At 42.3% G+C, this 134036-nt stretch overlaps 5 protein-coding genes and 3 long non-coding RNA genes across 10 annotated transcripts; 4 read left to right on the top strand and 4 right to left on the bottom strand.

Moving 5' to 3' along the window:
* The first annotated feature begins 2492 nt into the window (after positions 1–2492).
* On the top strand, positions 2493–3506 carry LOC135496521 (uncharacterized protein F54H12.2-like). The gene has a single exon (XM_064785882.1). The coding sequence runs from the start codon at positions 2493–2495 to the stop codon at positions 3504–3506; it is 1014 nt and encodes a 337-aa protein (XP_064641952.1).
* A 25862-nt stretch (positions 3507–29368) lies between these two features.
* Positions 29369–34006, top strand: LOC135496520 (uncharacterized). Its single transcript, XM_064785881.1, has one exon. It carries the CDS (start codon positions 29369–29371, stop codon positions 34004–34006), a length of 4638 nt encoding a protein of 1545 aa, XP_064641951.1.
* Positions 34007–34078: 72 nt separating this feature from the next.
* On the top strand, positions 34079–35071 carry LOC135496518 (uncharacterized). Its single transcript, XM_064785879.1, has one exon. It carries the CDS (start codon positions 34079–34081, stop codon positions 35069–35071), a length of 993 nt encoding a protein of 330 aa, XP_064641949.1.
* Positions 35072–41148: 6077 nt separating this feature from the next.
* Positions 41149–62455, bottom strand: LOC135497333 (A disintegrin and metalloproteinase with thrombospondin motifs 18-like). The gene is made up of 16 exons (XM_064787150.1): positions 62346–62455; positions 61834–62030; positions 55370–55456; positions 54725–54866; positions 54266–54398; positions 52841–52895; positions 52309–52386; positions 51698–51834; positions 51088–51128; positions 50866–50977; positions 46462–46629; positions 45341–45473; positions 44738–44854; positions 44206–44260; positions 43880–44014; positions 41149–41282 (listed from the first exon to the last, which is right to left on the bottom strand). Exons 1-15 carry the CDS (start codon positions 62404–62406, stop codon positions 43881–43883), a joined length of 1650 nt encoding a protein of 549 aa, XP_064643220.1. The 5' UTR covers positions 62407–62455; the 3' UTR covers positions 41149–41282; position 43880.
* An 18918-nt stretch (positions 62456–81373) lies between these two features.
* On the top strand, positions 81374–103155 carry LOC135497320 (uncharacterized). Its single transcript, XR_010448803.1, has 3 exons — positions 81374–81548; positions 102573–102794; positions 103020–103155. It is a non-coding gene; the product is annotated as an uncharacterized LOC135497320 (long non-coding RNA).
* On the bottom strand, positions 101164–102440 carry LOC135497131 (uncharacterized). The gene is made up of 2 exons (XR_010448770.1): positions 102392–102440; positions 101164–101722 (listed from the first exon to the last, which is right to left on the bottom strand). It is a non-coding gene; the product is annotated as an uncharacterized LOC135497131 (long non-coding RNA).
* A 103-nt stretch (positions 103156–103258) lies between the features above and the next one.
* LOC135497319 (uncharacterized) lies at positions 103259–108227 on the bottom strand. 3 transcript variants are annotated; one of them, XM_064787125.1, is made up of 11 exons: positions 107529–108222; positions 107038–107217; positions 106561–106777; positions 106218–106374; positions 105708–105967; positions 105185–105477; positions 104689–104878; positions 104248–104493; positions 103904–104075; positions 103536–103684; positions 103259–103437 (listed from the first exon to the last, which is right to left on the bottom strand). In XM_064787125.1, exons 1-11 carry the CDS (start codon positions 107889–107891, stop codon positions 103259–103261), a joined length of 2406 nt encoding a protein of 801 aa, XP_064643195.1. In that variant the 5' UTR covers positions 107892–108222. The 3 variants fall into 3 exon arrangements, with proteins under 3 accessions (XP_064643195.1, XP_064643196.1, XP_064643197.1); XM_064787126.1 differs by lacking the exon at positions 104248–104493 and having other exon boundaries at positions 107529–108227; XM_064787127.1 differs by lacking the exons at positions 104689–104878; positions 105185–105477.
* Positions 108228–125038: 16811 nt separating this feature from the next.
* LOC135497304 (uncharacterized) lies at positions 125039–127070 on the bottom strand. The gene is made up of 3 exons (XR_010448794.1): positions 126329–127070; positions 125963–126028; positions 125039–125553 (listed from the first exon to the last, which is right to left on the bottom strand). It is a non-coding gene; the product is annotated as an uncharacterized LOC135497304 (long non-coding RNA).
* Positions 127071–134036: the final 6966 nt, after the last annotated feature.

Genomic DNA, 134036 nt, shown 5'->3' with positions numbered 1-134036 from the left:
TTGTCATTGCCCCATATCTGGGAGACTGTTTTGAAACCATCGCTAATTTTGGAAGATCGGTGCCGGGCTATTTGGTTTAAAAAACCCTATTTTCCCCCATCAAAACAGCACTTTTCATTATTCAAATGATAACTTATTGTCTGAAGACTTATTTCATAGCAGAAAAGTACTAATAACTCTGATTTGATGCGAAAAATCTAACTTTGTTTGATGACTTGATTTTCCCTTGGCCGTGGATCGGAGACAAGACCACTAATGAATATTCATAGCCGGTTGGAGGGTCGAGGCCTATCAATTAGACGAGTGCATGTTTTTTACTCTCAAGTACATATTTGGAGAGGTATTGAAAAAATATTTGCTGTGGCAAGTCTACAGATATAAATAAATTGTTTGGTAAAAAAAATAATTTTGAATTTCGACAACCTGGCCATAGGGGGGGGGGGGGGGGGGGGTGGTTCAAATTTGGAGTGAAAATGGCCGATATGGGTAAAAATGTCCACTTGTGTCAAACTTGTCAATTTTAAAAAAAATTTCCGTGGTCAATCACCAATTTAAATCGCACCAGTTACTCGCAAGACTAACCCGTATATCATATCCGAATTTCAGTTTCACTACTTGACGCATTCTTTGATGCGTCGCGGTCAAACATTGACAATTTAACTGCTAAAAGGCTTAAAAAATCAATTGTGGTCTTGTCTCATCGAGTTTGTTTACAATATGCAGCGCCATCTTGGAAAAGCCGTGACGTCACCGCGGTATCCTCCTTGGTGTACACATACATCGGCAACAACAGTGAATGCGTAGTTTCTTGTTAGCCGCCTATTGAGTAGCGCTCCAGATTTCAGAAACTCCAAAAACATGTCTTTGCCAAAACAACTGCTAAATCAACACTGACATACTGTGAGGACCGAGAAATCAATGATTTAGGGAACTACGCTTAGAGCTTGGCCGCGCATGAATACAAATAGGTCTCTAATGAGACCTTCAGGTGAGGTTGACATTACCCTGACAGACTTTTTTTAACATATGATAAAACGTCAGCCTCCTACAAGTCTCCTGATAACACAGGTTTCCTCAAAAGGAAAGGCTGGAACAACCATCTAGAAATATCATATGTACTATGACAATCTGCTCAAGTTGTGTCATACTTAGCATCCCATACGTCGAAATATATACAACGCCTCAACTGTGCAAAATAATCACGTTCAGCGTCAATCACATACTGCAAATCATGCATATTATGATCCGAAAAGCATCAAGCTATTCATATATTCAACATATATCATATAGAAGCATATTTTGTTTAGTCCTTGGGCAAGGCAATTTATGCCTTGTGCCACCGCAGTGTTCACATCTGGCGGAAACTGCACTTAAAACAGGTACCCCTTTAAGCTCAACTGGTCATTTTGTATTCGCGCTGCCGGCAAGCAAAACTGACCTTGGGAATGCCGAACAAATTGTATTTTCAGGTAGTCAAGGCATTCCTTTGTAATATGTGGAAAAGGTATGACTGGATTCTCTAAGAGGACACCTTCGTTGTCATGAGATACCAAATTTGATAAAAAGGGCCGAGTTTCACGTCGGGCCTACTGGAAATGCGTTGAGGAAAACGATGACGAACTGTTGTTTCAAACGGCGCTCTGTTCACCAATATTGCAAATTTCATATAGATTTCTGTTGGAAATTATGCAAATTATTCATAGCTACGTGGTTAAGTTGAAAAAAATTCTGAGCTCATGAAAATGTCGTCATTACGTCTTAAGGTAAGGTTGACATTACCCTGACAGCCTTTTTTTAACATATCGTTAGCCTCATAGCATAATTGCCTAACTCATATTAATTTTGCAGGTTTTGAGAAAAATTAAAGAACCTTTTTTCAGACAACGCTTAGGAAATTTTTATTCGAACTTTAACCAGAACTTATAACAGATGTCTCAACATTTTAAAAACCATTTTATAAGTAAACAATGCTTGAATAACACAGAAAGTGACATAGACATAAAATTTTCACATTTTGGCCAAAATATGACTCAGGCAATTATGCTATGAGGCTAACGATATGATAAAACGTCAGCCTCATACAAGTCTCCTGATACCCGACAACATAGGTTTCCTCAAAAGGAAAGGCTGGAACAACCATCTAGAAATATCATATGTACTATGACAATCTGCTCGAATTGTGTCATACTTAGCATCCCATACGTCGGCAACAACAGTAAATGCGTAGTTTCTTGTTAGCCGCCTATTGAGTAGCGCTCTAGGAAACTAAAAAAAACATATCTTTGCCAAAACAACTGCTAAATTAACACTGACATAAGGACCGAGAAATCAATGATTTTAGGAACTGCGGTTAGGGCTTGGCCGCGCTTGAATACAAAAAAGTCCATATACAAGAAACAACGCTTTACATCGAAGCGAAGATCGTAAAACAAGACGGCAGCACCCTGAGAGAAAAAGCAAGCCGATGGAACCACTCTTGAACAAAATGCGCAATGCTATCCGATAAACTACCTATAATCGCTTCCATGTTCAAACAGGTCGAGGTGTCTCTTGCCAGGAAACAAATTGGAACCACTAGCAGCATGTACGCTTATCGATCATACCTGGAAGCATTACTCAGTCATGGAGAATACGCCAAAACTCATCAATTGCGAGCGGGCGGATACTTTAAGGAGCTGGCAAATATGGAGACCACCAGGGCTACGATCAGCGACAGCTCAGCAACTCATAACAAAGGAGCCATAGCTCGCTTCAAGATGGCAAAGTTCAGTCGAAGTTTTGAACTCCAAGGCCGCATCCATAACGAGATGTTCGAGCAAGGAAAACTTCTCCTCAGCAAAGTATCCCTTACAGTCAAATTAACCATGGGAAACCCTGAATTCAACCTGATGTCTGCGTCAACAACTACAGATTATAAGATAAAATTGGAGAAAGCGATCCTCTACGCAAGCCACAAAGAAATTGCATCCTATGTCCGAGTAACCCACGAAGAAAAGCTTCTAACGGCTAATGCAAAATACCCCGTGGCAAGAATCGAAACGCGTTACTTTCAGAAAGCTGCAGGAACTGCCGACATGTCCGAGGCCAATCTGTGCAAGGGAGAGACTCCGAGGAGAATTATTCTGGGCCTGGTCGCCAGCTATGCCATGAACGGTGCTCTCGACGGAAACCCGTTTAATTTCAAGCATTACAAGGCGACCAGCGTAAAACTAACCGTTGCGGGAGCCGAGATTCCTTACGGGGAACTAAAAATGAATTTTGGCGATAAAAAGGTGCTAAACGGGTACATGACGCTCTTCCGAGGGAGCAAGGTCTGGCCTGCCAATAAGAGCAACGACATAACGCTAGAAGACTATGTGGATGGATATGCCCTGTACGTCTTCAACTTAGCCCGAGACGATGCCGGATCGAGTGCATTTCAACTCGCCAAAAAATGGAGACGTAAGCGTGGAAATCAAGCTGTCCGAAGCTACAACCGAAGCGATAAACATCGTAGTTGTGTATGAATACGACTCTTTTGTGCAAATCGACAAAGATCGAAACGGGCATTACGGACATACCGGCTCGGAAAAATAATGAACAAGGGAGAAATAAATACTTCAATGAAAAGACACCCGGAGACTCGAACCATGCACTTTTGTGTGACCGGTGTCCAGAGATACACTTCCTAAAACAGCTCAAAAACGACGTCCTTGTGCCTACATAAGCAACACAGCAAAAGCTCACGAAGCCGGTGAACATTGGATATGCTTGCTCTTCAACCGGAAGCGGCCACACGAATACTTTGATAGCAATGGCGAAGCCCCGACAAAGACAAGTTTCCGTCAAATGCTAAACAAAGAAGGATCATTTAAACGTAACTGCACTCCACTTCAAAGCCCGCTGAGCACGGTTTGCGGACAATATTGCATGTATTATGTCCTCATGCGAAGCAGGGGTCTATCGATGCAAGAGATTCTAGGACAGTTTTCGCCATTCGATCTACTCAAAAATGATATAAAAAAAAAATCGTGCTGTAGAAAAACATTTCGGAATAAAACGAGACATAATACGACACAATATTTCTCACGTCACGTATTTTCCCTCGACTCATTAACGGACTACTGCGAAAGAGATCACCAAGAAACCAGTGATAAAGGCAAAAGAACTGTATCTATTAGAGAAAGACTCGCATGAACGTTCATGAAAAACAGTGGTGTTGGATAGATTCGTTCATTTAATATTTTGTATGTGCCTATTAAATGCACAGCATATTTGAAGAATTGTATTGCATGAAAACGAATATTGCAAAAGAAACAACATTAATATTGCGGATATACGAATGAAATGTAACCCCGATTAAAAGTGTTCTTCTCTTCATCTTATTATTATTACGTATCATTGTTTACTTTCGCTAATAGTTTCTTTAAGATACTTATTTTGGTCTGAAACAAAGCGGTTGTTTCTGCTGTGTTATTCCAAAACTTAAAGGAAAAACAGACAGGGAGGGTAGCCTGCTGCCTGTAGGAAAAACACGATTCCAGAAGAACAAAAATAAAATGTGTATACACATCACTAGATTTTCCATTTTGATATCTTTTAGGCCAACATATTTTAAATGCAAATGCAACAAAAAAAGGGAAGTCCATTTGCGTTTAAAATGCGTTGCCATTTTTGCAGCATTTGCGTTTAAAATGTGTTGGCCTTATACCACTCAACTTCTGTCGCTAAGGTTGGAGTTAACTTATCATAGCGTTATCGCCTTCACTTCTTATCATAGCGTTATCGCCTTCACTTTAGCCCTTAGACTTAACGCCAAGGTAAGTTAACGCCAGTGTTAGTGACATGAGCAACCGGGCCTTGATCTGTTATTTTTAACTATTGTGGGCTTTCAATAGTACTGTCATGTGATCACAGTATCTTTTGGCGATTGCTGGGATGATATATCCAATCACACGATGTTGTGGAATGTTGCATCTTGAGTCTATTGTCTAAATCAGTAATCTCGTCTGGTCTTTCTTTACGGCCTCCGCCCCTTGTGACAATGTGCGTCAAGGCTATTGGCTCCTCCGGACAAGAACTAAAATAACAGCTGGTTAAAATAATTTACAACAATATTTGCGTGCAGCTGGAAAAAAACAAGGTTTCAAGTAAGCCGCGATTAATGTTCATTCTGTCTAAATGAGAATGTCGATGTACTTTACCATATCTGTCCAAGTGTTCTTAGAAATACTTTACCGAGCAGTTCATTCTGAATTGTGCACACTAACGTTCCATAAAGAGTAAAGGTGAATTCCGGAGGGGGTATGAGCAACGGAAGGATAAGTAAACAACATAATGAACCCCGGCCGGCCGCGAAATTTTTTTCTGCAGGATACTTCTGCCATAGTGTACATCTGACAGCCAATCAGAATTCAAGGCAAGCACGTGTCTTTGTTGACATCATCTTTCCACATGGTCCAATAATGTCAACAATGCCACGTGTTCTGATAATCTTGGAAAGAACAAGTTAGCAAATGGTTAGAGGAGTATATTAGCTAAAATATATTTATTTGCAGTATCTTAACATGTATTTTCATTGTCGAGTGGACTGTATTTATTGGACTTGTCTGTTAAGGCGCACTGTGCTCGGCAAAATAGCCGAGGTTGAATGTTTATCTGTCAACCGTGTAACTAGTTCTGCTGTATATGCATAGGTGGCGCCACCATTCAATTTTATTTTGTTTGCTTGTCAAAATGTGTTTCATACAATGGCCCTTCAACAATGTTCAAACTACCAAAATAGGCCTGATACCTTCAACAGCAGACATCGGATACACTGTCCCTTTAATAATTATCAACATTGGCAACACTGTCAGTGTCACTGCCCCTTAAAATTTCACAAATCGCGAGACATCGGATACACTGTCCCTTTAATAATTATCAACATTGGCAACACTGTCAGTGTCACTGCCCCTTAAAATTTCACAAATCAATGCATGCACTGCAATGTAGGATCAGATCAGCTGATGCCTCTTTTGTACGCATAATATCATCAATTTTACAATGAATCTGTGCAATTCATTCCTAAACACTACGACACAAACCTTGAGTTGAGCATACTTGGGGTCAGACAATTATTGTCACATTCACAGTTGAAGTGGCACTCGGCATGCGACTCGGTATCGTCCATTGTATTTGCATTATCATGCATAAATAAACAGTGTGACGTCAAAGATCGCGCCAATTGTGATTGGCTGTCAGATGTACACTGTGGCAGAAGTATCCTGCAGAAAAAAATTTCGCCGGCCGGCCGTTCCCGTATAGTGTTCCACAGCGTTATGGCGAGACCAGTGTAGAGCAGGTTGCTGGGTCGCCTCGACCCAAAATATACCCTCAGGCACAGAATGAATAACCAGTCCACTGCCAGTGAGTGAACAAGCCGCGTCACACGATTTTACAGCACCAACGTTAGGAAAGCTTCAGACCATTACTAATAGTAAGTGGACAAGCCGCGTCACACGACTTGGCAGCACTAACGCCAGGAAAGTTCAGACCACTGCCAACAGCAAGTGGCCAAGGCAGACGTTACATAGAGCTTAACGCTTCACTCCTCACGCCTCATGCTTCACGGTTCACTCGTGAACCGAAGAATTAACAAGGTATTTCAACTTAGGCCCTCATTTTTTCCTATGTAACAGGGCTCATTGAAATACCTTGTTAATTCTTCGTTTCACGAGTGAACCGTGAAGCATGAGGCGTGAGGAGTGAAGCATGACGCTCTATGCAACGTCTGCCCAAGACGCATCGCACGACTCATGCTAGAAGATTCCACTGCCAGCATATCAGAACTGGAGCTCCTTCTGCAAAAATGTCCTACACGGTACACGGTGACTCTAGAAGTGATCTTGTATATTGCTCATACCCCTGAAATTAGCTCATACCCCCGTACACATTACACAATAGGGAGTTCCCCACACCAAGTCATTCAGGCCTAGTTGGACCACTGTTACTTCTGCAAATTCTCAACGTTTATAAGAGTGTCAATTTACAGGGCCGGACACAATCATTTCTGCAATACAAACCCTCCATTTTAACCAGCTAACCAATACAGGGTGTCTAACAAAAAGGGAAGGGGCACTTCGCCACACCCCTATAAAACCGAGCCAAAGCAATGTTTTAAGTCAAACGTTCGAGAATAAACTTGGCTTCTACAGCGATACCAGTGCAGATGTTCAAATGTCACCCTTGGAAAAGTAACGGTTCCAAATTTGTGTTCTGACGAATTGAGGTATGATTCCCTCTTTCAAAATATCATTCGCCACCTGACACAACAATCGATTAGACGATTCAGGAAAGATATATTCTCCTCCCTGATGTCGAACGTGAAAATCATCGATTGGTTAACTTAATGAGTTTCCTCTTGTCCTTCTCAGTCGGAACAGCTCAATTTATCCTTTCCTAAAACGGTTGCCGTTGCGCAGTAAATGAAGAAATTAACGAAGCTGTTTGTAGGTAAAAAAAACGGGAAATGTAGTATAAGGGAGTTGTCCAATCGGTATCAATAGTAAGAGATGTTAACTCTTTAAAAATACTAACTATCTCATTCACAGCCTTTGGTGTCTCTAGTAAAAGGAATACTATCACGACCACGAGCACCCGTATTGTGGCTGTATTTGCTCCTCTTCGTCGGTTGTCTAAACCTCTCGTCGCCATGTCCGTTTTTCTCCTCGAGTCCTTGAGATATTTCAACGCATTGTAAATAGTGAATATGAAAATAATCATTGGCAAAAAAGAAACGACCAAAAATGCAAGGCTTCGATAATAAACAAGGTAGTAAACTGGATGGCCAAAAAGATCAGAATCGTCCATCTTGGTCTCGTCCTGCCAACGCAAGGATCGTAGTAGTACTTAACTGAGTAGGAAAACAACGTTGGAATGTTGTATACAAATGAGCAACTAAACACACATCCAACTGTGATATAAGCGTTTCGATTTGTACAGATCGAGGCTGCCCTAAACGGTCTGCAGACAGCTATAAACCGCTCGATTGCAACGCAGACCGTGAGGTAGTTGGATATCGTCTTGGCAAACAGCATCAGTGTCCGAATATATGGATATAAGATATTATAGTAATCCCAATATGTGTTCATTAATACCACATAATAATGCAATCGTTCCATGGTACTGCGTAGTTCAGTTAGCACTACAAGGTAATCAGCAACAGCCAATGCCCTGAGGAAAACAGATGTTGATGTTAATGGTCGCTCACTACCGATAACGACAAAAGCCATACAATTCCCAACAACAGCCAGAGAAGTGAAGGTCAGCATCAACGGCACGTGGAGGATGAACCTAAGATAGCGCCTCCATCTTGAAAATGATTGCGGTCTGTAGCCAGAAAGACATTTCACAAAGCCCGGAATTGTTGTGGTAAGAGAAGACGTAAACTCCATTGCCTCGGCGACATTCATTGTAAGTGGCAGAGACTCCACTGCCATGGTGAAATTCATTTGAAGCGGCAGAGACTCCATTGCCTCTGTGAAATTCATTTTATCGGCGGGGTCCTTAGAAATGCATAAATATAAGATCGCCAACACTTAGGGCTCGATTCCTCGAAGTCGTTTCTGAGACAAGACGTACCACCATGGATAGGAGAATCCTGACATATCATTTTAACGCAAGTATATTTTTACAGTCCATATCACAATTCACATCTCTTACATCGCGCTAGCTACCCAGTGCGTCGGTCGCGCGTAAGTTGCGTGTAAATACACGCGAAACGTAGAGAGATAGCGCGTCACTTGTGCGTGTATGGCGTGCAACTACTGCGTACGTTGTGCGTCACTATCGCGAAGCAGGATGGATGTCATTGTTGACTTGGACCTAACCATCAATACAACATCTAAATGGTTTTAATATCTCAAACCTTGGAAACCGAGGGTGTTGTTTACCTGTGCTGCAAATTGGTTGCATCGGGTCGAAACATCTCTTGCTCTCAAAAGTACCAATCATCTGTATTTTTCCCTTGTCATTAAATTCAATCGGTTACCCACCAGATAAGTCCAGGATATTACAACCAAATTTTAGATTAACAGCTGCAACTATGATTTGAGTATACTGTTCGGGTCAGTGCACCACTTAATTAAAGCCAACCCGAAATATAATATGACCCTCTAAGTTTTAGATTGCTTTACTTATACACATATTTTGCCCGAGGAACTCACTAAAATTTCATCGGTTACTCACCAGATACAGACCAGGATATCACATCCAAATTTTAGATTGACAGCTGCACCTATGGTGAAAGCACGTGATGGAACATTTTCAAATTAACTGCAAGCTATTCATATCGAAGGCCCTGTATCTTCATTGTGTGTGCAACATTGAGTGTTCGTACCACAGGAATTCCAAGCCCCGTCTCATCTCAACTGTGACGAAGATGGTATTGCTATAATGAAATATCAGAACGACAAAACATATTTGGTGTTACTTTTAAAAACGTTATCGATTTCCAGTCTCCCTAATTTGATAATCAGCAACTGAAACTGCATCCAACAACACTTATCCTTTTTTTAGGAAACACATGATCATTATTACAGTACTGCGTTAGATCAGGTAAAATGTTGATCATTATATCATGGCAGTAAGGATTAAGGAAAAAGATACACGAATTGCCATTTTTCGTTTAATAATAATGTTCCCAAACCCATGCATCCCTAAAATGTGTCACACGAAGATGGCTCTGGTTCAGGTACACTTCAAGCCTGGTGGTTCAAAGTGCCAATGTATAAGCCCATTCATAAGAATAAATCACGTGTTCTAGTGTGTGTGGAAGAACTTGTGAGAATTGCTCTGTAAATGATCGAACCGTTGGCATATTGAAAACATTCCGTGTTGAACGAAGAGGTGACCTTCAGTAAAGTCCTACCCGTTCCTGAAGCTTTGGATAGTTAGGTAGTATTGGCGGTTTAGTGATCTATCTCCTTGTCGACTACGGCTCTCAGTCATAGACCCAATCACGCGTATTATGCTACTGCGGGCTTCAGGGAATTTTAACTTTAAAGCGGGGCAAAGATTTGTGTCTCACGATGTTTTCTAAAATTTTAAAATTGTGCTCTTTCTCAAGTAATCTCCAGATATTGGGTGAAGTGCAGCTTTTAGGATTCGTGCCAATACTTAATACATACTAAGCTACTTAGGGTTAACCATTACAATTTCTCCCCCCCCCCCCCCCCCCGTTGACGGGATCGGACCATAATATTCCCTTCTGAGTATATCAATTGGCCTTGTACCAATCTGAAGTCCCCCCCCCCAACACCCCCCCCCCCCCCACCCTAGAATACAAGTCCGTGCTTGTAGTACAGGACATGTACCTGACGTCATCAGTGTTGTCATTGACGGTCATTCTAGTTAATGGTAGTATTTTAGGAAAATCAGAACTTCTATGACTAAAATTATTATAGGTTTGTCATGGATGGAACCAAAACATTGTGCGTGTCTGACTGTTCAGAAAAGTAATGTAAATGTTCATACTTGTTGTTTATTTTTCCAGGTAACTGGTAGTCCACAGGGTTGGGGCCGACACCAATCGCTGATCGTGTGGTTGCAGGCCCTGGTTGTGCCATTTGTAGCAGGGGCCACGTTCCTGTTACTTTTAGACAGGTATCCGGCGCATCGAAATCAGCAATTTCGTGATGCAATCACCGCAGAGAATGGGACAGACACTTTCATTCCAGGACGATGTACTTCGCTGCTGCAGCCCTTGGACTTGACCGTAAACAGGACCTTCAAGTGTCACCTGAGGACCATTTGGAAAGTGTGGAAAATCGGCCACACTGATGATCAAGGACATTGTGAGCGGATCACCAGGCGGGATGTGGTCAGGATGATCAGCCTCGGCTGGGAAAGGGTCACACAACAGACGATTATGAACGGTTGGAGAGCCAGTGGCCTAGTTCCTTAGGACGATGACGAAGTCGGGGAGGGGGTAGAGATGGTAAATGATGAGCTTGAGCAGTTTGTTGAGGGGATTGAGTTTTCGGAAGGAGAAGAGGATGATGATGTTATTGATGATGACGTGTAAATCCCGTTTGGATAATAAAATTGATTGGTAAATTGATAAGTAAATCTGTGACTCGCTCTACCAAAGCTAGGCGCTTGTCGCATCTGTACTTGACAGGTTGATAACAACAAGTCCGTATCAACCTGTCAAGTTCAGATGCGACAAGCGCCTAGTTTTGGTAGAGCGAGTCGCATCTTTTCTTTAATTTATTCGTTAACAGCAAGACTTCTTTATTGGGACATTCTGCAGACCCATGAAGCTGGATTTATTATAAGCCCTAGATTAGAAATTTCTGGTCAACGAACACTATAGGCATAAAATGAGGACGCTGGATGTATTGTATTCATTCATTCAGTACAGGACTATCCCATGTCAATGTTCATGTCTTTTATCCACTTACGTGGAAGGCATTGACATTGCCCACGAAAAGGGAGTCAATTTTCAGCTGTGGCTGTTCTTTCCAATGTTCGCCTGCCACCAATAAAATCGGCCTATTCATTTGGACTTAGTTATTTTACGATTCAGCCGCGCTCGGTTAAGTGGGAGAAGACAATAGTGAGGTTGAGATCCCAATACTTATACTTATCACTTATGAAATTTGCGAAATACGTCATCAAATTTGATGGGGGCATTTCACCCCGATAAGTTGGCAAAAAGGGCCGATTGGGCCTTGTCAGAAATCAGGTTTTTCGACAGCACCGAGTTGAGCAATCAACCCGGAATTCCGCAGGAAATCATAAGCAGATTGACATGCATGATTCAAGACAAACTGGTGTGCTTTTTGTCACAAACCAAGACCACGATTATGGACAACAGAAAATGTTATATTTCACTGTTTTGCGTCTGCGAGACAAGGTGGGGTCAGTTAAAACTGGGACTTATAAAATGGCTTATGCAATGGTGACGTGTAAATATCCCGCATAATGCGTCATCGCTTTGTAGGCATATCACTCACGAGGCTCGTTACAATACGTTCGGTCCGGGGTTTGTGGACGCATCGGAAAGCAGGCAAGTATATTGGATTTGTTGTCAAACAATTCTGTTTTTCTCGTCCTAACTTCCAAACATATACAATTTACTGCCCTAACTATTTTCGTTGACTCCTATTGCACATGACGAACATAAGAATTCGTCCAGAAAATTGTGCTTTTGTGAATATGAGGGCTTTTTCAAATACGAAGCATGCTTGATTTGTAGATTGGTTATGCGAAGGGCATTCGTCGCCTTATCGGAATTGATGAAACTCGTTGATATGCCGGTAGGTGCGCGTCGATTGCTAGCTAGCTTGCATTCTTCCTTTGATTGAGGATTGATGCCGATTGAAGCCCGGATGTTGTAGGCCGATTGCTGATCTATACGTTTTCTTCTCCGGTTCCATGCAGGCGGGTTCAAATTATTTGGATGGTTTTGAATTTCAGAATGGCACAGAAAAGAAAGAAAAGGGTACACTTTTCAGAAGATGACGACATCATGTTACTTAGAGAAGTTGTCACCCAGAACCCTTTCGTCGAGGGATCATGGGTCCCGGTGGAGGAAAAATTAAAAGCATCCGCTAAAGATGCAAGACCAGCATTGGACGTGGGTGTACGGCGAGTGCGAGAGAGAATTCTCCTGCTTTTGGCCAAATTTGAAAAGGCCGAGAAAGAGGACATGAAAGCGTGAGTGTGCCGCCTCATGAGTACGCTATAACAAGATGATGCTTCATTACAATCTGTTATCGATGTCGATGTTTTGGTTTATTCATTTTTTTTCATGGGAACTTCTTTCTCCTCCTCACTTGGACATTTTTCTCTCAGTTTAACAAAAAAAAACACACCAAAGACGACAATCCACCAAATTTCATATCAAAGTCGAGGCCTACCTACCTCTCTAACTGTAATGCCGTCAAGTTATCAACATCTGCGGATTCCCTTTCTTCATGTGAAGGATTGGCGCTGCGGGTCCTACTACTTGGTTATGAAATAATATTTTCCATTTGTGTTCCTCTCAGGTCTGGAGTCGAACATGAATTCGGGGAAAAAGAACAACTTCTCTTGGAAATACTTGACCTTCGTGACGAAGCTGATAGGAATCAAAAGCAGAAAAAACAGGCGAAAGGGGATGAAGAAGCGAAGGCCAAGGAACTGCGGAAGAAAGCGATGGAAACTCTGTCAACCCCAGTAGAAGAAGGTTAGTGTATACATTCTAAAGATCATAGGTGGGATCGCTCTGTCTCTCACCATCTTGATGGTTATAAAGAAAGGTCATGATGTCTGTTTTGGCCAATTTAAGTTTCAATTTGACTGGTCCTTACTGGCTACTACGTGTCCCTTAAAAAATAATTTCAGGTTAATTACAATTTCAGGTCAAGAAAATGGTGAAAGTGTGGCTAAGCGGAGTAGGACCACGAACAGCAAGGCGCTGGACTTTTTGGCCGACAAATCTAAGCAAGATTAAGGGCTGCAGCGGGAGGAGATTGAGTTGAAGAAAAAACAACTCGAACTGGATACTGCTCGATTTGACTTGGAGAAGGATGAAAGGAGGCTGAGGCTTGAGAGTGAAAGAGAAGAGAAGAAGTTTTTGTGGGACATGATGAAGAGGTTTATGGAGAAATGATCCGGGCCATGATTTTCTAATCATCGAATCAATGAACACTAACTTGAACAAGAACGATGGTGGTTCACATTGCATAGATGATATACGACAACATGTTGTTTTAGGCCTCTTTTTATTTCCGACATATACTTCCTGATATACATGTACATCAAATACCTGAAATGAGTAGACTACAATGTTTTACCACACAAATTTGTATGTTTACGTTTTGTTAACTTTCACCCGTCCACAGTTTAACTTAGGCGGTTAGTTTTTACAGTGAAGTTTTATTTGTCAACTGTTTTGATCAAATTAACTGAAAAATAAAGTCAAGTCGAAGTTAACTGATTCGTTACCATGGTTACGTTGTTTCTACAGCTGGAACGTCCATTCAATTAAGTTGCAGATACTGCTGAAGAGTTGGGGGCTGAAGTCCAAAAAAACTCCCCGTTTGACTTCCATATAAACAGGTGTGGCAGTTAGTGAGGATCACAGCAACTATATAATATTTGGCGACTGGCTGGAGGTACAACTTTTGATTTTTTTTAAAGTCCAGAAATGCGAAATTGGAAATGATCTTCCCAAATGTCCATTCCACAGAGACTCGGAGCCGGGACATCCTCCTGTTAAATTCGGCCTCCTGGTCGTTCAGTGCAGCTCCTCCGAACGGCTTCAACAGATAGGGGCGAATCGGGTAGGCTCGATCACCATATAACATATACCCAGGTGCTTGACGATCCAAAGCCTCGAGCTGGTCAAGCAGCCCACTCATTCTCAGCATTGCGGCATCATGACGCCGGCCCTCTACGGGACCATACATGTTCGCAATCATCCCGTTCGGGGCGGAGACGGACTGAAACTTGTAGCAGTGCTGTCTTTTGTGGCAACTGTACATTTGCCGTTGATTTCGAATTGGCCGACAGATGGCGCGCGCAGTTCCGTCAATAAAGCCCCAGCAGTTTTCTAGGGGGGCACCCTTGTCTCGTATTGCGTCGGCAAACTCCCGTAGCCTTGGCGGAGCCAACCAGTCCTGGTGAAAATCATCCAGTAGATGGGCGTGCTGATCATAAATGAGATCAAGCATTCTATTAACAATGTATGATACCTCACTTGGTGTCTTCCAGTGGTCGATTGAGATATCGATCAACCGATTCGGGGAGGCAAGCCGTCTCAACAGAACATGTAACGCATCTAAACCATGAACTGAAGTTCCATTTCGGCACGTCACCATTTCTGGGATTTGGAGGGCCAAGCACAACCGCTCCACATCCTGCCTCTCGAAGCGAAATATGCGGCGGTATGTCTCGTCATCAAGGTACTGCAGCAACACGCCGAACCGCCTTGGTTTCTCTCTTTCATCATCATACAAAATGAGTAACATGGCATCTTCTGGCTCAAGAACATCAGCCGCAATACCAAGAATTATATCGTTAACAGCAGCCATTTTGGTTCATGGAACAACCTCTAAAATACAAGACCTATTGCGATTTGCTGAGCGGTACGATTGTCACCGAATCAGAGACAATGAGTTATAGAAGATATGTATACGTTATACGTATACGTTCGGTTTTCTCAAGGTGATTTGAGATAAGTAAGAACGTATACGTATCTCGATAAGTGATAAGTTTAAGTATCGGTATCAGTTGTGCATCTCAACCTCTCTAGTATATTGATCAATGGTTATAGGAAGACAAACTTGTAAATGTTGTCAATTCAATAACGCCTGGTCGCGGCCAGGGCCAGTAATCCCTGCAGTCAGGGTGATGATTATTGAAGTTACGTAAGTCCATGTAAATGGTTAACCAATCCTGAGTCTTTCAAATGAATTTATGTTATCTAATCGATTATGGAATCGTTTTCTTGTGGGGGAAAGCCAATAAAGGGCACTTTCGTGTCAAATGTCATAATTGTTGTCTCCCATCTTGCTTTGACCACGTTCTTCTGGTAAGATGCACGCAATGCGATGGATTTTGTGGGTAGGCCTAGCAGGCACCCTGATGATCTTAACGTATTAGTCCTGGTTCTGGGGGGATTCTTGTGTACATCTCTCTTCTACAGCAAAACTTTGGATTTTCCGACATGTAAACCAAAGATTTCTGACACGCAGGTTACACATGGTCCACAGTCATTCAGTAAAGTACTGAAATGCCAGGTGCTGTCCGACTTTCACAAGCCTGCACGCCGTGCGGACATTCCAGCAACTTACAAAGTGGCCGACCTTCCTTACACTTCGTCCCAAGCCGATGCAGCAAAACTGAAGGATGTTTCTTGGACCCTCGCCCGCTTGAACGTCATTCAGGATGAAGTGATCATCTACCCTGAGTCACAAACAATGCCATCATGGAGCGCTAGTAACTCTGTTTGGACAGAAGAGGCCATCCCATTAAAGAATCTTGCATTTGTGCCTGTTCTGCCGCATCCAGTTACAGAGTACTCGACAGTTTATACCGCTATGAAGAACTTTCTGGACATTGGTTCTCAGCTGACTCAAAATGAGATACCAATGTATTGTGATGAAGGTGTGTATTGTATCGTCCGTTATATACAACTGCTGAGACCAGAGGAATTCAGGACCCTGGTTCCTTGCCTGGGAACGTTTCACTTAGTGAAGACTGTTTTGAAATGTATCGGCAAATTCCTGGATGGAAGTGGCGCGGACATCACATGGTTGCAGGCTGGTGTTTTTGGCCCCACTGTAATCGAGAATTCCGTTCTACATGGAGGTCACTACAGCCGCTGTCTTGAGGGTATGCAGCTCCTTGCTGAAGCCTTTGAACGTCTTCTGTACAAAGCATTCTTCTCCGTGACAGGCATCGACCCATATACACATGAGCTTGCCATCCTGACAAACCTCAAGTCTTGTGTCAAGGAGAAATGCATCACAGATAGTCAGAAGTATATGGTTCAGTTTGCTGATGCATCAAAGGTGTTGGTCGAAGAGTTGAACAGATTCATTCAAACACGGTCTGATGCCAATGAAAACTTCAAGTTCTGGGCTCAGTACCTGCAAATGATGGATATTGTCCGTGATCTACTGAGAGCTGACCGTGAAGGAATTTGGGAACTGCATCTTGACGCCGTCCAGCGTGCATTGAACCTGTTTGCGGCATTCGATTCGACAAACTACTTGCGATGGGGTTCTCTGTATCTTGAAGACATGCGACGTCTGCCTGAAACTGCACCATCAGTTTATGAACAGTTTGTCAAAGGCAATTTTTCAATCAAAGAGATACCCGGCCGATTCACTGCTGTTGGAGGAGACCAGAAATTAGAGCAAAGCATAAATCTTTCATCAAAGTGCAGCGATGGGGTCATTGGGCATGCAAAGCAAAAACAGTACGTCGCCCAGTGGGACCTGATATACCACGAAGTGATGGCAGTGAAGAACCTACATCGGCAATACAGTGATGTGATTGATAGGACACACGAGACTTTCAGTCACCACGAATCATCGCAGGCCACAACCAACCGCAAAGAAGGAAATATTCAGGAGATGATGAGATTCATTGAAGAGAAGGGGTCCCCTCTGTCTGTCTGTAGACGCTTCCCAAACACTACAAAACTTTGTGACAAAAGAGGTCATGTCCGAAGATATAAAAATTGACATGCTCAATGCCTTATCAAAAGGAAAAAGACAAATACCTGAAATTCAGAAAGGAAAGGTTTGTCACCAAGACTGAACGAATAAGCAGTACCATTCACCGTGCAAACTTGAAGACGATGAAAACTCTCCGAAAGAAGCCACAGAAGACAACCAAGACGACAGTGAAGGAGATGAACATCGCTGAGAAAACATTGAAATTGCTCGGGAGCGTGGCCTTACAACAGATGATCTTCTAAAGTACGATGTTGTTCCCTCCGCAGTGCTGTTCGATGATGCAGGAATGATGACAAAACCAGCAAAGAGCCAGCTACTGAAGGAGTTGGAAACGCACCTAAAAGCGGAGGAATTCACATACAGTCATCGGAAAGATGCGTCATTTGTAGTTGACATCATGGCCACGATCCGAAAGGTTAATGTTACCAAACTTTCCAAGTTCAATGACCTTCTGTCTGATTTCATGTCATTTTCGGCCAAGTATCGTCAATTTGGTCGAACTGACTATGTGTTTGACATGTATTCTGATGACCCATCAGTGAAGGACAGCGAGAGGAAAAGGCGAAGTGACACTGTACCCATCGAATATAGTTCAATAGAGCCATCAACACCACTACCCAAGGATATGAGGATATGCGCTCAAGGAAGGACACAAAGTATGTGTTGTCATCTCCAATGATACCGATGTAGTTGTTGCTTTGCTCCACCACATGCCTGTCTTTCTCCAACATAACCTAGAGGAGCTGTGGGTACGAGTTGGAGATAGCACTCGGTATGTGCCCCTTCATACCTTGTTCGAGCGCATCGGATGTCAACTCTGTGCTGTTCTTCCTGCAGTCCACAGTCTTACAGGATGTGATATCACTAGCAAAGTTGAGTTGGGACCAAGAAGGCCGCCTTGAAGGCCAAGCCAGAAAAGTTATTAAAGCACTTTGGGGGGGTGCCGACCCTCTCCAAGCCGTCGATTAGGAATGCAGAATTGGTCAAAGTGCTGAAACCAAAAAGCGATGGGAAGACATTTTCAAACTTGCGTGCAGAGATCTTCCATCATGTCAAAGGGAGTTCTCATCACAACCTGCCACCTACCAGCCAAGGTCTCCTGCCACATATCAAGCGCAGCTTTTTCAATGCCTACACTATCATGCATGCTTTGAAGATTCATCAAGATTCTGAACAGGTGATCGCACTGAAGCCAGAGGATTGTGGTTATACGCACGACAAGGAACAGCTCATACCTGAGACAACATGGAAAACTCTAGAATCACATTGGACAGTTGTCTGTTTATGCGCTAAGTGTGCCAGGTCAACATGTCCCTGTAGGACCGCCACAGCCAGATGCGTAAATTTTTGTCATTGCAAAATGCCTCCCCTAATGACTGCAAAAATCCTGTCGCTTAATAAAGAGTACATTGTAGTTGCGCAGGTTGTAAAAGGTGGTGTTATGACAGTTATATTGGGTTTATGGACATGTAATGAATTTAATGAGGATTAATCATTGAGCTATGTTAATAGTTTGGCTGAAGCTGAATTGTGAGCTAAATTTAGTCATCTTCATCATTGCCATAGTTGTTCAGCGCCCATTTTGAAATTATACAAATTATGTCAACTCAAAAGGGGTTGATTATGGCTCCAAAGAACAGCGTGCTATCAAAAACCAATACATTGACACCAAAATCAGTCTGATATCACACTTACTTTTCAAGTTAGTCCAATTCAACCAATTTTGGTTTATACCGTTTTTTTGGGGTAGGGGTAACCTTTGTTGACATTTGACCCCGCTGTCACTATAGAATTTCCTGAATCACAGATATGATGCATAAAATTATCAAAGGACTTCATAAGGAAACTTTTGACCAAATTTAGTTGCTTTATCTACAGAATTGGGTGTATGAGAGGTGATCGGAATTTGAGCGCCTTTCAAACTGAAAGTCATTTTTTGAGAAAAAAACCTTAATTATGTTTTTTTTTTCTAAAAAAGACAATTTAAAGTATTGAGCCATGCTAAAAATGTGTTAGTTATGTCTAAACATGATTAATAAATGTTACATTTGAATCTAAGGTTGCCTCCTCTTGAATTATTCCATGAGAACTGAATTTTGCTATTTTGGCCAATTGCCCTCATGTCATAATCACGTACTGGGCTGTGCAGAAAAAACGTACTTGATCTGGGAGTGTTACCCAGATTTTTTCCAAGGGTGACAACATATAGAACCGGAAAATCCAAAGTTTTGCTGTAGAAGAGAGATGTACACAGGAACCCCCCCAGAGCCTATACTATATGGAATGGAGCATGGAGATGATGTTGACAGCCCTAGCCCTGACCCTGATACCACTACTGATGATGATGATGATGGTGATGATGATGATGATGATGATGTAGATGATGCTAACTAGGCTGTACCTGGTGCACGTAGGCACCAGAAAAGCTGCAGTCTCAATCAGAAGATTGACCTTATCGAGACATACCAATTGGACGTGCTATAGGATTACGTCATGCTGAAACTGCGACATCATTTGCTAGACACCACCGCATAGCACCGCAGACATTTAGACGTTGGATAAGCACACAGGATGACTTGTTAGCCCTCAGAGATAGATCAACTCAAGACCATAGAAGACGGAGGAGACAACGGCAACACGGCACTGATGCACAAGGTAGTGTTTCCACAAGCATTATATTCCTCGCTAAATGAATCTCCTTCTTTGTTGGCCTTTACCGACCGGAATAAGTCCACTCCTGTGTTGTGTCGGAAGAATAAGTCGCATTATACATCAAAGCGACTGACCCTGACCATGCCTTTGACAATATCAGTATTATTGTTCCTGGGACCTTTATTCCTAGGACTAACATTTCGTTCATACCTGTGGTTATCGCCAATCAATATTTCCAAAGATGTTAAACGTGTTAGCTTTTTTATTTCAGCATAGTGGCCCGAAATGGAAAACAATTTGGTTTCCCTGTTTCCGGTGAGGATATTAAAGGGCAAGCTGGAAGAGAATTTCGGCAATGGTGGGCAGAGCTTCCGAACGAAACGAAGGCCGAAAGACAAGAACAGAGACCCCTGCGATACCTTTTCCATGCATCTGCACATTGGCTTAGCAACTTTATGGAAAGGTGAGCTTTATTCCGCTGTTGCATGGATCGGCTTTAACGTTCGGAATGGATTGTATTCGGTGAATTTTAACAATATGCAAATTCCATTTCAGAAAACAAATCAGCTATCGAAGAAAGACCAACGATTCAAGGGGGTTACCTGACAACGCCCAGGCTTTAGTTGCCGACTACCGGGGAGATTTTGCCGACCTCATCAGAGACGCTGATTTTGATGTCATCATGAACATGAATGAGACGTTCGTGTTGTTTGATATGGTGCCAAGATCAACAATGGAAGCGACTGGATCCCAGAATGTTGACATTAGATCATCCCAAGGCAACCCGAAACTTGGATGCACGGTGACTCTAGTAGTTAAGACAGACGGACGAAAAGGACGAGCCGAGCTCAACTTCAGAGGTTTGGCGCCAGATGGTGACGTCATTCGGCAGCTTCAGGTGGATGCTCCAGACAATGTGCGAGTGAGTATTGGCATAGAATACAAGTCCGTGCTTGTAGTACAGGACATGTACCTGACGTCATCAGTGTTGTCATTGACGGTCAGACATTCTAGTTAATGGTAGCATTTTTTAGGAAAATCAGAACTTCAATGACTAAAATTGTTGTAGCTCTATCATTGATGCAACCAAACCATTGTGCGTGTCTAACTGTTCAGAAAAGTAATGTAAATGTTCATACTTGTTGTTTGCTTTTCCAGGTAACTGGTAGTCCACAGGGTTGGGCACGACACAAATCGCTAATCGAGTGGTTGCAGGCCCTGAGTGTGCCATTTGTAGCAGGGGCCACGTTCCTGTTACTTTTAGACAGGTATCCGGCGCCTCGAAATCAGCAATTTCGTGATGCAATCACCGCAGAAAATGGGACAGACACTTTTATCCCAGGGCGATGTACAGTGTACTTCGCTGCTGCAGCCCTTGGACTTAACCGTGAACAGGAGCTTCAAGTGTCACCTGAGGACCATTTGGAAAGTGTGGAAAATCGGTTACACCGATGATCAAGGACATTGTGAGCGGATCACCAGGCGGGATATGGTCAGGATGATCAGCCTCGGCTGGGAAAGGGTCACACAACAGACGATTATGAAGGGTTGGAGAGCCAGTGGCCTAGTTCCTGAGGACGATGACGAAGTCGGGGAGGGGGTAGAGATGGTAAATGATGAGCTTGAGCAGTTTGTTGAGGAGATTGAGTTTTCGGAAGGAGAAGAGGATGATGATGTTATTGATGATGACGTGTAAATCCCGTTTGGATAATAAAATTGATTGGTAAATTGATAAGTAAATCTGTTCTTTTATTCGTTGACAGCAAGACTTCTTTATGGACACTAGATTAGAAATTTTCTGGTCAACTGACACTATAGGCATACAATGAGGACGCTAGTTGTATTGTATTCATTCATTCAGTACAGGACTACCCCATGTCAATGTTCATGTCTTTTATCCACTTACGTGGAAGGCATTGGCATTGCCCACGAAAAGGGAGTCAATTATCAGCTGTGGCTGTTCTTTCTAATGTTCGCCTGCCACCAGTAAAATCGGCCTATTCATTTGGACTTAGTCATTTTACGATTCAGCCGCGCTCAGTTAAGTGGGAGAAGACAGTAATTGGAATAGGTACAATTTGCCACTTTTAGGATATATGTTAGATGAGGTTTATAAATTGCCAGGTCAAACGAGGGTGGGATTTCAAATTAGGGAACATTTACTGACAAGATGGCGGCGCAAGATGACACTACTGACAAGATGGCGGCGCAGAAGTGATTGAGGTTCGTTCGTGCTCTGTCTCAATAGTGTTTCCCTTCGTTTCTGGGGAGCATAGGATACAGTCACATAGCTCGGTTGGCGAGATCGTGTCGGTCAGGATGGGTATTTCGGTCGAGCTGTGGAGGGTCAGAATTGGAAGGTTTACGCCTCCCAAGTCCCGCTTGCATCGTGCAAAATCTACGTACACGCCATTTTCCAAATGGTCAGATGTCCACTACAGGGTGGGCATTGTGTGTGTCTACGCAATGCTGTGGCTCGGCATGGTGCATGTGTGCTTGAGTGCATACCAAGAAGGACTCTTAAACAAAATAGGGCTTAACCAAGAAACCGAATGCCGAGTCGAGTGGAACCGCGCACTCCTGTTGATCCGATGCGGAGATGTCGAGATGAACCCGGGACCTCCGAAGTCGACCCAGGGTACTCCTGGAGGATCTGGTGCGGGATGGAAAACGCGGCAGACGACGTTGCCGGCCACCGAGAGGGAACCAACTCTAGGAGACCTGCTCAAACAAATGAAGAAAATGGAAACGAATATGTCGAACCAGTTCGCAGACGTTAGGAAGGAGTTAAAAGCCGAGGTACACGGTATAATGGTCGTTGTTCAGAGGCTGGAAAATTCTCAAAGGAATTTCGAACGTCAGGTAGAAGCCTTGCAGAAGGAAAACGCTGTGTTGAAGAGAAAGATGGACTATATTGAGGATCAATCCAAACGAAACAACATTGTGGTTCGAGGTGTGGCTGAACAGGCGGATGAGACTTGGGCCGATTGTGAACGTACGGTGAAGGAGTGTATTAAGGACAAGTTGGGCGTAAACGACGACATCCAAATCGAGCGCGCACACCGAATCGCGAGGCGCAAGCAACAGGATACCCGCTCGCCACGTGATCTCATCTTCAAAGTATCCTTCTATAAGGACAAGGAGACGATCCTGAAAGCGGCAAGGCGTAACAAACCAGAAGGACTCTTTTTCCTCGAGGATTTCTGTGATGCGGTGAAGTACGCCAGGTACAGACTCGGCGTCAAGCTTGTTGAGGCACGGGATGCCGGATATACCGCATATATGTCATATAACAAGCTCATCGTGAAAAATCGTGAAAGGTTGAAGAACATATTTGTTTACAATGCTGAAAAGGATGAAGTGAAACAAGTGAAACGGGAGTTTGAGATCTTTTCGGAACCGATAGAGAGAGGTTCAGGAGACGATGATAGTTACGGAAATGAGGAGGGTGACGATGAGCAATGAGGCGTCGGCCGGCCCGAGATTAGTGAGTCGAGGGTGTCAAGAGTATTACGTTCTGTGTCATGGAATGTAGAAGGTTTAAGAAACAAAGTTAGAGATGCGTCTTTCGTAGAATTTCTTAAAGAATTCGATATTTTCGGATTAACCGAGACGTGGTGCGTGGATGCAAGTGAACCTTGTCTACAGTTTGAGGATTACGTCAGCTTTCGGAGGCAACGGAATCATTGTGTGGCGGTAGGGCCATGGGTGGTGTAGCAGTGTGCGTGCGAAGGAATCTTGTGAAATTTGTAACAAGTAGTTTTCAAACCAGAAATATGGTTGCCCTTCGTATTTCAAAAGGTGTGTTTGGTGTTGATAAAGGTATCCTGTTTGTGTGCACATATCTTCCGCTCATGGACTCCCCGATGTTTACTAATATACCTATAATTGGTGTTGAACTTTTTGAGGACAACTTATCGTCTTTGAATGTGGCTCTGGACAGCGTGTACCCCGTATTATGCGGCGATTTCAATGGACGAACAGCCGAATTGGTGGATTATGTAGTAAACCCGGACAACGAGGAAGTAACATTCAATGAACCCATTGAATTGGTGCGTGTGTCGCGAGACTTAGTGGTTAACCGCAGAGGGAGAGACTTGTTGACGTTCTGCAAGAATCATTGTGTGCAAATTGTGAATGGTAGATGTGGCAAGGACGCTGGCATAGGTAATTTTACCTTCCTTGGGGGTAATGGAAAAAGTGTAATAGACTACTTCATTGTTGCGCCAGAACTGTTTAAACTAATAGTTGACTTTGATGTGCATACAGGGGTTGAATCATCCCACATGCCAGTCTCGTGTAGCTTCAGTCGACATTCTATGCTTGATGGTGAAAGACATAATTTTATTCATAATGATATTGGCGAACCGTTGTGTAAATTTGTATGGAAAAGAGATAATGGTTATTTTCTGGAAAATCTAAGTACACCAGAAGTGGCAAGTGATTTATTGAATGTATCTCAGTTTCTGGATAGTACAGAGAATGGTATAGACGCAGCTATCACGGCGTTTACTGGTTTGTTGTGTAAAGCAGGTGATCACTGTAAAAATGTCTGTAAAACGTCCGGTAGTAGAACCAAAGATAACTGATTTGACGCAGAGTGCAGGCGTCAGAAGAGGCGCAGTCAATCGTTATTGAGACGCTTTAGGCGAAGCAGGAACGAGGTGGATTTTCATCAGTACAGGCGAGCAAGGGCTGAGTTTAATAAGACACTTTGTACAGAAAAGAAACATAGGTGGCGTAGGTCAAATGCGAACAAATTGGTGAATTCCCTGCGTGATTCAAAACAATTTTGGTCAATGCTCAGTACTAAATCGGATGGTAAGGTTTCTAATGATACATCTTTAGAAGATTGGCAAACCTATTTTGAGAGGTTATTGAATTCTGGTGAAAATGATACTTAGCAAGGTATTGAAGGTTGGGGCGATCCTGTAGCTGATCGTAATGATGTAATCGCTGACGATGACTTGTTCTATCTATACTATAATGCGCGTTGTGGCCGCTAAATAGGAGGCGATTTTTGTTTCAAAATTGGGCCTCGAAAATGCGTCGAATTCTTGCAACTTTTGGTTTCGTAGGTGTGGATCATAAGTAAGAGTGTCACTGAGGGTGTCATACGTCGAATATCTTCGTGGTTTTAGAATAAATAACAACTTTTCAGAAAGCACGTCGACTGGAGAGCTCCGCTCATTCTCAAAAGCATGCACAAACTTCACGCATATTCTCCCTGCCACATCAGTATCAGCTTCCAGCACGTATGTAGTGCTATACAACCTGGTCCATGGTGCAGGGTATTAGCAGGGAGATTAATGATTAGCCTGTTCTATTTTAGTTCTATTCGAGAAACACTGACCTGAGTGATAAGGCAAATTCTGCAGAGTGGCCTACCGGAACATGTAGTCAGGGTATCAATAAACAGTTATGCCAGGATGGACAAAATATGTACAGTGGCCAGCGCTTGCTCTTTGTTTTATTCCTTACTGACTGATGTTGTCAGTTTGAAATGCGTTCTGCATCTCTCCATGCGCCTGGCTTTGGTCCGACAGTGGCATTGGGTATGGGAGTGGGTAGGTGATATGCCTAATATGTGAGGGCCTTATTTGGAACAGGACCTGCTGTCACTGGTCTCAACGCATTGTGCAAAATAGCGTACTCCAATCAATCTATTGGGGGTTGCATGTAGATAGCAGCAATAAGTCCCTAAATGCAGTTAATTTCGTGTTTAACCTTTAATAAAACTTCAGTAACGTTAGAAATTTAATGTAGCTCAATCATCGTGCCCATTTAACTAATGTATATTACATTTCAACTTTGCCCGCTCCATGGGTATATGCTTATATGTAATGAACCAATATCACAGGAGGAAGTGTTACGTGAGATCAACTCATTGAAGTGTGGCAAAGCTGCTGGGCCTGACATGGTGATACCTGAATTTGTAAAGAATGGGTCTATCTATATCCTACCGATTTTTACAAGGATTTTGAACACAATATTTATGACCGGTTACTTCCCGGCGGAATGGACTAAGTCTTTGGTGATACCATTGTTTAAGAAGGGTGATCGTAACGCTGCGAATAACTATAGGGGTATATCACTTGGAAGTGTGCTAAGCAAGGTTTTCACTAAGGTTTTGAACAGCAGATTAAAATTTTGGGCAGAGGCAGGTGCAAAGCTATCGGAAGCCCAAGGAGGGTATAGGAAAGGTTATAGCACCATAGATAGTGTGTTTACATTACATTCATTGATCCACAGAAACATCTCTAAGAAGAGTGGACGTTTTTATTGTGCCTTTATTGACCTTTCTAAAGCGTATGATTCTGTAAATAGACGTAAGTTGCTGTGGTTGATAGAGAGTCGAGGGATTAGAGGTTTTTTGTTAAATGCTTTAAAGGGAATTTATAGAACTGCGGTTGCATGTGTGAGGGAAAGGCATCTAGTGACAGACTATTTTGACTGTTCCATAGGTTTAAAGCAGGGCTGTATTCTGAGCCCTTTTTTATTTAGTTTGTACATTGATGAGTTGGTGCGTGAAATCACGAAAAGTGGTATTCAAGGTGTTTGGTTGGGAGAAGACAAGCCTAGGCTCCATTTACTGCTCTTTGCAGATGATATTGTACTAATGGCTGATGATAAGAAAAGTCTACAAGCTTTACTAAAGATCCTTGAGAGACATAATAAAAAGTGGGGTTTGAAGGTAAATAGAAGTAAAACAAAGATTATGGTCTTTAGGAAGGGGGGTAGGTTAGCAGCTGACGAACGATGGTTTTATGAGGGGCGTGAGTTAGAGGTTGTCAACGAATATGTCTATCTAGGTGCTAAGTTTACATCAGGCTTGTCGGAAAATAGTATGGTGAGCCAAAGAGCAGAAAAGGGCAAGAGAGCTATGACCATTCTTTTCAGTACATGTACTTTGTATAGATTTGGTACATTATCAAACAATGTGTTTTTTAAAATCTTCGATTCGAAGATAAAGTCAATTCTTTTGTATGGTAGTGAACTGTGGGGGCATAAAGAGTTTGAGTGTACTGAGAGGGTCCAGTATTACAGTTGTAAGCGCTATTTGAAGGTACCGTTACATGCCCATGCAACGTACTCTCTACTATACCACAGTAGAGCATTTTACTGTTGTCGATATTGCATAAAACAGTGAGCATTCTACTTTGTGTTTGCTTTTGCGCACATTCTCTGCGCAACGAAGAATACCATTGAATCTATATAATAATACTGGAAGGGGGACGAATAAACTCACACTTGCCGATGTTGTTTTGCCTCGAAATTCGGCATGGTTGTTTGGAATATACTCTCCTGATGCAACGTATAGTTCAAATCGCTAATCATACATGAAAAGTATTAAAATTTAAAGATTTTATATAGATTTTTCCCCGTCTCAGTCTTACTCCGACCGCCATGTTTTCGCAGCAAGTGTCAGTAAATTTTTGAAGATCGACCATTTTGCAACTTCTTTTTAAGCCCTCGATTCGACTATACGATTCGACATGCATTTTTAAACTTGCTTCCTCGGCACCATTTGTCAAAGTCAGCGGCCAATTTATTCTTGCATTTGTCAGGAAAACGCAAGAACTCACTTGCTAAAGCACTCATTTGCGATTTCGCTGGAAGTTTCTCTACGCGTTGCTAATGACGTCATCACAGAGAGAATCACACCGTTCGTGCGAATTTGCGAGATTGTCCAAGTTGAATTTGTCGACTGCATGTTGAGCAATTTTGTCGTTCTAAAAAGGAAATTTCCCACAAATAATGACTGCATGCCGGAATATCTGATCGATCCACCGCCGCGCCGACAAGTTGAGTCGCGACGGCGCGGTGTAGGCCTAGCATACCGCCTGGCCCAATAGATCGCGCGCCCTCCACCACCAATGCCAACGGACAAGCACCAATCCATCAGCAATGATCAGCGTGTCATTGTCAACCAACGCCAGTCGCCCAGCAACTTACATGTACAAAGGTTGCACTCATTTACGTTCGTATGTTCGTTCAGTGATATTGTCCGGAAATAGGTAGGCCTAGCCGAGGGTGGTGGTAGGCTGGGTCCTATCATAATCATATTCATAGGCCTAGCCGAGGGTGGTGGTAGCCGGCTGGGTCCTATCATGCAAAAGACAAAAGTCAATAAAGAAATAAATGCGTGTCCGGCAACGCCCCCACACCTGGCCTTTTGGGTGACTCCAGAAACTACCGGGCCGATTTCTTCAAAGTTTGGTTTTTACATTTCAGTAACCATGGTTACGATATAGGGGCCATTTTGCGTACTCCAATACATTAATTTGCTGTACATTACTTTGTATCACCTATGTGTACACGGGGGGGGGGGGGGTATCTAACAAATTGGAAAAATGTGTGTACATACTGAACGGATGACAAACAAAACACGGTCAGTGGCACAACCTATGATAATATAGGCCTGCCTTTCAACTCTAGCTACCACCCGAATTATTCCCACTACACGGGTTATGCTAGTATTATATAATATTGCATGTCAAGCCATAGAATAGTCAAAATTATTTGTCAGGTCAAAAATTATTTCACGAGGCTTTAAACCAAACCTTGAAGAAATCGGCCCAGCAGGTTTTGCACAGCGACCCAAACCACTGTCAAAGTGATTTTTAATCGGCGGATACGCAAATCATGTATGGAGCCAAGACGTGTACATTATGTACTGTAGACAGTGTGTGTTTACATTAGCAGACGATGTTTGTTTGAAGCAAGTCCAGTGTAAGTGCGCCTTAGCGCAGTTTTGTAATCTTCAAAAAGTGACGCAGAACTGCGGATACGGAAACTGGGTCGTTTTCCCGCGCTGCCTTCGCGCATGCGCCTAACCTTCGAATATTCGTCATTTTGATATTTTTGTAGTATTGTTGTGGACAACGAAACACATCTATGCAAAGTACAATAGTTCAGGCACTCATAGAGGTAATTACTAAATTAAGGCATAAATGCCTCATGCGTTGTGTTGACCATATTCAGGGAGCATTGCCATTGTATAATTCATAATCAGCCCCCTTTTATAAAGACTTTGTTCCTGCCGTCTTTGGACTTCTCGGATGTGATTTCCCGGGCCCCTTTTCTCGGCAATGTCATTTCAGAATCTCGCTATGCGTGAGCTGTATGTTTGAACTATCGTTGCCTAGGTGAATCTTGATGTATTATCATTGTATTGGTGTTCCTTTCGAACGTTCTATTAGCCCAAATTACTGTTTAATAGAGTATTTACAGCTGAGTTATTTTGGGACACCCTGTATCGCACCCTTTTGCGGGGTCACGTGACCTGCCATCGGTCTGCCTTGTAGTTCCGATTCAAAACACCAGTTGGCAGCACCTCCTTGTCCTTGTTTTATCTGAGGCAAATTACCTATGTTAGCTTCATTTTTGTATCTTTGTAGATTTCATGGACGACACAGAAATTCGTATTAAAGTAAATCATCCCGTCGAGTCCTATGAGTTGTTTGTTGATAGTTTCGCTGCCCGCACCCACAGTGAAATCTCTATGATCAAGAATCGAGATGGATGGAGACAGCCACGCTGATGAGATGTCGAAGCTAAGTAGAGAGGAGAGCGAGGCCAGATTCGAGATAGTGGAGTTGCAGATAGAATTGGAGCACATGGTGAGAAGCAACCAAATAGAAACACAGATGAGAGAAATGACTTTCGAACTTGAAAAGCTCAGACTAGAACGGGAAATCAAGCGTAAGGAAGTTCGGAGACTCGCAGAACAACCAGTAGACTCAGATGAAACGTTAATAACCAACTTGCAGCTCCTTGCTAACGTAGCAGTGGCCAGTACCACCGCCAAGACAACTCCCACGGATGAGGATGCTGACACAACTAGTACTAGCAGACCCCCACCGGAGGTATCGGCACAGCAGAACTTGGACCCACAAGCACCTGTCTTCAAACCAACAGTTGAGAACAGCCACCCACCTGGGATACCGTTTCCCCAGGTACCGCCTACAATGAACCCGCCCTTTTCGGAAGATCAGTTTGGGGAACTCATTAAGATGTTTACAGGCCAGATAACGATCGGACGGCTTCCACCACCCGAGCCCACAGTCTTCAGCGGTGATGCCCTCATGTACCCAGCATGGAAAGCGGCATTTCATACACTAATAGAAGGTCGAGGGATACCTAAGAGGGAACAGATACACTACCTACGGAGATATTTGTCGGGCCCCGCCAAAGAGGCCATTGAAGGTTACCTGTACATGGATACTGAGGAGGCATACATTAGAGCAAAGGAGGTTTTGGAAAAACGGTTTGGTGAGCCATTTGTCGTTGCTGATGCGTTCCGTAAGAAGTTGGAGTCATGGCCTAAGGTTGGAAATCGTGATGGGACGGGATTGAGGAAACTCAGTGATTTCCTACAGCAATGTAATACAGCAATGAGTTCCATTGGTTATCTCAGCATTTTGGACGATTGTCGTGAAAACCGTAAAATACTGGCCAAGTTACCAGATTGGTTAGTATCGAGATGGGGGAGAAAAGTGTCAGACTATAAGCTCGTAACTGAACAGTTTCCACCCTTTCGTGTGTTCGCTGATTTTATGTCTCGTGAAGCCGACATTTCTTGTGATCCTATCACGTCGCTACAGTCTCTTCACTCTGGTGCCACTGGTAACGCCAGGACAGGGGACAAGCCTACAACAGGGTCGTCGCATGGGCATGAAAAGAGAAGCCATGAAAAGATGTCTTCCCTTGCTACTGAGACAACTGAACCCATGAACAGCCATCGAAAATCCACTATGACAGGTTCCTTTGTTGATAAGAAGAAATGCGTTTGCTGTGAAGAGGTCCATATGCTTGATGATTGTCCGGTGTTCTTGGCGAAGACACTGGAGGACCGTAAGCAATTTGTCAAGGCAAACCGTCTTTGTTTTTCCTGTATGAAAAAGGCACACCAAGCTAAGGACTGCAAGAGACGCTCCAAATGTAAAAAGTGTGAGAGAACTCACCCTACTGCACTACATGATGAGACACGCTTTATCCAGGTCAACAGTACGGTAAAAGACAGTGGATTGAAGGAAGATAAGACAGAAAGGGCCAGCGTCAAACATAGCGGAATCAGTCATGTTGGCGGTTGTGACAGTGCATCGGTCAGTAAGAGCTCCATGATAGTACCGGTCTGGGTGTCTCACGAGGACCGGCCTGAGTATGAGATACTATCGTACGCCATGTTGGATACTCAATCCGATACCACGTTTGTATTAGAGAACACTCGGAAAACGCTTGGCTTGGTTGGGACAAAGTCACATCTGAGTTTGTCGACCATGTCTAGAGAAAACGAAATCATAGAAACTGTTAAAGTCAAAGGATTGGTCGTCAGAGGGATGAACAGTGACTTGAAAATAAATCTGCCTCCATCCTTCAGTCGTGATGTGATGCCGATGAACCGGGAACACATTCCCACCCCTGAGATTGCGAATGTGTGGCCCCACCTGACTAGGATTGCATCTGAATTGCCACCACTCCAGGATTGCAACGTCGCGCTGCTGATCGGGTACAACTGCCCCCAGGCCTTGGCCCCAAGAGAAGTTATAGCCCTCTCCGCTAATGCACCCTATGCCCAGAGAACGGATTTGGGATGGGGTATAGTAGGAACCGTAGATCCGAATCAAATCGACATGACGGGTGACAACATAGGTGTGAGCCATAGAATTGTTACGTATGGTGACAAAACCAGCGCTGAACATTGCCAAGAACAAAGAACACTAGTCATGCCAAACCGTATTAAAGAAATCATCACCATCCTCGAGTCTGATTTCAAGGACGCTGATGTCAAGGACAGCTGCGGACCACAGTCTTATGAAGACAAAAAGTTCATGGGCATACTTGATGCTGGCATAGTGCAGCGTGCCGATGGTCACTACGAGATGCCACTGCCTTTTAAGGGAAACCGACCAGAGCTACCAGAGAGTCGGGGAAAGGCGCTGAGGAGACTAAATCAGCTGAAGTTGAAGCTCAACCGGGAACCGGCTTACAGGGATAAGTATGTAGCGTTCATGCAAAGGATGATCGATAAGGGTGATGCCGAGCTTGTACCATGGGATGCTCAGTCATCAAAAGAGCACTCCTCACAGCATTGGTACGTGCCACATTTTGGAGTCGTGAATGCCAAGAAACCCGACAAAGTCAGAGTCGTCTTCGATTGCCAAGCAGAATGTGCCGGACACTCGATAAATAAACATCTGCTGCAGGGACCAGACCTGACCAACTCCCTACTAGGCGTCCTTTGCCGCTTCCGCCAAGAGACCGTAGCAATCACATGTGACGTGGAACAAATGTTCCATCAGTTTAAGGTAGCTGAGGAGGATAGAGACTATCTTCGATTTTTATGGTGGTCCGATGGTAAACTCGATGAGCAGCCCAAGGAGTACCGAATGACTGTGCACCTTTTTGGAGGCACATCATCCCCATCATGCTGCAACTTTGGATTTAAGCGACTGGCAGATGACTATGAAGCTGAGTATGGACACCAGGCTGCTGATTTCATCAGAGATAATTTCTACGTTGATGATGGCCTAACATCGCTACCAAGCGATGGAGAAGTCATACACTTGCTTGAAAACACTCAGAAACTGTGTAAAGAGGGAGGACTGCACCTTCACAAGATCAATTCTAACTCAGACGCTGTGATCCAGAGTGTAGCAGAAAAGGATAGAGCCGCTAAGAATAGTACGCGCCTACTAACTGAGAGCAATATTGTCACTACTCATGAGCCTACACTGGATCGGGCCCTGGGGATATACTGGTGTGTAACATCCGACACGTTTCAGTTCAAGATCGTCCTGCGAGACCGCCCCAACACCCGACGTGGTATTCTGTCAACTATTGGGACCATCTATGACCCAATGGGCTTAATTGGGCCTGTGCTTCTGATCGGCCGGCAGATATTGCAAGAACTCTGTGCTCTTGACCTAGATTGGGACAGTCAACCACCTGAAGACATACTACTGAGATGGGAACGCTGGAGAGATGATTTGTTTACCTTGGATCAGCTGAAAATCCCTCGTTGTTTGAAACCAGCAGATTTTGGTGAAGTCACATCCATAGGTCTTCACCATTTCTCAGATGCTTCGCAGCTTGCTTACGGACAATGTTCCTATGTAAGAATGGTAAATCAAGAAGGAAGAGTTCACTGCAGTCTTGTCCTGGGAAAGGCTAGAGTAGCTCCTTTACGCCCAATCACCATACCACGACTCGAACTCACAGCTGCGGTGCTATCTGCGAATATGAGTGCTGTTGTCAGGAGAGAGCTGACTTACAAGATAGACTCTGAGACTTTCTGGACTGATAGTACTGTAGTCCTAGGGTATATACAGAACGATGCAAAACGCTTCCACGTCTATGTCGCGAATAGAATCCAACAGATTCGGGACAAGAGCAAGTCGAACCAGTGGAGACACGTTAAAGGCGAGAATAACCCAGCAGATGAAGGATCCAGGGGAGTAACTGCGACGAGATTTGTACAGCCTGAGATGACAAAATGGTTGACCGGACCTGCCTTCCTGTGGGAGACCAAACTGCCAGACGCATCTGACATTGAGAGTGCACTATCACCCAAGGACCCTGAGGTGAAAAGTGTTGCCCTGGTCACCAAAGTCACCAAAACAGAACCAGGCCTCATACCAGATCGCCTGACACGTTTCTCTTCCTGGAGCAAAGCTAAGACTTCGATTGCCACCTGTCTTCAGTATAAACGCCGTTTGAGGGACAAAGCCAATGGAGCACAGCTGAAACCCAAGACACTTGACACATCCGATCTAAAAGAGGCTGAGACGGAGATCGTGAAAAGGATACAAGCCCTGGCTTTCGGAGAAGAGATTGAGACATTGAAGCAGTTGAGACGTACAAAGGACAATGTCACAACCAAGAAAAATGCCATCGATAGGAAGCCAGTCTTGAAGGACAACTCGAGATTGCGTAAGCTGGACCCCTACCTGGATGGAGATGACGTACTACGAGTGGGTGGACGGATTAGGAGGGCTGACTTCCCGAATGAGGTAAAACATCCTGCGGTCTTGCCTAGAGACAATCATGTAACAACCCTGGTCATACGGCACTTCCATGAGGCCCAGGGACACACAGGACGTGGGATGACGGTAAATGCTATCAGGTTGGCTGGGTTTTGGATTCTCGGATTTTGACGTGCTGTGGCAAGCTATATACATACCTGCGTCGGTTGCAGAAAATTACGACGTGCGTTGCAAGGGCAGAAGATGGCGGACCTCCCAACCGATCGACTAGAACCAGCGCCCCCCTTTACTCATTGCGGTGTAGATGTTTTCGGGCCTTGGACCATCAAAGAGGGCAGAAAGGAGATTAAGCGATGGGGAGTACTGTACACCTGTCTTGGAATGAGGGCAATACACGTTGAGACGCTTAATTCCATGTCCACAGACTCCTTTATCAACTCGTTGAGACGCTTGATAGCTGTCCGCGGCGCTGTACAACTTATTAGGTGTGATAACGGTACCAACTTCGTAGGAGCGAAAAACGAATTAGAGCAGGCTTGGTCAGAAATGGATTTTGACCAAATACGGAAATACTTGCTGAAAGAAGAATGTGATCTTGATTTCCGGATGAATGTTCCCCGGGCTAGCCATCACGGAGGAGTCTGGGAACGCCAGATACGCTCAGTACGCAACGTTTTGGCAGGGATGCTGTTACATGAAGGAACACAGCTGGATGATGAGTCACTACGCACTCTATTGTATGAGGTGATGGCCATCGTCAATGGGCGCCCTCTCACTACAGACAATCTTTACGATCCTACCTCACTGCAGCCGTTAGTACCAAATCAGTTATTGACCATGAAATCTCGGGTGATCATTCCACCACCAGGCACCTTTCCACGAGAGGACCTACTTCTAAAGAAAAGGTGGCGCCGCGTGCAACATCTTGCAAATCGCTTCTGGTGCCAGTGGCGAAAGGAGTATGTCAATAACCTGCAAGAACGGCCAAAATGGAATCAGGACGTGCGCAATCTCAAAGTCGGTGACATCGTCATCATGAAAGATGATGAGCTACCTCGCAATCTCTGGAGGCTATGTAGAGTAGCAGCTGTCGTGGTGGACGAGGACGGTCATGTCCGTAAAGTCCGTCTTGCTGTAGGAGATCGCGCTCTGGACAAAAATGGAAAACGTATTCAAGCCACCACTTATTTTGAAAGACCTGTACAGAAGGTTGTGCTGATTTGTGAAGGAGACTAGGAGCAGTAGGACATGTACTTGCATAAAGAGCTGCACTAACGATTTCTAGTCATAGTTGTGACGAGGAGCCACAGAGGAGTACGTATAGGATCATACGTTTCATGAGGAGCCATTAAAATCGGATAGCATACGACGGTTCCAAGCGCTTATGTGTGTGAAAATTGAGTCATGTTGGCTCTTTCATAAGGGTGAAGTACTGGCGACCTCTCCCCTTCATTACAAGTGAAATATGTTGATTTTGTTTCAAGCTATCATAGTATAACCACAGACCAATGTTCTTCAGGGAGACAGAGTATCGTTAATAATGACTGGAAATCGTCCTGGGCTGGACATTGTGCAATTTCATGGACTTAATGTCATTCCCTAGAGGAGAGAACATCGGGACTTTGATTTAATGAGGGACCGTGTTTCAAGGCTTGAGTTGTTGAGGAGCAAATTCGCTCGTATCATTTTCTCAAGTAATTATTTGGTCATTTGTTTTGTTGTTTACAGTTGGAATCCTTTAGTATTCCGGGTTTTTTGTAACCGTTCTAAGCAGTTTCATGGAATTTGCCGAAGTTCAGTTCAAGCCTTTGATACATTAAGTTGTGTTTTTATATGTGATGTATGTTAGGAAAATCACCCTAGGTAATTTTGAGGAGCCATGTAAGTGCGCCTTAGCGCAGTTTTGTAATCTTCAAAAAGTGACGCAGAACTGCGGATACGGAAACTGGGTCGTTTTCCCGCGCTGCCTTCGCGCATGCGCCTAACCTTCGAATATTCGTCATTTTGATATTTTTGTAGTATTGTTGTGGACAACGAAACACATCTATGCAAAGTACAATAGTTCAGGCACTCATAGAGGTAATTACTAAATTAAGGCATAAATGCCTCATGCGTTGTGTTGACCATATTCAGGGAGCATTGCCATTGTATAATTCATAATCAGCCCCCTTTTATAAAGACTTTGTTCCTGCCGTCTTTGGACTTCTCGGATGTGATTTCCCGGGCCCCTTTTCTCGGCAATGTCATTTCAGAATCTCGCTATGCGTGAGCTGTATGTTTGAACTATCGTTGCCTAGGTGAATCTTGATGTATTATCATTGTATTGGTGTTCCTTTCGAACGTTCTATTAGCCCAAATTACTGTTTAATAGAGTATTTACAGCTGAGTTATTTTGGGACACCCTGTATCGCACCCTTTTGCGGGGTCACGTGACCTGCCATCGGTCTGCCTTGTAGTTCCGATTCAAAACACCAGTTGGCAGCACCTCCTTGTCCTTGTTTTATCTGAGGCAAATTACCTATGTTAGCTTCATTTTTGTATCTTTGTAGATTTCATGGACGACACAGAAATTCGTATTAAAGTAAATCATCCCGTCGAGTCCTATGAGTTGTTTGTTGATAGTTTCGCTGCCCGCACCCACATCCAGGCCCAACTTGAATGCCTTGTACTTTCTGTTCGTGGATGTAACAGTCCCACCCAATGCAACCTACCTACTTTGTGGGTGTAATTCAAGACCCTGACAGTATCACTGTGCAACTTCCTGGCTTAAAACGCCGTAAATATGCTGTTTTTTATCGCCGATTTCGTCGAAATCTTAATGGCCGCCATTTGCAATATCACGTCATCGATGACGTCAGTCGTGGAAAAATGCCGTGGAATAGTCAAAATTATCGCATGGCACGTGGTCGTGAATGACGCGACGTGATTGGCTCACATACTAATGAGGTATGATAATCTGGAATATTGTTGAATGACCACGTGTTTTTAATTTGTACTATATATATAGTTTTTGACTGTAGCCGAATAGATGATAAATCAATAAATCAATTTGAATTTGAAATTTTGACTCTTTTATTTCATTTTATCAGTGAGGATGGGCGGCTACAGGCGGTATCATTTCCAACAACATGTCACAATAAGAGACCTTTTTCCCCTATGTGCCAGGAGTAAGAGGGGTTGGGGTGGTTAGGTCCTCTCATTCCCAGCTGCCAGTCACAGTCTGGTAAATTTTTGTCTCAAGTATGAATTTTGGCAATGATCATGGGTCGGGGTCCTATCATTCCCAGCCACGAGTCACAATCTGGTAACTTTTTGTCTCACGTATGAAGTTTGGCAGTGATCATGGGTCGGGTCCTATCATTCACAGCCACGAGACACAATCTGGGAACTTTTTGTCTCACATATAAAGTTTGGCAGTGATCATGGGTCGGGGTCCTATCATTCACAGCCGCGAGTCACAATCTGGTAACTTTTTGTCTCACGTATGAAGTTTGGCAGTGATCAGGGGTCGGGCTCCTATCATTCCCAGCCACGAGTCACAATCTGGTAACTTTTTGTCTCACGTATGAAGTTTGGCAGTGATCATGGGTCGGGGTCCTATCATTCCCAGCCGCGAGTCACAATCTGGTAACTTTTTGTCTCACATATAAAGTTTGGCAGTGATCAGGGGTCGGGGTTCTATCATTCCCAGCGACGAGTCACAATCTGGTAACTTTTTGTCTCACATATAAAGTTTGGCAGTGATCAGGGGTCGGGGTCCTATCATTTCCAGCCACGAGTCACAATCTGGTAACTTTTTGTCTCACGTATGAAGTTTGGCAGTGGTCATGGGTCGGGGTCCCATCATTCCCAGCCGTAAGTCACAATCAGGTAACTTTTTGTCTCACATATAAAGTTTGGCAGTGATCAGGGGTCGGGGTCCTATCATTCCCAGCCACGAGTCACAATCTGGTAACTTTTTGTCTCACGTATGAAGTTTGGCAGTGATCATGGGTCGGGGTCCTATCATTCACAGCCACGAGTCACAATCTGGTAACTTTTTGTCTCACATATAAAGTTTGGCAGTGGTCATGGGTCGGGGTCCCATCATTCCAAGCCGTAAGTCACAATCAGGATTTTTTTTGTCTCACATATAAAGTTTGGCAGTGATCAGGGGTCGGGGTCCTATCATTCACAGCCACGAGTCACAATCTGGTTACTTTTTGTCTCACGTATGGGCCCACTCATTGTTAATTCAAGAAGCAGATAATAGACGGCGAAAGCATCTGGCCAACTGTGAACTGTCTACTGTGTAAGTGGAAAATGGAGACAGTGAAGAGTTCACTGTTTTGTGCGGAGCATGCTCTGGCCCATAACCTAGCAGTGATGGGTGACTGTGGCAGGCGAAAGCTGGTCAGTGATTCGCAAGTTCGCTGTCTTACGTACTGATTAAAATTGTTAGAAATGCCACGGTCGAGATACTCTAAATGATGTATGAACGATTGGTCTGTGATTTTCACATTGGTAAAGCCAACTGGGCTTCTGCAGTATGTAATATGTTATCTGTTTTAGGTTTTCAGTTTGCTTGGTTAAATCAGGGGGTAGGGAATGCGGGTAATTTTGTTTCTCTTTTTAAGCAAAGGGTAAGGGATTGTGCTCTGCAGACGTGGAACAGTGAGCTTGAGCAGTCAGCCTCACTGATCCACTACAAATTGTATAAATCAATTTTTGAACCAGAAAGGTTCTTAAATGTGCTATTTCTTAGTAAGTTTAGGCATGCCTTTTCTAGTTTTCGTTGCGGGGCTTTCTTTGATAGATATGGTGGTGAAGTCTTTGATTGTATATTCTGTGACCTGAATGAAAGAGACGATGATTTCCATTTTTTAAATATATGTACTTTTCACGCTGAATTGAGAAACGAATTATTACCATTTTTAGAACCGAATTTAGCATCCTTTATAATCGCAATGAATTCCAAATCCACTTTTGACCATTAGAAATGTTTCAAACTTTCTATTCAAAGCTAAGGAAAAAAGAGAGAAGTTTATATTACCACATGTACTATAGTCAGTGTATGTCAGGGATCAGGGGAGCAACTTTTTGTCGTCTACTGAAATAATAATACTTCTAGATTTATTGTGTACAATGTAAGTGTGAATACTTTGATTGATTTTTCTATAAGGCTTATAATACTAGGAGAGGATGTCATTTTGTAGAAAGTTATGACGAGAAATTGGTTGTTCTTTTGTTGGCACCCGCACAAAATGTTCATGCACGTTCACAATATTTCTGTACTTAGAGTACGATATATCGACGACGGTCGAATGTGACCATCGATATCCCAAACAAGACTGATGCTCCGATGTTGTAGCCCTTTAACTACATTGTACATGTAACCAAGACTTTAACAAGGAGGCAGTAGCGACCTCAGAATTTTTATGAATGAGATGGATTTACAGTTTTCAGAGTTTATTCATGACTAAGACTATATGTTTGATGAGAGTTTTGAACGTTTTCAACCCCTGCAGTTTTGGATTTCGAAAGCATAGTTGTAGGTCAACTAAGGATGACACATTGAGACGATCGACATTTGATGAAATTTGTCCCATCAATTCGGACCACATTCAGCAAGGCTTTTTGTGATGAACGGTCATACGTGGAAGCGAAAACCTTGTAACTGTGCCTTGTTTTTTGGAAACACGGCCCAGTAATATTCTTGTCGGATAAAACAGAATGTACTGGGTGATTTTTTATACGTACTTATATATTTATATTTATATTAATTTATTCAAGGTTGTGCAATAATATGATATCCATGCGAGTGTATACATGACTATATATTGAACCTAAAATACTGTATACGCGGCTGTTAAGATGGTGTATTCCTGTTTCGCCTATTCCTGTTCCGCCTATTCCTGTTTCGCCTAATTCCTTATTCGCCTATTCCTGATTCGCCTACTTCCTGTTTCGCCTACTTTCTGTTTCGCCTAATTCCAGTTTCGCCTATTCCTGTTTCGCCTAATTCCTGTTTCGCCTATTCCTGTTTCGCCTATTGAAATGTATTGCTAACCTCCCCACAGACGTAGGAATATGAACCGTCCCTTTATAGTGTTAAAGGCTATCATTAAGAATAAAGTCTGAAATAATGGATTTAGCGAAATGTCAATTATTTCAGTATTATTCGGAATAACTTTGGAAAATTATACATAGCTTACATAGGCTTATGTTTTAGCTTATTTTAAAAGGCAAGAAATAAAATAGTAAGAAAGTTTTTACTGTGTGTCAGTATGGTCCTATGGTCAAATAAGTCCCGGACTGTCCCCGCTTTCAAGGTGACTCTTTCAAAACGGTCATGGCATGGTTTGTTAACAAAGTTGATGGCATTTGATTAGTCAAATTGTCATCACATCGTTAACATCATCCAATTGTCCCCTCTCATTTTCCCCATAAAATGGACATGCATCCCTAAGGTTCCCCGTGGGAGAGTCGATTTATTGTAGGGGTACTGGAAAGTAGGCGAAACAGGAAGTAGGCGAAACAGGAATAGGCCAAACAGGAAATAGGCCGAACAGGAATAGGCCAAACAGGAATTTTGTAGGCGAGACAGGAATAGGCGAAACAGGCATAAACCGTTAAGATAGTTAAAATCCAATACACGAAAAAATGGCGCTCTTCACATCCTATAGCGCCTGTTCGTATAACCGCATTTTTTCTATTTTCAATGAGACCTCAAAATTTGGGAAATTCAGAAAAAGATTGACCATAAAATGTATAATAAGATAATCATATGCATAATCATCAACCGTCTTCAAAATGGAACTTTACACGAACATTCGCGACTTACATTATAGCTACGACTTATCATAGCTCACTGATTATGCGGTGATGCTATGACGGAAAGTCACTGGCAGACTTGGAAGGGAAAGCCATGCGGGAAAGTGAGAGAAGTGAGAAGTCGGTGAGTCCCACAGCGCCCTCAAGCCCGCATGTGGATAGTGCAAAAGCATGAGCCAGCTTTAGTGTGGAACTGGCCAATTCCCGCACATACAGGTTATCCTTGCCTATAACGTCTTTGGGTGACATTGCAATGAGGCCCGATTGGGTACATAATAGTGGTTTTTGAATAAATCATACGTGATAGAGCAAGACTAGGCCTAGAGGGCGGAGTTTACTTCAAAGATTTCTTGAGTATTCACACCCACTCCTGATGATACCCCTTTGTGGGCCTAATTAAATGTATGGTACATCTTCAGTTGTACAAGAAGGTATATAAGACGTTATAGACAAAGATAACCTGTACATCACGGATAAATAAAGAACGGTGACACATAGTGTTCATGATATAATGTATTGCTCTTGCCACCATTTTGTATTACGAAGTCTACATGTAAACATCGAGGAAACATGGCAACGGGCATAGCAACGGGCGTGTCCGACGTTTTCGATGCGGCATCAGTCATTACCCGAACTGAAAAAGAAATTGAAAACAATTGGTATCTCTTGGATTCCTCCCCAATGTAACTTAAGGGCAGCCCCCCTCACCCCCTCATTTCCATCATTATCACCGGCCTCGTTTAGACTAATTATATTTCAAATAAATGACATGTTCACATAGCATAGTATAGATGTGGAGTGAAAAAGCCCTAAGTCTCAGGATGCATCATCACTCGTTTTTTTTGAGAGGACAACGATGTAATATTTTTAACAATACCCATGCCGTATGGCAAACTATTCATCTTCAAATGAAATCCAAATGAAATGTGTTTATATGAGCAGAAGACGTTTTCATACAGCTAAACACTTTTGTTGTTGTCTTATTTAATTCGACAAATGACATCACAAATAGAAAGGAAACTGGGTGAAAAGACCATACGACCAAGGCAGTCAAAGGGGAATCTTTTCTGATCGAGAGAGCCGATTGATACTCGGCAAGGGGCAGCAGTATTGCGCCGTCACCTGTCTCTGCCCGCAGTACCTCCCCTTGTGGTTTATCTTACCTTAAGGACATTATTTGCAGCAGTGCCCCTTAACCTGTCTCTAACCGCAGTACCTCCCCTTGTGGTTCATCTTACCTTAAGCACATGACTGGCAGCAGTGCTCATTAACCTGACTCTGCCCGCAGTACCTCGCTTTGTGGTTTATCTAATACCTTAAGTACATGACTTGCAGCAGTGCTCCTTAACCTGTCTCTAACCGCAGTACCTCGCCTTGTGGTTCATCTTACCTTAAGCACATGACTGGCAGCAGTGCTCATTAACCTGACTCTTCCCGCAGTACCTCGCCTTGTGGTTTACCTTACCTTAAGCACATGACTTGCAGCGGTGCTCCTTAACCTGACTCTGCCCGCAGTACCTCGCCTTGTGGTTTATCATACCTTAAAGGCCATATATCAAGGTTTGAAAACATGCTTGATACTCATGAAATATGTTGAGGGTTGAAAAAACAAGATCCCAGACATTAAAAAAATTCTAATAATAAAGTCATTATTTAGTTATTTCAATTTTCAATTTTAAACTATTTGAATTTCCCACCACACACAACTTTAGATTAGTTCCACATGTGGCCGCTAGGGATTTTTTGATGACGTAGATCAGGTCAGTCAGAACAAAGCAAGATGGCTTCCGCATACAGTTCAGAGAGTGAGAGCAGTGAATTTGAGGATGTTTTGGTCGATACAGAAGGATATTTAAACGTTGAGCCGTACATGTTAGAGCCATTAATATCACTATATCATAATGAGAGTGATCATTCGGACGAAAGTGATTAGAATTTGTGGTTAATCAATTTGCATGGCAGACTTGCCGATATAGCAAAGAAGACATTGATAGACGGTTGCAGATGCATAACATGTATGATTTTTGAACAGACTAATGTTGCACAATACTGTTTCGCCTCGTCAGTGTTGTATCGCAAGTTATGTCGTGACGCTGAACTACTATTGAAAAGTGACGGTATTATGCACAATCATCTTGACGTGACGATATAATGCCGTGCAACGTTAGATAGGCCTAGATGTCAGATGACAATAATCTGTCATTGACAGTGGCTGTCACTGACACTGACCTGTGTCGCTGTCACCTTGCTATGGCTGGAACACAAGAAGACACTATGCGGTATCACAGGCCCCAATAGGGCCTACACATTATGTATAACAACCGACCTCAGCAGCCTCGGGCATTAAATGCAATTGACATGGTTGGAACAGCTGTTTTTAACAAGTGGCATTTAATATTCAGTTGGATGCAGATATCCGGCTTCATGTGATAATCCGTATCGATAAAGTGATCACTGCAAAGTTTGGCCGAAGGCCCAGGCTTCCAACACTCCAAACGTTTGCACTTCCGAATCCACAGCTTCCTCCTCTCTCGTTCAACTGGCTTTGGAAATTCATGAAAATGGGTCCCATCCGTCATTCGATTGTTCTTTGTGCTAGCCTTGACACAATTCGGAGCCACACAATACACCATAGTGAATGAAACACATTACTTCCAGGTGTGCATAATTAATTAAGGCCCTCCTGCTTTTATGATTGCATGACATGTACAGGTAACCTGATCTACATCACAACTTTTGCTGAACCCGCCGCCTGGCTCTAACAAGCCAGTTGCTAGCCTGATTAGGTAATCAAGTTGTCAAACACATAATTGGCTATATCTTCAAAATGGATGGAGCTAATTGCATTTGGTTTTCTGTATTGTATAAAGTGTTAGGTACACTTTTGAAATCGTCTTACAGCAGAAAATGGCAAAAAACCTTAATATATGGCCTTAAAGCACATGACTTGCAGCAGTGGCCCTTAACCTGTCTCTAACCGCGGTACCTCGCCTTGTTGTTCATCCTACCTTAAGCACATGACCTGCAGCAGTGCTCCTTAACCTGACTCTTCCCGCAGTACCTCGCCTTGTGGTTTACCTTACCTTAAGCACATGACTTGCAGCGGTGCTCCTTAACCTGACTCTGCCCGCAGTACCTCGCCATGTGGTTTATCTTACCTTGATAAGCACATGACTTGCAGCAGTGCTCCTTAATCTGACTCTGCCCGCAGTACCCCGCAGAACATCTTACCTTAAGCACACGACTTGCAGCAGTGCTCCTTAACCTGACTATACCCGCAGTACCACGCTTTGTCTTCCCCAACTAACTGTGCACAGGTCATGCTACCATTCCACAAGAGCAGCGAGTCCCCATACACGCAAGTATCTGGAGAGAAAAAATGACGTCAAAAATTTTGAAGTAAGACTTTTCAAGATAAAGGAGTATTATATAATTCATGAAGTATAGGAATCGGAATTTGTCTTCATGTCAGATGAATGACATCCAAATTGCATCAACCCAACTTGATGTCAATTGACATCCTTTCGTATCAACCGGCCGGTAAGTGCACAACCTACCTGAGTCCATCGCAGGAGCTGCCGAGTCATTGACACAGTCTCCTTCGACACACCACTGAAAGTACGACAACGCTCAATTAATGAGTGAATTCTAACATTCGTACTAAAGTTAAAATTTAACATTATGACGACATTTATAAGGCACTATCAATGAATACCTTTTAATATCATCTTGGTGAAGTTATAATCCTCCCCCGTCGTGCATAACAGGAACTAGAAATATCTGATGACGTCCGCCATACCTGCATCGGCTTCCATGACGACATCAAACATAATTTTAGTGCCTCTACTTGACACTCAAACATCCTGAGAGGTTAAAGTAACCAGGGCATTTAAACTATTTAGGCGCACCTTATGCGTTTCACCCCTAGTGAGTACGACACTTTCGCGTTGGCCAACTCTCAGTCCAATATCGACATCGATGATGTGCAATCACGTATACAGTCACGTTACAAAATGCAGACAAATACTGGCGGAGTGAATACAACATTTACATGTTTGTGTGGAGAATGGATATTATCCTACTATTTACCTTCTTGTTACCACAGCTTGTTCCTCGACTGGCATGGCCGCTTTGCCATGTCCAGCCGTTGACTCCTGACTTCCAACAGTGCAGCAGCCTGCAGAACTTGCTCTCTCCCAACGTCCCCTATGAAGGAAAAACGAAATTGTTCGGATCAAATACAGGTAAAGAGCGAGGTCATTTCAAACTGATACCACAAAATGATATGTTTAGTCTTTTCTTCAACCGATTCCACTACATTTCTATCCTCTCCTCCGACAGCCTCCCTCTAACATGTTTGGTCTTTCCCTCAACAGCTGGATTCGCATTGTGATGGGATTGACCATCCAATAAGGCGGCACACAGGTTTTGCAGCAGTGACGTCAAGGCAGTTACATTATAACTGCCCTGAGAAGGATGTTCCGTGTTTATAACGACGCTAGAGAGATCAAGACCGATCCCGAGTCCTCTGAATCCTCGCTTTACCCTAAAAAGAGCTGATCGGGGGATATTATCAAATTTCAACTAGATAAATCTTAGGTTACCTTTTTTATCAGTGTTCACATCGTGCCTGTTGAATATAATTAAACATAATTAGAAATTCAGGTTTTACATTTTGACCAAGTTACGCACCCTGAGGTATTTATATCCAGCTCCGTGTGCTTGCTCGCACTGGTAGTCAGCGTCGAACTTCTGGCCGGGTGCCTCCACCTCTATTACGTCAGAGCCGTGGGCGGCCGAGTTCAGCAGACAGTTTTGGTTTTCGCTAAATACAAAAAGATGAATAATGTGGAGTTTAAGGGGGTTATCGCTACTTTACCCTTTGGTCAGCCTCCCATACCCCATCAGAAACCCTCGCAGATTTTCGAGGAAAATCACTCGTTGTATTTCTAGCACAAACGTTCTTTTCGCTTATCCAGAAGACCTCGACGTTTCACGTACGCTCTGTGAAAACAATTCGAGAAAACACAAAATCTGGGGAGAAAGCCGTTGCCAAGAATGACACGGCACATCACAGACTGTTGAAAGAATGACGTCCGCGTCCGCGTTTTGCATTAGTAGGTTCAAAATATGATGCAAAAAGGAAAGAGAACAAGGTGACTTTTTTCTTGGGTCGACGTCATCGAGCCAAGTTGATCGTTTTGTATTATTATCATACTATTGGCCTACTAAACATTAAAGACACGCAATTTATTGCAATAGCATTCCGCGAAGTTACAATTTATAGCTCACAAAGTCATTTGCATAAGATATTGATGTCGTTTTAGTCACGTGACAGTCGGACATCGACACTTATTTCTACGCATTTGAGCTTATTTCAAAGTCAATTATCTTTGACCCTGCATTGTTTTTAGCATGAATGATACCATAGAGTCAGATAGAGAATTATTCAGAACAATTATGTAGTATTTCCAACACTCGGACATGTGCCAGATTGAATCTAACTGCCCTTGTTAGAAAGCCTGAATCCATTACGAAACCGCATGTTTGTCCGACATTGCCTGTAATTCAGCGATGGAGAAATAGAGGGCAGCAGCTGCAGTAACCTCATCATCGCGGAATGCTATTCAGACACAGGCAACGAGATATCGGTCGTCGAAAAGCCACCTCGTTATCGTTCTCGGAACAAAATCTGAGCAGCTCAAAAGTTGATTTCCGTGCCGCGTGCATGATACTGTTTAGTTTAGTACACCAGCTGCGAGATAACAATAGAAAACGCCACCATCGTGTCGGAGTCTCTTTCGGCCTCATACCTATTGAGGGCGTTGATTGCGTTCTTGAAGTTAGTGATAGTGCAGGGAGAGAAACTGTACGGGTTCTTGTAAGTATCGTCCGCTGTTGGACTGCCGGTTGAAGGCGACATGATGTAAGCGTCACTCGAGCTACAGGTGTTCCCATCAGCATCGTGTACGGAACCGATACTGAAACAAAAGGGAAATGCATGTACACCTTCAATAAATGCATATTCGTACATGCCTACTTCGTCCCAGTTGATAATTTCGTATAAGGGACGTCCAATGTTTTGTGACTTTAAAGAATGATTTTCGGTAATTTTCATCCCTTTGGTGAGTATCATGACACTCCTTTTGTGTGAATTGTAGAGTAGAGTTGACGTCAATAATGAGAGAATAATGCTTGAATATTATGTTTGTATACATGACCGAGTTCATGTGGAGCCACTGAGATGACTAGTTATTGCAACCGAATTCATGTGGAGCCACTGAGATGACTAGCCAATCGTACTGAAAGAGTAGAACTAATGCAAGACATTAGGAATACACAGACTGAAAATCAAAAAAAAGTTTTGTAATTGTTAAATGCAGGATCTAACCGGAACAAACAAAAAGTAAACACTCTGTCGGTGGATGACTTTTATGATCATTTCTTACATTTAAATGAAGAACAAAATGACGAGGATAGACCAGCTGGGTTTCAAAATGTAAACATGCCCAATATTGACAACTCTCCTTTAAATGAAGCTATCAGTCTTTTAGAGGTGAGGAAAGGTTTGAGATCATCAAAAATGATAAATCGGCCGACCAAGACAAAATTATAAATGAGGTGTTAAAAGCCAATGATGAAAGAATGCTCTCAATGTATGTATAGTTATTCAACATTGTATTATCTACAGGACATATTGCTGAAAAATGTTCAATTGGTGTTGTTAAACCACTCTACAAAAACAAGGGTAATGTCAACGACACAGACAGTTATAGAGAAATAATGTTTATTATAGTGAGTTGCCTAGGTAAACTACTTATTGGAATCCTTAATTCCAGACTGACAAACTTCTTCGACACAAACAAAATAATACTTGAGAACCAAGCTGGTTTCAGTAAAGAATACTCCACAGCCGATCATCTTTTGACCCATAAAATGATTATTGATATTTACCTATTTGCTGGCAGGAGACTGTTTTGTACATTTGTAGACTACCGTTAGGCGTTTGATTCGACTCCAAGAATAGATCTTTGGAGAAAACTTATATCATCCGGTGTATCAGGTAAAATCCTTACTGTTATCACAAATCACTACTATAATGGACGTAGAGCTGAAATAGTTTGTCACACATCTCCTCCGTCAGTTCAGATCGGATGAGCTCGAAACTTTTCCTGAAAGTCGTGGTTGATATGGAGATGGTCCTCGCCGGGTTAAACGGGTAAACTTTGCAGCGATCTCGGAAAAATAGCATTTTTTGTTCTTTCTATATATGGGCATACTCATTAACATAAGGGGCCATTTCAGCAGGTCTGATTTGCAAATGGGGTCATCTATTAAATCAAAAGTGTGGGATTATACAAAAATAAGCCGGGAAAGTATTGGGGCCACTATATGTTTAAAGCATTCATCCATCTCCCCAATTTCCCCCCTTTATTTTGGTCGTACTCTTTCACCTTACGTTGTTAATCGCTCTAAGTTAATTTTTCGAAGTACCGTATGGGAATCTTGATCAGTGTAGGTGTTATATGATCAAACTTTCTAACTCTGCAAACAATGCGAGCAGCGGAATTTTGGACACGAAGAAGTTGGGAGCAGCGAAATTTTGGTGAAGAAGTTGGTCAAATTGATGTAAATGTGCATATGTATATAGATTGCTTTGTTCCTTTATTTTCATTTTACAACAAAACTTTGCATTGTTAGTGCTTGTTGACCAGACCCATAGCATCGCCCAAACCCCGCTCCGTCACAATCAGTAACAAACTTCAGGTAAACATAGGTAAAACAAAGGTTATGGTCATCACTAAATCTAAAGCTCGCGTAAGCAACATGCCAATCTTCAAGTTTGGAGATTCTAACTTAGAACGTGTTGAAGAATACCCTTACTTGGGTATTGTTTTTAATGCGAACGGTAACTTTTCCAAGGCAAAGAAAGCGCTCACCGATAAGGCAACAAGAGCGATGTATGCAGTTATACACAAAGATAGAACTTTTTGACGCATGTGTTACACCAATTTTGTAATATGGATCTGAGGTATGTGGGTTGGAATCTTTTGATATTTTCGAGAAAGTTCAGACAGGGTTTTGTGAATTAACTACCCGTACAAGCAAATACAAACATAACACAGTGTGCTATGGTGAGTTTGGTTGTTTCCCTTTAAAGATGTTAGCAAAACTGAAAATGGTCAATTTTTGGAATGAGATTGTAAACGGTAAAAAGAGCAAATTATCTTATATATTATATAGAATTGTGGTTCATTTAGACCAGGTAGGGAGATACAGCTCTCCTTGGTTAGTATTTGTTAGAAGTATTTTTCAATAGTGTGGTATGAATTATATTTGGTTAAACCAGAGTCTTTCAAATAAAGAGTTAGGCAACTAGGGAACATATGGCTTCAACATCAAAGCCAACGACCATTCCGAAAGACGCGCGTTGGGACAGAGCTCTCTCGGGTCACGTGGTACACCCAAGCCAATTCTGCACAACTGGACTTTGAACAATTCTTCGATCAGCAGAACATGACCGTTACAAATACCCCGTTTTAAGCAAACGCCTGCTTCAAAGTCTGTATAAAACTATTCAGATATAATGTCAAAGATAAAATTTATACGAAAAGCGATATGTTTCGCATTTTGCTTTTCGACAGTTTTGAGGAGAAGTGATGGCACTGGTTTGAGAATAATTTTCGAAAAGCGTTTTTGAACCTTTTTAGTGAATCTGATTGCTTTAGGCTTACACACCTGAAACAATAAACAACCAACAACGTAGATTTTAGTCGCTTCGATGTGGACACAACGGCCATCACCATCTTTCTGTGATGTGACGTCACTGTGGAACCTCTTTTGCCTCATAAGAAACAATTTACAGTATATATGTTGCCATTGATTACAACCTTATTATGGATTTTTTATAACAAATTGCAAACAGATAAGAGTGCATGCAGCCTAATTGTGGTTTAATTATTGTTATGTTTGGCAATTAGCAGCTCATCGACATATCTGCCAAAATTCTTAGATCGTTGCCATCTATATAATTTATATTGTATGTATTTGTAACCCGATAAATCATACATGTATGTGTAACTCATGTGCAGAGTAAATATTTTTCGTTGGATTTTGGTCGATCCTACATTGTTTTGCACTTCAACTCAGTTTGTAGCTGACTTAAAGAGGGCTTCATCATAGCTTCCAGTTAATTGCCCGAGAGAGCTGTGGGATCAAAGGAAAATACCCGTGACCTGACTCTTTATTTGAAAGACTCTGTTTATACCAGACAGCAGACAACCAAGGGAAGTTTGAAATGATAAGTAAGAGAATTAAAACTACCCTGTCCGACCAATTTGTCGTCAAGACTGGACAGAAAAGATCAACAATGAGGACACTTTCATGTTTTACAGAAACACAGCTTTTACAGAAGCACAGCTTTGGTTTTGAAGAGTACTTGAATTTTCTACCAGAACATTTATGTACCACTTTTGTAGACTTTAGAACTTGCTCATACAAGTTACCAATCAACTCCCGGAAAAATATTGCAACTCCAATACATGAAAAGTTTTGCACAAAATGTAATCTCACAAGAACTGAAAATCAGTTTCATTTCATTTTCGAATAATGTCCTGCGATAGATCATCAACGCAGAGAGTTTATTCCTCCCAAATTTTTACAACATCCAAGAAACATGTCAAAATTATTTAACTCTGAAAATAAAGGCCACATTATAAGATTAGCCAAATTTATACAGAAAAGCCTGAAGGAATATGCCCTCCTTCCTGATATCCCGTAGTTATTAGAAACAATTTTCGTTTATGTCGTTTTTATAGTTTTATACATTTTTTTCATCCACCACATAAATGGCATCTTGTGTTCATACTGTAATCAAAAAATGTAACACTATATATATACATGTATATATTAAATTTTGCCCCTCTATACCGCACGTTGCGGTTAGAGCGTAATACAATTTCGTATTTCACTCATGTAACCGAGTTCATCTGGAGCCGCTGAGATGACTACGTACTGTAATCGAGTTCATACGGAGCCACTGAGATAACTAGTCCTGGTGACCGAGTTCATGTGGAGCCACTGAGATGACTAGTTCTAGCAACCGAGTTCATGTGGAGCCACTGAGATGACTACTTACTGTAACCGAGTTCATACGGAGCCACTGAGATGACTAGTTCTTGAACCGGGTTCATTTGGCGCCACTGATGACAACTTACTTGTGACCGAGTTCATGAGCACCAACGGAGATGACCGTCGGAAGTTCCAACTTCTCCTCGACGATTGATACAGCATTTATTCCGAGGCAGATAGATGTCAAGTACGCCACACCTAGAAAACATGCAAAAACAAATAAATTCCAAGTTCGCCAAACCCAGAAAACATGCGAGTGAATAAAGTCCAAGTTCGCCAAACCTGGAAACCTATAATGAGTTTCTTACCTAAGACACTTGTACTCCCGTTGTCCCCATAGATGTTGTACCTTAAAAATAAAACGCCGCATTGTTATTGTGACAGTGTTAAAAAAAGCTCTCCAAGGCGAACACAATTCTCTGATAACGTAACAGCGATATGACAATATTGATATCGTCGAAATGACAATAATAATCTCGTTATGACATGTGGTCAAAGTTGCCATCAAGGGTATTGAACGATTCCAAGTTCCAACATCGCCGAGATATACAAATGTATATCATGAACTTACGCGGTGGTATATGACATATTGATATTAATGTTGTCGTACAACGGAAAAAACGTTGTTATAAACGTATATATCAGAATAACCTTGTCAGATTTTTTTGTGTGATAGTGGTGGAACGCCGCCAAAGCTAGATGAATAAATCAATCGGTCAAAAGGTCAGTTCATGATTTTTCTTTTCATATGCTGGGCAGAAAATTGTAGATCGATAAAAATGGCTTCGAGAAAGCCGCTAACACGGCCAGCTCTAAAGAGAGAGACAAAGATGACGAGAGAATAATATCCGAAGTGACGTGACGTACCACTCCGTTTGTCACGGTATCGGAAGTTTATAAGGCCTCTGAAAGACTTACGCGGTCATGAGCATGGCATGGTCATGGTCGGGGAAAGAGGACTTAACCGACTCTCGCCAGTTCTTGAAATTGGTCAGTGCCAAGGTAGCCTGCACATATCCATTGCTGGCGATTGGGTACGTCCAGCTGTCGGGAGACTGAAGGTCAAGAAACATCTCATAAACGCCATGCTTGGATAGGTTTTGTTACTGACTATGGTCCATTCTATTAGAAGCTGGCCCTTTTATGGCCGGGAGATTTCATGCCGATGTAATATCGACACGGTGTTATAGATCCGCGGTATCGAAGAATCGGCATCGAAAAAAATTGTCAGTATTTCACTTCGAAAAAGCCTCGTTCTTAGCGATGCTTTGGGTGGTTCTGGCAAGGTAGGTAGTCTTACATATATTTATTACTCGTGGTTAAACTGCTGCAATTTCCGGAAGTACCTCCCGGGGCGGGTGAATCTCATGTGGGCCGTGTCTGAACACTAGGGTCTAGGGAGCTTAGCACCACCTAGAAGCGGACTGATAGTTCTTAACCTGAGATTCAGAAATTCAGAGATTCAGATCAGAAATTAATCTACTAAATTTCTGAATAATGACTACTTAATTTCTGATTATTTTACTTACCGTGCTGATTTCCAAAGCAACCAGTCGAAGATACATGGAGAAGGAAGAATCTTCAATGTTTGCGTAGCGGAGGTCCATCTGCGAACAAAAATCACCAACGATATTTTTACCAGCAGGAAAATGCTCAACACAACACTCGATGAATTTGGAGTGATGAAAAATCGGACTTATACGTCAGTTAATTTTATCCTTAAAAGAATTATTCATATCAAATGAAAAATAAACAATAAACATTTGCGGAATGCCATACCAGAGGCGAAGATGTAGCGGGCAATAATCTGTCTTTAAACTATGACCTGCCACGTAGAGCTCAGGGGCTACTTTGTTAATACGAAACACGGTTGCAGGTCAAAAATCAATGAAAAAGGCCCTCACCAGCCCAATTTTTTTTCAAAACGTCTTTAATATGTATGAGCAAGAATTCAAAAAAATAAGAATGTGGATGCAATATAAGGATGTGAATCTTATTTACCACCTGATCATAATTCCAGTGGCGTTATCATTGACTGAGAGGAAATGCATGTCAACTCACTCCATTAATGACGTAGCTGAAGTGCTCTCTAATGTCGTCTGTATTCTGGTTGTGGCTAAAATAGAAAAACTAGAAACACGTAAGATAACCCAATCACGCACTTTTAGCATGAAGGAATTATAAAGGTCTCACGAAAAAAAATTGGCAATTTTTAGTGAGATATTGGTGTGTTCACACTGGATGCGAATTGAAACCGAATTCCGTAGAGCGCTCTCCGGAATACGAATTGATTAATCCAGTTTCAGAACGGTCGCGTCACACTGGCCCGAATACCCATTCAAATTGGTTTAAAACGCGCCACACTCAATGCATACTAACGACGCGCCATCTATTATTATTATTATTATTATTTATTAACCTCCCATATGGGAGAATAAAATTTACGAGTACAAAACATATAAGTATATAATATCACAGTATCACACAGTCATTATTAACAAGTTAAAATCGCGTAAGGTGCTTGACCATTTCCATCTCCCGGCCATGCCTATTGCCAAAGTTCGGGTCAAAGAGGAATGTCCTCAGCGAGTCAACACCACCGTCGCTATTAGCGGAGAATCCCGGCCTCGCCCTCGAAAACGAGGCCAAAACCGGGGAAAACCCCGCCGCGACGATGTTGCTGACCAGCGTACCTTTGACCAACGAACCGGCGGCAACATACCTTGCCAGGAAATGGAAATGCAAGTCACGTGCAAGGGAGTTGATTTTTCCCTATTCTATGGCATAACGAAAAACGATTTGAGTTAATGAGATCATTTAAATACATCAGTTAACTAGTTCGGAGCACGAGTTCCCGCGGTCAAAGGTCACATTCCATGCGCCGGGCGCATGCGCAGTGCGATCGAAAACCTTAATTCGTATCAAGCGCGTCACACTTGAAATCTCAATACGGTTTCGTTGATTCGGATTAGCTGATTCGCATTCAATTCGGTTTAAGAACCGTGTTGGTTAAAGCGGATTGAGATCGGTATGAACCGAATTGAGTGTGACGCCCCAATACGTATCAACGTTTTAATTCGAATTCAATTCGTGTTAAAACCCCAGTGTGACCACGGCATGATTTGCTTCTTCTTCATCCTATTAACCATCCTGATATTCAATCATACGCCGCCTGTCGATGTTTACGTATATGACGATGGAGGAAAAAAGCCTGATCTCATGATGCCTATTTGCTGGAGATTTTGTTTCATCTGAAAGAAGCACCTTACATATCCCGATAATAATTACCATTTTTATTGTGCCTCGAAATGTTGTCACGAATTCAAAATTAGTTGGTACACGCGGCAGTGCTTTGTTACTTCACGCCGCACATCCCAGACTATGCAAAAGAATGGCAATCGCGCGCTCGTTGAGAAATTTGTGTGAAATCGCTTCAATATCATTCAGTGTAATCGTTACCCTTCCACCCGGCTGTTGTCTACTCACTTCTGATAGCACTCGTAGTCGCAGACGAACATCAATTCAATGCCGTAAGCTGTCTTGCCGCTGGCCCTTTTCGACACGATCGGCGGCTTAGCTCTCTTGCTCACTGTCGTCTCGCCAGGGACAAGGAGAGCATCTGATGAGGGGGGAAACACTTGATTATCGGATTGGGGGTCAAGGGACACAAATTCGGGGAGGGGGGGGGGGTCATTTACGAATGCTGGTGCATTCGCCTCTACATTTTCACCATTTGGCATCAGGAGCTGGGGTTCCTGAAATAAATGGAAAATTGTGCGTCGTCGTGTACAATATATAATGTTCATTGCAATCAATTGAAACTTTTGATTGCTTCGCCAGAAATAACAAACATGAAATATGTAAATTTTTCAGAAATTAGCGCGAGTCTCACCATCAAAAACGATCGCAAATGTGGCGCTATATATGCAATATGTAACAACTTACCAATTCCAAAATCCGCTTTTTCATTCCTCTTTCTGACCATCAAGTGCGGTACACCCCCGTCCACATCACGTTTCCTATCCGTAGTGATCTCCTGGCTGGGCTCGAGGTAGATGGTGTGGTCGCGATCATTAAGCAGACCCCTCTATTGGCAGAAGGCAGCATTAAACATGTGCATTGAGGTACACACAGAGTGCAGAGTGCAAAAAGATCTCATCAAAAACTGAATGTTACTGTTGGCCTATCTAAGATTTGCAAGTCATGTCCACAACCACCTCACAATCGATCTGGTGGTCACGGGTTCGACTCCCCGTAAATCCAATACTAATTTTCTCTCTTTTTTCTCTTCTCTTTTTCTAGTCATAATCTAAGGACCGAATTATATATACAAGTACATGAAAATATAGCAGAAAGCCGTTATTTTGCCTACTGCTATGAAGCCATTATCAATAATCAAACAATGGGGTTATGACTAAGTTGGGACTATAAGTTTGACTAAGTTTCCTTTCATATCCGCAACCGAACCAGAATCGCCTGTCGCCATCCGTAGCGACTACTGTGCCACTGTACAGAAATCCGTTCAAGGCCACTAGAATCGCAATGACTGGGCCATTTCTCTGTCAAGGCAAAACAATAATCTTTACTTACCACACTCCTTCTGTAGACGCCATTTTCGGCGAGATCACTTGAGATGAGAAAGGCCGCTCCGCTTTCCGCGTCATGGTAAGCTGTACCCTGAAATCATAGACAATATAAGTATTATTTATTTATTTATTTAATAAAACCTCCTAAAAGGAGAAGTATATACAAGTTAAAAAATACACCAATGACAAAGATAATACACAAAACAGATAATACATAATTAAGGCACATAATACAATGCTAATATTTGTATAAAGTGCACGGGATATTAAAAAGCTTTGGTGAGTAATTTGGCGAGTGTCCTCTCAGTAGAGTCTGGTTTCTAATAAGATTCACTAAAAATTAAGGACCGCAGTGAATCAGTAACCCCATCTGGGGTATTAAGACCTGACTTGCCTCGCTTAACTGTGAAAGCAGCTGTAAGTGGTGAGAGACCCAGTTTTAAAATAGAATCCATAAGGGTACCTTTTACAACATCACCACCAGATAGATAATTAGATAAAAACGCTACATTGAGGTCCCTCGCAGGGAGCACCTTTTGAAAATACACTAAAATAACGAAACCTGTTTGTAACAACCGTTGGTTGTGATTAGGTTTTTTGTCTTCGGCGCATTATATAGTGGTTTATTTTTTGGGACATTCAGTATAGTTTGGTTATTGTCGCTTCGCAATAGACTTTTTGACAGAAAACACTTGTTTTATTTTTACGGACCTTTTGGTGGTTAATTTAACCTATTCTTGACAAGACAGGTCCAGATTTTGAGGCAAATCTATGCAATATTATATTAAGACATACTAGAACTGCTGGTGGCTACCTTTGAGTACGAGTAATACATTAGAATTTCGTCTTTCTTATCGGAGGAAAATGTCTCGCATACGCCACGTGACATTCGGTGTGTGCCGCAGGAAGCCGCACTTCGTAATGTTAGATAAGGGGCATAGTTATAGACTTGTTTTTGGTAATTTTGCCCTGTATGTCAATAGTATACGAGCGCTGTAGCTCTTTTTGCATCTTTGCTAGCCTATGTTGGGTGCTTGTAAGTTTTGAGGACGTTTTCGGTTGTCTTTACATGTTTGTCTTCATTCAATACTGCAAGTTCTTTTTGGTTCCGTCAAGTTAATATAGGTGGCAGCACCTTACTGTAAGCTTCAATAAGGACCTTTTCTTAGGATGTGACTTTGTCTTATACTGTTGTTGTATTTGTATTTTCAGTTTACGTGATGATTCTGATAGTTTAATAAAGAAAACATTAAAAGGACATCGGAGTCGTTATACTTTTGGTCATGTATAACATCTTTGACACTTTTTATACCAGCAGCATTCACAAGTTTGGTGTGATGACTGCGCTTAGGGATACCAAAAATAAGTTTGAAACAAGACCCCTGAAAGGAAACCAGGGAGGCGATGTCTCTAGGGCCAGAGTGAAGTGTCGCACATCCATAAACTAGGATAGGGCACACGGCCATTTTCCACAGATGAACTTTAACCTCAGACGAGAGGCCGGGATAGGAGAAATGGAGCTCAATAGACCGAAGGCTCTGCGCCGTGCAGCAGAGATCCTGTTGTCAAAGTGGGTCACAGGTTTCAGATCGCTTCTAAAGTTAACACCAATGATTTCTAAACTGTTAGCAATAGCAATTATGTCATCACCAAGGCGTAAAGAGGGGGGTTGTTTCAATGAACACTCCCCCAAAACTATACATTTTGTTTTGACGATTCCAAAAAACGAAGCGCCACTTCTTAGAGTAACTGAAACACTTGTCAAGAAGCACTTGAAGTCCGGGAACACTAGCAGCAATTAAATTTATATCGTCAGCGTATGCTGTGTTATTAAAAAGATGTTCAGCTATCCTGACACCACATTCAGTATTGGAAAGATCACACAGCAGGTCATCAATAAACATAGTGAAAAATATGGGTGAAAGAACACTTCCTTGGCGGATACCTCTAGTAATCACGAAAGTAACAGTCTCCACTCCATGCCATCTCATATTTGCCTTCAATTTGAAGTACCAATCGTATAAAACTAACCAATGGCACAGCGGAATTTGTGGTTAAAGTTTATAAAATAGCCCTGCATGCCAAACTCGATCAAAACATTTTTCTGCATCGAGGGTGCAGGTAAAAACTGGAATCCCTGTTGTATTGAAATATGTTGCGATATCGTGAATAAAAGAACAGGCAGTGTCAATTCCAAGGGATTCCCTGAAATCAAATTGTGTATTGCCACAATTGTCAACCTTAGGAATCAGTAAAAGTTCGAAAATCTTGGAATAAGTAGTACTTATAGTAATTGGACGATAGTTAGCAACAATATTAGGGTTTAGATTAGGCTTTTTTAAAATAGGAACAATAGTGCCTATGCACATATCGGCCCCAACAACATACCAACGCAACATGGTTGTGAATAGCGAAGCTAACATTTGACAGAATTCGTCAGACATACCATACTGTAAAGGCCTGAACTCACTGTCGCGTTTTAACGCCTTGGAAAAAACGCTGCGATTTCACGCGACGGGAAAAGTTACGACAGAGATTTCGTAACCTGTTCTCACTGAAGCTTATAATCGCTGGCGGTGAAAGGGTGCAGACAAGGGTATAGACTTTCCATACCAAACAGCTGGCACAGACCTGTTGCAACAATGTCTGACTCGGATTCGGATTTTGCCGAAATCATGGTATCGTACCTGTATGCGAAAAGAAAACGAAAGCGCAGGCAATTGTGGCGAATTTAAAGAAGGCTGGTTTTGGGTGCCATGTTGGTAACCTCTTTTGTGGCGTCTTTGCCTTCGCAGACGACCTAATCATGCCTGCACCCTCATTACGTGGGTTGAAGAAAATGTTGAGTACAGCAAGTTGTTTTTCAATTGACTTTAATATTTCGTTCAATGCATCAAAAAGTAGATTTTTAGTTTTTGGGTTAGATGATCCACCAAGGGCATTGTTTTTTGAGGGCACACAGATACTATTATCTATGGAGGAAGAACACCTCGGTATTATTTTGGGTCCTCGTGTTGATCGGAGAAGAGTAGAGCTTTTAATAAATGACTTGTACAAAAGAACTAACATGTTAATGGCACAGTTCATATTTGCCCATGCGCATGTAAGGTACGCACTTTTCAAAAGTTTTTGTATGTCTTTATATGGTTCTCAGCTTCTGGGCTTGTCTAAGCCTTATATGGAGGAATTGTTTGTTGCGTGGCGGAAGTGTCTGCGACGGGTTTTAAATCTACCATACAGGACTCACAATGATTTACTGCCGTGCATTGTTCACGACTTTTGTATTGAAATTGAATTAGAAAAACGGTTAATGAATTTTATGGGTGGTATGTCTTCATCTAAGAATGTATTTGTCAGCTTGTGTTTTAAACTTGTGTGTCAGGGGAGTGAATCTTCACTGGGGAGAAGTGTCAACATGTTGTATGCAAAATATGGGTTAGATAGGAACAATGTGGACAGCTGGGGAGATATGTTGAGGGTTTTTTATATAGTGAATGATAAGAACGGGCAAAATAGGTTAGCGGAACAGATTAGCGAATTGATGGTCATGCGAGACGTAGGGGATGCGGCGTTTAATCATAGGGAATTAACAGAAATGATTGATTTTCTGTGCACTAGTTAAATTCTTTGAACCTTGATTTTTCACGGATATGTAAATAGACCGTTGTAAACAAGCACCTAGCACCCAGCACAAATCTGTAAATGCACCACATGTGTCAGAACTATTTCTCGACGAATAAACACACATATAATTGTTTTCTTCAGATACCTTCCTTCTTGTCAACATCTTTATATTCTGACAAGGATTTGTCATAAAACGAAGGATGTTTTTCGATTTGAATTATCAATCTCTCTATCAGGTCTGAAGACATGGTGCCAATGGGTTTGGGAGACAATTCCTAACTGCACACATGTACCGGCATTGCAGTGACAAATGCCTATCTTAATACCACAATTTAAACCTCTGTCAACCTTACGATTTATATCACGAGACCCCACGATTCGCGGCGATTATACGCTTCGGTTGCTAATTTTGCAACGTACTTTTGCCCGAGCGCGTGGAACGCCGCGTCAAAAACAAGGTATTTTGTCGCTTCGCCCAAGTGGGAACACATCTATGGAATTCAACAGATACCATTTGTGGCGCTAATCGCGGCGTTTTAACGCAAAGTCGAACGCCGCGTAAAAACGCGACAGTGAGTTCAGGCCTTAAATGTTCCGCAGTGACATTGTCTGTGCCGGCAGATTTGCCACGCTTGAGCTTAGAGATAATTTCCCGTATTTCATATAAAGTGACAGAGCAATCACAGGACACATCATAATTAATGAAAAATGTATCGCTGACCTTCTTACTAATTTCCAATTGTTCAAGGTCAAGATCGTTGTCATCATTCATAATATTACTACAGTGTTGTCACAGGTCGCCAGCAGACAAATATGATAAACTACAGTTTTAGAGGACTGCTTTCTGAGAGCGCTCCAGAAACTTGATTTATCCCTGGCGCAGTAAAGTCTGTTGAGGTAATTCAATGGTTTGTTATGAACAGCCCGCAGACAACGCTGGGAGGCACTACGAAATTGGTTTTTTTCTTCGTATTTCCAGCAATCGAATACTGCACCCGACCTTTGTCGGCCATTGTCAATCCAAAGGTCCCACCAGAACCTTTTAATAACCCGCAGGTAGCTAAGGTCAGCGCACCAATGGGCTTTCGGTTTAAACGACCGCTTAGAGTAACATCCAGACTTCACAGAGGCGCCCATTATATTATCGTTAAGCTTTGCTAACATTTCATTCACATGAGCCTCCGCGGCCACACGGTCAAAGATTGCATTTACATCAGACATGTTCATTACACGAAGTTTCTCCCGGAGAATTTCATTATATTTTTGGCACTGGGCTGGTCGATTCCAAGTAACCGACGGGCATGGGTTTGTTACGGCAGACCACCACAAACAGGCCCACCTGTGGACACACACACCTTGAACACTGTCTTAAGGAAGATGATCGCCCAGGTTACCCTCCTCTAAACTAACTATCGAACACTCCAGAATGTTTTGGCAATCCATATTTGACGCCAAGATGTGGTCGATCCAAGTGAAGACACCCCGCTTTACATTAAAGAAGGTGTATTTGACAGACTGTTCAAACTGGAAGTCAGCTACTTTAAGACCATTTTCGGACATGAAATGATATAAAATTTTTGAGAAACGATTAAAACCATTGGTTTTAAACCAGCTCCTGCATAGACTTGCCTCTAAAGGCAGCGGAGTATTGAAATCTCCACATAGCTTGATTGGATCTGAACTGCCGTATTTATCCAAACAGACTTGCAATGCATCCAGACACTCATTGAATAAAGGATGGTTATTTTTATCAACGTTACTGTCGAAATATGGCATGTACACATTTACCACCACCTGACACAGAACACCATTGGAGTCAGTCCCAGCGACACCAATCAAGCGATCACTGTCAATTTCTATCTCATGCCAGCTTATACTACACTGTTTTCTACACATGATGGCGACACCACCAAACGGCCGCCCTGAATAATCTGGGTCAACGTCACACATACCAGATTTAGCGAACAGATGATACTGTGTTACGTCGGGTTGGGATCCATAGTACCCAGCGCGTCAAGCTTGGAATTCAGTTGGTGAGGCCTGAGCCATATTTCACTGAGACAGAGGATATCATAGTTTTGAAGCCGGCTGGCAATGTAAGAACAGTTTGATTTGAAGCCGTGGCAGTTATAAGTCTCGCAGCTCAAAACACAATCCTCAGTATTGTTCGTACTCCTCCCTTGCCCATGGGTCGTTGGGTCTGGGGTAGTATCCATACGGCTCGTATGAGGTGTAGTATCCCTCAGTTTCGTACACGGCATTTGAAGTGCGTCTGTCTTGGTTCCGCCTTCCTGAATGTCCCACGTGACGTCCTTGGTCATGGGGCCTGCCGTGGTAGTCAGACCTCCGCTTGAATTGACGATTGTTTTTGTTTTCGTGCCGATCCCGGAAGCTAGCTCCAGCCTCTCCAGCCGCCTGGAGATTACTGGAAATCCGCCGAAAGGGCTGCGCGGAGACCCCGGTAGGCCAGTTGTCAGCACCAATGACCTGGTATGTAAAAGCCAGTGTCCACCAAAGCGGCAAAGCGGAAAGCCATGCGCCTTTAAAATGCGTTGGTTTGCCTTTTCTTTTTTCATTAAAAATCACTTGTTCTCCCTTCAACCAGAGTCTGAAAGACTCTGCTTCAACGCAGCTGATTTGGACATTACACATTGTTGTTACTTTACCTATGCACTTTTCAATTTGGCCCTCCGTACAGCGGGACATCGCCATAATTGCCTACGACAAGTTTAGATAGCCAAAGACATGAAGTGAAGTACTGATCGTAGCTGCGGGATATTATTGGACTACCGCAGCGGCAGCAAAAAGAAACTATACGAATGGAACGTTGTGTTGTCTACTCACCAGTGAACGGGATTTCGGCTCCTTCCTTGGCTTTCCATCTTCACCAGTTATGAACACGGGGACGTTCTTGTTGAAATTATCTCTGCGGCGTAGGGTCAACCTTCTCTCCTTTCCTGGTTGGTCAATCTTCAAGTTCACGATCGGAGGATCAGCTTCCCCGCTTTGGTCGAGATCTCTGATGAACACACGCTCGTCATCTTAAGGGACAGAACAATCAGAAGTTCAAATGATGAAAAGCCGAGAAAACTGTGACGAACTTGGATTGGATTCGTTTGCAATAATGCTCTATCCAATCAGTTTCGCATTTGTGAATTTCGGCAATTTTCTTCAATCTCATGACAGGTTTGAATTCATGGATAAACTGTCAATATTTCAAAATAGTCAGGGATAGATTCTGTTAAAATCGACACGGACACCAATTTCGCTGTGATTAAACACGTGCTTCAAATCGCAGTCAAATACGCGAACTTCACCAAAACAGGCTATGACTAACCTCTTTATAAATGGCTTACCTATATATCTGCTGCCGACAACCGCCAACAGGGCGCACAGGCAGATAATAACGGACTTCATGGTTTCTTCAGTGTGTCAGGTCGGTCACCCAAGTGAAGATGAGACCGCGTCTCATTCCTTTTGAAGGGCTGGACAGTCATTGTTGGTTAGTGCTTTTCTATCACACTTTTGCTTCCGGGGATTTGCATTCACAAGATCAATATTACCATAAACTAATCAGGGTAAAGGTCTGATATCCCTAAGAGCGTTTCTCGCGCTGTGATTGCGCGATGCGGCAAAACTTAATCTGTTCCACACCAGTGGTTACTTGGTATTAATTAAAAATACCCACGGCGGGTAGTGCGGTTGGTATCATTAATGACACGTCTGCTTAAAAAAACAGCGCTGGCGAGTAATCTCAATGACCAAATCACCGCTGACGCACAAGTAGTTTTGCAGCGGCGAATACCGCATCAAGAAAAAAGCTCGAAAGGAATGGTCGGCTTTTTACTGCAGTATGTTTGTTTTTTTCTTCTGGTTCATCAGTAAAATATTTTTCTGAACGTATTTGATGCTTTTCCAATTTTTTTTCAGCTCTTAGATAGTAGAAAAACGCGTTATTTGTTATTTTCAGTACGCACAAGTCCTGGCGCGAAATAGAGTGACTCAACCACATATAACAGAAGTTGGTCGTCGATTTTCAAACATGGAATATTTTATTGATTAAATTTGTTTGTCCATACCAACAATCAAATGTGTGTAATTTATGACTGAAACAGACATCTCATATGAAAAACCAACTGTTGAAAAAACAATTGCCTCGTTAAAACACTAAGAAGTTCCTAGCCGAAGATCCTACCATTCCAAAATTCTGGTCAAGGATTACAAAAATAAAATCGTTTAGAATCAGGCCCCGGCAGCTGCCGCCTCAGCGCCACCACGCGGGGCCTAATGGTATTAGGGTAGGCGCGAAAGACCTTTCCCACCATGTGAGATCCGAGTTCACATCACCCCGTTATTAAGACGCAAGGTCATTTCCATTTATCCTCGCAGTTGCGGGGTAATCAAGCGCCATCTGCGTGTCGTCGGAAAAATTGACATCAGCACCAAGACGTCACAGGGAAGATCCATGACTCAAGAACGCGCCTTACCAGTGCATCGTTCCACATGGAAAGGATCGACGCATGGAGAGCTAACTCGGGTCAAATCGGAGTCAACATCGGAAAAGCGTAATAAATCAGTAAGATTTTGAATTTTTCCTTTTTTGTGCAATTTATGGATGAAAATTACTTATGTAGAATAGGAGGTGACTGGGCAGCCGACAGCTGGGAAATATTGCAGAGCAGTGAAAAGGTATTATTATCGTGATGACCAGGCAACTAAAGAGTGACCTCGCATCTATAAAAGGTTCATTCGTTTTATTGTACGTTTATGTTTGAAATAAAGCAGTAATAACCAGCAGAATGTTTGCAGTGTGAGACATATGCGCGCTCATCCAATAAGATATTTTGAATGAATACGTTATTACAGCACTGGTAACGGATAAAATTGATCCTTATGGTAATCAAAAATTTGATTCACGTGTAAATAAACTAGCCTACATGCACACGAATGTTATTAATTTGCTTAACGATTTAACTGACTGGAATTGAATTTTCGTCAATAAGAACGCGAATTTAATTGTTTTACAAACTATCATATCCGCCGTTGAGTCAATTTGCCTCTGCGCACTGGTCAGGATATTGACAATTAAGATACAACGATCGTGTTTTAGTATCCTTTAAATTGGTGAGTGTCTTTGATATTCATTTAGTTAATTAATAAAATCATTGATTCTTTGCAAACACGGTAGTGGTCTCAGTGCCTGGTGTAACATCTGCCAGGGATCCTTACAGTTCCCCTACAACAACCATCACAAGGCCTGGGGCCTATAACATAAATTGTTTTAATGAGGTTCCATAATGTTACTTTAATAGAAGGAATTAAGTCCACGGTAATGCCACGTCATTAAATACTTTTGTTACGAACTCCCTCTGTGAGTTCAAGTGGGTTGTTGGTTCTATGCAAGATGCGACACTTCTGTGTATGAAGAAACTGAACGAGACTGGTGTAAAATGTAAACAAATAATATAAGTTTGATACAAAACATATACAGGAATTCTATGCAAGAGTCACTTCAGAATGAGTTTCGGCGCGTGTCGACATTATTACGTTTCGCAAAAGGGAGCAGACTTCAGAATATTGAGAAGTTCAGAATATTGAGTTTCCTCAGCATACAGGCTAGACACGCCTTGTGGCTTCAAGAATCATTCATGCACGTGCAGCTACATTCGGTTCCCTCGTGGACGTCTCGTGACACTCCCGAACCATTCTTTCTCGTACAGCATACTATTTCGTTTCAACCGTTGGCGGCACTCGGCTTCAGCACTGACCTGGCTTCCTTGTACCCAGCCTAACTCCGGGGCTCCGTCTCAACGTTGCGAGATTTTTCGTTTGCTCTCAATCACGTTCTCCTTTCTCGGCATCACTCTCAAGTCTGCTCTCCTTAAGCTCCCTGCGCGCGCGGTATTTTAAGTTTCATAACACACCAAAGTTCATGTAACACAAAGTTCGCGCAATCTCTACGGCCAACCAAAGTCGATACAGTGAATAGTCAATCGAGCGAGTAGTTTGGATTGACAGACTGGGCGCATTCACATGATCTTTTCCTAATTTATGCACAATAGTCATTGAATATTCTTGCAGTCTGAGGGAACATCTAAGTAATTTCATGCTTTTGTCCTGGCAACTGTTTAACCACACCAGAGGATTGGCATTAACCTCTACAATGAAATGTCTACCATACAAAAAATGGCGGAAATGGTCAACGGTCCAGACAAGCCCGAGACACTCCTTCTCGATTGGAGCTGAGTTGCGCTCGCGATCTAACATTTTCCGACTCGCGTACACAACAGGGTGCTCGAGGCCCTCATTGTCTAACTGATATAGAAATGCGCCATACCCCGGTCACTCGCGTCGACTCGAACAAAGAAAATCCCTGTCATAGTCTGGGGGTTTCAAGACGGTTGACTCTTGACATTATTTCCTTGAGTCTCATAAATGCGCGCTCGCAAGTTTCGGTCCACCGGACGCGATTTGACTGGCCCTTCTTCGTCAAATCTGTGATCGGTGCGGCGGTTTCGGAATAGTTTGGAATGAAACGGTTGTAGTAAGAAACTAATCCTATGAACGATTGGACTTGTTTCTTTGTTTCCGGTTGAGAAAAATTCTTAATCGACAGAACCTTTGCCTCCACTGGTTGCAGCGAACCACTACCAACCACGAAGCCTAAGTAGTCTAAGGCAGCATTGCATACAACGCATTGTTCGGTTTTAGCGTAAGTCACGCGCGTCTGATTCGAGTGAATACTTCATGCAAATCTCTCATGTGATCTTCTAACGTTTCACTGAATATGATGATGTCATCAACGTAGGCCTCAGCATAATCTAAGTCGCCAAGGAGTTCCTGCATGAGTCTCATGTAGGTAGCGCCACTAGAATGAAGGCCGAAAGGCATGATATTAAAGCAATATGAGCCAAATTTGCAAGTGAAGCAACTTTTGGGTTTGGAACTTCCCGCCAAAGGAATTTGCCAATATCCTTTTGTCGCGTCGAGCGTGGTCAAGTACTTTGAATAACCAACTTTTTCTATCAACTCGTCTACACGAGGAATTGGAAAGGGATCAAATTCAGACGCATCGTTGAGTTTTTTGTAGTTTACACACAATCTGATATCGCCCGATTTTTTGGGACAACCACCAATGGCGCCGCGTACACACTAAGACAATGCTGAATGATACCCATTTCGAGCAATTCAGCGATATCCATTTTTACCTTGCGTTTTAAGGATTGTGGTAACCGATACCCACGCTGCCGAACAGGTCTGTCATCAAACTTTTTTATGTCGTGCTGAATCAATTGTGTTCGACCGAGTTTGTCAGACCAACTCAGTCATTTTCTGAAGTCTTTGCCTCATATCTATAACATATTCAACAACATTTTGATCACCAGAAGATTCATCAGTCCACGATTCCTTCAAAAGTGCCAATGGCCCACGAACCTGGTGCCCGTACAACAACTTGAATGGACTAAAACCTAAACTGGCCTCAGGAACCTCTCGGTATGCAAACAACAAATAAGGCAACATTTTATCCTATTCTTTAGGATTATCACCGGAAAACTTCTGAAGCATTGGCTTGAGGCAACAATGAAATCTTTCCACAAGACCGTTACTCTGCTGGTGGTACGGAGAAAATGTAATTTTCTTGATATGCAGGTTACAATACTTGCTGTGAAACCAAGTTTGACAAGAAATTTGTACCCTGATCTGAAACTATTTCATCCGGGATACCAACCTTTGAAATCATATCAATCAATGACTCGGCAACTGTCTCCGTATAGCTGCATCTCGCAAAGCATAGGTTTTGGAATACCTTATGGCGTAATCACATACCGTAAGAATATACCTTTGACAATGGACCAAAAATATCAATGGCAATCTTGCTGAAAGGTTTTTCAATGATCGGAACTCTGATCAGTTTCGCTCTCTCACTTGTCATCAGAAGACACGTTTTCTGACACTCAGGACACGAACCACAATAATCCCTTGCAGCACCATACAACCCAGGCCAATAGAAATGCCAATAGACGTTGACGAGTCTTTTCCATGCCCAGGTGACCAGATATAGGATTGAATGAGCCATATCAAGAACCTTTTCCCGCATAGACTGTGGAACAATCAACTGATCAATAGTACGGCCGGTTGCATCATCTACAACCCGAAGAAATAGCAAATTATTTTTGAACAAGTAGCCTCCTTTTGCATATCCCCAATACCTTAGTCAAAGTAGGATCTGATTTCTGCAATTTGCCAAAATGTTCAGTACTAACAGACCAAAGAGTAGAAGTATCAATATCTTTGTCTACATCAACAACAGGTGGTAAAGGTGGAGTCTCTCCAATCTCACTATCAGGATCCACACACGGTGCAGTTTGAGGTGCTTCGGTGTCGAGAACGTCCTTTAACACAGGTCGTTCACTATCCTGTTGCTCAATCACCTCTGCTTCTCGGTGTTCTTCCTGAATAGCTTTAGACCTAGTTGTAACACTGAAAGCCATGGGTTTGATATCCCGGCTGGTTGACTCATACAGTAAATGGAACAAATCATGACCTGCCAACACATCTACCGGCAAATTCGGCATGACACCGACAACACATATCCCAGAACCACCCGGACCAGACAAATCAACCTCTATCAACGGCACCTCTTGTTTACTACCATTTGCCAACATGATGCTGGTTGACCTGTAACCATCAACTTTGGGATGTACTTATTCTGCATTCACCAATGACAAATTACAACCAGTGTCAACCAAGAAAGTCACAGGTTACCCGTTCAACTTCCCATTCACTTCAAACTTCTCACAACCAACATATCCTGGCCAAGATGAACTCATACACAAGAAACCTGTTTTCTTCTGAGCAGTACAACTTATTGCGTAATGACCTTTTCCCCGCAATCCCCACAAGTCAAATTGGAGGGCGCCGGTCTCCCTTTAAAGTAACCGTCGTTCGGCCTACCGCTGTCAGAGCCCATGGATTTTCGATTTGTTCCACCCCCAGGGTCGGATTTGTTTACAGGATGAATTGTCGCCGTCTTGTTGTCGGTTGTATGGTCTCTTGTTCTGTTTTTGTCGTACCGTCCGTTGTCACGAGCAGGCCGTTTTTTGGTACGTGTTTGGTAATACAAGTCAGCCAATTTGGTCAAGTTTTCAACGCTTTTGGGTTCGCGGTCACGTAACCAAACATTTAGCTCTGGAGGGTTATTTTTCAGTATTTCCTCCATAACAATACGCTCTCTTAGCTTGTCGAAAGTGTCAACTTTATAGTATTCCAGCCAACGTGCCAGAAAACTATCCAGTTTCACAGACCATTCACGTTACGTTTCGTCATACTTCTTGTATGTATTACGAAACTTGTCACGGTAGTGCTCACCGTTCAATTCGTACCGCTCTACGATAGCTCGGCGAACGGCCTGGTATTCGCCGATTGAGTCGATATCCATCCGTGAATATGCATCACGGGCACGTCCCGTCAACAAAGCAGCTAACCGCGGTGCCCACGAGTCTTCGGGACAGTTATTTGCTTTTGCAAGGCGCTCAAAAGTCGAAAGATAAATTTCATCGTCGTCGCCTTCTTTGAACTTGGGGGTATTGGTCCCCGCTTGTTGTCTCGTGTTGGTTCAACAACGGTCCCGTGACCTGTCACAGAAGCTTCAATTTCAAGCTTCTTCAATTCTAGTTCGTGTGCCCGTTGACGGTCACGTTCGTCATGTTCCCGTCTTTCACGTTCAATGTCAAGCTCACGCATTTTGCGGTCGCGATCAAAGTCAGCTTTTTTAAGCTCGAACTCAAGGCATATTTCAACAGCGCGTCAGCAGAGAGTTGTTGCCCAACGTTGGACTCTCCTGCCTGAGCCATGACCGGATTGCCTTGCAAGTTTTCTTCTTGCTCAATTAGTTGCGCGAGGGTGGTTAACATTTCAGTTCGTTCCATGCCTTCTGGGTTAATTGACCGTTGTGGTGATAGGACGTTAAGTCTTGCTGTAGAGCTTTTCTTCAAAGATTCTGCCATATTGTAATTATAGATGGGCGTTAAGAGAAGAAGAAAATACATGTATTACGATTTGAAACAAATTTGAAGCGGGGGACACGCAACTCAAGTTTAAAAGCGGACTTCGCCATACTACAGCCGATTCAGCCTAAAGTTTACCGTACTTTTTCCCTGGCATTAAATGTACCTGCTTAATTCCTGTTCAAACGTCTGGGGCAGATCAGTTACTCTAACAAGTCTTCCACTCAGAAACTTTCGTTTCACTTGATGACGGTTGTTCTAAGATTGCTGATTTTGGCACGGGTAGGGCATTGTGAAAGTTGCTCGAGCGAAATCCGCTTTTAATATTGAGAGACGCTCTGATTGGGCGTTTTTTTCATACCGTTAACTCTCCACAGAAAGGCATGGATTTCATCAGGGGTTTGAAATATCAAGAGGCGGAGTGTATTTAAAACCACTCATTACGTCAGGATGGGGATCAGCTCACCACACATAATGGGAAGGCCCAAAATACCATTCATGTCAGCCCAAAATACACTGGTGAATAAATAGAAAGTTTGATTATACCATCATAATTTATTAAAGGAATCAATAAATTGCGTTTGTACAATTAAATATGAATGTACGATACAAATATACATGTGTTCCTTACAGACCACCGTATAAATCATAGCAAACTCATCAACTCCGAAATTCCTTTCGGTTTTTTTCTAGATCATCAACGATCCGAGTCGATGGCGGGACTTCTTGAAGCATGTGTAGTATTAGTCACATGACTCCTAAGTCTTTGGCGAGTAAAAGTAAACTCGACCGACATGGCGTGAGTTTTCGAAGTCAGAGAACACGGTGGATAGCCGTAGCGGTTTAGCGACCACTATGTACGGTTCAGCGAACTTCCGTTTTGCCATGATTTTCCAGGTAGCACATATTTTTACAATTTTCAATAAGTTCCTTTTTATGCATACATCATCGGTCGTTGTAGTTTACATCAGTATGCCCATGCGGATGTAACTTCGAGAAACGGAGCTAATATTCAGCTTGAAAGGCGAAAATGTAATGCTGTTCAAAGACATCATTTTATGGCGAAGCCTCTCGAATTGACGCCATTCTTGCAGGGCATTCTTGTACTGCAATGTCAACAGTAAAGACTGAAGAAATAGCTAGTAATATGCATTTCGCATTGCTGAGATACAGTGCAAAATATCTTGACTTCATGAACGGTGTTTAGCGAAACTACTGTACTCTGGTTTAGCAATATAACACACTGAAGGTGTACGGGTGGTATGGTCCAACGATTAAAAATTATTTATCGCATTTCACACGAAATATGTCCCAGACACTCAGTTATAATTCCCAATATAAAATGTAACTTTACTACCAATAGTTGATCGTTTTTGCCTTCAAGGCGCGGGAATTGCCTCCAATTAGCCAAATATTTTACTCTATTTCAGGAGCAATGTTTCTTCACAACTTTTGTGAGAAAACGTCGACCAAAATGCACGCTCTCGTCGCGCAGTATCTCCTCATACACCATCCCGGAAAGTGCACTTTATGCTTGTAGGTCTTGTCGCAATCCACACACTTGTAAAGGTTCTCGCCAGTGCTATCTTTAAGGTGTCTTGTGCTGATTGAGCGCCGTCCCTTTTACACACACGTCGAACACCAGTGCTTCGAACCTTACGAGCTTATTACGAACCGTTGCTCGGAGAACAACTTGTTTGTTGAAAGTTTCGGTAAACTTCTACCATTCAAATTGTTGTTTGCTGATACTCTTTGTTCTGTTTATATGAACCTTGGTGATTATTGATGTTCATGTAGACGAGAAGAACTGGGCTCACCATGCCGGTACCGTGCCATGGACATGGAGTGCTGCAGTATACGTCGGAAACTAAATTTCGACGTTCAAATTACCTTGGTTAAACCGTACAAGGTGAAGTCGCTGAACCGTACTCAAGGGTTTGCTAAACATGTACGGTCATTGCAGAATTCCGAAATCAAAATCACGAAAAAAATAAGAAAAGGGCAGCATTTCGAATGAAAAACCACGGAACACATACCCAGAGGTTGACTTCATAGCTTCGAAGGGAATGTGACGGCCTACCATTGACCAGCGATTACATGGTGCCCTACTAAACTTGTTTAAAATTGTAATTAAATAGCCTTATAAACGACAAAAACGGATACGGACACGCATAATATATGAAACTAGTCGGGCCATGGGGTCACTCCGAGCAAAATAGAACCGAAGAAGCAAGTGTTACAATGCCAATCGCGCGAGCACTGTGAAAATATTATTTCAAAATCCCTTTTGATGATTTATTTTTATATTTAAGTTTAAGGCTTCTTTATCTGTATGCGCCCAGAGATTAGTGCTCGATTTTACAATTATTTGGTGGGCTACAAACGGTTTTGGTCATGATGAAACAGTGCTGACACGTAGTGCTCGAATAGACGGGTCATAGGTCAAACATGATACGTCACCCCCAGATTCTGGTGGTGACGAGTGATATGACGTACACGAGTATCCAGGGTCTAGTGGTGCAGCCATTTTGAATGCTAATCAAGTAGACCCCGGATGTAGAGGTTAGGAAAGATGCTCTGCCTGGAATCATACCAACCTCCCTTGCGCATGACCGGAACTATTTATATCCCTACTAGAATTGGCCGCAATCGCAATCTGAATGTGGGTAAATAGTTTAACCACGAAGCCACAATGCTTTTTGTGGGTTTTTTTATTCCAAAATTTCAAAAGAGGTTATCATATTGCATTTCAAGTCTTTGTCTGAAAACTTTCTCCCTAAAACAAAGTGATTTTGAGGGGTTTTATATGCGCACTATTTTGGTAGCGTAGAGAAAATTGACGTGTGATCAGGTTTGTTCGTGGGGCTCTTGAACAGTTTTAATCGGCTCAAAATTGGAATGGATATTCACTTTAGTAATATTTAACAGGGTAACATCACAGCAGACTCGAAGATCTTTAGTAAATCGTCACATTTATGGCATTTTGTTCGAGCATTCTTCCCGAGTTAATTTGTGTACATTTACACGCAATACAGTACGTGTAATGGAAGCCAATACTGGCAGTGATAATCATCCTCTTGCAAACAGGGCCACAACACGACTTCTCCTTACGCAGGTTGGGAGTATGTATGCATCAAGTGAAGTGGCCTGATATGCTTTGGAGAATGGAATCACCATGCTGCCAAATACGGCACAATCACTATCAAACATGTTTAAGTTATAACAAGTATTTGATTTTACCTTCAATCATAGGTTTTGGCACTTTTGTGCCGAGTTTCATTTGTCTCTGATCCTTGTCAACTTCCGGCTCGGTGGATAACCGTAACGGGTTGGCGACCAAATGTACGGTTCAACGAAGTGCCGCTTATGCACTCTAGCGACGACGTGAGTTGAAAATCAGTAAATGAAATAAAATAGGGAAGATATGAAGTCATGACTGGTGACTGGTTACTGCAATTTCCACGCATTGTCAGTCGGCCCACCTTATTGACTTTGCCTCCAAACACCGTGATAATCTATTCGAGGTAATAATTTATCCAGGTAATATCGTTTGATTCTAGAGGATAAGCTAAAACGTGTTAATGCTGATGCTCCCAGTACTATTTCTGATAGGAATACTATGGCATGATATATGTTGCAATATTCAATAAAAATATTTTTCATGCAATATTGATTTTTGTTCATTCATCGTTTCATTTTTGATGCAATGTTACACTTTTTTATGCAATGTTAAAATTTCCATTCAATGTGTGTTCATATTTGATGCAATGTTACATTTCTTTATGCAATGTTTACTCCATAATTGTTCATTCAATGTTTCATATTTGATGCTATGTTTCACTTTTTCATTCAATATTCAAATTTTCATTTGATGATTGCCCTGATAATTGTTCATTCATCGTTTTATTTTTGATGCAATGTTACACTTTTTTTTCATGCAATGTTCAAATTTTCATTCGATAATATGCATTCAAAGTTTCATATTTGATGGAATGTTTTCAATTTTCTTCATGCAATTACGATTAAATTTTCATGCAATATTATTCATTCAATGTTGGCGCAACCTTTTTCTTTCAATACTCTGTGAAAATATTTATGCAAAAACTGCATTGTGGGTAATCTTAGAAACGACCTTAGCAACCAATCAGAAGCCAGTTTACAATATTATAATTAGATTGGTGATGTCATTACCCAAATATGGTATTTGTCAACAATCAAACATGTGGGTTTGTTGTGATTTGTGACTTGCGTCTTTTCAAGGATTCAGAGTCCAGGTGTGAAGAGAACAAGTTGTGTTTTTATCTAAGTGCTGTGTTCTTTCAGTTATTTTCATAAGGATTACAATACCACTAGCACATTGTACACAACTTTTTCCAAAGTCGTTTGATACGAGCTTGGAGGGAGGCTCTCACGACAATCACAGTTGTATGGTTTGGTCTCATTCATATACAGCCATTGACAGCATGTACACAACAATTGAGCTTTTGGTACGTCTGTCTTATTCCCCGTCACGAGATTAGCCAATCAGCGTCCGCGTTTCTAATATTACCCACAATGCAGTTTTCGCATACATATTTTCGCAAAATATTGAATGAAAAAGTTTCCGCCAACATTGAATGAAAAATTGCCAATATTACATGATCATTTTATGAAATTTAGAAATCGTTATTGCATAAAAAAGTGAAACATTGAATCGAATACGAAACATTGAATGATCAATTATCAGGGCAACTATCGAATGAAAATTTGAGCATTATTGCATGAAAAACGTGAATTATTGCATCAAATGTGAAATATCGAATGAACAATTATCGAGTAAACATTGCATAAAGAAATGTAACATTGCATCAAATATGAACACACATTGAATGGAAATTTTAACATTGCATAAAAAAGTGTAACATTGCATCAAAAATGAAACGATGAATGAACAAAAATCAATATTGCATGAAAAATATTTTTATTGAATATTGCAACATATATCATGCCATAGAATACGGCGCAGGAGTATGTTGATAGCATGTTTACTGTTCTCAATGATAACATCCGTACCGCGGCTCGCGAGTGAATGAAATGCTGTGCGCCAGCTCTTTCAGGCTTATTGGTCAACTGACTTCAGCTAACTTCGTGATAGTATCAAGTCATTTTGGTGGAGGCTTTGGGTTATGAAGGAAAGACCCAGGTATGGTGCCGTCTTCGACTGCTGGAAATTTGCTAAGAAAAGATTCCGCAAAACGTCCCGGTCAGCTATTCGTCATGTGTGTAACAGGATTATTCCGTCATTGAATTGGCTTTTCCGCTCCGGAGACAATGGAAGGTTCTGGAATACTCTTAAGCGATTGAAAGCTAAAAACTGCCAATCCACCCTTACCTCTAAAGACTGTAAGGCATTGTAAGGCAGTGCTCACTTCTGTGATATCATGACTGAATGTTTAGATCTGGACGATGAACAAATAGAAATCAGTAGCCTAGTCAAAAAGGAATTCCGCTCACACAGAGATATCTCTTTTGAATGTGAAATTTCTACAGATCAAATCAAATCAGCTATTTTGTCCATGAAAAAAGGTAAAGCGGCTGGTGTTTAACTGATCACTGAGGAACACTTACTACATGTGATGTCCCTAGTGTTATGTAGCCTTCTGAGTCAGATTATTTCTGTGATGCTTAGTGGACATGTCGTAGGTGTTGACATGCTTATTGGCTCTATTGTCCCAGTGTTAAAAAAGCCAACTCTGGATCCTAATGTACCGGGTAATTATCGACCCATAACTGTCGTCAGCACCTGTTATTCAAAAATTCCAGAATGCCTCATTAAACCGAACTGTCAAAATTGCTGTGACACTCAATTTGGGTTCAGGCCAGGCCTTGGTACTGATCAGGCATGTGCTTATCTACACGACACTGTCACATACTTCAACTCTAACTCCAGTCCTGTAGATATATCTGGTCTGGATGCGGAGAAATGCTTTGACCGTATTTGGCATGATGGCCTCTTGTATATGCTACTACCTCGTATCCCTCTGAACCATTGGCTCATTTTGTATGAATGGTGTACCCGCCTTAGAGCATTGGTTGTGTGGAATGGACATTACAGTGAAGAGTTCAGAGTAACCAGGGGGATCCGTCAGGGGAGTATTCTGTCCCCTCTTCTTTTTATTATGTTCACTGATGATCTACTTAAAAAACTTGTCTGGCATCTTGACAATAATGTAATTACCAATGTCGATAAGTCGACATCCTGGGAGTTTGTAATTTTTGTAATAATTTGTCATAATCTCATCATGTTGAGCAGAGCAGAGGGTCTCTGCTGCTCAACGTAGAGCCTACAGTTTGTTCAGTGCAGGGTTCAGCTATCCTGGGCTCTGCTCAGAGGCCTAAGCTTACCTGTGGAAAACTGCCATTCTACCAATTGCTGCCTCTGGGTGTTCTAGTGTTACCGTGAATAATCATGATCTGAATTTGTTAAAAAGCTTCAAGAGTAATCATATCAAAAGGGTGCTTGGTTAACCTAAGCGGGCGCTTATAGTTTGACTCTTACCAGTCTCCTCCATTCACTCATACAGAGACCACATCGCACTTGACGGGGGTGTGGATATTCCGCCAGTCACCAGTCATCACAGCGTTGCTTTACCAGTTGGCAATCATTCCCGCTTCCACATTTTAGGTTGCTCCCATGATTGCCCTGGCTGCTCCCTAAGCGCTCTAAAAATTCCAAGTGTACATGGTGTGGGAAAACGCCCAACCATGACAGGGTCAACTGTCCTGCAAAGGACGCCACATGTAATTCGTGCGGTATTCTTGGGCACTTTGAAAGGGTTTGTCGGAAAAAGAATGGCCATACTCGGGGCCAACATGTCCTTGTTTTAGAGGAAGCCGGTGTTGAAGGAGCCGAACTGGAATTTTGAGAGAAATTGAAACAAAGCACAGTCGGCCATGGATGGTGGAACTTACTTTGAACAGATCTTCCATATGCTTCAAAGTGGTTACCGGGGCTGACGTAACAGCCATCTCCGAGAAACGTATCGCGAAATCTTCAAACCGTCTCAACTCCTGCCAACAGATAGGACACTTCATGGTCCGGGGCAGAAGAAACTGGAAACAATTGGAAAAATTCATGGAGTTTTACACCTAGATTCTAATAGGATATTATGGGCGTGTGCATACTGGTCAGTCGCATCAGAATATTTATATTGTTAAACATCTCAGTCAAGCATTACATTGGGTAGGCCTGCTATCGAAGCGTTGCATATTCTGTCTTAAGCGAATCTTAGTAGCGTGTCCGAGCAACCAAGTGAACTTGAGAGATACAAAAAGCTGTCCCCCAAAGCTCTTTCCATAATTGGATTTGCTTGAGGAAGCTTACAAAATCTATATGAAAGAAGGTGTGGAGCCTCTTGCAATTAGGACTCCTAGAAACGATCAGTTATCACAAATGGCAAAGGTCAAGGATGAGATAATGCGTATGAAAAAACTCGGTGTAACTACACTAGACCAGTTTATCAACCTACTGATTGGTACGCAGGTATGGGAGTTGTACCCAAAGCTAACTCAGAACACGTGCGCATATGTGTTGATATGCAAAGATTGAATGAGGCAGTGCGTCGTGAGCAGCACCCTCTACCATCTGTGGATCAAACGTTGGCAAAAATGCGCGGAGCGAAAGTTTTTTCCAAACTCGACGGTAATTCATGATTCTGGCAGATCGAACTTGACGAAGAATCACAACTTCTCACGACTTTTATGTCTCCATTTGGTCGATTCTGCTTTCGTCGGCTACCATTTGGAATTTCGTCAGGACCTGAACATTTCCAGAAACGCATGCAAAGAATACTCGAAGGAATAAACGGGATTGTCTGTGAAATGGATGAAATTCTAGTTTTTGGAGAGGATCAAAAGCAGCATGATAAACGGTTGATGGACGTTTTACGCAGGTTAGATAAAGCAGGTGTAACCCTCAACACAGAGAAGTGTGTGTTCTCAGTCCATTCTGTAAAATTTGTTGGCCGTATTGTCGGTGAAAATGGAATCAGCGCTAATCCACTCAAAGTGAAAGCGATTGTTGAAATGGACAAACCAACTAACGTAACAGAACTGCGTAGATTCCTTGGCATGGTAAATCAACGGAGTAAATTCACCCTATAGACTTAGCAAAGACTACTGAGCCGCTCAGAAACCTTCTTGCAAAGAAAATTGTGTGGTATTGGTCGGATGCGCAAGAACGTGCATTTTCAAAAGTGAAATCGCTTCTTAGTTCTACTCCTGTGCTGGCTATGTACAGTCCGTGTGCAGAAACTGTACTATCAGCAGACGCATCATCATATGGCTTAGGCACAATCCTCGCTCAAAAGCAACCTGAGACCCGTTGCTTTATGCACCGCGTGCTATGTCAGACACAGAACAGAGATACGCACAAATCGAAAAAGAAGCGCTAGCCATCACGTGGGCATGTGAGCGAATTATTACATTTTTGAACTTCAGTTCCATATTGAGACTGATCACAAACCTTTAGTACCATTGCTTGGGACCAAGAACTTGGGGGATTTACCCCCCAGAGTTCAGCGTTTCCGACTGCGAGTCATGAGGTATTCATACAGCATTTCTCATGTTCCAGGGAAAAACTTAGAAGCTGCAGACACTCTCTCGTGTACACCTGTGAAATCGGCACCACAGGCTGGTGAACGAGTACTGCTGGAGGAAACTGCGGCATACGTAAATGCAGTGTACCAGGGCATACCAGCTTCCCCATCGCGACTCCAACAAATTCAAAGGTGTCAATAAAATGACCCAGTGTGCCAGGTTATTAGACAATACAGCAAAAATGGGTGGCCAGAGCGCACAAAACTTGCTGCCATCACAAAACCGTACTGGTGTGTAAGAGGAGAACTGAACATTGTTGATGGGCTATGGTTGAAAGGGAGCAGGCTGGTTATTCCTCGAGAAACGCAGGGCGAAATGTTACAGAGGATCCATGAGGGCCACCTAGGGCATATCCAAATGTCCAGCACGCGCAAAAACCTCTATCTGGTGGCCAGGATCAAGTACGGAAATTAACGATCTTGTGAAAAACTATCAGTGACACTTGCATCAAACATCAGCAGAACTTCGATGATAGACATTGTGTTGTTGAGCGGAGTTAACTGTCTCCAGGTAACCATGTTTACATCCGGGGAGACGGTTGTTCAGGCCGCAGTACACTCTTAAGCCTTACATTACGCGCTCATGTAGAGAAGTGAAACCGCCTAGTAAACTGGACTGGTAATGTGTTTTCATAAGACTGTATTGATTCCTAAAATTCATTGTTTTAGAGACAGTGACATTGAACTTGTGTGTCTAGCCCATGTTGTGTTTTATTAATGCTGGTGTATGAAGCACTATCGGGACTCTATATAGACCGTATTTGGTTTAAAGACATTATCTATAATTTCTTGTAGTATTATGAATCAGCTGAAATGGACATTCGATGGTAATGCAGCAGTCATTCAGAACCCTGTGCCCCCCTGGTCAGGCATTCGACACCAATTCGACGCTCAGAGAGATTTGGGAGGGTCAGGATTCGACATTTTTTCACTCGAAGATTTCAAGTAATTCGACAAAAATTCACTTCTGCTGCAAGGGCTACTTGGTCAGAATTCGACCCTTATTTACCTGCATGAAAAATTCAGGAATTCATTATGTGTATAAAGGCTAATTAAAAAAACCCAATGAACCTAAAACTTCATGAAAAATACTTTCTGTCATGTCTTCATTTGATTTCTAATGGAATTCCAAAGAAATATTTGGACTCATTGCCAGTCAGTCCAGCACAATAATGCAGGTAGCAGCATCTAATTCATTGCACTGCATTGTTATGCTGGGGCCAGGGCAGGGACTGACTCAGTGAAAGTATTAAGGGCAGTAGCTTGTGCTTTCGGGGGGGGGGCAGTGGGAGAGTTAATATTCATGTGCTTTTATTCTCAGGAGTATGGTGATTTTTGAGTTAAAGTTCTAGTTAAAGACTTTCATAATGTTTCGTGTTCAGTAGTTTAGGTTTTCGTCAGTGTTTGTTCAACAGTTCAGAACTCATCCTGACGTAATCAGTGGTTTTAAATATACTCCGGACCCCCTGGACACGCCCCTGAAACAACACGCGTGTAGCTACAACAGTTTATACTTTTAAAAGGTAAACATGGCAGATCAAGCGACGAAGGTCACTCAAAGAAATCTCGATATCCGACAGGATGATCAAACGACGATGGCCACTTGAAGAAACCCAGCTGTTCGGCAAGCAGGGCAAATGACAAAAGACAACAGCCACTCTTCTTCCCAAGGGCAACCTTGGCATCAAAGTCATCAGCATCTGCGAAAGGAAAGGCACCTCGTCAAAAGAATGAATAGCAGAGTTCAGGAAAACATGTTCCCGTAGGAGAGGCTCGTGGTGAGATCCTTACCATGTCCCAGAACGAACATGACCTGAAGATAAATAAATAAAGCACTCCAAGAAAGAACCCCAGCTGAAGTTGCAGGTTTTGCATCAGCAGCTTGCTTTACTTAATTCAGGTACACGTCCCTCCAGTGCCAATAGCATCCCTGAACCAAACCTGATTGATCTAAGCGTTAGCAAATTATATTCTAGCCCTTAAAATATAAAGACGCTATTGGATGGCACTCGAACAGACACTTGAAATAGGGACAATAATTCAAGCTCTGTTTTATTTGTTTAGTGTGTTGTAGCATATATTCTGTACCATGATGATGGTTTTGAATGTAATTTTTATGCAAGTTACCGATTGAAGAAAATAGGTATACCTGCAACTGAGGTCTATTGCAAACGGCCAAGATGGTCTTAAATTCCGTTTTCTTTTCGTTAGTATATAAGTGCAGGTACATGGTAGCATTCAAAATAGGGCTTTCTGTCATTGTAATAGAAAAAGTGCAAACCATGATCCTGAATAAATAGAACAGGGCACCTACCTGATGTTCTAGGTAGGTGTTGTAGATGTTCTGGCAGGAGGAGGTCTTCGTCATCTGGCATTGGATCACTTAATTTGATGGCTGCATTATGAAGGACCGCTGTACCTATGATGGCAGTAAGTACTCTCGGTAACTTGATTCTAAGCCCAGCTTTCAGCGAGGGGAAATATTTTTTCCACACTACCTCGAATCAACCGTTAAGGCAATTCAAAATGGTCGACTTGTTCAAGAGCGTCAATCCAGTCCATCTTTTCAGTTCAGTCACTTCTTCAAAAATGACCTAATCTAACTACCCCTCGGTAGGTTTAAAATAATCTTTGGCTTAAACCCCGGATAACAGTTAACCTTTGTTGGTGCCTACGAATTATTTTTTAAACCATACTTAAGCCCAGTTGAGGCCTAATCTGTGGTTCATCCTAGCTGGTCCTACCAGCCGTCAGTCATCCAACAGTCGTTGTAGTACTGTATGTGCCGTGTCCAAAGACAATTTTAAGCCGAAACGTCCGGCGAAGACAGAATGTGACAACGACGACCACAACGTCAGACGCGCAAGCCATCGTCTGCTACCGGAGGAAGAGGTCCTCAAATTTCGATGCTACGTTTTATCCGTATAGGGCGGATTTAATGTGCTTAATATGTAAAGTCAAGGACTTAGTGAGCCCCCTTTAGGTCGGGGGAGCTCCCCCGAACCCCCCTACGAGCATATGTTAAGTGCAAGCTCTAACAACTACAGCTGTTACAATGGGGGGACACCCCAAAACCCCCCTCCGTCGACATAGGTTTTTACCAGTGCGTTGGGGGGAAGCTCCCCCCAAACCCCCCCCCCCCCGTGGACAGTCAACTAGCCCTTCTGTGTCATACTGCTGGAGGGGGGGGTGCGATGGGACCATATAGTTCCTTCCGACACATTTTTGTTTTGGTAATGTAATACATTGTGATTGTCCTTATTCACGGGAATCGGGCGTTTCCAGTGATATACGACACTTAAATGGATTGTCCTCATGCATTCACTTTGGAAACGCATTTTAAAATAGATGTCACGTCCTGTTAATGGGGCACGTCATCATCGCGTACATTTGGGAAAAACTCCCTAACGAGACCGGAGCAGACGGCTGAAAGTAGTTTAATTATTGGCCGCTAGGGTTCAGAATGTCGCTCACCCGAATTTTTCACGCAACTTTTGCTAAATAGAGCTAGTTCTAGTTTGTAATTCATTTTGATACTTCAGATTTGGGTAGTAGACTAAAATAACTTAGTCGTCAGTGTGGTTTTAAGCAGGAAAAACGTATTTGTTTTTCTTAAAGTGCCTTTTTTGGACGGGTGTGTGCGATTGTTTTGTTTTTATGTCACGTGACCTCGACCATGTCGACACAAAATTGAAATAAACCACCCTTTTCTGTCATTATTCAGGACGGATATTTCTCTAATAAAAATATTAATATAATTGGCCAATTTCTTAGGCATATGATGTAGCGAATTCCCATGAAGATTTAAATTTAATTTAACTTAATTTCAACCAATGGGATAGCAACCACCACCGGAAGATCGCGGAGAAATCGGTAAACTCAACGGAGTTAATTCAGAAAAATACCAAAAAAAATTGTTTGTAGGATATACAATATTTACTCTCTTTATTTCTCATCAAATCAGTATATACTCCCACACACACCTCCTAAAGGGGGGCTTATGAATTGACAAGCGGGTATAAGAGGAAACACCAATCTTGACATTGGAGGCGTTGATTTCGTTATTTACAACGATTTCGTCAATGTCATGGCGTGTGGGAGGATGTCGACGGTCTGGTCCCATTTATAATGCAATAATCTTGAAAGTACATTGGTCTCAATGTTTATTTCCCCGTTTCCATGACAAAATCCTACCGTGAAACCTGAAACCACTCGTCCATAACACAAGCCATTTCAATTCGATTCCCCTGATTCTGCAGGATGTTAAATCGGGCATTTCATTTCTTTAAATAAATCATAAGCGTCGCATTTGCTCCTAGCTCTGTTCACCATCCGAAGAATGGCAATATTGCCAATTGGGTCGGACAATCGCGGAAAACCCCAAATATCATACATTTCTTCCTGAATAATTCTTACAGTGACCATTCTCCCATGAAAGACAGTTGCTTACGCCTCACAAAAATTTTTAAAAAATCGAGGGTCAACCATTGAACTTTTGAGATATGTTGAATTTTGCACAAATTAGCGAAAAACGCACCAACTGGCACTGGACGGCATTTCAATACGGGGCCGACGCACATCCCAAGTTCATTGTACAAATACGTCGACAACAGCAGTCAAATGCGTAGTTTCTTGTTAGCCGCCTGTTGAGTAGCGCTCTAGGTTTTTAGAAACTCCAAAAAACATGTCTTTGCCAAAACAACTGCTAAATCAATACTGGCATACTGTGAGGACCAAGAAATCAATGATTTTTTAGGAACTGCGGTTAGGGCTTGGCCGCGCATGAATACAAAAAAAACTCCCTAATGAGACCTTAAACTATTCACGCTTATTAGACAAATCCTACACTTGGGTCTTGGGATCATTATGCTTATCTCCGGGCACAAGTACCTATCCTTCTCCTGTTGTGTTTAGTTTCCTCCCGACATTCTCCCCACCTATTTTCTATACTGCGTCAGCGTCTGTTGGGTCAACTGCCATGATGGCATCATCCTAACTATACCCCCCCCCCTCCCCACCACTAACTACTCTCCATCATTGACATTGTGCGCTAACCAACTGCTTCTTCGGTCAACTGCCATGATGGCAGCATCCTAACTATATACCCCCCCCCCCCCCCCCACCACCACCACCACCACCAGCGCCACCACCACCCGAGTCTTCTCGCTCACCAGCCTTATTAACGAAGAGCTCCCTGTCAAGGCCTGAGCCTTCCTCATATTTAAAATATAACGTTTTATGAGAGAAAGTGGCACTAATTCGGCCAGAATAAGATTTACAGTCTGAACTGGGGACACAGTTATGGTGTTTGTGGCATTTGTATGACACACCCAGTATACCGTCATGATAGTCGCGGATAATGTTCTGCACAATTTCTAATGAGTCAGTGAGCATGGCGCTAAGAGCCAGTTTGTAAACCCGAGTATAGTCAAATAAATACGTTATTAGAGAGGTTTCGAGCCATCACATTTAGCTGGCCGACTACGTTTAGGTCATCAGTTTTTGTGGTCTAGTGACGTATACACAGATTATTTCGAGAAGACCTATCTGGAACTACAAAGATAAAGGTGAACGTCAGACGAGTAGAAAAACAGCGTGATTCTATCAATAATGCGATGATCCATGATTAATCGGTCACATAGATTATAATTCAAATGAATTATTGATTTCCATGTTCATTTCATGTGCGGCATTATTTGGTCCTTTGGTGTAAAATTTGGCTTTTGAATGTACGCATGTAACCGTTCAAAATGCCTCGTTTCTTTACAAAGAAAGGCGGGTGCAAAAGGTGTTTCGAAGTCACACGGTTTGGTGAACGATGACTATTAGGTAATCAGTTTATGCTGTGCTGTGACGTATTACACCCAGTACTATAAGTTGACGGGTTAAGATCCATAGCAAACGACCAGTAGAGAGCTGGATACACACAACATAGAAACGGTTAGTAAACATGGTACAAATTGCTTGAATAAATTTACCAAATCAAATTTATTGCATACATTTATTTATTTGGGCATGTAGGCCTAACATTTCATGCACTGGGAATGATGTGGATGTTGTAGACCTACTAGTATTTCGCTTTTGAAATGCCGAGACAAGCAGAGGAGCCATGTGTAGGCCAGGAATGGTTGAACACAGGCAAAGGGTTCCACATAGGATCTATAAAAAGCCTAGGATTCTATGAAAATTCATTATACACAGTGTGTCCCAGAAAGTTTTCGCTCATTCTTGTCAAGGAATGAGGGACACACTTTCTGCGACGCCCTATAAAGGCGGGGCCAACGAAAATGGTAACTAGGATTTCCATATAAATGTTTGGAAAGAAAAATATTATTTTTGGGGTACTAAAATAATTGTGATTATATTTCGGAGAATGGACGCTGGCGAAGGGACATCGGCCGCAAAAGCCAAGCCGATTCGCTTTTATCCAGCCCTGGATATTTTTCTGTTAAGAGAGATGGTTGCAAGGCAACCATCTTCAAAGGTTGGCTGGGATACTCTACATAAAAATGTAAACGCAGCCTTGCAGCAAACAAACCTTAACCATTATGTAACCCTCCGAGCATGCAAAGACAGGGTTCGAACCTTACAAGAGGCATATAGAAAGGACGAAATGAATTCCCTGAGGGCGTAAGTATGTTTCTAATTTGCATCATTGCCATGTTTGTAAAGTGATTTTTAATGTAAAAGATAATTTTAACATTCAGTTTTGCTCCAAACAAATCTTGAAAAGTCTTGGGGTCTGTTTACAAATTTCTATGGTGCCACAGAAAGTTTCTTCCTTGCTCCTGGTATAAACAAATTCTGGGACACTCTGTTTACAATTTATATGGAAATACAATAATTTTTATGGGGAAGTTTTGCTTGTGTAAAGCACTTCATTCTGTACAGTCGTTTTTCTTTCAGGTCCGGAACTGATGAGGAGTTCAATGAGAGAACCCAGCTTCTGACCGAGCTGGCCGAGCTAGTTGATGAAGAAAAGTCCAAAAAGGCGGCAGACAAGACTGATACTGATATGAAAGACAAGCAGGGCAAAGACATTCGCAAGGCTGCTATGGAAACACTTGTTCAGACAAGAAAGAAAAACGACAATGATGAACAACAAGGTTAGTTAGACACAGATTCAGGCCTAAATTTTACTCCACAGGTTGCAAAACGTTACTGGTTTTATGTGGAAACCTTTGACTGCATGGGAGTAGGTGTGATTTAAATTGTAGTCATAGGAATGAAGGTCCTAGGAACAATAGTAATGGTATAGATCAGGAATTTTTGTTCCCGCATCTATGCTACAACAATATAGTAACCCACAAGAATTTAATTATGGTAATTTTGTTTTCAGATGAACATGCTACCCCACCACCACCAAAAAAACGGTGTGCTGATACATCCGCAGATTATGTGCAGTACCTTAAAGAAAAATTGGAATTGGACAAAGAACGGTTCAATGTCGAACGCATGGAAAGGGAGGCAAGGGTCGAGAAAGACAAACAAATGATGGAATTGATGATTTCTTTTGCAAAGAAATCATAAGGTGTTAAAAAAGTGTACCCCCCCCCCCCCCCCCCAGCTCTCTAAATCTCATGGAGTGAGTTTCACTCCATATTGGGTCCCGGGAAGGCCCACTCCATGAAATGGTCCTTCCCGGGACCCAATATGGAGTGAAACTCACTCCATGAGATTTAGAGAGATGCTCTATTGTCTAATATTCCTGGCTCATCACTCTAAAAACGAAAGAATCGTATTTGTGTCTAAAGAGTTGTTTTAACTCCCAAAGAGCGTGTGTGGTCAGTTTTCTTTGAAAGAGCACTAACCACACAAGCTGTTAAAACAACTATTTAGATGAAAATGCAACTCTTTAGTTTTTCGATCCAAAGTACAAAATATAACTTGCCATTATCATTTCGAATGTACATGTACAGTCCTTCAAAAAAGTAAATGGACACACAAAAATCAAATTTTCTTGAAAACGGCTGGTGATAAATCGATGCGGTTTGCTGCATTTGATAGGGCATTTAGTTGTGCATCATGATATCTACCACTTGGAAATTTGCTATTTTACCTATAAGTCAATTTTTTCGATTTATGAAAGGTCCCAAAATCAACTTTTTTATCACGCATTTTTTGGGGGCAAATTTTATATTGACTGGAAGCTTCTGTTGAGTTATGAGTGAATATCTAAGAAATTCCACAGTTTTCACTTGAATCTGCAACTTATTAACCCAACATCCCATTTATATTGAAATTGCTGACATTCAACATGCTCATCGGGCCTATTCACAAAAACTGAATTCAAAATTTTGGAGCGTGTGACCGGGTTCAATACACTAGCATGTTCGAATTCAATAGGCTTGGTGGTGAAGATCACCAGGGGGTTTCTCCAAAGTAATTCCAAAGTCAATAAACAAGGTGCAAAATTTTGACATAAAATGCTGTTTTCCCACCAATTAACACAAGATATTTTCATCACCTTGATGGGGACGTGGGTTTTTCATCATGTTGATTCATCCTATCAAGAAAAAGTACGAAAAAAATCGGAAACGAAAAAGTTGATTTTTGGGGCCTTTTGTAAATCAATAAAAGTCGGTATTAGATAAAATGGCTAATTTTTATGTGGTAGATACCATGATGCACAACTAAATGTCCTATCAAATGCAGCAAACCGAATCGATTTATCACCAGCCGTTTTCAAGAAAATTTGATTTTTGTGTGTCCATTTACTTTTTTGAAGGACTGTACATGTATGTTACATAAGGCCTATATATTTTGGCAATAAAGCAGTCATTGTTCAGACCTTTGTGTTGGACTTTGTTTTCAAACATTTCAGACCAGATAGTTCTCCAAGGTTGGAGGATCTAGGTGGAAGTACTGACTGGTCTGGTTACCATAGAGACATGTGCGGCAGTTGAGGAGCAGGCCACCAACCATGTAGTACTTGGCCACGGGAGACAAGAGAACCTTCAAATTCTTCCGAAAGTCAAAAAATGCAAAATTTCGGACCAAGTTCCCAAATTCCCATTCCACACACTCGCGCACGGAAGACATCCTAGTGTTGAATTCTTCCTCTCCAGCCATTAGATTCGCCCCTCTGAATGGACTGAGAAGATACCTCCTGATCGGATACGCCGGGTCCCCATAAAGCGAAAATGGAACACCACCTCGATCGGTTGCATCTCTATACTCCATCTGTTCCATCAAGTGACTTTCACGAAGTAAGGCACAGTCGTGCCTCCGTCCTTCCATTGGACCATAGAGATGTCCTATCAAGCCACATGGTAGGACCACCGATTGAAATTTAAGCGCATGTATTCGTTTGTGGCCTTATAACAAACACGCTGGTGGATTGTTGGCCTACAAATCGGGCGTATGGTTCCATCAACAAAACCAATGCAGTTTCGCAGTGGTGCGCCTTTCTCGTGAACTGCGTCTGCATGTACCTGGAGTTGTGCAGGGTCGAACCATGGGTTGTCTAGTGTCCGCAAACGGTGCTGATGGTCGTTATATAGAAGATCAACTGTGTGGTTGATGATCATGGAGAGGGAATATAAAGGTCGGCCAAAAAACTGTTCCAACTCACAAAGTCGATTTGGATACGCAAACCTTCTTAACACCATGCACAATGCGTCAACTCCACTGCAACTAGTGCAACCATTCCTCACCGTAATCTGTTCAGGGAGTCCCAGCAACACAGACAGGCGAACTATGTCGTCCTTCCAAAAACGAAAGTTTTTCCAGCACTGGAACATAGTTTGGTCCGCCAAGTTTAATCTTGGCCACGCATGATCATAAGTTATGCCTCTTGGTGGGTCTAAATTTTGATTGGCTAGGAGAAAATACACAAACTCGTCATCCTCATCTTCCATTGCCATTTGCATCAAGTCCATGTTGTTGGCCATCCCTCGAATCTACAAAGTATATAGGCCTAATCGTAGGCTTAGAAGAATGTATATTCTAAAAGGCCTTAGTCACAGTATATCATTGTTTCTAATACAAAATACATTACGCCTCGTTTTGATCGGAGCGGTCTTGGTATCGTAACCAATGACCGCCTGGGTAGGTATAAAATTCTGAATTTTAGCAGACGAATTATTTTCACCAAGAAGCAACGACTCAGCCCCACAAAACAATGTCAAGAACACGAGATTTTGAAGTATTCCCCGATATATTGGGATTTGTGAAGTAGGGAGGATACCCGAGGACTCTTTCGAGGTCGTCAGTCAGGATTCAGAAGAGGTCAAAGACGAGGAAATGGTAGAAATCGAGCTAGCAGACTGGGAATTCCCTTGCTGCGTGACGTCATCTTCACGAGCAACAATATGGCGGAGTTCCGGACACCAGGCTGGATCATTCTTTGACGAAAACGGAACATATATACCTTTCAAATCGTATTTAATTTGTTTAATATTGAAACTTTTTAGAATAGAAATTAATACCTCGCTGTCGGTCATTGGTTGTATAATCAAGACCGCTCGGGTAGACCTCAAATTACGTCCAAAACCCTCGGCGAAGCGCCTCGGGTTTTGGACTGCATTTTCGGTCTACCCGAGCGGTCTTGATTATGCAACCAATGACCGCCAGCTCGGTATTAATTCCTGAACCCTTAACCTATAGGCCTACCTAATATAGGTCTGCATGTATGTACATGTACCCCTAGTGCAGACAGGGCCGACCGCATAGAAACTCCGATAGTGAAGCCGTGTTAATTGTCCTAACAGGGCCTGACAACATATACGGTAACAGAGCCAAAATATTGACCGCATAGAAACGCTGTTAAGATGTTGTTAGTGAAGCCCTCTGTTAGACTATCGGTAGTGTTACGAGACCATTTGCCGGGCCCAAGGTTGATGTCCATTACCATAAGATCTATTGTTGCGCTTTTATTGGCTCACTGTCTATAGTGACCATTAAAGTTGCATGGGTTTTTTAACCTCATTTTGCGATAACCTCGTTTGTCCATAAGGGCTGACCGATTCGGGCGCAATCGGCATCATTGGCTGTGTTTGGCATCATAGGTGTGTCTCGTGAAGTGATTTTGGACAACAAACCATCGTATATATCTGTTTTTTTCGTTTTTCCATGTAATTTTGCCACGCCCCTTTTCCAGGGTGTTATTCATATTGATTTATTATGGTCATATGTACGTACATTCGTACAAGGGGACGAGCTTACTATGTTCCAACAAATCGAGTACATTCGCAAAATGTTGATTTTTTGGAAGCGTGTGAGTAGTGCAAATCGGCCACAAACAATTTATTCCATTTGATTCCATTTGATTCCATCGACAAATATTTAAAGAAAAGAACGAATATCGTGCCAGTTCGATAGTTTCAGGTTTTATTAGTAAGGTTTGATCCGGGGGTGTGATAATGATATGCTACATTAGCCGATAATCAACCTGGGATCGATGAAGTATTGCAGGTGTATGACTGTATGCAACTTAGCTTATGGTGAGCATTCGGAACGAGGTAATCACCGTAATTACCGTCATCCCCGTCATCCATTAATGTTTACATCGTTCACTGCTTGCTTTCCGTACAAAATCAGTAAGTTTTCAGATGTCGAGGTGATGAAAATACTCATCGAAGTGTCAATTAGTTATCTGTGAATCGCTGGCAGCATTGGTATGACCTGGTTTGGGTGACACTGACTGACAGAGTTGCACTTGCAGCCTGATGCGGATGGCCGGTGAATTCTGAAGTCAACGTATACGTATAGGCCGGACATCCTAAACAGCGTCCACCAGCGTCCACCAGCGTCCACCAGGTTTCAAAGTTATCAAAATTATATTTTCTTGACATAAATCAATAATATTATCAGTGCAGTGCCCTAGTAAGCGCGCAGCGCCTTTAGGTTGGGGAAAAACCCCCCAAACCCCCTGGTTGGGAACCTGCTATAGTTCCTTCCGCCAATTTTTTGTTTTCTCCGTGTATCTCTTTAGCAGTAACTCAACTCCATCATCATAATAACCGGCAAAGAAATGGACTATGTCCGGACTATCGTACTCTGGCACTCTGGCAGATTCTAATGTAAAGTGCAAGCTCTATTGAACTCGCGCAACTGTCGACATGGAGAGCACCCCCCCCCCCCCCCCCCACCCCCGTCCTTCTGACATGTTTTAGCCAGTGCATTGGGGGATCGAAGGCCCCTCAAACCGCCTATTGGCCTCTCAATAAGTCCTTCCGAGCTGCTTACCCCGGGGCGCTCGAGTGGAACCCCCAAACCTTCATGATGGTGCAGTCCTTTGACACGTTTAACCCAGAGCGAGGAAGAGGTACTCCTTTGATGGTACCCTAACTCCAACCCTCAACCATCATTATCCTTCCTTTCACTGGCATGATATTGGCAAGACTGCCAAGAGGTCGTACTGGTGGCTTCCTTGAGACAATTGCTTGTGGTCGTACCTGAGCAACCAATTCAAGGGGTCAGGGATCAGGTTTTTCCCCCACCAACATGTTGCCGAATGGTTAATGCATAAAAAATTAGTTGGCAAGGGTTTTTGCAGGCCAAGAGACTGGAAGACACTTGACTCTTGAGGAACACCAGACCCCATAAAAACATGCATTCCTCCTTAAGGTGTCTTCGGATCCCACCACGGCCCATGTGGAATTCGTTCAAAAGGTTTATTGAAATCTCAAAATAATTTTTTTTTTTTTTGGAACGCCTGCCCGTCTTTTGGTTCATTATTTCGGGATTATATCCATTTTAAGCATCTTTTGGATATTATTATTAAAGTCTCAAAAATCAAAACACATATGTCGGGGGGGTAAACCCCCAGAAATTGAAGTTTGATTAAAAAACAGTGAGAATAATCGTGTGGTTCTCTCTCGGAGCTCAGAATAGTCGAGTTGCTTCATTCGCGCGTTTATCTCTTCTGGCGGCCATTTTAAGTCAAATTTAAGCCATTTGAAACGAATCCATGGACTTGAGAAACATTGTGTACATTGGATACGTCGTATGCACGTTAACCATAGTAGCGCTTCGCAGAAAAGCCGGCTTTTCTGCTGCGCGCTTAAAATAGGTTATTTAAAACATATTTTGCAAGTTTTATTGCAATATATTGAAAAATAAGTGAATTATCTGTGCTAGAAGGCTGTAGGAAAAACCCGGAGGAAAGGCTGGCGGTATGTTTCTTCTGGATTAGGCCTACCCACAAGTATGTCTGTGAATAATTTAACAATCTGTAATGAAAAAGGTGAATTCACTGATGACGGCTCATCCAAGGCAACCAATTTGGCCCCAGGCTTTGGCCAGGCTTATTTGCCTTCTCTTCCCAACAGCTAGCGATGGATATGAAAACTCCCTGCACTCCTTCGTGTACGTGGTGAAGTCTTTTCAATGTATTTCACTATTTGTAAACAAAGATTAGATTGCTTATGTAAACTCATTCTTATCATGTACATGTATTTTGCAATTAACGTAGCGAGAAGTCACCACTATAACAGATAAAACTTACATCAATACGCCTGCATATTTCACTGGTAGAGTAACCTGGCCCACTAGCACTGGCTCCCGGCCCCCTCACTCAAAATTTTTTGTGACCGCATGCGCGTACGGGAAATGTACGGAAAAGGGTCACTTTTTCAGGTTTGAGGTACGGAGAAAACCCCGTTCAAACCATGAAGAAAGGGTCAATTTTGCCGATCAGTTCCGTTCAATTTCTGTAAAAAGGGTATGCTGAGAGTCCCATTAATGTGCGCCCCGTATTTTAGGGTCCACACCCCGTATTTAAGGGTATCCTTTTTGTTCCGTAAACGACCACGCCGCAGACACGTGCTTTCTCCCGGTTTTTCTCCATCAAAAAAAGGGTGGTAAAAATCAGTCCTGTCCCCTACTTAAGGGGTCTATCATTTTCTGTGTTCCCTACCAAAGGGGGTCACTCTGAAATTCTGGTACAAGCATAGGTACCCCCTAAATTAATGGAGTGAGGGGGCCGGGCACTGGCTCCACCATGTCCACTTGCACTGGAACGACTACAACAATCGTTCGTGCCAACCAACAAAAAAATGTCCGAAAACGAAGACCATCTAATCCGCCGACATTTTTCTAACAAGTCGGCAGTTTCATAACCCTGGTATGCAAAAGTTATATGGCTCTTGAACGAACTCCCCAACGCCTCATTATCCACGTACTTCAAAATTGATGCGGAAAAAATTGCAGTACGCTTCTCATTCTCCGACACTCCCGCCATTTTGGTTTTTTTCTTCCATAACCTCGGCGGACTAATTCCACATCGCCCGCGGAATGCCGAAGACATTAGAAACCTGCACACCAAACGTCGTCGGCTAACTACTTTGCCTCCAGACGTAATATTATAGTAGGAGGAGTACACAGCTTCACACCACAAGTTTGTTGTGGCAATCTACATCATGTCTTTAGTGGCCGCATCAGGGACACCATGCTAAGTCACATAGTGGAGGTGTGTCCGCCAGACTACCGCGTGATTGGTTGACCTAGTTGATATCTGTGTCATTTCTTTGTTTTTGCGACGACCAATAATGACGAATCATCAGCAAGAGTATTGACTTGTCGTAGTGGCCGGTAAGGGCGATGGGACGAGGCCTTATCACTAAGTCCGTAGTGTAACTAGTTGTAACAACCCTTCTTGGTTTATGCACATTTTGCAGTATTTATACCCTTAAAGAAGCAAATGCTTTCAACACATATAATCTGTGCCTCTTAATGATTCAGCGATATCTAGAAATCATCACTTGCGTGTTTCCAGGGAATGTGAAGATTTTTTTCATATTTTTGCATTTTTCTCCAAATATAGGGTTTAAAATGTGCCTTAGCCTGATTATACTTCTAAGCTCTTCAATTAGTACTCGCATTTTAGTCTGGTGGTCCGCCATCTTGGATTCAGTAAGTGAACCAATTGGTCCAGTCCCTGTACACATTGACAACATTATAGCAATCATTTCTCACAGTGAGCCATTATCGCCGAAGGGCTTGTGTCTGTTTATTTCGGTGTGCATGGGGTTCAAACACGCGCCTTTTTCGCAGTAGTTGTTGCATGTGTCTCGCGGTAGGACCGTCAAACATGTCCAAGACAAAACGTACAAGGGCTCCCGATTATTCGGCGGAGGAAAAGCGGGTAATTACCCGCTTGTTTTGTAAGCACAACAGCATCCTGACAGCAAAACATTCGTCAACAATTTCGCAAAAGGATAAAACAGTGATTTTCGCGGATATTCTTCATCAAGTTAATGCTGTGGGTGTCACCAAACGCAGTCTAGACGGCATCAAGGATAGGTGGCAAGCGATCAAAAGAGAAGTGAAAGCAAAAGTTGCTGCGTATCTTCGCAACAGACTTAAAGAAGCCGTGAAGACAGGTGGTGGCGAAAACCCGTACGCAGATGATGACGATCCTGAAAGCATCCTCAACGAGTATGAGAAGCTGGTTTACGCTATTCTCCCCCCAGAGCAAGTTGCAGGTGGGTTTTGTATTGCTTGCATTGTTTTAATGTTCTATAGTTTTTCTCAAAATAAACATTATATCAAATTATGCGCGGGAGATCGAGAAGCGTGTCACATGCATAACATAGGCTCCATCAATGAGCGCGACAACACAGGGTGATTTTAAAAAAACGCACCGTGAAAGCAAATATGTGACATTGGTAGCATTGAAAAGAGTAGACCAATACATTTCGGATGATGTATATCTCATAATTTTATTGTCAGCAGTTTTCAACATATTTCCCCTTGGATCTGGGTTTCGTTTTTTTTAATCACACTGTAGATTAAATATTTCAATATTTTTATGAAATGAATAAAAGATAGGGCCTTTTAGTGAAAATGAAGCGTGTTTCAAAGTTAATATCCCAAGCTGTTACCTGAACCTCACAAGATTTTAATATAAAAACTTATTTTCTGTTTTAACCGTACCACATTTTGTTTCAGGAATTGAAGGAGGATTCGCTACTGATGAGATTGGCTGCAACCAAGAGAAGTTTGGTTCAGCCTCGACGTCGTCAGCGCACTTGGGTGATGATGACGGGAGTGATTTTCATGACGACGACGATGATGATGTGGATCCTGGGCACTCACTTTCATCATCTCCTGCTGGCAACGAAGGACCGCGGGCTTCTAGTACCTCATCCTTGAAATCTCAGCGAGAATCACGCAGTATGAATTGGCGGGAGATCCATAAAAGTCGCAAGGAACATGGGCCTTCAAAACCTACAGTCACTGCTAGCGAGTACTACGAGGAAATGTTGAAAATTGAGGAAAAGAAATTGAAACTGAAGAGAAAGTTTTTCGAATTGAAGGAATCATATTACAAGGATAAGTTAGCTATTTTGAGGTCGGAAAAAAAGACTCGGCCAACAACATCTTCTGCCTCACAAGGTACCCCAAATACAACGGAATATCACACATTGCAGCCTGCTCCATTGTGGCAACCTTATCACTCTTTTGAAAACAACTAAAATGACGGCTGTTCTGAGGATTAAGATGAACTGCATCATGTGTGGGGAATAAATGAATAACGACTAACACATAGTTACACAGGTGTGGTTCTGACGTGTGCACTTTATTTTAATTCTTATTGAACGGTATCGCTAATTGTTGGGAACGAAAAATAATTTAAAGCCTTACTGCATTGAATGTCAAAATTATCACATATATCTGTCGTGACATAATCCGGAAAACCTCAATCGGAGGCTTGCAGACAAATTCTGTATTGTGGCCCTGGTACACTTTCTTTTACAGCGTCATTGCTACAAAAAGTAAATCACCCGAGCTGAAATTAATTGCGTGTTTGTTTTGATCTTATTGTTATCTGTCAGCAAGAATTTGTCAAAATTTATTTCACTATTTCAGTTTTCAATGTGTAATGTCAGGTACAATCAATAAATTCTCACACATAGTTTTATTTCATTATTTCAAATTATTCGAAAGCCCGACGAACTAGTTCATTCCGAGCTCTTATCCCCTCATTGTTGTTCCGGATTATCGCACGGCCGGCATCTACTTCCATGGCATTCATCACATTTTGATCAATCACTTGATTAAAAGGTACCCTTTGTTGAATTGCGAAATTATGAAGTGCACCACATGCTGCAATAATCCGTGATGCTCTTGCTGGCTGAAACATGATAGGCTTTGTCAGACATCGCCATCGCATCTTCCAGACTCCGTTGCACCTTTCAATTGCTGATCGAATACTTTTGTGAGCCATATTGTAACGATTTTGACCATTATTGCCTGGAGTCGCATATGGTGTAAGAAGCCATTTTTTAAGAGGGTATCCAGAGTCCCCAAGAATCCAACTGTCGGGTACCAAGCCATTCTCGAAGCGATCCCATACATGGGAATTCTGTAGGATGAATGAATCGTGGCTAGACCCCGGCCACCTTGCATCCAAGTCGAATATCTTTAAGTCGGGGCCACAGACTATCTGAGTGTTGATCGAATGCCAACCGCCACGGTTTACGAATGCCGCCTCATTCGCAGGTCTGTGCGGACCAATAACTTCAACATGACTTCCATCTATTAATCCTGCGATGCAAGGAAAGCCACGCCCACGTTCATAGAATGCTTGTTTTGCTAGAGTGATTTCATCAGCATCCGGCCACTGTATGAAAGTGTCCATCCGATGGATAATGGCATTGGCTACAGTATGGATACAGTTGCTTGCGCTACGGTTCGACATCCCATGTACGTCGGCAATCATAGGTAGAAATCCTCCTTGGGCAAAGTACCGCACTGCGGTACACAATTGGTGAGAAGGTTCTAGCGCCTTTGACCTGGAAAAAAAACAGGCAACAGTTTTAGCATTTCTCATAGAATGGTGTATAGGAAATTTGTGATCATCGCATACTATGATAAAATGGAGCATACATGTATCAATGTATGGGATACGTACCTGTGGCTGAAACGTTCTAAGCTTGGTTCCAGTATGTCCACAAGTCCACCAAATATCTCTTTAGGGAAACGGTATTTATCGAAGAATTCACCCTCTCGGTACTGTTCAAATGGGTTTATTCTTTGTTTGAAAGTTCTCATCACATCAATTCCTCCGTATTGAAGCTGTTCCTCTACCGCGATGTTGGCTTCGACTCGCCACATCTTGCCCGCCTCGAAGCAAGACCTCAACTAACAGCGCACTAAAGGTGGTCCCGATCACCTTTACTGAATTGACCTACCAGCGCCTATCGATATGTCCTCCGATATCCTAACAAACTTTATATGCGGCTGCCCTAACAACGTTGTTACGTACCGGAGATTCTATGCGGGGATAGTGCCTATCGGCGGATCCTTAAATCGCCGATAGGCCCTGTTAGCGCTATCGGAGTTTCTATGCGGTCGGCCCTGATTGGCCAAGACTGAATGTTATTTGAGCGTTTGTGTGCCCTAAATATTCGAGCCTTAACAGGCTCAATGAAATTGACCTACCCAAATTCAATTCCCCAGGCCTACTATCCACTATTCAGAAAATCCCCAGGAGAAATCAACTAATTAGCAAAAGAGTGCTATCCATAGACTGGCTAAGCGGACAATTTTCGAAAACACTTCCAGAAAAATGTTAGACGATTACTGTTACAGATAGCTAAATGTAGTCGGTCAGCTAAGTGTGATGGCTCGAAACCTCTCTATTATACCCAGAAGATACCTGTAGAGTGGTATATGACAACAGTTGATGACGTAGGATTGTCAAAACCCTGAATCTCATGATGCTTACATCGAAGACTGCGGCGATTGATCGATTCCAGTGTCCGTTTTTTTAAATTTCGGCACTGGGGCGAGTTTGGTCACGTGTTTCATGATTAGACAGTGGCGCCCCTATCGGGAAAACTAGGCAAATGGGTGTTCAAAAGTCATAACAGTTCAGAACTGAGCTTGGAGATGTAGTAATATGGCCAGTTTCGCCATCTATCCTTAGCTTGCAAGTACGGTGGCTCATATAGGACATGCGTTTATTTTCATTATATTAGAAAAATTTCTTAATACAACGCGATTTTTTCTTTCGAATTAGATATTTTTCTCCTGATTTACAACCAACGTCGTAAATATTGTCCCTGCTGCGGAAAATATTTCTCACCGAAGTTGAAAACCTTTCTCACCGTGGGGTGGAAAATATTTGTCACCGCGGTGGTAAATGTTTATCACCTGATTCCTAGGACAGCATGATACCTGACAATTCACCAATCACGCCCGTGATTGCAGGTAAACATTTACCACCACAGTGAGAAACATTATCCACCGCGGTGACAAATATTTTCCACCCCGCGCTGACAAAAATTTACCACCTCGGTGACAATTATTTCTGAGAGGGGTTATAAATCGGGAGAGAAAAAATCTAACTCAAAAGAAAAAATAGCATTGTATTACGAATTTTTTTCAAATATAATGAAAATAAACGCATGTCCTATACGGGCCACCGTATGCAAGGCTATAGATAGGTCGTCTCTTGGACGTGTCTCTTGGCTGAATAAACCGGATTTGTTGTTAATATGTTACACACTCGTCACCCTCGCTATTCGCCCACATCCTTACGAAACAGCCCTGGTACCAAATGTTCTTCTTCTTCCAATACTGGGTTTCAGTCTAAGCAGACCATTAGTCCCAGGCGCATGTTGAACAGATAAAAGCTTGGTTGGTGAATGGTAAAAGTTGATAAAATGTAAGGTCGTGCAAGCTAAAATAGTTAAAATAAGCGCTGGTCTAGGTGGTGAGCATCTTCCTGAAGGCGTCGGTGTTCTCGGCCGTCACTGTGGCTTCAGGTAGGCTGTTCCAGTCGACGGTCGTACGCGGGAAGAAGGAATTTCTTCGGGCCTCGGTGGTGGTGTGGTCCTGCCTGAAGGATCTTGAGTTGCCATGTCTGGTCCTTCTGGTTGTCGCGATGAGGTGGTGTTCAACGACGACCTGTAGCTGGAGGATTTTGAAGAAGAGCAGGAGCCTGGCTTGGCGTCTTCGTTCCGCAAGGATGGGCCAACCTAGGGTGCCTATCATCTCGGTCACGCTGCTGGTGTTGTGGTGCCTGCCAGTTGCCCATCTGGCCGCTCTTCTCTGGACCATCTCTAATTTGTGGACTTCGTTCTGGTAATGTGAATCCCAGACTGGTGCTGCATATTCTAGCTTGGGTCTTACTAGGGTGGTGTAGGCTTGGGATTTAAGTTTTTGGTTAGAGGTTCTAATGTTTCTTCGTAGAAAGGCAAGAGTGGAATTTGCTGACTTGGCGGTGTTGTCAATGTGTTCTTTCCATTTTAGGTCTTTGGTGAAGGTTATGCCCAAGTATTTGGCAGAGTCGACCTTGTCGAGGCAGTGGTCGTGAAGGTGGTATTCAGGCGGTGGTCTTGCTCTTCCTCTCGATATAGGCAGAAGTACACATTTCTCAGGGTGGAATTCCATGAGCCATTCACTTTCCCAGATCTCGAGCGCGTGGAGGTCGGCTTGAAGCTGTTTTTCATCGCATCTTGATTTTATGAGCCGGTACACGATTGTGTCATCCGCGAATAGGCGTACGTGGGACCTGACACACTCAGGAAGATCATTTATGTACATCAAGAATAACAGAGGGCCAATGACGGAGCCTTGGGGAACTCCTGATGTAACTGGTTCGTTCCTTGAGGCCTCCCCTTCTATGACAACCCGCTGCTTGCGTCCGGTTAGAAAGTTGTTGATCCAGCTTCGGGCTTGCTTTGAGATGCCATATCGCTCTAGTTTGAGGAGGATCCTTGCATGCGAGACCTTGTCGAAGGCCTTGCTAAAGTCCATGATGATAGCATCGGTTCTTTGGCCAGGGATGAGCTCTCGATGGACTTGGTCAACAAACTCGATTAGTTGGGTCTCGCATGACCGCTTTGCCCTGAATCCGTGTTGACGGTTGTGCAGGATGTTGTGGTTCTCAAGGTGTTGCATGGTGTTGCTTGCAATAACATGTTCGAGTAATTTGCTGCATACGCACGTTAGGGATATTGGTCGGTAGTTGGCCGGGTCGCTCTTGTTACCCTTTTTGTAGACGGGTACTACGTTGGCCTGTCTCCAGTCTTGCGGTACCTCTCCTGTGTCAAGGGATCTCTGGAATATCAGCTGGAGGATGGGGGCGATGCTGGTTGCCAGTGTTTTAAGTACCTTCGGGCTGAGCTGGTCTGGGCCGGCAGCTTTGTGGGGCTTGAGGTCTTTTAGGAGTTTGAGGATCCCCTGTGTTGACACATGGATGTTTGGCATCGGGGGGGTCTTTTTCTCAGCAATGTTTTTGCACAGCTGTCTGAGTGATGGTGGTGTGACTCTGCTGAATACAGACAGGAACTGGTTATTTAGTAGCTCTGCCTTCCCTTGACTGTCTACCACCGTATCGCCGTTAGGGCTCTTCATCTGCGGTATTCCTATGCTGTACCTCTTGGTGTGTTTGATTAGGGTCCAAAACCTCTTGTTTGCTTTTGTCCTGTCCTCCATGCTATTTGTGTTTGGGGTGAGGATGTCTTCGATGTAAATCCAGTAGGACTGTCTGATCTTCTTTTGTATCTTGGCCCTCAGTTCACGATGTTTTTGACTGTCCTGGCGTGAGTAGTTGTTCTTGTGCTTTCTTTTGCTTAGTGCTGTGCTCTTCTTCATCAGCTTGCGTATGGGATTCGTTATCCACGGCTTTTGATCTTTGCGCCTGGCGGTCTTGTGTGGTATGTTGGCGTTGATGGCATCCGATAGTGCGTTCTTAAAGGTCAAATGCTGAGCTATTTAACCTGTATTTGTGGTGAATTTTCATAATATGCTATCTTAAAAAAACATAATAAACCGGAAGGAATTCAAAAAATAGTGATTTTTTTTTGAAATAAGTGCTATTTGTTCAGTCCTCTGCGAGCTCGTTTTTGAAGGCGCTTTTGAAAAGACCGCCAGATGTGTAGTTACGCTATTCGCCGCTAGGTTCACATTGGTGACGTCACTAGTGCTGTCAAATCCACGATCATTGACCACTACGCAAGTAAAAATGGCGGCTGCAAGCATGGCGAGCAAAGATTGTGCGGGAGATTTGTTTGATGACGATTTGGTTGTTGATGAAGGCAATGGTGTGATTCAACCCTACATGTACGAGCCAGTAGTGGAGAGTGCGAGAGACGATTCAGATTCTTGTTCTGATTCGGGCGAAGGTGATGATGGGGAGATGGAGGATGAGCGACTTGATCGCATCGGAAATATCAATTGGTGAGTTCCAAGTGCAGTGGCAGTGCACTGTGCATGCCATGTGTATAGGCGCGGCATCAGCTGGACATTATAGGGGGCCTATGCTGATATGAGCCATGTCATCATGTGCATGTATTCATGTACATCTCTACATAGGGCTCCATCGTTCACGGATCGAGTGTTGTCAGTAAACAATTGGCGTTTTTCACCTCGAATATGTCGAAACCACAACGTATCTTGAGTTGAGTGAGTTCATTCCACATCGTTATTTTATAGTAAGTAGGATCTCGGAATACTAAGCCTCAGGGTTTGGTAGTAGGCCTACTCGAATGTAGTGAACTCTAGGCCTAATAACTTGGATTATTACTATACTGAGACTCTTCCATTGCGGAGCATTACCAATACCACACCAAATAGTGAAATACTACACACGCGTAAAGACAACAGTTTATTCTCACCGTAACAACTTAAGGCGAAAGCCTTCGACAATACTACATTAATTGATTGATTGAAACAATGCTAAATCTTACTGAGCTGAGCTCCAGGGGCCTGCCTCTCACTCAAATTTGGCCTACCCTTGGCCTGGGCCCTGATTCATTGATGGCAATGGCTTGAACACATCCTAAGCGTCTTCCATTATCTCGCTGAAAGTATTGGGAGGAAAACCTGAATATCAACCTGATACTCAGGGGCGAGAAAATAAAAGACCGCAAAGGGGGGGTGGGGTGGGCAAAAGGATCCTCCGATCCCCACAGCCCAAAGTTCCAAAAGACAACGTAAGCTAATAAAATTGGGGCCGAGGCGACCAACATGGCACCCAACGGCCATACGCTCAATCCCCGTAGAATACGGGGCAAAAGCTTCTGCCCAGAGATCCTAGAAAGCGAAATACGAAGTGGTCTCTCCTTGGCCCGGGAGCTCAATTTATACTACGCTCGACAATAGAAGACGCTTATGGTGTGAACACATCCTAAGCGTCTTCCATTATCTCGCTGAAAGTATTGGGAGGAAAACCTGAATATCAACCTGATATGGATTCCATTCCATATCACCATTCCAGCTTTTTCCCCCAATACCCCATCACCCCATCACCCATCACCCCACAACACCCAAAACCATGAACAGCAAATGGATGTCCACAGGCAAAGCTCATGGTATCATGGGATGGCAGGAACGACAACTTACATAGACTGAAGAAGAAACTTTTATAATATCCGCTTTAATTACAGAAAATATAAACCTTCAACCCATTTGACAAGAGTTTGCCCTTAAATGGCCTGAAAAAATCATCCACATTAACACCGTCTGTTAGCCATGATAATACTTGGCTAGAAACAGGACAAGTATCAGAAACATGGCCAATGACTTCCCGCCATTGATCTAAATTTTGATGAACTTGACCTGCCACAAAATGATCAGGGTTTCGTAGTGGCAGCTCGTTCAAATCAAAACATACACCGTCATTTATAACGCTTTCAAAATCCGGGCATTGGTGGGTGGAAAGCCGAGGTTCACGCCCATCCAGAGTTGTCCACTGCGGCGACAGATGCTTGGATGCTACTGCTCTCTGCGGATCAAACGGAATCTGGAATTCCCAATCCTGGATTTCGTAACCCAAAATGTCCATACCCTAAAACAAAGAGAGCAGTAGCTTTAAAAGTCGCAGCAGACAAATCCGACGGACGCGAAGCCCGGCCCCCCACCCACGTGAAGATGTAAATCTCCACTAGAGCAGAATGCTCCGGGAGGGGACCTACTTCGTTTTTGCCATCTTCGATGCCTCTTTCATTTTATCGCAATCACGATAAAAATGATCTGGTGATTTACAAAAATAACATTGATAATTATTTGGAGCTTGTCCATCCTAGCCAACTCTCTGGGCTCATCAGGGCTACCATTGAACCGTGCGAACAGCGGCAGCAAACTTTTCCCCACCAGGGAATGCTTTTTCTTTAGGGTAGTCGGCTGAACCATCTGCAACACAAGAAATAATACATTACAAAACAAACCCCTGATATTTGAGCACTCAACAACCGCACTCTGCTATACTGGAGCCGCATATGGCTTGACACAAACTTTGACACGTTTATACCCCACGCGCCGATAGAGCATCCACGAACTATACTTCCATACATGGCACCCCCATGGGCAACAACTATGCAAGCCACACTGCACCCCCACGGGCCTGCCGATACCTACGGAACTACAATTTGAGCTTTACACAGCGTACCCCAACAGGCCCGTTGATACCAACGGACCAACAACTCAAGCTTACACATTGCACCCCTACGGGCTTGCTGGTACCCACGGACCAACAATTTAAGCTTTACACATTGCACCCCTACGGGCTTGTTGATACCCACGGACCAACAATTTAAGCTTTACACATTGCACCCCTACGGGCTTGTTGATACCCACGGACCAACAATTTAAGCAGAGACAAACAGAACATATAAAACATAGACATAAACGAGAAATACGGGAAAAGACGAACACCAAATCCAAGAGAAGCAAGATCCGAAAGCACAGAAGCATAGTAGAGGCCAGAGCACGTAGGCCACAAAGCGGAGACTACACAGTAGGCGTAGCCGAAATACGGACAAAGGAAATCGAGAGCACAAAAGCGGCAGAAATTCTACTTACACCGAAGAATACCAAAGGAATAAAGCCCGGTCCGAGTGCGACGAAAGCGAAATACGAAGTGGTCTCTCCTTGGCCCGGGAGCTCAATTTATACTACGCTCGACAATAGAAGACGCTTATGGTGATCGAAATATCATCACTGCTGTATAACAATAACATTTATATCATACTTGTATTTGTAGGTGTCATTGTGGTGTCTGCACTCCACAAGAGAAGGGGAGGGAATCCTTGTGCTGCTCAGACTATTCACCAGTCCAGGCCAAGAAGGATGAGCTGAAAGTAGAGTGCATCACGCAACACCCAGGTTTTTCCAGCACCTGTCTTGATAGATGGGTGCTGGAAATGTCGATGTATCACTACATCGAAGAGCAGGGACAAATAGGCGATGACCAGCCCATTCACAAGTAAGTAATGATGACCACCTCCATCGCTGTATAATTGAAGACAAGAAAAGGCAATATCAATTCAGAAATGAGATTTTTTTCTCCCTTTGAAGACTAGAAATATAGAAAATAGATATAATAAAATGTATCTACATGTATTTAGTAATAATATTACAAGTTTTCAATAAATCTAAAAAAAACTGTCAATTAAATGTACAAACATTGTTTTCTTCCCAACAATTTCAGGTTATATCGATACGTGGCCTATAGGAACCTTGTCCGTTGGGTTTGGAAGAGGTTGGGGAGAAGGAACCGTTTGCCGCTCCCTGTTTGTGCTCGGGACAAGATACGTGCTGCTTGGCCTGCTCCGGACAATGACGGGTACACAGGATTCAAGTATCCTACGTTCAATTGATTTGGTGTGACCGTTCAATTGATCTGTGATAGTGAACTCTGATGGTGCTATGAATGAACTCTACAGTTTGTTAAACCTCGTTTTTTGTTTCTTCTACAACTTTCATCTTGTCCATGTCGTACTTTGAGCACACTGGACCTGGAATAGGATGAGTCACTTGGTACTTGTCCTTTGCATCTCTTGCCAATTTGTAAGATGGCAGGTCATCTCTCCGCTTCAGCAGGTCCTCCAGAATTAGCTGTACATAGTCTGAAAACATAAAGGGAAGTATTAATACAAGTAATCTTGTTTCTTCTTGTTTCTTGCAGTGCTAGCACTAAAGTAACGATGCTGGCCGTTATACCTACCATATGTTGATTCAATTTTGACCTCTTTTGCTACTGCAGCTCCTCCTCTCCCCTTGGGGTATGAAATCGACCACTGCGGCTGTTCATCTTGTCCAATACGCTGTTTCCGATTTGAATTTTCATTAAAGTGGAGTGTGGCGAGCAGTAACCTGTAAAGAGAATTTGTAATACTGGCATGACTGGTCAATGCTTTCAATCAATGTTTTACTCGCCTCACGCCTTATAGTCCAAGTAGAGTGCAAGAACAAAGTTCAGTTGCATCATGAATAAGGAAAAGTGGGCTTTGATAGCACTCACTCAAAGCATTGCATGAAATTTTTTTCGTGATTTAGTAATGACCCCTGAGAATACATTGTAGTCTATCATACCTTGCTTTCATTGGCTCATAGAAGAAATGGCGGGATTTGGGAGCGAAATAACCAACAATTTTGTGATACGACTCAAGAGATGAAGTCTGTACTCCTGGTGAAACCTTTCTGATGTCCTTGAGCAATATCTTTTGAGTGAGAATCAGCGTAAGTTCCTTGTGGGCCTTGCTACCTGAAAGAGTAATACTGGTTTAAGTAATAAGAAACAAGGAATTAACAGGGCCAAATGACTAGCTGTTTTTCTTTTGATTGAGGGCACTCCTTACTTGTCAAGACAAATTGCATTCATAGCATGGGCTTTATGGCATTTGCAAGTTCCTTTTAAAACGTAACTTTAAACGAACCTTTCTTGATCCATTCTCTGTCTTCTAGAGGACCATGAAGACATTTTGGGTACAAATCCCCATGCCCATCGTGTACGTCGGCAACATGGTTTAGAATGGAGAGCCACTTTGCTTCAACCAAGTCACCATTCCCATTACTTGAGGCAGCACACCAGAAGATATGGTTGGACACTGATTGGGACCATTTTGCGAGTATCCTGCAAAGTTTGTACTTCTTGGCAATATTGTCCATTTTCTTTTTTACACCTGAAAAACATGTACATGTATATATCATGTGTAATGAATTTAGAATGAAACATTATGTTCCAATTTATGAGAAACCCACTTGACTTTTGACCAGTGCCTACAATGTCTTTCATTGGCTAAATTGAAAAAGGCAAAGATACTTGACGGACGAGTTGTTTTTTTGCCTTGTTTATGTTAAAATGAGCAATAACACACCTTTCGCGATATGCCAGCAATCAAACCAGTGTTGTACTCCAGGCCATTTGTCTCTCAGATACTTTTTGATTTGTGAATGCCGATCTGTGACCATCTCTGCAATTGCCAATTTCTTCTCGGTAACAAGTAGTGCCATGCTACGTTTCAAACCCTCGAGTTCCATCCAGTAAGAATTTTTCACTTCATTTGACTGAAAAATAAGTAACCAATAAACCATGTTATTCATGTTTTTAAACCTATTGCTGGTAATAACTATTGGGATAAAGAGAAGGATCTGATCAATGTGGGGAAGCTATCTGCATGAGGATGAATGGCACTATAAAATTGTAAGTGAAGTGTAAAGTTAACACTGACAGTGAACAATCAATTTCATTAGGGAAGTCAGCAATCCATTTTGATGGAATATTGACTTCTGATTTGTTCCAGAACTTCGTTTAACTTGACACAAGGGCAAGGTTTGTCATGTTGACATTGCAATGCACTATTACTAACGTACCTGTACAAGGCTTACATCCAGCACCTTACCGGCTGACTCATCCATCAAACTGTAGCTCCCATATTTGGCAGTGTGGCCTGGCGAGCAACACCTCGCATCTCCAGACAAGGACAGTTGTTTCCTCTTTCGCTCCTTAAACATACTGTCTTGCTTCCTTTGCCAGACTGCGAACACTGATGGTATGAGGTAGAGGCCTTGTATAGTGTAGAATGTCCTTCGGCTTATCACTGCCACACCAATGTTTTTCAGGATATTGAGTCCTCTTACTGGACTTGAACCAGAATATAGAATTCCTGAAACAATTTAATGAGAAATCATAATACTGGTTTGGCTTTCTTTCAGGATTTATGAATTTACTCTTTTTTTGGTATTTCCGGTGGTCCTATTTTTGATTTTTTATTCTCCATATCTCAATAGCATAGAAAACATCGAAAAAATCATTTGTTGCAATTTGTTCCATGTTTTTTCGTATATTGACCCGACTGATGTTTTAAGAATCATGCAGCATACGTATGTAGCCTACCTGCAGCCAAAAGCAAATTTCCAATGGGAAGCTGTCCTTTAAATGGTTGTGATGTCCATTCCTGTTGATGTTGATTTTCACAAATCGCCATCACCATCACAGCTGTGCCAAGTGTACGGAGTGCGACTCGACATGGTGCCCTGCAAACTTGACAAAACATGAACAGAAGCCTCAAGCTTGATTCAAAGACAATGAATTTTCTCTCATATTGAGGGGAGGGCTGTTCATACTCATTGTCGAAATCATAATGTTTGCCGGATCTGAAATAGTAAATAATTATGGTTAAAGATTTGACAATGATTGTTTTTTATCAGTTTATAAACTCACTGTAGAGCATCATTAGTGAGTCCTTCATGAAAAAAGTAAAGTTTTATTAGTGTTAACACTAATAACAGGTCCCAGAAACTGCCATACCGGTACTTTTATGACTATCATTCTATTCATTCACTCTAATACAATTCAATTGTTTTAAAGAATCAATTTCTCAAGAAAGCTACAACAAACACTTACACATTTTCATCATCAAGGAGCGAGTCATCAAATTCTTGACAATAATCATCTTCACATGGCTCCCAGTCTTCATCGTCACTGTCATCAGTCTTCATCGTTTCCTGACTTGGAAAGTGCACCTCTTCATCCTCCATGTCTTCATCACTTGGTTTCAAGCCTGAAAATATTGGGGTGGTCAAAGACATTGTCTGGCACCAAACTGTGACTTATCGGGTACCAGCCTGTTGGTACCTGTCGTATTGCCAGGCACTAACCAAAATTGTGTTAGATAGTAAAACCCAAACTGTCTGACACCTTGTCGGGTTGCTACTAGTATCAACATAATTTTCAGGTTTGGGGTTACCTTGGAAAACTGGCACATCAATGTCAAACAGATCTGTCTGAATGGCAATTTCTCGGACTTCTGGTTCTGCCTGACAGCCAATATCCCCGGTGCAGGAGGTTGTCTGTGAACCTTTGTTCCGAGACCCAGTGACAATATTGACCTGGACAGCCTTGGCAAACCGCATGGAGACTGAGGAGCCAACTTGTGTCCCAATGGCAAAGGTTTCAGGGTGTTCCTGCAAAGATAAGAAATAGAATTGAGGCTATTGTTCCGGGGATGTTGTTTACATTAACTTTCACTACATTAATAATGCAGCTAATTTTTATTACAAGATTGTGGGATTAATCCATCCTCTGATTTATTAGTCTACACTGCTCGGGACATTTATCTATGTAAATATGATCACCCAATATAACCAGTTTTTGTAGAGCCACACCCTGAAGTCAGTTAATAGTAAGCTTATGACACATGGGGCTGGGTTATGATTGAACATACTTGTGGCAAAACCTCCAAATCGTCTAAACTCTGTGGCAGTACTGCATCCTCTATCAGGTGATTGCCAACCTCCTCAAATCGGCCTTCATCAGCCATCAAAAAACCATCATCCTGCTCAGCTGCCTCCTCCGCCTCCTCTCCATACAACACGTTGTATCCCGCTACCGCCTCTGCTACAGCCTACGAAATGAGAAACAAATATTTTAAATAGAAGGCCTATCGTAATTGACTAATAGGAGTAGGACTTTTGTATTTGACTTGCTCCTACAGCTGAAGGTAGCCTAGTAGGTGCAGTCGTGCAGTATCAATTATGAAAATTATCAAGTTGTAGTCTTAAAAGGTCCTCAGGCCCCAGCAACACCACATCCTACACTTCACAATGCCTACCCCATGGTCATGCACTCGAGATGGAGGTATTCCTAGCCTAGGCCTATGGCCATGGGGTATAATTTCATACCTACTATACTGATTTCATAATAAATAATAATCACCTGCTGATGTGCCCTCTTCTGCACAGCTGACCGCGGCGCACTGGTCGTAGGCGTACCATCCATGGCATCGCCTTCACCATGACTGAAGAGTGTAGGGAAGGCACCTGGCTTCAGCAGGCGTTTTTTAGGGTCAAATCCTATCGCACGGCATATGGCTGGGTCCAGCAGGTAATCTCCGGCAACGAAGTGCTTCGAACATACCCTCGCACCGAGAGACGGGACCCAAGAAGACGGACGATGCATGCGTCTTACCCATACTTTTCGGGCCTTCTTGTCGCGAGGAAAATTGTAATAACCGACCCCATCTACTTTCAACACCTTCGTTGAATCACTGCTGCAGTTTGGTGCGACGCAGTAAACCATTTTTGCTTTAGAACATGTAAAATAATTGGTTTTACATGGTAGGAACGGCGTGAACGCAACCAGAAAGTAGAATCAGCTGTCAGATGAATGAAAACAAAACTGGTCTCCTGTCTTGCGCAGGCATCTACAGCATGGCGTTTGTGTATGCAGGCAGTGGGATCAGTCTAACAATGACAGCACTAGTGACGTCACTCCTCATTTGGAATTCCCCAAAACCGCGAGAGTTTCCGAACGAAATACGAACTTTGCCGAAGCAAATTCACGCTGAGACAGGGCGGTTTATTTGAATTTCTTTATTCCATGCGATATTTATGCAAATAAATTTACTACATTTGACATCTAAATGTAACAAAAGGTTATCCTGATGTACTTTGATTAAGATTAGGCCTAACTTTGGCATTTAACCTTTAAGGGATGTCCACATCATTTCGACAGTGCTTCCTGTTTAATCACTATTACAAGAAACTTGTAAAACCTTATCCAGCCAAAATATATATTTTTCGATAGAAAAGTTTAAAATGTTTAAGACCTAATATTCCTACTTCTGAGCAATATTATGCCTTTTGAGAACAATTTTGATTGCACTATTTGCACAAGCCTTCATGATTCGCGGCAGGCGACAAGAGTGAAGCGGCTAAAATGGAACGACACATTCGCTATTCCGGCTGATTCGGGCTATTTCCGACTCACATTTTAGAATAACCGGCCAAACCATTGGGAAAATGATTGGTGGACGTAACAATGGCCTGATTGGTTGGCTAGCCTTGTGACGTCAAACTAGTTTACGCCGAGGGGCAAACTCGCCCCAGTGCCGAAATTAAAAATTTTCAGACACTGGAATTAATCAATTGCCAGCATCCTGAGATTCAGGTCTCACTAGCCGGTGCGGAGGCCAGACCTTGCCTCCAAAAAATACATCTTGCCAAGTTTCAACGTTGTCTAGACATACAGTCATGCATAGACTGATGCAGCACAACGCATGAGACACCCTGTATGTTAACGCAAATTTGAAGAAAAAAATCACTTTTATGCCTTATAACTTCAAGAGTAACAAGGATGGTGAAAAAAAGATTTCATACACGTCTACTCATCACCTTAGAAAGCCAACTGACGACTATTTCAATCTTTTTATATAAAAATAGGCTGTCGTTGCGGCTTTTGTTTGAGTTTTTTGCCCTCGAACTTTTCCTTGAGAACATGTGCAATCTCACAGGAACCAATCGATGTCACCATCCTGTTGAGCTATAAATAGCATTTGGGGCCTGCTGACCGCGTAAGTGCACAGAAGAAACTGGTATTTTCCTCAAATAATCGTCAGAGCTACCCCTTCACAAAAAACATCGGACATTTACATTAGAACAAGTAGCAATAGGGATAGAGTAGGCCCATCTGTATCCATGGTAATCACTCGAGATTGAAGAAGGCTGGTGAGACCTCAGGGTTTGACAATCCTACGTCATAAATTGTGTGGCCAGTTCAGATTGTATATCTTATTGAGGCCGAATTAGTGCCACATTCTCTCATAAAACACTATATTTTATTAACAAATAACAAAATAATGATCTTTATAAATAAAATTTGACACTTACTGGTGGCTTATAAGATGATTTATTGAGAATTACATACGCAGCGTAGAGCAGCAATCATTTTCGCGGGCTTTGTGGTGATGCGATAGCCTCACAGCAATAAGGAAAGGGTAGGCATTAAATACTGGGTGGTAAAGGCATATGGCTAAAAATAGATCAGAATAGTAATTTATGCATGTACATCATGTGACAGTCACGTGTTATCATGGTTATGTAGCGGGAAAAAAATGGCCGAAGTCAAATTTGACAGACAGCCAGTTCAGCCTGTCTGGCAGGCCTTTTGGGACCGTGACATTAGTAATTTCAGTGGTGTGAAGGTGTTTACTTCACTGCCCCCCCCCCTTCCCATCCCTCGCATGCCTCTTAGAATGGTAGCTGACAATTGTTGCGGCGGGGGGGGGGGGGTATTGAGGAGTCACGGGGAGGGGTACCGTACCATACCATGTTCCGGGGGGGGGGGGGGGGGGTTGATTTCAAAGACGGAGTTCACAAGCCCATCGAGTCATATGAAATCGCCACAAAGTCGAAATTCGTCACGAAATGGCTCACACACACATCGGTCCAAATCTAAATTTGGTACATTTGATGTACTTCTTACTTGCACTATGTACACTGTTATGGAAATGGAATAAATACCCCATTATTGTCATTCGTTCTGGAAGTAGTGTTGTGACGATCAGTGATCGTTTGTTATTGCGATCAGCTGACTTCTCCCTTGACCCGGTTTGACCCCGTTATTGTATTATTATTTCCGCGCCAAAAAATTGTTTACCGAGATTTTGCGAGATGTTGGCGAGACTTAGGTAACACCCATGGGCATGTGTGTTCAAGACAGCACTTCGACTCCGTCCGCGATTGAGTGAGGATCGCCGCCGGTTCTGTACTATTCGATAGATGACAACGCCCAGAAGTTCGTAGCGAGATGGTTGAAAATGGTTTGAAGCAGCGTTGAAAATGGTGGTAACGTTTTTATGATTGATTCACGCCGTACTTTACTATGCCATAATTTTACCGGTGTGAAGCCTTTCACGCTTTACGTACATTTGTATACGGCCGATGCACTGACCGTGTGTATCGTGCTGTGTTTGTAACGTATCACCAGTTTGTGTCTTCCTCTCGCTAATGTATAGCTATCTGTGCATTTAATTGACATGGTTTTTCTATAGTTTTAGAAGGGGTCTAAAAGGGGGGTGTATTAATGTTTGAAGGTGCATTCTGGTCTTTGCGGACCAGGTGCTTCGAATAGGCTCGCGTAGATCAGGTCGACCTGAGCAACTTTCCACTCCACTCTTTTAGGCCTATTTTCGATGAATGGGCTAATAGTAATGTTGTTGATTCTCGGTTAGAATGAATCGTTATCGTTTAGTATTTTAGTCCATTGGTGTTATTGGACATACTCGAACCTGTTATATAGACTTTAAAAATTATAGACCGTGCGAACGGATTTCTGGAAAACCATTATATAAAACCCAGTTGTATTTTGGGACTAAAAAGATGTTGTGTTAACCCACGGTTTTAATCTGTGTATGTTGACTTCAGGTGACTGTTTGATAGTTATATTGTTAGAAGCCAGTGGGTGTGATTCCATCACTGTCTCTCCGCTTACGCCAGAAGCCGTGTTGAAGAGTTGGACGAATCCGCCCTGCTGAGATCGAGAAGGACGAGGCCTTGCTGTTGACGTCCCTCCCCGTTTATAGAATACCCGTGGCGGTATAGTATTCTTAATTTACTGGCTAGTTTATTGTTACGACCTGCCGGCTAGTTAGGACTAGTCTGTTGCCATCTCGGCAGAACCGGTTGAGTCGAAGTCACTTATATATAGTCCTAGCTAGCGGTCAGGTTGCTTCAGTCAGCCTGAGTCAATGTTAGACTGTTTGTGTTGTAGCACGTTTTGAGTTGTGAGAAGCATTTTAGTATATATCCCTTAGCGGAAAAAACTTGTATTGATATATTCCCCTTGGCGGGAAGATAATTTGACATATATATAATCTACTACGCCCTTCTACTGACGTTCCGGGCTAGAAGACCGAAGTCTGCAATCGAACACGAGACGGAGGATAGCCTGTTGTAGATGCCGGAGAAGAGACACCGCAATCGTGTGTAAAAAACTAGTACGGAGCCGCTGGCTCTAGGCTGAAGCATTTACAGCTGTAGTGAATTGTAGGTATCTTATGATAGCTTGTACCATATAAATATACAGTCCTCGCACGGTCTATAATTATTAAAGTCTATGGCCCGTATTCTAAGACATCCCTTTAGCTTAAGGTGGGACTTAAGGTCAACCTTTATAAGATTTTCATTTCAGAGATGACCCTTTATGTCAGGTAAAGTGCTCCCTTTGGAAGCTCCCTTAGGAAAAGCGGGGGTCGTTTCACAGACCTCACTTTAGCCTAAAGGAGCGCTTTATTTGCTTCAAAGGGATCCTTAAAATAAAGTTTGGTCTGGACCAAACTTTAGTGTCCCTTAAGCCTCCGACTTGTGTAGGCGACATTCACTTTTGTTGTTGATGGCCGAATATGTACATCGCATTGCTCCACTGTACGACGTAAATCTGGGCAGGGAACGCTTCAGAACCAGATTCCCCATTTTTCAAGAAAATGACCATAATGACGAGTCATTTTTCAAGCGCTTTCGCTTCACAAAGAATGGATTCAATTATCTGACGGATTTCTTGGGGCCCGACTTGCCAGACGCAGCGAACCAACGTGGAATCCCTTTGACACCAAGGACACAACTGCTAGTGGCACTTCGATATTTCGCAACTGGATCATTCCAGATCGTTTCTGGTGACTTGCAAGGTGGTTCCCAACAGTCAGCTTCAAAGATTGTCAAGACGGTTTCCAGAGCTATTGCCAGACATCGAGGACAGATAATTCCAACAGGCCAGGACGCTGTGAGGAATAAGGTAACATTCTATGAAATGCATGGCTTTCCTGATGTTCTGGTATGTATCGATGGTGTTCACATTCCAATACAGGCCCCAAGCGTGGAGGGAAAAGAGATCTATCGATGCCGCAAGGGATTTATGTCCCTGAATGTTCAGGGTATAGCAGATGCCAAACTGAAATTCGTTAACATTGTCAACCGCTGGCCAGGTTCCACTCGTGACTCTCGGATTTTTAACAACAGTCGGATTAGTTTGCTGTTTGAGCAAGGACAGTTCAATGGTCTTCTACTTGGCGATAAGGGATACGCATGTCGACCATTCCTCATGACACCATTCAGGAATCCAGACGACCTCGCTCAGAATGCCTACAACAGATCTCACAAAAGAACACGATCTGTTGTTGAACGAATGTTCGGTATGTGGTATATTTTCTTGTTTGAAGGAGGGAATACGGGTAAAGCTCGACACAGCCATGGCTGTCATAACTGCAACTGCCATCTTGCATAACATTGCTAAAGATCTGAAAGAGCCCGATTTCGGTGTAGAGCGAGTGGTAGAGGATGACGATGCTATGATCAGACATGTCAGAGATGAAGAGATGGGTGTAGTGGTGAGGCAGAGAAAAGTTCAACAGTGGTTTCAATGAAGAGACGTGTATAACAATTACATGTATATTTGACAAGACTACTTTATTACTGATGAATTAACATAACATTCAGACAGTGTCAGAACAAAACAAAACATGTTGTGATGCTTAAAATCACTTGCTTCAGGGATAGTTGTTTCAAAAAGACTGCAGTGTCAGTGTTTATACCATACAACTGTACCATGATTCAGTTAAGCTTAGAATAAATACTAAAAAGTTGGTAATCAGTGGTGTTGTTTGCTGTTTCTTGCTCTGATGATTGTGCCACTTGTTTGTTGACATTTGCCAATAAATTCATCTGATGCCTGAACAGTTCCATGCGCTTGTCATGTTCTTCCCGTTGAAATTGAATCTTCTCCTCCAGATATTTCATTTGGGGAGCATGCTCCTTCCTCTGCATTTCCAGAGCAGTCATAGCAGGGCCGTGGGCAGGGCTTTTGGGAGCCACTTTGGTTTGCTGTTTGGAGGATGTAGCAGGTGTACCAGGCGTACTGTCATCGATGAAGTGGGCTGGCTTACTTCATCTTCACTCCTGGCTGATGGATTCTCTGCATCAGACTTATCGGTCGGCGGTTTTCCAGCAGCTGTATGCTTCTTTATTGTTTCTGCAATAGGGACAAGAAACTCAGTGAGAGTTAGGTGCCATGGGACATTCCAGCATCTGCAAGCAAATTACTAATCCGTCAGCAATGCACATTTCAAGGCAAATAGTGTATATGCCTACTAACCTGGTACATTATGATAGTCGGTGTCATCGTCAAAGCTGTTATCCAATTGGTTCAGCACTTCACAACAATAGGATGCAACCATATGCGACAGATCATCAGCGACAGTGTCTGCCTCCTCCCCCCCCCCCCCCCCCCCCCTGTCTGTTGGCGAGTTTTCTTCTCCTGGGCGACGTCTTTTTTGGCCTTTGCTTTCAAGTTCTCAAGGACCTTCTTCAGCTGTGTGGCACTACACTGCGCTGCACTTCCCCTTTCTTTATTGATGGCTGCTCATTGAACTTTTTGACAATCCTATCCCACGCCTGGTTTTTCTGCTTGTAACTTTGTTCGTATTTTCTTTCAAGTCCAGAATACTCTTTTCCTTTTGCACAAGATTCGTTGGGAACTGCTTCTCTAATTCATTGAAGCTTCGTCGCGTTCGACCTTCGGGACATTTTTTAGAGGCATGGCTGTGCAGATGTTCAACTCGCAGATGTCTGTGATGTTCAACTAGCAGAGGTAGCCACACTGTATACAATGCATGTGCTCAATGATAACGCCATGAATACGTTTAGGTAACCACATGTGGAAATGCATTTTATCACCGAATACATAAGCATAAGGCCGAAGTTACATAGACCTCATTCGTTCATTTCCCAGGACTCATTTTCCCCTTTTGCTTTCGTTCCCCTGTAAAAAGCACGGCCTTGTGGCGTGCATTCACCGAGGAATGAAAGAAAAACCTGGAAAGTGACTCGTGGTAAATGAACGAATGAAGTCTATGTAACTTCGGCCTAAGGGTCACTTAGTAAAAGGGACACTGCTATAAGGGGCCCTTTAGCAATTCTTTATTAAAGTGACACCTTAGTGGAAGGGAAGCCAAAGTCTGGTTCTTGAATACGGATGGCTGAGGGACACTTAAGGAAAGCGACACTTAGCTAAGGGACACTCAACTAAAGGGCCCTTTAATGTTGATTTGAGGAACATCTTAGAATACGGGCCATGTTCCGCGCTAATTACCGATTAGCGCCATCTTAAGATTGCGCTGCACATTCTTAGGATCGTTTAATTGCGCGGCAATCTCGAGATCGCGCAAGGGTGAGCGTGCGCTTTTTGCCGATTGCGCATTTTAGAGATGATGATACTTTTACATGTTCAGCTTTGCATTGCCATTGGTAGCTTTATTTTTTACCTAATTTTTTGCTACACCAACAGTCACATCACTGTCATGTGACTGTCTATTGGATGCTGAAAGTAAATTAATTTAATACCGGCCAAAGTTGACTGTCGACTGGTTGATTTGTATTTTGTACCTCAGGCCATACCTCAGGCCATGGAGGTATTATTAAGATAACTGCAGGCCATGAAGGTATTATTAAGATACCTCCATGCGCAGGCATTCGTTTGAGAAGGGAGACACTTAGGCCTACATGTAAGGTTTTATGTTATCTTCTCATTATAAATACTGTTTTATATTTCAGGTTATCCCCTAACACAGCTTGCTGATGGACATCCAACCTGAGAGCAATGCTTTTGAAAATTAATGATTGATCAAGTACATTTGGTTGTAATCTTGCATCCGGATTTACTTAAACCCCCACCTTGGCTATAAAAGGAGCTCATTGGCCAAGATGGCCGTGATGTCATCTGGAACAGTTTTTGAAACCAGAAGAAATGAAAAAGCTCCAGGAAATTTTTACAGTACTCATTTTATCAGTTATAACAAATTACCAGATTTGGCAGAGATATATATGAATATTCAGAGAAAGCAAATATGTGATCATTTTATAAATACGGCCCTTGGTTTTAACGGAATTAAGGGTAGAAAATTCGAAAATTTCAATATATTTTGTCAGTTTGGAATATTCCATATGAATTTGTAGGGATGGTGAGGTTTTGCCTCCATGGTAACCATTTGTTTACAACATGGCCGCATATGCTCATTGATGTTCAGAAACTTGCATTCTATTTTACGGGTCATGCTGTTAGTAGCTATGAAACTAAACAGCTTCTTCTTGTACTGGATCCTCATCACGGTTTACCATTGGCAACACAAAGACATTTTTTTCTGTTTCTATTTCTTTCAAATCCCAGTCAAAATGGTTGAAATAATCTTGTATGAATTGCACTTGAAAATCTGATAACATGAATGTCCTCGCTATTTGATTATCCTCGTCACCCATCTTTACAAGCAGAAGCTTCCAAGAGAAATGAATGTCTTGGCCCAGAAATACACTCACTTTTCACTTGCAACTAACACAGGATAGGACAGAGTCCCACTGAACTTTCAAATGATTGATCTGGTTGATGACAGATTTAGATATTTTAGAAGCTTCTCTTCCTGGTTTCATGACTTAGGGTCAGACTTATGTCAAGATCAAAGCATTCCAAGCTTCTGTTGAGGAAGAACAGTTGCGACAAGGTCATTGAAAGTGCTATTCACCCAACTGTTGACAGTATGTTTCTAGGAAAGTGACACAAGTTTATACCAGGACAGCCTAATATTCAAGTGGGGGTGGTAGGAAAAGACAACTAGCTCTCATTCAACCAAAGAAACAGAGAATATTATAGCAGCATCCCCTTCTTGTTAAAATGGCATATGTTCAGAGATTTAAAGATTTGCAGCAAAGAAGTCGAAAACCATCTCCTTCTGATTCATCTGAAAAAGTCCGCGAACGCAGTCAAGTTAGAAAAGAAAAAGGCCGTGTGATTAGGGGGCAAATCGAATATGGTGTGGACTCTGATGAGAAAAAGGTTCTGCTTCAGAATAAGCTGGATATGGTCAAGTCCTATCTTGGTGATGGAAAAGTATCTCGTTCAAGCAATTACCAAGCGCTAGAGACCGTCTTCAACTTTTTCATAGCTAATAACCTACCTAGTCCTACTGGAGATGGTGAAAATGAGATACAAACAGGGATTACCCCAACTCCAGTTTATCAGCACTGTGCCAAAGAAGACACCAATGAGGATATATTTCTTACAACAATGTCGGCTCTGAAAAACCTAACTGGCCACATCCAAGAGCATTCCCAAAAGTGCCCTTCAAAGCTTGAATTGACTCAAACGGAAAGAAAAGGACATGTTGCAATGTGCCAGCTAAGTTGCAAAGATGTGACAGGACATAAGTTTAATTGGAATTCGTCTCCCTACATTGGAAGTACTATCACCCCAAGATTTCTTGTGAACTATCGAGTAGGACATGGATACTTTTCTTCAGGAATGCTTCATGCAAATTATGTGAAATTTTGTGAAGCTGCAAATGTTGGTGTAATGAGGGATTTCTACCTCAATTCTATGATGGATATGTATGCCCAAGAAGTAAGAAAATTAGCTGAACTTTCTTGCAAAGCTGCAGTTGAGGAGGAAAGGGGTGATGGGGAAACAGTTGAATTTTTCCTCCACCCATGACGTGCATCTGATAAGATGTCATTTTTCACCGATGTTGTGTTTCTTGGCCATGGGAATCACAAATGCATAAGGCTAGAGTTGGTGACCAAAATGGAGGATAAATGTTCCCAAAGGCATGAAATGGTTGGAGTCAAAAAGTTCTATAAATGGGCAGATGAGAACAATGTAAAGATAAACATTCAAGGGCATGATAGGAATACGTCAATTAACAAATTTCTTCGTGATAAGAGACCAGAGGTCCACAATACAAATGACACTTGGCATGTTTCAAAAGAGGTGGGCAAAGCTATGACCAAAATATCCAAGGGTGCCAAATATAAACACGGAAAGACATGGCATGAGGAACTGTCAGATAAAGGTGCTTCGGTGAAAACTCATTTTTATTGGGCAATGAAAACGTGTGGGGAGTCCGAAGTGAAATTGTTGGCATCATTAGATACAATTGTCGACCATTACTGTGACATTCATACGAATTGCAGCAGTGAATCCCGATGCAAAAAGGCCCCACAATATATTCCATCAAAGATGGTACTTGAAAGTGATATAGCGAAACAGATGCTGACGAATATGATAAGATCAACCCCTATTTATAAGAATCCAAAGGATTATATACTCTGCCGTGATACCCATTATGTTGAAAGTTTCAACAATGCAATGCTACAATATCATGACAAACGAATTTCATATGGACACATAAACTATAGACTAAGGTCAGATTTGTCAGTGTTAGACTGGAATGAACATGTGGATAGAAAATTCACTTCGGTGAGATTGGTTGAGGATGCTGCCAACCCAAGACGAAAGTCAGGATTCAAAGTTCTGTGCAAGAAATCTTACAACTTCAAACAGGATATCTGGGATTCTTGTATGGAGCGACTCTACCTATAGAAAATGGTACGTCCCAATTTTTCTTCTAAGCGAGTGCTCTGTTTTTAGGTCACCTGGTGGAACTAAGTATCTTCCTCTTCGAGCCCAGGGCTCGGGAGTTGGGGGTTTAATGAATAAAGAGATACATCTTATAACTAAGTTCGGTGATACGAACTTCCATGTAAATGATACCAGTGATCGGGACGCCTGTCGTTTCCTGGACATCCTGCAGACCTGCGGTTTCCACCAGAACGTTACTAAACCGACGCACGTCCACGGGAACACTCTAGATGTGATCATTGGCAGGAGTGGCGCAGATCTTGTTAGCAACATTGCCGTCTCCGACCCCGGCTTGTCTGACTCGGAGGGAAAAACCGTCCGCGACCATTTCGCAGTGAGTTTCACAACAAGATTCGAGAAGCCAAGTCCAGTCCAAAAAACTGTGTCATACCGAAAATTACGCAGCATCAATGTGGACGATTTTAGGAATGATATAGTTAATTCTCAGTCATTAAAGGCTGTTGATGGGAGTGTCGATGACTTGGTGGACAGATACACTGAAACGTTGGTGGCTCTTCTTGACAAACACGCACCTTTGCGCAGGAAATCGATTGTCTTACGGCCCCAGCTTCATTGGTACACAGAGGAACTTTATAGCGAGAAACATTTGCGAAGGAAACTAGAGCGTAAATGGCGGTTTTCAAAACTCACAATCGACCATCAGATCTACCGCAATCAATGCGCGAAAGTTAACAGGTTGCTGACAAAAACCAGGACCGCGTACTACTCCACAAAGATTAGTGAATGTGGTCGTGACCAGAAACATGTTTACAGCCTCAGTAGGCAACTAATGGGCGACACTCGGTCATCTCCTCTGCCTCAGTCTGACTCGTCATCTGACCTTGCTCAGACCTTTGCGCAGTTCTTCACTGATAAAATTGTGAAACTGAGGAGTGAACTTGATCAGAAGGCCAATGCCGATATTAAGGATCCGCAGGTACCTGAGGAGACCAAGGCAGTGGAAAGCCGGCTCAGTGAGTTGGCTCCCACCTGTGATGAAGAGGTCGTCTCCATCATTGCTCGTTCACCTTGTAAATAGTGTGATCTGGATCCGATGCCAACCTGGTTACTCAAACAATGTTGCCGTGAACTCGCCCCATACCTGACTGCTATAATCAATGAGTCGCTCAGCTCTGGATCAGTTCCTCAAGCCTTCAAATCGGCACACATCAGGCCACTCTTAAAGAAACCGAACTTAGATCCCGAAACCCTGAAGAACTACCGACCAGTATCCAACTTGCCTTTCATTTCGAAATTGTTGGAAAAAGTTGTAGACAAGCGACTTGCTGAACACCTGCAATCAAATGATTTGTACGAGGATTTTCAGTCCGCCTACAGGAAACATCATTCAACAGAAACAGCCCTGTTGAAGGTACAGAGTGATGTACTGAAGGCCCTGGACAAAGGTCAAGTGGTGATCCTTGTTATGATCGATTTGTCGGCAGCATTCGATACGCTAGACCACCAGACATTGCTGACGCGATTCAAGGACGTGTACGGGATAACCGGTCGGGCACTTGATTGGATGGCGTCATACCTTGGAAATCGGTACCAGACTGTAGTTATTGACGGCAAACAGTCGGAGCCTGTGTTACTTAAATACGGTGTACCTCAGGGATCAGTACTAGGTCCTAAAATGTATACTATGTACACAAAGCCCCTGGGAAGTGTCGTGAGAAATTTTGGTCAGGATTACCATTTCTACGCTGACGACGCACAGCTATATGCCGCTTTCACATTGAAGGAGCCTTCAAACCAACTGGCAACCATTTCTACAGTTGAACGATGTCTGTCAGGAACAGGGACCTGGTTTGATGTAAATATGCTGAGTAAAAACGATGAAAAGACCGAATTGATGCTCTTTGAATCAACACATTCACTCAAGAAAATTGACCATGTGGTTCTTAAAGTTGGTGACACCCAAATTACATCTTCGAGTAGTGTGCGCAACCTCGGTGTCATGTTTGACACTAGCTTAACCTTGGAGCAGCAGGTAAACAGTGTTTGCAGGTCAGCTTACAATCAGCTAAGACTCATTGGTCAAATCAGGCGTTACCTCACCAGGGATGCTACCAAGTCACTGGTTCATGGGCTAGTTATGTCACGCCTTGACTATTGTAACTCGTTGCTCTATGGTGTCACCAAGGCTTTGTCTGACAAGGTGCAACGTGCCCAAAATACCGCCGCGAGGATAATCACGCGTACTGCGAAATTCGCCCACATATCGCCAGTCTTACGTGAACTGCATTGGCTGCCCATTGTCAGTCGGGTAAATTATAAGATACTTCTGCTAGCTTTCAAAGCCATGCGAGGACAGGCCCCCAAGTACCTGTCTGACTTTTTAGAGATCCGTCAGTCACGGCGAGTACTTCGATCAGCAGATACCATCTCGCTAGTGCTCCCGCGCACAAAGACTAGATTTGGCGAGCGTACATTCCAGTGTGCCGCAGCAGCACTCTGGAATGACCTCCCTAGTAATATTCGAAATGCGGACTCCATCACAACTTTTAAGACACTCCTGAAGACCCACCTTTTTCAACAACATTACGAACATTAGAATTGTTTATTGTTGTCAAAGACTATATACTTCTTATAGAGACTCTGTTTTTGTTAAGCGCCTTTGAACGGCCCAATATAGGACTGATAAGGGCGCTATATAAATGTGATACATAGATAGATAGATAGATAGATTTTATTATACGCTTATAATTATTTTATTTATAATAACATCCCAATAGTATTTACATTTCCTTGATATATATGATTACACAATACAATGTTTATGATATTTACACTTACAGTCGCACAATATTGTCATGGAACTTAGTTTATTCACCAATTAATGATAATTGATAATTGGTAATTGGTAATTATATGTAAATTAGCGTTCTGTCATAGTGATCATTTCACCAAAAATTATCAATGAATATTAATCATGATAATTAGTAAGTGCTAAAATTGGCTTGTGTCAAGTCAAATATGAACATATCATCATCTCAGAAGCCTAATTAGCAGTGGTAGGTAATTAATGCAGCCATGCCTTTGATAATGTGAACAGATCTCACTATGACACTTTGACCAATATTTTATACTGACCATCATCTCAGAAGCCGCTAAGGCGGCCATGCCTTTAATAATGTGAACAGATCTCACTATGACACTTTGACCAATATTTTATACTGACCATCATCTCAGAAGCCGCTAAGGCGGCCATGCCTTTCATAATGTGAACATATCTCACTATGACACTTTGACCAATATTTACTGACCATCATCTCAGAAGCCTAATTAGCAGTGGTAATTAATGCGGCCATGCCTTTGATAATGTGAACAGATCTCACTATGACACTTTTTGACCAATATGATATGACTTACTCTCCACAAGGGATGACATTTTCTTTGTCACCAAAGGTGGGATTATAGTCTAATGAATAACGTAGGGGACAACATTTTCTTTCGCACTAAGTGTCCTTTATTCACATTGATGATTATGAACGGCCCCTTACCCCGGTGTAATGTTTTTGAGTGTTTCTGTTTTTGAGTGTTTCCCCTCATTGTTTGGGAACGCTCAAAAATAGATTGACGAGTTTTTCTGTGTATCCCCCCTATTGAAAAGTCATGGTCTCTCTAGCTGCCTATTGTTTGGAAACACTGAAACATGGGGAACAACCACAGATGTTACACCGGCCCTTACCATAAATCTAACAATCCCTGAACAATCATTAAACAATAGAACGAATTCTACTACTGTAACCATCCTCAAGTGAGTTTGCTGATGACAGTGGTCTCTACATTATCTTTGATCCAACTAACCCAACCGTGGTGCAAAATGTTATTTCGAGCCTTACACTATGTGTTGAGTCAATTAAGGAATGGATGGTGAGAAACAAACTGAAATTGAATGACAGTAAGACCGAATTTTTCCTTGCATGTGTAAAGAACCTACAGAAGTATGTGTCTGATCTGAAATTGAAAATTGGCGATACTGAAATTGAGCTGAGTGATACCATCAAGATTCTTGGTGTAACATTTGACAGAGAAATGTCCATGAAAACGCATGTTAACAATGTATGCCGTGCGGCAAATTTCCATCTCTATCGTATAAGCAAGATAAGATCTTTGCTCAGTAAATCAGCAGCAACAAGTGCAGTGCGGACCTTAGTTGTCTCGCGGTTGGACTACGCAAATAGTCTGCTATATAACATCTCTGAGGCCAATGTGCGTAAGCTTCAACTGGTTCAAAACTCGGCAGCTCGTCTCGTCACTAGGGTGTCCAGAGGGGATCATATCACTCCGGTTCTGTGCGCACTCCACTGGCTTCCTTTGAAAGCAAGGCTCGAGTACAAGGTTAATCTAATGGTCTACAAATGTCTACATGATTACGCACCAAAATATCTCGCAGACTGCTTGGAAGTTTACAAACCCTCACGCTCCCTGCGGTCAAGTACAATGGGTCTGTGTAAGGAAATCCGCACAAACCGGGTGATAGGCTCCTCTGCATTCGCAGTGGCGGGACCAAAGCTATGGAATGAGCTTCCAAATAGTGTTCGTGGCCAGAGTACCCTGGGTCGTTTTAAAACTGCACTAAAAACTCATATTTTTAAGAAATTCTTTTGAATCCTTTGCACGTTTTTTTTTTTTTTTTTTTTTTTTTTTTTTTTTAGTAATGACTTTTATTCTATCATGTATTAATGTTATGTTTTATTATAAATTGTAAAGCGCTTAGAAGTTTTAACAACGTTAAGCGCTATAAAAATGTTTTTAATAATAATAATAATAAAAAGTGAGGGAATCGTAGATCTTGCCTACCTAGTGCCATGGCGATACACTGGGCAGCAGTCAAGTATTTTTATGAGAGAAGCCAAACCTCAAGCACCTAAATAAGGGGAAAGGTGAATTCATTTAATTGTTTAAATTTAATGGATCTCATGATGCAGTACAAGTTGTCCACCTACCTTGTTTATTGCGCGTTGGAGGCAGATACGAGTGTATAGTATAAGTCCGAAATTGTTTCAAAGAAATAATGGTGTCTTGTCTTTTGTCCCCCTCTTCCGTCTCTGAGTTGTACCCCAAATTTAGTGGGTATATATACAACCTCGTACCTGCCAACTAATCCATGTAACCATCCTCTAGTGAGGGAATCGTAGATCTTGCCTACCTAGTGCCATGGCGATACACTAGGCAGCAGTCAAGTATTTTTATGAGAGAAGCCAAACCTCAAGCAACTAAATAAGGGGAAAGGTGAATTCAATTAATTGTTTAAAATTTAATGGATCTCATGATGCAGTACAAGTTGTCCACCTACCTTGTTTATTGCGCGTTGGAGGCAGATACGAGTGTATAGTATAAGTCCGAAATTGTTTCAAAGAAATAATGGTGTCTTGTCTTTTGTCCCCCTCTTCCGTCTTTGAGTTGTACCCCAAATTTAGTGGGTATATATACAACCTCGTACCTGCCAACTAATCCAACACACAGTAAACAGAGTTACAAAACCAAGTTTGTTGACCAAAACCATGCCAACTCGAGTATTTTCCGAGAAAACCTCCCACTTGGTCCAGCCAAACGTGGGAAGATCGGAGGGATCTGTCACTCAAAAGTCCTCTTTATCCTCTCGCACGGACCCAAAGAGCAGTGAACCCACGATTTCCTTCCCAAAGGTACCCCAAGAAACCTTATAATCCCCATAAAAACTAATGTCTTGGAAGACAGCGTCCTAAACCTTAGATACTAATAAGTCAATCCTGCAGCTTAAATAACTGCCTGCTGAGGCCATCCTCCGTGTCTCGGATTATTCCAAGATTTGGCGAGAGAGCCTCTTTAACTAGCGTCCGAGAAGGGCATTTTGAGGACAAATCCCTATCTCGAGTGACAAGGTCTTGCTCTAAGACCCGGAACAAATCAACCCAGGGGGAGATAATGTGCGTATTGACGAATTCCGACCTCGTTGAACTCAAAGTGTTTAATAATTGAATATTTTAGCTTCTCAATAAATAAAGAGAAATAGACACTTATAACTGTATCTGAGAATGAAATGAAGAATAATGGTTTAGGAACTCGGTCACTGATTCGTCCTCTGCAACACTACTATAGTTTTACCTGTTGTCGTGGGACAAGGGAGACTAGTGTCTCGTGACAGCAGTACGTAGGGGACACCATTTTCTTTCACACCAAGTTTCCCGTCCTCGTTTTCTTGTAACATTGCAGAAGTTGATGGGACTTTTCACAAAATTCAAGCCCATGATCCGTGCGGAAGATTATTGTTGGAATGGCAACCCATAGTTCATATATTTCATCATAATTTATGCAGTCTGATGTTGCAAATTGTCGGAGAGAACATAATAAGTCAGTTATATTATTTGCAGGACAATCATTCATCATTCGTTCATTGGCTCGCAAGACCCCCCCCCCCCCCCCCCAACTCCCTTGCGCGATCTCGAGATTGCCGCGCAATTATAGGATCCTAAGAATGCGCAGCGCAATCTCTTAAGATAGCGCAGATCGGTAAAATGCGCGGAACATATATAACAGGTTCGAGTATGTCCAATAACACCAATGGACTAAAATACTAAACGATTACGAGATTCATTCTAACCCAGAAGTATTAAGGTAGCAGGAAGGGTTGGGCGTTTGTGGTTTCTGAGTCTGAGGGGGTTGGTGTCTGTTGACTGTGCTTTTAGAGAGACTAGGCATGGCGCCAGTCTCTCTTAAAGCACAGTCAACAGGCATTTGGTCTCAGTATTTGGGTTTTGATTGCCATGACTGTACCCCTGTAAAAGTCAGAGGAGGAGAAGTTTGGAATGATGAAAGCATTGAAGAAGAAGAAATGTTATTATTGAGGAAAGCAAAATTTATTATGAGACTAGAAGGCAGTGTCCTGACTTGATTATTTTGAAAATGGCGGTCTGAACACATTAAAAGGTGGAACATGGCATTTTATCGACTTTGAAGTGTTCCGCAGTTAAAGGGAGACTATAGGCAGCAGCTAGGTAGGCAAGATAAAGTCATACAAATTTGCCAATAGGGGTCAGTCATATCTCTAGGCATGGCGCCAGTCTCTCTTAAAGCACAGTCAACAGGCATTTGGTCTTAGTATTTGGGTAAGTACAGAATCAAGGCAGCTCAGAGAGCAATGATTGAACGATGCTGTGGACAAGTCCAAGGATACTGCATCAGTCACGACCAACTTCTCATCAGAAAGCGTCACCACCAGCATATTCAATGTTCAGTTCCAACCTGTACCAGTCCAATGCACGCCTATCATGGTCAGCAGTGGTCAGCTTAGCGCGATATGGAACATTCTTCCGAAACTCAAGCGAGGGAAGTCTGCTCATTAGCCTATCTCGCGCACTGCTCCTTCTTGTCAAACATCGTAGTGAAATCGTGGTACAGTGGGGCGTCCTCGAGGATTGCAGCTGGTCGGACAGACGTGAGGTGGAATGTGGGCGGCTGCACTTCTTCGTTGATGTGCGATGGCAGATAGCACAGTTGTTGCGTTGCATGACAGCTGAAAGTGAATGTGATATCATAGAACTGAGGCGTTTGCAATGAGACTATAGGTGAAGTAGAAGCAAGGAGTGAAATGGGCCATCTTCCAGTGACTAATATACAGAGTAAGGGCCCTGGGTGTTGTTAGATTCAGCATTGAATGTATTCCTCGTACAAGCGTGAATAGTGTGGACATACAGTGAGAGGTGAGAGACCCCTATTGACTACTTCTTGTAACTTTATCTTGGATATTATGTTAGTATTGAACTTCTAGCCATGGAATATGAAGAAATTGAAGTTGTAGGCATGGAATATGAAAAATTATTCAACGGTGAAAGACATTATTCCATGAGGCTTTGCCGTGATCGCAAAGGACGCGACGCGATTGGTTCACATGCTAATGAGGTATGAATGATAATGATAATTACCTCTATAATGCTACTTGGATAGCGACTGTGTCGTTGATTGCAACAGTGGTCTATGTCAATGTGTGCCTGTAATGTCAATGAAGTATGATGAGGTGATGACGATAGTGCAATTATTAAATATTGGCAAGAGATCATACTACAACATAGGTCTTGTTTTTGACAGATGACTGTGCGACATTCCCATTGGGTCTTGTTAGAGTCAGCGCTGCATGTATTCCTTGTACAAGCTTGAATAGTTGTGACGGACTTTGAGGGGTGAGAGACCCCTATCGGCTACTTCGGCTAACTTTATCTTGCCTACCTAGCTGCTAGCAATAGTGCCCCTTTATCAAGACTGAAACCCACTGTGCGGGGCTAAGAAATTACCTTTATAATCCTAGTTGGATAACCACTGTGTAGATGATTTGAAGAGTGCTCTGTGGATGTGTGCCTGTAATGTCAATGAAAGTATGATGAGGTGATGACGATAGTGGAATGACGAAATATTGGAAAGAGATCTATTCCTAGAAGAACATATGTCCTGTTTTGACTAGGTGGCGCATTTTAGAATCAGCAGTGAGCACTGTGTGTAACATGGTGGAGGCAGCGGAGATAATAACTGTGTCGAAAGTATTGTTATAGGGCCTTCCCTAGGCCCATGGGGTTAAATTTACAATCCACGATTGAAAAGACGTAGTTTGATCGCATTCAACTATAAATCCATTGAACAGTTGTGTTCCTTTAGTCAACCGATGACCTTTTGTTGGGCCATGATCGGGGATTGTAAACTGTAAATGTATTATGGACTGGGAGACGGGGGAAACACAAGTGAAATAGACCAAAACAAGTGATTTTGGGGCTTTGGTTTAGACGCATGCCCCACATGCGCCATGCGGGATTATACGGTTCATGTGAACTTGTTGACATCTACATGATCTAGTGCTGTTATTGGTCATGGTACATGGTAGGCCTAATCATCATGGCTATATGTTTCAGGAAAAGCTCGGAGTAAAATGAACTGCCGATGAATAATGATGTTGTTCATGTTTACCATGTTTACTAGTACATAGCCATAGGGTATGCACTGGCCAGTGCACTTTCTGCACGTCGTCATGGTCATGTACGTGATACCTTGCATATTTTGTTTTTTGAATGCGCATGCTTTTTGGGCAAAATCACTTGTACCAACACTAATGAATAATGTCTTCTTATCCCTATGACTCCATACACAGTGAGGGCATTGTCCCATTCCCATCAAATGGTAACTTATTGTACCGTATTAGGGTGGAAGTTCGGGAGCAGATACCTACCGTTGCACGCCTGTCATAATCAGCAGTGATGAGCTTAGCGCGATATGGAACATTCTTCAGAAACTCAAGCGAGGGAAGTCTGCTCATTGGCATATCTCGCGCACTGCTCCTTCTTGTCAAACATCGTAGTGAAATCGTAATGGAAAACGTCTGGCTTTGCGCCAGACGTTGAGACTAATAAGTGAAGAACTAATAGGTAAAGAACTTCTACTTGCGCGAGACTGCTCTGATAAAATTATCATTGCAGAGACTACGGTGACGTACACACATATTTTTTACAATCAAAAATGCCCTCAAAAGACGACATGGAATGATTATTTTATTGATATTTCCTACTATATACCTTCCAATTATCACTTTATACAAATAGATCGGCGTTAGGTCGCATGCTTTTCTTTCCTGGTGACACTATAAAGCAAAATAGTTGCAACCCCGTAAATGCGCTATAAGTCCAATAATAAGTGACGGTGACCCGTTATAAATGTTTCGCCAGCTTCGCTTTTTTGCCGCTACGCGGCGCGTTGGGCCCTTGCGTCGAGACTCAACAACATTACTAATAGCCCATTCATCGAAAATAGGCCTGAAAGAGTGGAGTGGAAAGTTTCTCAGGTCGACCTGATCTACGCTAGCCTATTCGAAGCACCTGGTCCGCAAAGACCAGAATGCACCTTCAAATATTAATACACCCCCTTCCAGACCCCTTCTCAACTATAGAAAACCATGTAATTTCTATTAAATGCACAGATAGCTATACATTTTGCGAGAGGAAGACGCAAACTGGTGATACGTTACAAACACAGCACGATACACACGGTCAGTGCATCGGCCGTATACAAATGTACGTAAAGCGTGAAAGGCTTCACACCGGTAAAATTATGGCATTTTCCATTCTATCCGTACAGTACGGCGTGAGAATATATGTATTGTGGTGGTAGGAATATAGGTATTTTGAAGCTATTTTGACAAAAGCCCTTACAGGCCTTTTTGTCTCAAATTAGCTTAGAAACCCCTAAGAACCAGACACCACAATACATATATTCTTCAATGAAATTACTGTAGAAATCATCATGTCAGCTTTAACAAAATATCGATCGTATTACGGGGAAAACACTACCTCGTAAACCAGCCAATACGAGGAAAATCCAATTAAGTCATTTCGCAGTAAGTGATTCTCTTAGAAGAGAATCCAATCAATCTGACGTAGATATTCTCTTAGAAGAGAATCCAATGACCTAGTTATTCTCTTCTAAGAGAATCTTATTGATTACCACGTTTGCGAAATGAGTGATCTTCAAAGTCCACATAATTTTACTAGTAAACTAGCATAACCCGCGCTCCGCGCGGAATGTTTGTAAACAGTTACATTGTCACCTGGGCATTGTCAAGACATTAAAAACAGTGATATGTGTTTTTACCTCGGAAATGATCACAGTATTTGTTGATAAACTATATTCTGTGTGACGGCGTCTTCGGCTAGGAATCCTTGTTTTGTGGTTGTATTGATTTGTACAGTAATGTCCTGAAAACGTCTAGCCCTCGAAAAAGCAACATATAGTTGTCCGTGACTGAAAACTGACTGCGGAAGGAAGATACCGAGCTTGTCAAAGGTTTGTCCTTGCGCTTTGTTTATTGTCATACAGTAACTGACCCTGAGTTGGAATTGAGTTCTTTCAAGAATGAAGGGCAAGTTCACATCCGAGGGAGCGATGTGCTCCAGCCGGCCTGGGTCAAATTCATCATCCCGTTTTATGGGGATGATTTATTTGTTTATGTAGCCGACTTCGTCATGTTTGTAAAAGGTAAAAGAGAGATAGATATGGGGTATTGTTGGAGCTTAGTTTTTAGCTTACCATTGCAAACTTTAGGTAAAAGAAGTCGAGATTTGAAGTCTAATCGGGAAAACAAAGAAACTTCGAGAGCACATGGGACTTGCCTCGAAAACTGACCCAACCCATGTCTTCTTTTTTCCAAGCACAAAATATAGTTATTTATCACCAGAAGTGAACTAAATATGCAAAATTTGTGGGCACATTACTTCTCTCACGGTCTATTATGGAATGTTTCTGATAATCATGTGTTCAATTGTGCACAAATTGCTGTGTCTCAATTGGCACATCCATTGTCTTTGCGATCGCTCCACGGTCATTGCGGAATTCGTCCCTTGCAAATTGAAGAAACAACAGACATGGTTTGGGTTGTTTTTGGACAGTATTCTTTTACTTTTGCAAGGAATGCTGAATGAAACGCTATTAACTTACCTTGTTATTGTTTTAGTGCGCAGTACAGCACTTAATTATAGGCAAGGTTCATCTATGGAGAGGTAAAATCGCTGTAGTGAAGTATTCGATGGAAGACGCCGGATTAACTGTGAGGAGTGATGCCGGGTGGCACCGGAGAGTGACAAAGTGGACATGGTTTGGGTTATAAATAACTTTATTTTCCAATCAAAAACGGACATGGTTTGGGTTAATTTACTTTCATTTTCTTTCCATCATTTTGATCCGAAAATGACTAAAAACATGCATAAAGTACCACTTATCTGAGTTTTAACGAAAAACAAAGTGCGCAATCCGGATATAAAACATGTAAGTAAGGTCGTGGTGAAATTTCATGTCAGTTGGTCGAGCAGGAAAGTCGTGATCCGTGAGACAAAGCTCCGAAAACTCCGTAATAATATATTAGATAAATAGAAAATGGCAACAGGATATTTATTAAATACCGAAAGGGCACATAAGATTCCACTTGGTTTGAAAGCTGAGAGGCAGCATCATATCATTACTCATAACCCCTCATCTGCTAACCCCAAAGAAACTTTGTATGTTAGAATACCGGCATTGCGAGAGAATACATTCTTTGTAATGAACCCTTGAAGTTCGCACATCTTGACAGTCCCAGCGTATTCCAATAAATGCTGTAGGCCTACACGACAGCTGTTACAGTGATTAATCATTGTTGCTTGAATCTATTGAAAATATTGTTGACAGAGTCTGCATGTACATGGTAACATATGTTACCAAACAATACTCACGTCCCAAAGTATTACAAAGGTCTATTGTTCGTTAATGCGTTTATCCGACAGAATTTAGAGAAATTATTTTAACGACGCAAAAATAATTTTCAGCGCTGAAAATATTTTCGAAAATTCTGTCGGATAAACGCATTAAGACACAATAGGCCTTTTCATGTCTTTGACAAGCAAAAATAATTAATGACTGCAACATCTGATATGGCCATTGTAATTTGCAAGCACAAATAATTAATGACTGCAACATCTGATATGACCATTGTACAACTGAATATCACTATGGTTTAAAGGCAAATGTTATTCTGTCCATGGAGACATGATGTTAACGTCACACTTTCTCCATCTGGTGAGATTATTCCATTAAAATAAATGGCCTTTTTACTGTCTTCATTATCCAAAACTGAAGTTAAAACCAAACATAATTATTCATCAGCTTCTGGAGTAATAAAGTATTATCCATTAGCAAATCAACATAAAAGTAAATTCACCTATGACTTCTTTAATTTAGAAGTAACTGTTAATACTAATAACTTCTTCCGCCTACAAGAAACTAAGATAACACCTGGGTTTTTGAGTCTGAAAAATAAGAAAGACTGTCTGCGACTGGAAAAGAATCCATTATCGTTTTACCAGAACCAATTTAACATGGCTGTTTGGTTTGCTACAACAGGTTGTGGTATTTCAATAGACGATCACTTGAATCACAGTGACCCATTGTTAAGGTCAATTTACAGGTTTCATGTTTACTATCAAATATTGAAGATCATGAAGAATCTAGAGATACCAATTCCAGGTGAAAGTGATTTTAATGAGACAAACAATAACATTAACCGTAGGAAACTAGGAGGGTTATTGAGTGAATTTGGTTTAAAAGACGAGTACGATTTCTCGGTGTTTGAAAATAACGGTGGTTGGAGGTCATGGAGTGTACTGGATTACAACCCGAACATAACTGATCCCGGATATTACATCAATGATTCTAAAATCAATTTCTTCATCATGCAAGTTCATGAAAATAGAATGCCACCGATGTTCAGTAAAGACTGGGATGCTGGAATGGCTAATTTCAAATATCCAGATATTTTCATCAAGGATCATGTCAGGAGACACAAGAATGTATTTGATGTAATTACACAAAATGAATGTCAAACCTATCAACAATTCATGATATTTAAATCAAATGGTTTCTCTAATCCTGGAATAGAGAGGTTGAATGACACAATAAGAACATATGTTTACTGTATTCTGGGTGCTCAGGCGTTGACCAGAACACCAATAATTGGAGTACCGGGTACAGAATTGGATGCACAGAAGGAATTTAACAAACTATTAAAGGACTCGATTAATCAACATCCTGATATTCCCACTTCAATTCAAAGATACCAAAAAGCAGTGAGTGACACTCATACAAGACTAGATTATGTAATAGCACCAGGATTGTATGTCATAGGATCAAATATGGTACTCGTTATTGGTAAGCTGGATAACTACAATAATAACATTTTAATAGCACCAAAAAATGCTAAACCCGGTAAGAATGACATTAACCACAAAAAGACCTTACCACCACCACTGATGGAAGGAAATAGTTCTAAGAAAATAAGAGTTAAGAGTAGTGTTGGTACTGTCAAGACGGACTTCGTCCTGAGAGCAAAGCTCGAGACCAGTCATAAACCAAAGAGTAATGTTGATACACCAAAAACAACTGAAACCTCAAAGAATACTCCTACTACTACTAACCTTGACACCAAAGTTGAGAAGGTGGATGATACTCATGAAACAATTAAATTCATGCTTTACTCAGTTGTTGGTACATTGATTGTTTTTATGGTTAGATAAATAAGTAATTATGGCTGAAGGAGGTGAAAATTATGAAATGGATGATTACGATTCACAATCATCATCATCATCATCAGGAACTGATAAAGACTGGGATAAATGGAGAAAGTTTATCTTTTATCCAGAATTGGCAGGCACAACATACAACAAATGGATGAGATAGATAATTATCGCATTAGTAATTTGAATGATCCTAATACAGTTGAAACCAATAGAACTTTTCAAGATGACGGCACAACATACAACACAGGAGGTGAAAATCTTACTACTGAAACTTCATTCAGTACACCAGAAAGAGTAAGAGGTATTGTCCCTGAATTGATGGAAAAGGAGTTAAGTTACGATACAATAGAGGATAAACTTGATACAGCATTGGGAGGATCAAACTGGAATTATGACAAGAAAAAATTGAGTAATCTTGCACCACACATTAGTTACAAAGGTAACAAACTTTATTACGATCCGAAAACAAAGTATGAAGTTGATTTGATTAAAGATAAACTAGAAAACAAAAATTTATTTGACTATCCTAATAAGGATGAAACCATTATTACCAAGTTAATTCCTTTAACTAAGGATAATGGAAGCTTCTATGCTGAAGGCACATTAAAGACTAAGTTTGGTACTAGATTTGCTGACATGATTAGAGGTATGATTGCACCTGACCCACCAGTAAGTCAACCTACATTAGTAACCCCTGAAACACAGGCATTAATTAATGAGGTAAACAGTTCAAACAAACCAATAGATAAACTGATAGATTCTAATGATGATGAACTTAAAACACTGGGTTTTACTGAATATGCCTTGAGAGAACTTAGAGGGTTAAAACAGGCTGGTGATGATCTAGCTGCAGTAAAGAGGGATAAGGACATGCAAATAGAGGAATTAGAAAATAAACTTCGTAATTTAACAAGAGACTATGTAAAGTCTGTAGAAGAAGATACTAAAGATAAAGTGGAGTTGAAAAAGCAAATAGATGAACTAAATGACAAATTGCATGAGGAACAGTCAAAGGTATGGAGGTTAGACAATGACAGGGAGTCACAAACTAGAAGAATTAAACGTTTAATTGTTGATGTTCTAAAGAAACCAGATTCAACTATTCCTCTGAAGGACAGAATAAAGTTACTTTTTAAGACATATGGTGTAACCATTAGCGCCATAATAACAGCTGTTGTAATGACATTTACAACTCTAGGTCTTAGTATCAGTAGTGCTTTAAGTGGTGCCACTAAATCTGTAAAACCAACTCCAGGACCAGGACCATCTCCAGGACCAGACCCAACTCCAGGACCTACACCAGAACCAGGACCAAAACCATCAATACCAGATAAAGTAAAAGAAGGTCTCAAGAAGTTTGCTGAATGGCTAAAAGAACTAGCCAAGAAATCAGCTGCAGCTTTACCGGGAATCATCGGTTCTATCGTATCATTTCTCCTGAAAACAATTGGTGCAGTTGTTGGCTTTCTAGCTGAACATCTGATCATAGCAGTTATTGCTATTGTTAGTTCCATAATTTATGGTTTAATTGGAGGTGTTAAAGCCTTAAAATCACGTAAAACAGTAAAATCACGTAAAAGGTCTTAGGTGACCTTCTATCAAAACAATGTTTAAAAAATAATTATTATGTAAATATGAATAAATACATCTCATTAAAAGACTATTATTCTAGTGAGTGGAACAATGAGAATCTTAAAGGATACATTCGTCCTAGGGTTATGGATCGAGCAGAGCTCTCAGGACGAAGTCTGACTGAGACAGGCAAAGTAGTCCTGCCAAGAATGAAAGAATATGACGTCAGTACCAACACTAATGCTCAATTCTGCCGTAATTGTAAAAGGTGGACACTTTTTGAGTATCAAAAAAACTTGAATTCAGCAAGGTACGCAGCTAAAACTGTGAAGTATCAATTCTGCAC

This window comes from Lineus longissimus, chromosome 12 (genome assembly GCF_910592395.1).
Source record: "Lineus longissimus chromosome 12, tnLinLong1.2, whole genome shotgun sequence".
NCBI lineage: Eukaryota > Metazoa > Nemertea > Pilidiophora > Heteronemertea > Lineidae > Lineus > Lineus longissimus.
This window is presented reverse-complemented; position numbering and strand designations above follow the sequence as displayed.

Coding starts and splice junctions, on each gene's coding strand:
- LOC135497319 (XM_064787125.1), bottom strand. CDS start 107,891: ATGGTTTACTGCGTCGCACCAAACTGCAGCAGTGATTCAACGAAGGTG. Junction 105,478..105,707: donor AAATTTGCTTTTGGCTGCAG/GTAGGCTACATA, acceptor AAATTGTTTCAG/GAATTCTATATTCTGGTTCA. Junction 104,494..104,688: donor TTGCTGGCATATCGCGAAAG/GTGTGTTATTGC, acceptor CATGTTTTTCAG/GTGTAAAAAAGAAAATGGAC.
- LOC135496520 (XM_064785881.1), top strand. CDS start 29,369: ATGGATGGAGACAGCCACGCTGATGAGATGTCGAAGCTAAGTAGAGAG.
- LOC135496518 (XM_064785879.1), top strand. CDS start 34,079: ATGGCGGACCTCCCAACCGATCGACTAGAACCAGCGCCCCCCTTTACT.
- LOC135496521 (XM_064785882.1), top strand. CDS start 2,493: ATGCTATCCGATAAACTACCTATAATCGCTTCCATGTTCAAACAGGTC.
- LOC135497333 (XM_064787150.1), bottom strand. CDS start 62,406: ATGAAGTCCGTTATTATCTGCCTGTGCGCCCTGTTGGCGGTTGTCGGC. Junction 51,835..52,308: donor TTGCTTTGGAAATCAGCACG/GTAAGTAAAATA, acceptor CTTGACCTTCAG/TCTCCCGACAGCTGGACGTA. Junction 51,129..51,697: donor CATGCCATGCTCATGACCGC/GTAAGTCTTTCA, acceptor TTTATTTTTAAG/GTACAACATCTATGGGGACA.